Source organism: Copadichromis virginalis, linkage group LG15 (genome assembly GCF_057382275.1).
Source record: "Copadichromis virginalis isolate Kocher_CV1m ecotype Utaka linkage group LG15, C_Virginalis_male_GT1.1, whole genome shotgun sequence".
Lineage (NCBI taxonomy): Eukaryota > Metazoa > Chordata > Actinopteri > Cichliformes > Cichlidae > Copadichromis > Copadichromis virginalis.
The window spans coordinates 22,083,496-22,227,674 of record NC_140632.1 but is presented as its reverse complement, the minus strand read 5'-3'; the positions used below and the strand labels follow the sequence as shown (position 1 = coordinate 22,227,674).

The 144,179-nt window shown below is 40.3% G+C and overlaps 7 protein-coding genes, 2 long non-coding RNA genes and 1 pseudogene across 9 annotated transcripts; 6 read left to right on the top strand and 4 right to left on the bottom strand.

Annotated features, from left to right (window-relative positions):
* Positions 1–6,247: 6,247 nt before the first annotated feature.
* LOC146692402 (uncharacterized) lies at positions 6,248–6,782 on the bottom strand. Its single transcript, XR_014915180.1, has 3 exons — positions 6,741–6,782; positions 6,491–6,624; positions 6,248–6,384 (listed from the first exon to the last, which is right to left on the bottom strand). It is a non-coding gene; the product is annotated as an uncharacterized LOC146692402 (long non-coding RNA).
* Positions 6,783–14,229: 7,447 nt separating this feature from the next.
* Positions 14,230–18,514, top strand: LOC146692401 (uncharacterized). The gene is made up of 9 exons (XM_085433419.1): positions 14,230–14,327; positions 15,068–15,133; positions 15,338–15,403; positions 16,349–16,403; positions 16,969–17,016; positions 17,099–17,313; positions 17,438–17,705; positions 17,850–18,019; positions 18,511–18,514. The coding sequence occupies exons 1-9, from the start codon at positions 14,230–14,232 to the stop codon at positions 18,512–18,514; spliced, it is 990 nt and encodes a 329-aa protein (XP_085289545.1).
* Positions 18,515–67,692: 49,178 nt separating this feature from the next.
* Positions 67,693–70,700, bottom strand: LOC146692400 (uncharacterized). Its single transcript, XM_085432458.1, has 5 exons — positions 70,609–70,700; positions 70,068–70,385; positions 68,817–68,909; positions 68,701–68,729; positions 67,693–68,320 (listed from the first exon to the last, which is right to left on the bottom strand). Exons 1-5 carry the CDS (start codon positions 70,667–70,669, stop codon positions 68,237–68,239), a joined length of 585 nt encoding a protein of 194 aa, XP_085288584.1. The 5' UTR covers positions 70,670–70,700; the 3' UTR covers positions 67,693–68,236.
* A 4,203-nt stretch (positions 70,701–74,903) lies between these two features.
* LOC146692399 (proline-rich nuclear receptor coactivator 1-like) lies at positions 74,904–80,930 on the bottom strand. Its single transcript, XM_085432422.1, has 2 exons — positions 80,247–80,930; positions 74,904–77,720 (listed from the first exon to the last, which is right to left on the bottom strand). The coding sequence occupies exons 1-2, from the start codon at positions 80,580–80,582 to the stop codon at positions 77,250–77,252; spliced, it is 807 nt and encodes a 268-aa protein (XP_085288548.1). The 5' UTR covers positions 80,583–80,930; the 3' UTR covers positions 74,904–77,249.
* Positions 80,931–86,102: 5,172 nt separating this feature from the next.
* On the bottom strand, positions 86,103–98,705 carry LOC146692398 (cysteine-rich protein 2-like). Its single transcript, XM_085432421.1, has 8 exons — positions 98,517–98,705; positions 93,999–94,093; positions 92,151–92,208; positions 91,930–92,061; positions 91,090–91,158; positions 90,848–90,942; positions 89,544–89,601; positions 86,103–88,957 (listed from the first exon to the last, which is right to left on the bottom strand). The coding sequence occupies exons 1-8, from the start codon at positions 98,557–98,559 to the stop codon at positions 88,893–88,895; spliced, it is 615 nt and encodes a 204-aa protein (XP_085288547.1). The 5' UTR covers positions 98,560–98,705; the 3' UTR covers positions 86,103–88,892.
* Positions 98,706–115,260: 16,555 nt separating this feature from the next.
* LOC146692397 (uncharacterized) lies at positions 115,261–118,202 on the top strand. The gene is made up of 5 exons (XM_085433403.1): positions 115,261–115,288; positions 115,974–116,318; positions 116,453–116,731; positions 117,908–117,999; positions 118,089–118,202. Exons 1-5 carry the CDS (start codon positions 115,261–115,263, stop codon positions 118,200–118,202), a joined length of 858 nt encoding a protein of 285 aa, XP_085289529.1.
* Positions 118,203–122,340: 4,138 nt separating this feature from the next.
* On the top strand, positions 122,341–125,913 carry LOC146692396 (uncharacterized; annotated as a pseudogene).
* Positions 125,914–126,389: 476 nt separating this feature from the next.
* LOC146692395 (uncharacterized) lies at positions 126,390–127,549 on the top strand. Its single transcript, XR_014915179.1, has 3 exons — positions 126,390–126,570; positions 127,116–127,184; positions 127,299–127,549. It is a non-coding gene; the product is annotated as an uncharacterized LOC146692395 (long non-coding RNA).
* Positions 127,550–130,113: 2,564 nt separating this feature from the next.
* Positions 130,114–133,071, top strand: LOC146692394 (uncharacterized). Its single transcript, XM_085433401.1, has 7 exons — positions 130,114–130,174; positions 130,325–130,657; positions 130,764–131,030; positions 131,510–131,596; positions 131,822–131,850; positions 132,695–132,763; positions 133,057–133,071. The coding sequence occupies exons 1-7, from the start codon at positions 130,114–130,116 to the stop codon at positions 133,069–133,071; spliced, it is 861 nt and encodes a 286-aa protein (XP_085289527.1).
* A 4,220-nt stretch (positions 133,072–137,291) lies between these two features.
* On the top strand, positions 137,292–139,821 carry LOC146692393 (uncharacterized). Its single transcript, XM_085432485.1, has 7 exons — positions 137,292–137,365; positions 138,393–138,491; positions 138,578–138,694; positions 138,847–138,933; positions 139,047–139,108; positions 139,407–139,472; positions 139,574–139,821. Exons 1-7 carry the CDS (start codon positions 137,305–137,307, stop codon positions 139,709–139,711), a joined length of 630 nt encoding a protein of 209 aa, XP_085288611.1. The 5' UTR covers positions 137,292–137,304; the 3' UTR covers positions 139,712–139,821.
* The last annotated feature ends 4,358 nt before the right edge of the window (positions 139,822–144,179 follow it).

The following is a 144,179-nucleotide window of genomic DNA, read 5'->3' as shown; positions in this document are numbered from 1 at the left end:
GCTGTAACTGTGAAAACGTTTTACAAGGCAAACAACGAAAAGCTTTTTTGTACATGTGGGCTTTCCACACAGAGCTGGTGGAACCATTGCATACACCTGTCCCACTGAATCTGTCAAAAAAAAAAAATAGGGCCAGCCTTAAATTTCTAAGGATTTCTTGTAACCGCTTGACAACAAGAATTTATGATTAAGTTTCCCCAGCTGTCATCAGTGTCGCGTTCTCTCGCTGCAGTAGTGGCAGGTAAATACCCCATTGTTAAGAAACAATTCACAAAGACGCAGACTTGACACTGAACTAAACCTACACTAAACACGAGGGCACATGACACAAAACCTAAGGACAAAACCTTAAACCAGAATAAACTGAAACATAGACTCATAATAATAATCAACGAAGCATAACAAGACAATCAGGATACCACCATAATAAAGAAAAATATAGGAAACTGAAAATCCTGGGTCAAAATGACCCAGAGCCGTGACACATAACTTTTCAAAGATGACATTTTTCTTTTCAGTTGTGTAGCTAGTAACTGGGAATCAAAGTAGCTAACCTCTCCAAATTACTGTTATATCAGTTAACAACAGCTTATCAGATAACAAGCTTAAACATGAAAAAGTACATCAGTTTATTGATTTGTTTAAATAAAACAGCTCATTCATTATTTCTGTAATACATCCAACTTTCATAAATGTCTACATATTTAAAATATTACAAATATTTCAACTGATTGGAGTATAAGTTTTCATTTTGCATTAAAATAAACAAATAATAATAAAAAATAAATATTAACAATTAAATAAAAAATACTGTTAGGACTTACTAACAAACAGTGTTATTATTACACCTGAAAAGCATGAATTCCTCGATCTCCAAAAGTTGATTCTGTTCATCTGGACGTAGCGTTTTCAGTGGGAGAAATGTTTCGTCACTCATCCAAGTGACTTCTTCAGTCTGAGCAGACTGCAGGTTTCCCCAATCTTATATAAGATTTCATACACACACTCAACACACACAATGAAACTACACGAAATGAGTATACCACTAAACTTGAAGTAAAATTATGAAAATTCAAAGAAAGAAAGTATAGAAATACAAAAAGCCTAAATTTAAAACCTAAAATATCAGTAAAGCCTAAAACACAACCTTCACTGTCTTGGGTCAAAAAAGGTTCGGTAATATTAAGGGGAAACATTTGCAACCCGAAGTTCATTCCACTTTTGTGACCTGTCATTAAACAAACAGGTAAACAAATCAATAGGATTGCAATGAGGACTGAATGGATCCAAGTACAAGTGAATATGATTTATTGAGATTTATTGGAATGAAGTATAAATGTTATTGTCCTTCAAAATGCCTTATATGTGCTACTTTTCCAGATTTGTAATATGTAGATTTTGTTGTGTAGCCTCTTATTTGTGATTGTCTCTGATCACTCTGTTTTGTTTCTGACATAACAGAATAAGAGCGAAGCACTCCATTTATGAGCAAATTAACCTTATAGCAGCTTTATCCAAAAAGCAGTATGGATTTGTGTGGATTGTTATGTGTAGTCAGAAATGTTTTGCATTAATATAAGAGGAATTGAATATCTCATTAAACTCCAAACAACAGATCTGCAGGAAAAATATCAAATCATAAGTAAAGAAATATTAATACTTAAGCAAAAGACACAGCAAAAGTATGTCTCTTTCTGCAATTTCACACAAATCTGTTATTGTTTCAAGCTGTTGATGGTAGCATAGATGTTTAGAGGTTTGGGATAAGAACAGGGGGAAGCTTTCACCATACTGTAGGTAACTGCTTCATCTTCATCTCTGCCATTTTTTGCCAGAACCTAGAGGTTAATTTACATTGTGATTAGTTTTATAATGTATACAGTCACTTGCCATTTTGTTAGGCTCACCTGTTTGACTGCTCAATAATGCAAATAATCACATAATCATATGTCAGCAATTGTGCATTTGCTAAAATAATGTAGTAGTTTTTTGTCGACATGGTCAAGGTGATTTCCTGAGGTTTACACTGAGCATCAGAATGGCAAAGAAAGGTAATTTAATTGATGTAGCATGATTGTTGGTGGCGGACAGGCTGCTCTGAGCCATTCAGAAACTATTGATGCACTAGGATTTTCCTTTATAGACAAAAGTCATTAAAAAGAGAGGAACTCCACTGATCAGCAGTTCTCTGAGCAAAAGGCCTTGTTGATATGAGAGGTCAAAGGCCAGTTTGCGTCTAGCTGATGGAAAGGCATCAGTAACTCAAATAACCAATTATTAAAACCAAAGTAACCAAAACAAAAATAGAAAATTGGAAAAATGTTGCCTGTTCTAAAGAGTCTTAATTTCTGCTTTTAAATTTGAAAAGCAGGGACTTTGGTTTAAACAAAAGCATGGCACCATCCCGTTTCAGTCTGGTGGTGGGTATATTGATGTGAGGGATATTCTGATCTTGGGCCTTTTCTTTATGCCAAAGCCAAACTGTTGTTGCTGACCATGTCTTTTTTCTTTTTTTTTACCCATCTTTTGATAGTTGCTTCCATCAGGATAATGTGCCATGTTATCCAGCTCAAATCACCTCACATTTGTTTCTAGAATAAGAAATTGGGTTCAGTGTACACCTTTGGGATGTGGTGGAGTGGGAGATGTCATCAAGGCTCTGCAGCAACAGTGTGATGCTATCATTTAAATATGAATCAAAATTCATGAGGAATGTTTGCCACTAAGAATTAAGGCAAAAAGGGGGCCCAGCTATGTAAAAGCAAAGTGTACATAAATCTGCCCGGTCCATGTAATTGATAACAATAAGGTTACCAAAGTTTTAGTAGTACTCTTGGTGAAGGTGATGGAGGCATAGCGAACAGCATCTTCAGGATCAGCCGACACAGAGACAACAACATAATGACTGCTGGGTTGATTCCACACTTCAGAGAGGAAGCAGTGCATAACTCTTTACTATTACAGAGAGCTGAATAGTTGTGAAAGCAGACTGAGTCAGTATAAGGTCATTTTTCTGTTTTCTTCTTCTCTTTTTAAAAAAGAAATTGGATATCATCATAAATTAAAAGAAAAAAATTGCTGAATTTATTTTAATTTAATAAAACATTAAAAGATAAAATACAATTTTAAGTTCGCATGTGCTTAGTTTATCCCAGATTGGGATACAAAAAGTCTTTAGCAGTCATAGCCTATAACAAGCTTATAATTAAAGCAAAACTTACAGTGGTTTCCCTGGTCTGCAATCTGTTTTCGGAAAAAGAGAAACCCACTTAGAGTCTTCAGGCTGCTTAGATATTTTTATTTATAAAAGGTTCATCTTGTGGAGGCTCTTACCTTTAAATTTCTTCCACTGGATGGATGGATGGATGGATGGATATAACAACAACTACACATATTAGGAGTGCTACTACACCCACTAACGCAGCAATCACCTTCCCCCATTCTGAAGAAAAGGACAACATTTAAAAAAATTTCCAGTTTCTGTTCTGTTCATTGGCTAAAAATAAAATACTTTTTGTTTTGTTTTGTTTTTTTCCAGGCAAAGAAATGTTTAATCATCTTCTTGTGAGTAAAGAGATTCTTGTTGAGCAACAACATGATGTAAGACTTAGATGTGACTTAGAACATTAACTTTTAATAGGAAATGTGTCAAAATACAACATTTGAATTTCTTGGAAGGACAGTAGCAGAGTTTATATCGATACTGATTATTCTATATGGAAATTACTTGGATTGCAAATTGAGACGAAGAGCCCAATGACAACATTAACTTATATAGAGAGTCATCAGTACACAGGAGTACAGGAACTGCAATATTTTTAAAATTAAAAAAATAAAATAGAAACGAATCAAAACAAATACCAAATTCTCACCTCTTTCCATACCTTCATATTGTCATCATCATCATTTTTCACTTGGCACTTGAATAAATCATAATTCTTTGATGTGTAAACATTATGAGAAGTTGTAAATGTCACACTGGCTGAGCAGGCAGACTGTGACGTCTTCAAGCCTTTGTTATTATTATCAGTGGATTTATCTTCATACAGCCACTTGACTGTGTATCAGCATTGCTCATACATTGACACAGAGCAGGTCAAGGTCACCATGTTGCCTTCTTTACGTTCGCTCACTGATGAAAAAAGAAAAGAAAAAATAAGGAGAATTTTCGGCAGTCCTCAGAGTAACTATGATTTTTACAGTAATATGATGTTGAACTGAGCCGTTTTGAGCTGATAGTATTATGATGGAAATACCCACTGTTAACAGGAAAGAGTCTGTTTATAAAACCTGGACCTTCTTGTTTTCCTGATTTGTTGAACATTCTGCAGGTGTAATCACCAACATCCTCAGCTGTGACATTTATCACCAGCGAACAGTTCACAGTCACACTTAGTCTGGGTGATTTATTCTTAGCATTTGCATGCATCTTCCCATTTTCAAACAGTGTCACTGCGCTCGGCTTTCTAGATGTAGTGAAGAGCCAGGTAGTGCTGTTACATTTTTCCTGATCATCTTTCACATTTCCACAAGACAAAGTGACTTTATCTCCAACTCTGACAGGACAGAGTCCTGAACTTCTGTTGCTGGTAAAATCAGAAACAAATGCAAAAATGATTATATAATATGATTATGATTATAATAATTTTAGATACATCAGTTTTTAAATAGTATTTCTCATTTTGACAAAGAAATTATTTGAGGGGGGCCTGAATGACTAAATAGAATGATACTTATACTATATAGCATCTTTTTTAATTCAATCTTTTTCACTTAATTAAACTGAAAGTGGTTTCTCCCTGGCGACGAAGACACTCTAAACTTGGGCAAACGTTTTGTGTTTACATCTCTTTCAACCAAGTAAAAGTTTGAAATTCTACTTGTAAATGTACACGTATCCTTACCTGATAATTGAAGTATAAGTACCATTAGAGAAAGAAAACATTTGAATCCCTCTGCATTCCACCATTGTGTCTCTTGGGTTTTCTTCTTGTTTGTCACACTGTGTCTAAAAAAGTCCCTCCTATAAAGATATGTACCAGTCATTTCTGTCTACATGATTTTTACTTAAAAGGTAGAAAAGCCAAATGGCTGCTCTCTGGGACTCTAAGTGTCAATAGTCCCATGAATGACTATCCTCCACCTAAAACCGTGGTCCATAAGAAGAAAAATCTTATTTCTGTTATTGAAACAATGGAAACACACACTCTTAATTGATTTACATGGCACTATTGCATGTCAAGTTTGAATTCTTCTCTGTATTTTGCTTGCGCTGTCTGTGTTCTCTCATTTTCCCCTTTAAACATAACCAGTTGTGTTAGAGCAGCGGTCCCCAACCTTTTTTGCGCCACGGACCGGTTTATGCCCGACAATATTTTCACGGACCGGCCTTTAAGGTGTTGCGGATAAATACAACAAAATAAAACTAGTACCGGTACTGAAAAAAAGAAGATTTATTCATAACACACGTGAAAAGACCCAGGAAAACCGAGTTAACGATAAAAACGATAACAAAATAACGCTGAAAACCGATAAAAACCCTGAAAACCATACATTTCACACCTGAGCCTCAACTCTCGCGACCCGGCATCAAACGACTCACGGACTGGTACCGGTCCGAGGCCCAGGGGTTGGGGACCGCTGTGTTAGAGGACTGCCCATCCCAGGGCCTGGCTCTATTGGATGTGTCTTACTGTTCAACAATTATATTTGATGTAATGCGGAATTTCACTTTGGTCAAAATAGGTGTTCAACAAATCAGTGTGCTTGGTTACCTTATCAGCTTGTGATTTCCATCAATGTGCCACAATGAGTTTGGACCTGCAACCTGATATGTTCTTCGTTCTGGTCTCCGCAAAACTGCTCTAAGGGCAGCTGCTCCAGGATTTATTCGTAACATGCTTGCTCGAACCCTCCTTCGCTGTTCACGTAGTTCACGTACTCGCGGGGAGGCTCTGACAGCCTCAGGACCAATTTGTTCATTGCCAGCGACAATGTCCTGCACATGTTCATCCAAGGCACTGTCAGTCAGTTCCGCATACATTGATGCACGGGTGAAATGATACTGTCTGAAATAAGACAAAAAAACACGAGTATTTTATTACTACCATAACAACACACTAGTTAGTGCACATTCAAATATACAAATTTTTACAACTTCACAATACCATTTAATTTGAATAAACAGTGAGTGTGTGTCACAAAGTCACACTGGTTTCAAAAGTCACTGACCGTAGATGTCTTCGAATTGTACGAAGTGAAACATTCAAAATATCAGCCATCTGAGGTGCAGTGAATCCACATGACTTCAGGAATGAAAGCTGTTCCCGAGTGATAAGGTAAAGGGATCTACCTCTACCTCTGGTGCCTGGTATCCAAAAGAGCCTGAAAATATATAAGCGTTTGGTGTATTTGGAAAATAGGTTAAGACAGAGTCATAATTTATTTCACACTTTTGATGAGTCAAGGAATCGACACAATATGTGCTTACCTTGTTGGCCATGCTGAGTAGACAGTTCAACCTCCTGAATCAATTCAGCCAAGTCACGCAGAAGTTGATCTGCTGCAGTTACACTGATCAGTCTTCCTCTTGCCCACCGAAGGCTTCTCTGCATTGTCTCCAACCTCAAAGATATCAAAAAATTACTTCTTAATTCATGTTATATTTTCAGGCCATATTCCCCTTAAACATTTTATGCAAGTTAAAATGTTAGATGTTTTCCATCATGCTTTGATCATACCTCCTTAACGCTAACTGTAGCACATCTGGCCCAACAATGTCCATCAGCAGCCGCCGTGTGCAGTCATTAAGAATGTTCTTGCACCTTGAGATGAATATCCTCCAGGCCATACTTTGTACTGTGATCCCACAAAGACAAAAATTGAAATTATTACTTTCAACAGGTTTATATATTTAAATAAATCAAAAATTTCATGTTAGTCTTCTGAAAATTGTGACTGAGCACTTTTGGAAACACTCTGTCATCCCTGTAAGTATTGGGACTGTGAACAGTTATAGAATACATCTGAAATAAATGTCAGATTCTAACAGGTTATAGTTCTGTTAATAGAGCTTTTGAATCTACGTTTCATACATATTTCTATCTTTAATAACAGTATGTCAACGATGTCAACCAATATTTTCATATTTCAAACACACACCCAAGTTAAAAATTTGAATCTCCACATCTTCTACTCTGCATATCTGAAAAATCAGTTTTGATAATGTTACAAATCCATTGTCAAATGTTCCCATCTATGTCATTTATCTTTGTTTATTTTAAATGCTGTCATTAGTTTTTATTTTTTTTCCAACTTATTAACAAAATGAAAATGGTCTACATTGTTTTGTTCACTTAAATAAAACGACATTTTTGTATCGTACTCTGGGTTCTTGAAGACCATGCTGTCTTTTAACTTTATTCTTTATTTTCTGCATATACTGTTTATTATTCATTTCTTTACTCGTTGAGGCTGTTCTCCTGCACAGCAAATTCAAAAGTGTTAAATTTTTTGGTGTTAATAGTCTCCTTGCAAAAGTAAAGTTAATTTTACTCTAAGCAGAGTCACATTCTTTTAATGTAACTCTGAGGTGTAAAATGATAGTAGTTAAAATCGAGTGTTAAAAATGAGTGTTTCTCTGTCAACTCTGGAGGTGTTACAATGGAAACATTAACTCTTGACCTCTTAACTCTGAACTCCTAGAGGGGCTATGACACCAAGAGAGTAAATTCACAGACTCCGCCCCCAGCACGGCTCCAATCGAAGCTGAAGTGAAGCCGTTTCAGAACATTTTGCTCTACATATTTGAGTTGTTTGCCATGCTTGGTAAGTCATTTTTTCAAAGATTGTTTCAATTGTTATTAGCCTTTACTTCTGTGGCTCTTTGGAGTTGAGACAAAGCTGTGTGAAAGGCATTAGCCATGTTGCTCGCTGATAGCATAATATTCTGTTTTAGCTAGCTAAAGGTATTGTTTGCGGGCAAATACCACAGCCTTGAAAAAAAGCTTGCATGTGAATTTTCAGTCAAACTTTTGGTCAAATACACCTAAAACAATGTCTAGAATGTGAAATGTTGGTATAATGGTGCTACTTGAAGCCTGAAAACGATCGCCCATAAAAAAAAAAATAAAAAAACGAGCAAACAGCAGTAGCAGGCGTCCTGACTCGATTCTACGGTAGCATTTAGATCCCTCCAGAGTTTTGTGCACACGGTTTAGGTAAAAATGAAAAAGGTTGAGGTTTTACATTTAGTTCAGTATTACCTGTTGCCTGTGTCCTTGTCTTTTGGGAAAATACTTTACACAAGTAATGGCTCAAAGAGGATTCCTTTTTTTTTTTTTTACTGTGCTGCAATTGTTTACTGGATTATTTGTGCCATTAATTAATGTCAACTAATTTTTATTCAATCTCCACACAGGATATGCTTGTGAAGATGAAATATGGGGGAGAGCAGAAGTGCGTTGAAGTTCCACAAAGGGATGAATGAAGGACATGCATATTGTATTGAAGAAATAAGTGATGAGAATGCTGTTATTTGCATTTACCATGTCAGAACTTTTGATAAACAAAATTCTAATGAAAGTGAGAACATGTATACTGTTACATCTTTCAGAAAATGTTTTGAAATTGTGGTGCACAGTTCAGAATAAATGTTTTTCAAAAACCATTGCGTCTTTTTAGTAAATGTTTATTTCCAAAAGAAATTTCTAGAAGTTCAGAACAGTAAAATTCCCGCTTTTTAGAATGAATTAGAAGATAACTCTTACGTAGTTAAACTAAAATACTCTTTGAGAGTTAATATATAAACTCTTAACACCAAGTGTTAAATTATCAACTCCAGACAGATTTGGTGTTTAACACTAAATCAGAGTTAACGTACCAACTCTCCAAAAAGAGTTAAATTAACACTCTCTGGTGTGGACCCATATAGACACTTTAATAGTGTTGAAATCAAATCCGACAGTGTTAATTTGGACATGCTGGATTTGCTGTGTGCCATTCTGTGTTCCTAGTGCAAAGTCTGCATTACTGTGTCCTATCTTTAGTTGGTTACTACTTTATATTGTTGACGTCTAGTCTTTTGTGCACTTGCTTTTGCTTCCACTGGTCATACTTGTTTGATTCAATTCACCTGTGTCTTGTTTCTCCCAGCTGCGTCCTCTCTCCCTAATCAAGTATTTAAGCCCTCAGCTTTCCTCAGCTCTTTACTCTGTTGTTCTGTTTCAAGTTGTACACTTTGTTTGTCTACCTTGTGGCTTTCTGTGCATTAGTTTTGGATTCTAGGAACTTTTTAAAATAATCAGTATTATTATCTCTCTTCACTGTGGATTTGCCACACTCATATTTAAGGTCAGTTTTCAGTTCATGGAGTTTGTCTTTCAGTCTGCAGTAGGGCTGCCACGATTAGTCGACTAGTCACGATTACGTCGACTATCAAAATTGTCAACATCGTTTGAAGCTTTGTAAGATCACAAAAGACACAGGAATAAGTAGTAGGATTTAAGAGTGTAATAACGGACGGAAACAGAAGATGGCAGCACTGCATGTACAAGGATGCCAGCTGCCGTTAAACCCTGAAGAAGAAGCTCTGTCCCAGAATTCATAGCGCAGCCCTGCTCAGTTTCCAACAATGGCAGCAGCTAGTTAGTTTTAATGTTACTCTTATTATTCTTTCTGGGTCACAAAATAAACGTTTAACATATTTTCAGGCGAGAATGTAGCTGTGTAAACCTCAAATATCTGCTCAGTTTATCAAGACACCACATATTTTCAAAAGCACTCCGACGTTTTCGGAGACGTCTGTTACCCACTAGCTCGATAGCTCGATAGCAAGGCTCACTAGAGCCCGTGAGAACACCGGACTCCCGGCACATCGTTTTCAAACCCACCGCCATCTTTCGCTACTCAGGATAAATATATATAAGTCACTTAGATAAGTTAAAGATGATATTGTTTGGCTTTTTTTAGTATTTTATTTGTTCCTGAGTAAATCTGTTTGGCTGAGATTAAAGTTATAGTTTTTACACAGCTGAATAAACGTCAAGCAGACTGATTATCAGAAGTGTGAGATGCTGGAGAATATACTCTGGTATCCTGTTATATTTTAGATAGGAAGGAGTTTATTTACAACATTAACATTTCAACCCTGACCATAACTACGGATCAGATGAAAAAATCAACATCAATTCAATGTCGTCTTGCTATCTGGGATGGCAGTGCAGTACCGTGTAGCCTAATCCGGCTAATGTAACAAGTGTTATAAAACCGTATTTTAAATAATATAAAGTGGCTAAACTGAGTACCATATTAAAGACCTTATTAACATGCCTCATGCCTAAAATGGCATTCCTAACGGACCAAGGTTAGCATGATTTTTTTTTTTTTGCTTACTACAAAGCTAACATGTAACATGCGCTTAAAAGGACAAAGTAATGTTTCGGAATCATCGCTTAGCTTTTAGTTAGCAAAGTCGAACAGTAATTGAGATTAACTAGGGTACTTACGGTCAAATGTGTTTTTTGTTGGTGCAGAGATTTCGCATCACACAACACAAATATGAGGTTAACTGTGATTGGTTACCACAAATTCTGATCACAGGTTGTGGTAAGGGGTGGATAAAAAAAAACAAAAACCCCACAACCTTCAGTCTTGCTGATCCAATCACAAACAATGTACCTTCTCCCGCCGTACTTTGAATTTTCGGGATGCTATATATGTATCTATATATCTATATATATATCTGCCCAGCCTTTTGGCGGACTTTTTATGGACAGTCATGTCTAAACGGAGCGCTGCATTTCGACGGAGAGTGTCCTGAATTCATATTTGAGGTAAGAGACAAACGACTGGAGGTCCATTGTGCGTCAAAACAATGATTTTATTGAAACACATATATGTGGGAAGCCGAGCACGATCACTCAAACAGCATCGATCTTTCCAGAACAATAAATGAGGAGTCATATATATAACATCATGGTTTCAGGAAATATAACGCCCCTTGTGCGTCCAAGCTAGGGATGCACCGATACCACTTTTTTGGAAACGAGTACTTGCATTTCAGTACTCGCCGATACCGAGTACTTAATAAAAACATGATTTAAATTTGCAGGTAACAGCTTTAGTCTTATAATTTAACAAAAAACAAACAAACAAGGGACTAGTTTGGAATTAAGAACATTTATTTAAAATGAAAAGCATGTTGTATGCAACATATTACTGAATAAATAATTATAAAAAAACAAAATTTAATTTTAAATTTGTTCGTCTGTTTCTCTGTTTAGAAGTCTCACTAGCACAGTCACAGCTGGGATGACATCAGAGGCTAGTGCGTCGTAGCTGCTCACTGCTCAAGAGCCCATTGGTGAGCGGTGAGATAGTCAGGGAGTTCGTGCACTCGCTTTTGCTCAATGAGGGACTGGAGCATGTAATACGTGCTGTTCCAGTGCGTCTGTACGTCCTGTTGCAGTCTCTTTATTGGCTGGTTGAGCTGTCCCTGAATGTCCTCGAGGCGGGAGTAGGCTAAGGCGGAATGTTTAAAATGCCCAACTATTTTCCGTCCCACTGCTACAGCATCAGCTATGCTTCTCTGTGCTAATAAGCGTGGGTAAATAAGCGTGGGTAAACTCTTTGTACTCGTTGTTGTGTTGGGATTTTCCACTTCCCCTGCCAGTGGCGGACTCCCTCAGACATCGGTGCGTTGGTGGTTCTTTGTGTCTGGGGATGGGTGTCCAGGTACACACCGGCTCACTCCTTGGCGGCCGCTTATCGGAGCCTGGGGCTCGCTCGGGCCACTTCGGAGGTGGGGTGCCCCCGGCCTCTCGGCCTGGGTCTCGGTCACTCAGGCACAGCTGGCTGCCGGCGGAGCTCACGGGCACGTCACTGCAACTCCCCCTGGCTTCTGCTCCGCGGCTGCTGGGTGAGCCCTCATCTGGGACTCTCCTCAGCTCTTTCTGGGACAGTGGCGCGGCTGCCCCTCTGTTGGTCTTCCTTGGTCTCTTGTGTTCTGGGGGCCTCTGGATGTCTGGAGTTTTGATCTCCTCCATACCTGCTTCATGCCCTGGAGGACGGGGCTGTGGCCCCCCCACACCCTCTAGCAGATCATTACATGAAGGAACCTTTTAAAAAAACAAGCGCGTCCATGCTCACAGGTGTACACACGGGTGATCACACCCACAAACTACACCCTTTTTGGCTCCTACCTCAAAGCACACTGTGTTCTGTTGATCTTATGTGCTGCACAATAATGTTTAATATTTAGTATTTACTGTCATATTCCCATATATCATTGTGATGTTGTTTATTCTATTACTCTTGTTCTCTTCTGCTTGTTTTCTTTTTTCTTTCTCAACAGGTGATCCAGGTGATCGATATATGCTTTTTTTTCTCTGCCCGTTCTGTTGGTTTTTGTTTTTTGCCCTTCTCCCCCGTCCCTCTTCTCACCTGTTTCTCTTTCCCCTTCTTTCCCCCAGTCAAGTCTGTCCCGTATTCAACAAGTGAAAATAAAATAAACAATAAAAGGTGAATCAAATGGACCATTATGGCAAGGCTGGGATGGTCAGTTTGGTAAAGTAAATCCGTTGGGCATCTTTCTTTGCCTTTAGACAATAATTCTGATGGCAAAAGAGCCAAACGGGACAGGCAAAAAAAAAAAAGACGTTTCACCTCTCATCCGAGAAGCTTCTTCAGTTCTAAGGTCAAATGGTGGAGAGTCCCAGATATAAACCTAGTGGGAGTATCCCCCCACAGAAGGACAAAAGGACCCCCTGATGATCCTCTAATCGCCTGAGCCAAGGTGTGAAACTGGGTGTGGGTCCCAATCAGCCAGAGTTTCGGGTGTGTTCATTGTGAAACCTGGCCCCACCTTATCATGCGAATTCCTGAGATCAGATGGCCCAGGATGTGAGTGGGCGTTAAGGCGTCTGGGAAGGGAACTCAAAACTGGATTATAGATGGCAGAGAGTTGGTGTCGTAAACCCCCGCCTCTGTTCAAAGATGGTCGCTCACAGTGGACATAGATGGCTTCTTTCACTCCTCTTTCAAACCATCTGTCCTCTCTGTCCAAAATGTGAACATTGGCATCCTCGAAAGAGTGTCCTTTATCCTTAAGATGCAGATGGACTGCTGAGTCGTGTCCTGTGGAGGTGGCTCTTCTGTGTTGTGCCATGCGCTTGTGAAGTAGCTGTTTGGTCTCTCCGATGTAGAGGTCTGGGCATTCCTCGCTGCACTGTACAGCATACACCACATTGTTAAGTCTGTGTTTTGGCGTTTTGTCTTTCGGGTGAACCAGTTTTTGTCTGAGCGTGTTGCTGGGTCTGAAATACACCGGGATGTCATGCTTGGAGAAAACTCTCCTGAGTTTTTCTGATACACCGGCTACATAGGGGATGACAATGTTGTTGCGTCTGTCCTTCTTATCCTCGCTGGTGTCTGATCTTCTTTTCTGTTCCTCTTTGCTGACTTTAAGAACGCCCATTTAGGATAGCCGCACGTTTTGAGTGCTTCCTTTACATGTGTGTGTTCCTTCTTTTTTCCTTCAGGCTTAGAGGGAACATGTTCTGCCCGGTGGTGTAGGGTCCTAATTACTCCAAGTTTGTGGGAGTCAAACAGGAGGTACTGGTTCGTGTGTGTGGGCTTCCGGTAAACTTCGATGTTGAGTTTGCCGTTCTCTTCAATGTGCACGGCGCAGTCCAGGAAAGGCAAACGGTTGTCCTTTGTGTCTTCCCTAGTGAACTTGATGTTTTTATCCACAGCGTTAATGTGCGCAGTGAAGGATTCCACTTCTTGTGTCTTGATTTTGACCCAGGTGTTGTCTACATATCTGTACCAGTGGCTGGGTACTCTTCCTTTGAAGGAATGTGAAGAACTCATCAATATTTATTTTCATATTAATTATTTGGAGTGATGGGTTTGAAAAAAGAGAATTACATCATGGTGTCAGTTGTTTACAAATTGTAGAATTTGGCATTCGATTTTTAGCACTTTTGTAATCTTTATTTCCTTGCACCAATAAGTTGATGTTGAGACACTACAATGTGACAATTTACCCTTTTCCGTTTTTAGGGAAAGTTCTAAATGGCATTGCCAGCTAATTTGGTTTAAATTTGATTACAGATGCCACTCCTGCTACTCGGGTGGTCGTTCCTGTAAACCTAAATGCCACTGAATTCAGGCAGGCACTACGGGACAATATTGCATACATACCTTTGCAGTTCGATCTATGCAAAGTGAATGGACAGCGGCTCATTCTTCCTCTTGAAGAAGAGATGCCCCAAGAAATTAGAGCAAGAAACCTACTGGGTCGCTCCAATCTTTATATCCGTCCAAAGGTATTCAAATGTTCCACTGGGGTGGCTGATATGGCATAATTGTCACTATTACTGTAACTCAGTGGCGCTCCAGTCACCCTAGTATTGTATAAGACATCTTTAACATGTTACTGCTCAGAATAATAAATGCTGTGATTTTCCCCAAAGGATTTGAGACATTCATCTGCAGTGTTGCCAACTTAGCGACTTTGTGGCTATATTTAGCGAGTTTTCAGACCCCCTTAGCGACTTTTTTTCTAAAAAGCGACTTGCGACAAATCTGGCGACTTTTTCTTGTATTACTGGAGACTTATTTATGACGACTTTTTGACGTGAAAACACGTATCGCGCTTACTCTCAACAAGCAGCGGTGCTGCGGTGGGCACCTCACCCGTGCCAAAGCGCTCCCAGGCGGAGGATAGTCCTCCCCCAGCTGCTATCAGGGCATGAGACGTTCACACCTGTGCGTCCAAAAGGCAAATGAATCGTGCATGAGCGAAGCCGCTGCGCTGCTTCATTTTAAGTGTGGCTGTTTTGGTTCTTGTCTTTGACTTGTCCTCTGTTCTTGTTTGTCATTTGTTGTTCCATTTCATTTATATTTAAATACTCTGGTGTTTTAGATTACAGAAGCCAATGAGGACTCAACTGGTGGAGAAGTTGTGCAGTCTGAAATGGCAATGAAAGTGTTTGACAACTGCCTTTGGACTGTAGCACTATAAATGCATTACACCCTCTCATCATCAATATTTACCATATTACAGTGTGCTGCATGACACCGAGACACCAGACCATGGCAGGCACAATGTACAGGAGCCAGAGGTTTTCAGGTAAATGGCACTCTGTTTGTTTATGAGTTGGAATTTTAATCTTAAACTATTGCACAATTTTATTTATTTTTTTGGTAAAACAACTGTTGTACAAACTAATTCTATCATTATTATAACTTGGATCATTTTGTGTAGTCTAGATCAATAAATATCTGCATTGGGGTCTTCTTCCTGCTATGAAATATTTCTGCTATTGCTTTGCAGTGGTCTGCATGAAAACCATACAGTTCATTCTAGTAGGCATGGTCTCCAGGAACCAGAGGTTAACAGGCAAGTGGTAGTTGTTGAACAACATGCCAAAACTTAAGTGTAAACTGGAACTTATAAAGCACACACCATAGGTAAATAGACACTCAATTAGTACAATATACGGGGTGAGACCAGCGAATATTAAAATTTTAAAGGTTGCATGCATTGAACTGATAACATTTATGTGCTCTGAATATAGACCAATGGTTCAATTGCCTCATTCGGTTTCTGTTTTGCTTTTTCATGTTTTTCAGATATGTTGATGTCGTGATATTGGTATTTTTAATTGCTGAAAATGCATCGATAACACTTTAGTCAGCCTGACCATTCAGACACTTGGAACTACAAATCACCCAAACTATTCCCAGTAAATGGGCACTGTAGTGGCAGTTCCTTATGTTTCACAAAAAAAGTAAAAGAAGACACTGCTGCCCTGTGATAATCTTTTGTGCGCAGGGAAAACTGCACTGTCAAAACTTGAAAGTTGCATTGTATAGTTTATTGATCCATTTTGGCAACCAATAACAAGATCCATTTTTGTTGCTTCATGCTGCTTGTCTCTCGAATTAAAAAAAAACAAAAAAAACCCCAAAAAACAAAAGGCCCATCTCAGTGCATGCTGGTCTTATACCAGTCTCTTAAGTTATCAAAAATAGCCCTGAAATTCTTCCTGGCTGACTTGATAAGATAAACAACAAAACAATGAAGTGAGCATTAACCTACAAATAAATAATGATTAACCCAAAAATAGAAGTAAACTAACAACAAACTTTATATTTTAATATTTTGAAATTTGTTAAAATACAAATGGCTCCAACAGATGCAATCAAGGACCACATGGCCATTTTAAGTGGCTGTATCTATACAGTAAAAGAATGTGAAATCAGATTCTTTGATCAGATGAGTCATTCCATTTCAGTATATATACATGATATTAAAAAAATCAAATGCATTTGTTCTGTTTAGGGAAGAGTTTTACATCGACTCTGCAGAGTCAGAAGTATCAGACCTGGATGAGGCTGTCCTGTATGGAAGCCCATTTCCGCCACTAAAAAAAAAAAAAAAAAAGCTAGTATCCATAACTCGAAATTTCGAGTTACTTTTCTCAAAATTTCGAGTTAGCTCTGCCAATCAAAAATATACGTGAATGAGGTCGCTTTCTTGTTACCCGGAAGCATATGGCGCAGGACCGCGCACTCAAAAACGGATCCCAACAAATTAAAGTATGTTTGCTGATAGTAACACCATGTGATTCAGCTAATAACACAGGGATTTCATCATTTGTGAAGCCAGGCTGAAAACACTCAGCAATCTGTGCATTCACGACTGGATGTAATACCGGTAGCTTAGCTGTAGCATTTGTAGCTGAGGGCTTCAGCTTCCGGGTAACATGGAAATGACGTCATTTACGTAGATTACTGATTGGCAGCGCTAACTCGAAATTTCGAGTTGCTTTTCTCAAAATTTTGAGTTAATATGTCGAAATTTCGAGAAAATAACTCGAAATTTCAAGAAAATAACTCGAAATTTCGAGAAAGTAACTCGAAATTTTGAGTTATGGATCCTTTTTTTTTTTTTAGTGGCAGAAACGGGCTTCCATAGTCCTGGCTTCCCCTGAACAAAATGACTCACATGTATGTCTCATGAACAACACTGCCAGAACTGCTGTGTATGTGTTTCATGTAGTCATGACCTTTCTCCCCCCCTTTTCTTCAGGACGAGATGGACCTTGTGACTGTGTTGAAAGATTTCCAGGAAACGCATCTTGACACCAGCAATTATTGTACAATAATAGCCCGACAAAGGAAAATCCTACATAGTGCCTGCATGGCACTTTCTAAGTCATATTTTGCCTGGCATAAATTGCCAAATATTGAATTTGTTGGTGAAATGGCCGATGATTATGGAGGCCCAAGGCGGGAATTTTTTCGGTAACCCATTCCCATCTCTCTCACACAATAATAGAATGCGTGAATGTGTTTTTTGTTGTTGCAAAGATGAAATCACAATTTGACTCATTTTTTTTGTTTGTTTTTTTACTACGTTTTCCTGCAGCTTACTTATGGTCGAAACTCAGAATTCCCTAGGGATTTTTGAGGGGAAGCCTGGCAGTCTGTTGTTCAGCTATAGTCAGCAGTTGCTGTCAAGCAACAAGTTTTATACGGCTGGTAAACTGATTGCTTGGTCGATAGCACACGATGGGCCAGGGCCACGGTGTATCAACAGACACCTGTTCTGTATGATGTGTGGCCAGAAGACATCTCTTGATGACTTCGATGTAGAGGTCTTCATGGATGAAGACATCAAACAGAACATAGAAAAGGTAAAGCTGTGTGCATGCTGAGGTGTAATTAAATTCAATGAAACACAATGCATAGCTTAACTCATCAGTGGAGCGTCTCAAAATGTAAGTACACTTAGTGAATGCTTTAAACGTATGTATTTATGGAGGTGCCTGATTTTCAAGGTTTCCAACTGCAGCACCCCAGAAGACCTGGCAGACTTGAAAAGTCACCTTGGGGACTGGATTGCAGGCTGTGGTATCCCTGACATCTACACTGCCACACTACTAGATGTTAAGAGGATAAGGGGCGAGATTGTATCTCATTTTGCCAAAAGTGGCTACCTACAGATTAGGTCTGTAATTTTTATTATTTTTATGGGTTTTTTTGCCATTTTTTCTGCATAAAGTTTTAAAGTAACTTCAGTTCTTTCCATAAATATAAAATAATTATTACTTTTTAATTTTTTAACCCTTTAAACACCAGTTTGTCCACTGCACCAGCTGGACGACAAACTCAAATCTCGCAATTTTATATAATTGCATTGCTACTGAAATTTCTTGTATTATTAATAGTAGAGTCTGGGGCATATAATTGATTCACATCAACATTGATTATAATGCATTGTTATTTTAGTGCAGAGAGAGCAAAAACAAAAACTCCCTCTCAGCTTGTTCGTGGCCAAAAATGGCCACCCCTTGTTTACATTTACAAAATGCTATAAAATTCATATATATTAAGAAAAATGTCCAGCTTTTTTTACTTGATTTTTTAGATTAGCATCAGGGCTATTCATCAAAATCAAAATTTCATTCAAATTCTGAATTTTAACCCTTTAAATACCAGTTAGAGCACATAATCATAACAACTCATAAATAGAGAAAATCATAAAATCCCTTTTTTTTTTCTAAATAATATATGCCAACCATGATGAAGGTTAGATGCATAGCAATAATTAACAGCACCAATGACATTTATGCAACATTGTTTTTTTCTGCAGTGGCAGAAAAACCAAAAAAATTCCCTCTCAGCTTGTTCGTGGCCAAAAATGGCCACCCCTTGTTTACATTTACAGAATACTATAAAATTATTCTATATTAAAACATTTTTCTACTTAGACCAACTTTATTTTTTAAATGAAAACCAGTCCTAGTCATGAAAACCAAAATATAATTCAAATTCAGAAATTATACCCTTTGAATACCAGTCAAATTATATGTTACTACTATGTTTTTTGGGGGGCAATAAAGTTCACATTTTTTCAGCAGTTGAATGACGAAACCTTTTTTTTTTTTTTTTAAATCATTGCAGGTCAGTGCCAGTAACAAAAATTATTATTATTAATATTAATATTTTGTATTATTCCTGTGAGTAATGACCCCAAAAAAAGAAACTCCCACTTTGTTAGTCATGCCAAAAACGGCCTTTTATTGCTTGTTTGTACAAAATAATGCTCTTTCTGTGTGTGTGTGTGTGTGTGTGTGTGTGTGTGTGTGTGTGTATGTGTGTGTGTGTGTGCACGCGATCTTTGCAGACACTCTTTCCACAGCTGGAGCAAGTGGTTGCCGTTCTTCTTCTGTTTATACACAGTTCGCACCTTTTCCTCATTTTGTTGATGGGCTGTGGGTCATACTCTGATTCTGACTGCTGTATCTCAGCAACAATAGCAGCGGCTGCTTTTGAGCGTGGGGCACAAGGCCATCTTGCAATTTCTGGAGTCACCAGCATATGGCCCAGCTCCTCCAGGAACACCCTTCGTTGGTAGGTTTTGGTGGACTCCCACTCAGGATGCACTGCTTTCCACAGGACAAAGGCATTGTATGCTGAGACGTCCAGAAGATTGTAGAACAGAGCCAGTGGCCAGCGACTGGTTTTCCTCCGACAACTGTAGGTGCCAACAACCTTGTCTAGGTTATCCACTCCACCTTTACACCTATTGTAGTCAAGGATTGCTGCTGGCTTCTTCTTTTCCCCATCACTGACTGCTGGTTCCCTATGCTTTGTGCTCAAAAGAAGCACATTCTTCCCTCGCTTGGGCATGTAGGAGACTGCCATGGTTTGGTGAAGGCAAAGAGAGATGAAAGAATCTTCCTCTGTCGCAGCTGAACAAGCTGGGGAGGGAGCTCTGGTTTGTTTCTCCGGATTGTGCCAAGCAGAGCTAGTTTTCTTCTGAGCAGCTCCTCTGCCAAGCTGAATGAAGTAAAGAAGTTGTCACAAGTGACAGTGTGTCCTTGGAAGCCCCTCTGTCAGTTGTAGCACAACTCTCATTCCCTGATTAACTTCCCGGGAACTTCCAGGTGATTTTCGTGTGTAAATTTCCATCTTCCAGGCATAGGAGGTTGCCACATCACAGGTCACCCAGATTTTAATGCCATATTTTGTAGGCTTGCTGGGCATATACTGTCGAAATCCACATCGACCTTTGAATGCAACCAGCTGCTCATCGACACACACATCAACTCCTGGATTGAACAGCAGGGGGAGACGAGCAACCCACTTTTCCCACAGGACCCGAAATGCAGCAAGCTTATCGCTCCTGAAACGTCCCGGGCGGATGAGCTTGTCATCAAAGCGGACGTTAGCACTGATCTGGGAGTAGCGGTAGAGGGGCATTGTAGCACGAAATATTGCCCGTCCGGTCTTGTCAGCCCACAAACCACGCGTTGTTTCATCTCTTGGGCGGTAGACACCAGCTAGAATCAAAATTCCGATGTAGGCTCTCATCTCCACATCATCCACATCCCTCCAATCCTCACACTTTCGCCTCCCATACAGGTTTGTGTGGGTGCACAGCAGCTGAATGATCTCTTCTGTCACAAACAGGTCAAATGCAGATCTCAGGGTGCTAATGCGGGCAACTGCGTACAGGGTGGGCCCTGGAGTGATACTAGTGGGTACTGGATTGTAGCGCATGGTCTCCTCAGCAGTGGGAAACCACTCAATATTCCCAGAACGAGACATCCACTCAGCCACCGGCGCCCCGGTCTCTGCCGCTTCTCCTACCTTCTCTGCCATTAGCCGCTCTGCCTCGACTGCTGTCTCTGTATCATTCTCACTTGCTGAAGAAGAGGAATCGGGCACTGGATGGTAATCCTCATCACTGGTAGTGATGCTGTCATTCTCTGAGGAGACTGAAGAAGATGCCTCTTCTTCAGATGCAGAGGATTCCTCGTCATCTTCGCTTTCTGAGCGCATCACATAGTCAAGTGCTTGAAGCAGTGAATATGACCGTCTTGCCATCTTGCCAGAGCAAAAATGATCTTGAAGCTGCTGGGTTTATTTATAGCTTTACAAATGACTGCACCTGTATAAACCCCAGGACAGAATTAGAAATGGTCCCAGTTTGTTGTTGTTTATGCTACAGCTACAGCTTTGAACTTTGCAGAGTGTCCTGTGAGTTCTTTCTGGGTTTTTTTTGCAGGCAAAAAACGGTGTTTCCGTCTGTCTTTGAATGCCGCTTTTTACGTCACTCGGATGGTGCGTTCAGGGCGCCATCCGAGTGACGTAAAAAGCTGCGTTTGTCGGAACAGAACGCCTTTTTTTCGGCGTTTAGAATAATTAAAAGGCGTTTTTTACGCCATTTCTTAACCAAACGGGTTAGAAAAGTGGCAATTTTTGGCACTAATGGCTTGCCAAAACAGGGACTAGCAGTAACGTGGATCTGTCGGGCGTGACACCAGGAAAAGAGATCGCCACTTTCAAAATAAAAGCTCATCTAAAAAATACATGCAGGGCTTTAGGACTCGAACTTAAAAAAAATAACTACATAAAAAATAAAAAACACCAGTAATTTTATACGTTTTAAATTGTAAGTTTGAGACTTATAAAATTGTACTGATAATTTCATAATTCAAATTAGACAAGAATCGGGTCTGATCACCAACAAAAACCGCCCTAAAGTAAAGAGACAAAATCAACACAAGGCAGTACAATTGGGAAACACAACAATCATAGTTAGCCAATCAGGCGGGTGGCAACAGATTACATCACAATTTGTAACATAAAAGACCAGCGGTCCCTTTCCTGGTCTTTCTGAAGAAACTTCCAGTCACAGTCATTCAGTCATCTCTTCTACTTTACTCTTAGTGGTATTAAGAACATAAAACGTAAGTATTGATATTGGAGCGGTTTTTTTTAGTGCCTTTGTACTATGTACAACAAATAATGTAGTGAAAGATAAAAGATCTAGCCATTTAAGTTCCTGTGAATATAAAGACCCCTAAAATTTGGCCTGACTTTTCTTTCGGCCTATGAATGTTTTATATATGTGTATCTTCATTTTTCTCTCGAAGAAAAAAAATCACTTTTGATAAATTCACATTTAGTATTGATAGCAATGTATTTGTAGGTGTCATAGTTTGATGAACTTATTGTTTCAGGGATATTTAATTGAAAAAAACCACCTGAATGTATTCATGAAACTGGCATCTGTTTTTTTTATGAAATATTAAGATCTTACAGAATCAGACAAATCTTCCAGATCTATAACAGTTTTATAAACTTTAAGACGTTAAGTTTGGGCTGTTAGTATGAAAAAATTGCTTAAGGCTGGCACTCTGCCCTGGCAACCGCCTCCCAGCTTTGCAAGCCAATTACTTTCCCAGTTACTCTATACAGCAGCTGAGTAACCAATAGGAGTATAGCTAAGTATTTATCGTATTCATAGCCCTGTATTGTCATGAAATTGTACTGTGCCGGAAGACAATTTACATAGCAGACAGGAGGAATAGTTGACAGGAACATATATAAAACAGAAATCTATTCAGCCCCAATGTTTTCACTGCCTGGTGCAAAGGGTAGTGGTCATCTCCCACAGAGCTGTTTCTGGTCAAAATATTGCCATTTTCTGCCCAGTTAAGGAGGGCGGGATTGACCTAAAAGCAGGGACAGTAATTCTATAATTCTATTGGCTCAAATGATTAAAAAGGGGAGCCAATATGAACTAAAGCCACAGAGACCAAGCAGGTGCACTATGTTTGTGTGTGTGCGCGCGTCCGTGCCGTGTGTGGGATGGGCAGGCAGGCAGGCAATCTTTGACTAGGTCTTCAGTAAGATATCTGTAATGTTGCTGTTTTTCCACTTCCTTTTTCAGATAATCTTCCTATGATGATTCCTTGTTTTCTATTGTCCACTGTAACCTATTTTCAAGTATTATTTTAATTAATAATTATTTTATTTATTATCTGAAAAACTTAAGTGGGGAAAAGAAAATTGTGATTTTTTTTTTCTGCGTTCCATCCAAAGTGAATTGGATAGACTTACATGTGCTGTAATATTTGTATGTATTTTATTAAGGCTCATACGCGTTAAATTAATTGTCAGACCAACATTTTGTAAAGATAATTTGTGTTTTCACAGAAATATTGAAATGTTTTCGCGTATGTAAATATCAAGCAGGAACCTCAGAAACACACTTGGGGTTGAGGAAGTTAATGTGTTTGTTTCATATCAAAATGTGAAGAGACAACATAAAAGCAACAGGTGTTACTCTATTCTATCAGAACTGGATCCAGCAGAAATGTATGAACCTGTTAATGTGTTTCTTTTGCTTTTTTTCCCCAGAATGGCCTTAATGAAATTGACCAATAACCGGCCTGAGACGCCGTACTTCAGGCCCCCACCCATTCACATCCGGGTGTTAAAATCTTGTGACCAGCTAAAGGTGATTCAATTCAATTTTATTTGTATAGCATCAAATCACAGACACACAGGAGTAAGATCATAGAAATACATTTCTTTATTTATGTATTTATCAGGTGATCAGCTGGGATATCCAAGATGGAGGGGTCAAACCACTGTTAACCAAAAAAAAAAATACGGTGGCAACAATCACTGACGGAGAGACAGTGGCAAAAATTACTTTGTTTGAAGAATTCTCATCCAAAGTCAAAGAGGGCATGTCTTCCATGATGAGGGGACATGAGCTGAGGGGCCAAGCTCCCCCTTATCTAATCAACATTACGGCGAGGACACAGTTCTTTAAAGCTCCTGCCCTTGCAGTCACAGAGGCCCTCATCACAAAGGCAGAGGAGCTTCTTGATTCACCTTCCCCAGCCAACACCACTGAAGATGAGCCCAACGTTTGGAGGGCTTATTATAGTGGAAGGGGAGGTTCTGCAGGTAAATATTTGTGGTTCCATCAGAATTGATACTGCTTTAGGTTTTCAAAGAAACCATTACTTTTTTGTCTTTAAAAGTAAAAATAATAATTTTTGTTGTTGTTGTCAAACAAACACAAAATTGTGAGAACAAGATCAACCGCTATTATTTTGTAAATGGTTGTAGATTTATCATTAACAACAATAATAAAATAATAGATGTAGTAAGTCAAGAAAGAAGCACCTAGATGTACACACACAGATTTATGCAATCACTATAACTGACATTATATTTTAATTGAATTTTCAGTGTTCTGCAGTGAGGAAGGTTTTCGCAGGCAAACAACAGGTGCCTATACGAACGCTCCAGCTAAAGCAGGTAATGGTGCAACTAAAGTGTAGTATTGAAAATGGTGAAAATAGGCATATTTGAGATTTGTATTAGTTAATGAATAAATCTTTCATTCTGTCATGTTTGTGATTTCAGGATGGGCATACCATGACTGTCTCCTTGTGGAGGGAGGCATCAATTGACAATGTTCATGTGGGAGATCAGATAAAGGTCTCCCATGTCAAAGTAAACCACTCTGCCTATGGTGTACAGCTCCAGACGACCTCCTATACTAAGATTGAGGTATGGAGAATCCATATGTTTGTACCAACATGTAATAGCAATGTCATTTAACAAAATGTTTAGAATTATAGGTGGTCCAAAAGATTGACTCTGTTCATCTGGATGTAGCATTTTCAGGTGGGAGAAACGTTTCGTCACTCATCCACGTGACTTCTTCAGTCTCAGACTGCAGGTTTCTGAGGTCTTTGATCAGGGCCCATGACAATTTGTATATTATTGATCAATGAACTGACCTTCCAGCCTATTGTTCCTTCAGTGGCAAGACAAGGCAAGTTTATTTATATAGCACAATTCAACAACAAGGTGATTCAAAGTGCTTTACAGAGACATTAAAAAACAAAAACAATAAAAGGAGCATGATTTAAAATCGATTAAAAAAAAAAACAAAAAAAAACCAGTAGATAAAATCAGTAGTTAAAATGTACGTTTTGAAATTTAAGCTTAAAGGTGTGGATTTGGTGCTCTGATCTGAGGCTTTCTGGGAGTGTGGAGCATAAAAGCTGAATGCAGCTTCTCCGTGTCTGGTTCTGACTCTGGGAACTGATAAAAAACCGGATCCAGATAACCTGAGGGATCTGGAAGGTCCATACTGGGTCAGGAGGTTACTGATGTATTTTGGTCCTAAACCATTCAGAGCTTTATAGACCAGCATCAGAACTTTAAAATGAAGACATGCACAACCACAAGAGATTTGTTAGGCATTACTTTATTTGCAAATTAGATTTTTTTCAAACATAATAAATGTCTGCTAAGACATTGAGCAGCATCAGTAAAGCACATATTAAATTTTCCAAACACATGACTTACAACAAACCTAACTTCAACTCATTTTAAAAGAGTTTTTTCTTAAATAGAACAAGTTCAAGCTTTTGCAGCTGAAAAAAAAAGGTTTATATGTGTGAAGGAACTAACTTACAGAAGTGTTTCAGGATAAAAGGTGAATCAAATGGACCATTACGGAAACGTAACGCTGTTACAGTCCTGCAGCCTAACTGAAGAATTCAAACTGAGTGGCATGGTTCAGGGTTTTGTTTCTTTCTTTCTTTGGGATAATGACACTAATGATTGTGGGCACAAAAAGCTGAAATGGTTTGAAATCTCATTGTGTACTTTCAGTTCTCTGTTCCCAATCCCCCAGAAGACCTTCGACTCTAAGGTCTTCTGGGGGATTGGGAACTGAAATGATACAAAACAAATGCTCTAAGGCTTAGAGCATTTGTTTTGTATCATTTAAGTTCTAAATTATCAGACATGGTGCCAACTCACAAAGTGCAACAGGAGAATTGTATTATAATTTTTCATGTATCTGCTCAGTGATGCAAAAGAGAGAATGCCTTTCAAGTGGTTGAGCATTATCACAATAAAATGATTCATGGCAGAGTCTGTAACTGCTCAGTTATAGAAATAGACACCTGGTTTTACTGACTTCTCTACCTTAGTACCACAAAGTGCAGTTGCATGAAACAAGTGACTCTGATGCTTTTTTCCCCAGCCACCTGACTGTTATTGTTTTGTGTAATATTTAACTGTCATATAGTAAATCTAATCAGGGACTTTTCTTTTTATGATTGTAAATATTTATTTTATTACAGTTACTATTTTGCATCATTTTGTTGTTTTTTTGTTTTTAATTAGCAGTCGGACGTACCGCCCACGGTACATTGGATGGTTTAGGGGACTAATTGGTTACGTACAAAAACTTATCAAAAAAGAAGCTAAACATGTTATATATATTTGGAAAGCTGAGATTCTCGTGATTCGAACGATGTAAAGCATTTCAAGATAGAATCAACATAGCAGGTACAATTAGTGTTTATGTCAGGCTGCCAACATCGAAAAAAAACAATAACAATAAGGTCTGTACTCACATATAAAGCACCTGTTAGTCCACTGGTTCATAATATTCCAACAAAAACGGTGTAGTTAGACTGCCAAGAGTCCAGGCAATCCAAATCAGTCCAATATTTAGTCTCTGAGACATTTATATGTTGATAAACATCCACTGAATGTAATAGTATTGTTTCAAAGTAGCCGGCGAATAATCCTATTTTCGGTGCTTCCTGAAGCATTAGCAGCTCTTGACATGTAAATATTCCGGGTATTTTGATCTCAAAATGGCCGCTGACCTCTGCACTTTCGATTGACACCTCATTTGAACCAATGGGTGCTTCACACAGGTGTGAACAAGCAGCGATAGCCAAACACAGCTGGTGGTCAGCGGTCTGGCCAGCCCCCCTTTGATGGGCAGTAACTTCTTCCAATTGTGGCAGAGTGTCAAAATGATTGGCGTATCAGATAGCCAATGATCTTTAAAGAAGATTGATATGCAGCTTAAGGGGGAGGACACTTGTTTTTCCCCTTTTATTTGCATGCGCAAAAGGTTTTTGTCACTCGTGCGCTTTTGCGTAAACTTTCATAGCGACGACAGCGTCTGTGTTCATACAGCATTTTGAGAGAACTTGCGACCAAAGGAGCTTTGTAAGTACAAAATGGCAAAGAGGAAAACTTACTTCTCACTGGAAGAAGTCCTCGAACAATGCACTCGGCGTGACAGTGATCAGTCGGAGGAAGATATTTCCGAAGAAGACAGTGATGTTTCCTTTGTTGACTCGGTAGCAGAGGATATTTTTTTGGATGGAGGAGACGCTACTCTCGACATGTAAGTGTTTATTATATCATACAATGATATTACTGTTTGTATGTGTGCCTTTGTGTGTGTGTGCGCCTTTGTGTGTGTGCGCGCCTGCTCCTCTGTGTGTTTGATGCGTTTTTACTAACTCCTGCTGTGTTTATATTGTTTGTTTGTGTGTGTGCATCTTTGTGTTTTGATTGTGTTCTTACTAACTCACGTCGTGTCTTTATATAATGTGTGTATATATATATATATATATATATATATATATATATTGTGTGTGTTTTGAGGTGTTCCTGCTAACTTATATCGTTGTTGTTTTTTTGTATATCACAGACAATCATCAGAATCAGATGAACTATGGGAGCCAGCCAGTAAAAAGACAAGTACAGAGGAACACGATGACAGCATTTCGTCAGAAGAGGAGCCACATCCTTCCACTTTCCAAAGAGTTTCTGGAAGCAGAAGGCCAAGAGGGAGGGGGAGAGGAAGAGGAAGAGGGAGAACTGGCAGCAGTCAAGCTGAGATGCCAGCCAGTACATCTGAAGAGGGATGGAATGATACAGATGCTCCAGACATCACAAAGGGTAAAGGAGAGGTACCCATGCACCAAAAGGCTTTTCGGGAGACACTTATTGAGGAGCTGGCAGCGGCAGCTGGCAGCCTTGCTCCATCGCCCGCACCATCACCCTCTCCAAACAGAGCACATCACAAGCCTGTGCATATCAGTGGACACAGCACCACAGGTCGTCTGAGGTGCAGACACTGCCAGGCAAAGACACCAGTAAAGTGCTCCTCCTGTGATGTGCCTTTGTGCTTTTTGCCAAGTCGAGATTGTTATAAAGACTGGCATGATGCCAATGATCTCTAAAAAATATAATTGTAAAAATACATTTGTGTGAAAAACTATATATATATTTATACACCCACAGATGCATATACATAATGTGTATATATAGTGAGTTTTAATGCCATAATACTTTTTTTTCCCTTTACATTTGTTTCGAAATTGAAAAAAAAACACTGTATAATGTTTATGCTCCTGTAATTTTGTAAAGTATTGACAATAAATCTGGATGTAAGAATAGCTCTGAGTGTAACCTTTAATTAGAGACCAAAATTAGGACTGTACATAAAAGCATTCAAGAATTACAGCCTTTTATGTGTTGATTGTTACAAAGGGCCATTTGGAGTCTCCAAGTGGCCTTTTTTGGGTAGCGCCTATACATAGACCTAAATAAACTTGCATAGAACACTCATTTTCTAAGATATTGTTATCAAATTTGAATTGTGGCTTGGTAAGGCTTCATGCTTTGATCCTGTTGTGTTTTCCAGCTAATACCTCACAAGGTAGGCATCTGCATGCATTCCTTACAAAAAAAAACTTGGGCGGATTTTTTTTTCTCTCTTTTTTAGTGTGTTCAAAGTTCTATTACTCAATAGCAGTATGACATAAAGTGATTCTGACACCTCAGGAACAAACTACAGATTGTCTCCTTTCAAAAGAGACCAAAACCATGCATATACTCCAAATGGTTCAAGAGCAGCATGCAATTTATTTTGGATATGCCTTTTTCACAAATTTTAGGCAAAATTTGTAGGACTGCTAAGGGGTTAAAGCTTTTACAAAGCTTCATCTTTCATGAGGTGACGTATCTGATGATGAGTTTTTTGGTGTTCTGATAATCTTAGTTTCTAAACGTGCCAAATGTAGTGTTTGTAATTCAATAAACTTTCATGGGAGAAAAAAAAAAAAGAAGTGTTTCAGGAAACCATAATAAAAAGTATAAAATACTGAAATGCCTATTATGGATATATTTGATATCAAGAAGAAGAAAGATGTGTCGGTCGCGAACGAAATGGCTCTTAGAGGCGGATCTTTGACGTGAACGACGCGAGCCGGCTTCTTATCGCGAGCTGTGTTTTTTTTTTTTTCTTCCTTCTCTCACCCTGCTCTCTCGCACTTTTTTTCCGCTTCACTCCGCACGCGAGCCTTGTGCTTTGTGCTGGGCAGAGGGGGAAGGGGCGGTAGTTACTAGTGATGTGCGATACCACTGATTTCCTTTCCGATCCGATACCAAGTAATATTCAGGGTGGTATCGACGATACTGATCCGATACCGATACTTTGTACAAAACGGATTTTATTTATTGTATCTCAAATTATAGCGTCATAATGATTACAGGACATCAGAATACCTTCTTCTTATCACTTAATAATGCAGAGTTCATCATATAGAAATAAAAAAACTAAAGTTGTGTGCTATTTGAACCCCTTGCCTGCCTGGAGGACTAAAGGACTCCGTGAGAGACTCTCACCCTAGCAGCACCTGTCCCTCTCCTCCTCTTCAGTTCGCCTCAACATACGCTCGTCATATTTTGTGATATGATTTACTCTGAGGTGTTTGACAAGGTTAGTGATGTTGCCACAACCATACATGCCAACCCTCCCGATTTTTCCGGGAGAATCCCACCTTTCTCCAGATTTTCCACCCGGACAACAAAGTTGAAAAACCATATCGCAGAATTCATAGCGCGGCCCAGCCAATTCCAGTTTCCAACAATGACGGCAGCGACTTAGTTTTAATATTACTCTTATTTCTCTTTCTGGGTCGCAAAAAAACTTTTAACATATTTTCAGGTGAGAATGTAGCTGTGTAAACTTCAAATATCTGAGCCGACCGACACATCGTCTTCAAACCCCCGCGGTCTTTCACCACTCGGGTTAAACATGATGTACAAGTCACTTTGATAACTTAAAAATGTTCTTGTTTGGCTTTTTCAGTGTTTTATTTGTTCGTGAGTAAATCGGTTTGGCTGAGATTAAAGTTATTAGATTAGATTAAATTAAATTAAACTTTATTATTCCCTCGGGAGGGTTCCTCCGGGGTTTTCACACAGCTGAATAAACGTCAAACAGAAAATGATTAAACAGAAGAGTTTACGTCAGTGTCCGGTTATATTTTAGACAGCAAGGAGCAGACGGCAGAGTTTCACTCCACCGAGGGAGCTCGTGACGTACTACCCGGCTTTCTTTAGACCGCGAAGGCCGGTCCTCAGGTGGAAGCAGCCTCTGAATTTGGACACCCCCGCTGTTTCCGGGCCGGCCAATAATAACGGTGACATTTAACGTATTTTATCCGATAAATAAACCCTGTAAAATATTTTTATCCGCCCAAACAGCCCTTTTGAATGTCTCCCTAATTCTGAGGTCTCAAGGTTGGCAAGTATGGCCACAACACCTCACTTTTTTTGCCACATTTATTGCAAACCACGGCTCAGCTGTTTGTGGAGGTAAAATACATCCGCACAAATACGCTCAGCCATTGTTGTGAGTGCGCACGCCAAGGGGCTGCGAGACATTTATACAGCCGTATTTCGCACATGACTATGAAAGGCGGAAGAGGAAGTAGTTCCTTTGAATGTAGGCAATCCGAATGTTATAGTTTCTTTCCACTGTGTTCCTGTTAATGATAAACTACAAATTTACTCTAAATTACTAAAATATCGATATTTTAATGTGAGAATCGATTCTAGAACATAAATGATTGGTATCGGAGGAATCGATATTTCAGGATCGATCCGCACATCACTAGTAGTTACACTCGCAGTAGCACAGGAACAGAGCGGGAGGGAAAGAGGAAGAGAGCCAGGGACAACAACGTCACATTAGGGCTACGTCCACACGTACCCGGGTATTTTTGAAAACGCAGATTTTTCTATGCGTTTGCACCTATCGTCCACACGTAAACGCCGGTTTTGGTGACTGAAAACGGATATTTTTAAAAACTCCGGCCAGAGTGGATATTTTCTAAAACTCAGTTTTTGCATTTACGTGTGGACGAGAAAAACGGAGAAAATGCAGCGTCAAAGATGTGCGCCTTTTTTGACGTCACACTGTGCTCCACGTTATTGTTTTGGTGAAATGAATTTCTACAATACTGTTACTGTTAATTGTAATCTCTGCAGTGTATATAAATGCTTACATATACACACATAGTTACTGTCCCTCCACACATACGACTCTGCTTCTATGCCCCAGCTTTGTTTACTTTTTCCCACCGAGGCTTCTAGACTTCTGATTGGCCAACATTTCTACACGGTTAGGAATATATCGCCACCTGCTGCTTTGGCATGTTCCTAACAGCGTTTTCCTTCATTTCTGCGTTTACGTGTGGACGGGACTATTTTTTAAAACGAAAACGGAAAATCTTTGTTTTCAAAAATACCCCGTGTACGTGTGGACGTAGCCTACAAAGGTATAGAAATCACCCACAACTATTTTCAGTTAAGGATGATAAAGGATTCAGAAAGTTTATTTATGCCTATATGACAGAGAATATGCATCTTCTTTTTGTTTTCATATTTTAATTTATATTTAATTGTGTTGTGGTTTGCAGCGTTTTGTGTTGTTTCATTTAAATTTGTTTAAAAGGAAAAAGCTGAAAATTTAAGTAGTTAAAAGTTGAACTTTGAATAGTTGGTTTTTCTATTATATGATTTATTTATTACATTTTATGTGGAGTGAATAACTAAAAGCATATTTACGGTGGCCCCTAGAGACAAAGCACGTACATACTTCAAAACACGTACAAACTCCAAAACACGTACAAACTCCAAACACGTAAAACTGAGAAGCACGTAAAAACTCCAAAACATGTACAAACTCAGAAGCACATACAAAATACAACAGAAGTGCTCCAGAATGTTAGGCCCAGTGTTGAGCTTTTGTTACCTAGAGGCTACACAAGCCAGCAAGTACCAACGACCAAGCCGGGTAGTATGTCACAAGCTCCCTTGGTGGAGTGAAACTCTGCCGTCTGCTCCTTGCTATGTAAAATATAACCGGGCGCTGGCGTAAACTCTCGACCGTCTCACACTTTGTTTAATTAGTTTTCTGTTTGATGTTTATTCAGCTGTGTGAAAACCCCGGAGGAACCTTCCTGAGGGATTAATAAAGTTAAATTTAATTTAATTTAATCAAGTGACTTATATATCATGTTTAACCCGAGTAGCGAAAGACCGCGGGGGTTTGAAGACGTGTGTCGGTCGGCTCAGATATTTGAAGTTTACACAGCTACATTCTCACCTGAAAATATGTTAAAAGTTTTTTTGCGACCCAGAAAGAGAAATAAGATTAATATTAAAACTAAGTAGCTGCCGCCATTGTTGGAAACTGGAATTGGCTGGGCCGTGCTATGAATTCTGCGATATGCTTTTTCAATTTTGTTGGTCCAGGTGGAAAATCGGGAGAAATTCGGGAGAATGGTGGCTCCATGAGATTTTCAGGAGGGGCACTGAAATTAGGGATTCTCCCGGAAAAATCGGGAGGGTTGGCATGTATGGTTGTGGCAACACCACTAACCTTGTCAAACACCTCAGAGTAAATCATATCACAGAATATGAGGAGTGTATGTTGAGGCAAACTGAAGAGGAGCAGGGCTCTAGAGTGCGACCAATTTGGTCGCAAATGCGACCAAATTTTTCAGTGGTGCGACTAAAAATAAATATTTGGTCGCACAGGTGCGACCAACTGTTCCGGTAACAAAAAAAAAATCTCTGTAACTCTCCGTGTGGTCAACAACAGACACACATTATGCCCCTATCGTGGACTAAACCAATCAGAGATAGTCAGGGGCGGGACCTCTCTGATTGGCCGTGGTCCAGTTGAAAGTGCAGGTGGAAGAGAGAGGTGAGTAGCTTGAATAAAGCGATATCAATTCATTAACGGATTCCACACAAAGACCTAAACACGGAGCGGACCCAACACATCAGAATCAGCTTCGTCTTTCTCGGCTTTCTCACCCGACGGCCTGAACACGGACACGCTGTCGGAGCTTAGCGATTCTTCGGGTCCGCGCTGTGTTTACGTCTTTTTGCGCTGATTCTGAGCTGCAGGTTTTGCCTCTCTCCAACCAAAATTCACCGAGCCTGCAGCAAAAGAAGCAGCAAACTGCGCTTCACATTTGATCAATGTCGTCATGAATTCCCTCTGACTTTTGCTGTTTTGCTTCCACCACGATAAAAAAATCACACTTCCTGCACAGCTCTCTCTCTCTCTCTCTGTACTTCAGGAACAGTTTCCCGTCTCAAATCTGTTTTCTGCATTATTCATTCGCTTATTACCCACCAGTCTAGCGTTGTTTACAGCGCTTTTTCTTTTTTCACTTAAATGACCTCGGACAAGAAAGCCTAATTTCTGCTGTTCAATACTGAAGAAATTTAAATTTCTTAAAATTATGCAAAATTGCAGAATATTTTTAAGGTTATCTGCTATAAAAAGCCAGACCAGGAAAATCTCCTTCATGTTTTCCTGTGTTTTATTCTCAGTTACTTTCACACAAAGGCATCTGCTGTGATTTTCACAATTCTGATGAAGTCTCATGTGTATCAGTACTGATAAATGATCAGAATTATAATATTTCTGACTGTCTGAGGCTAAATTGAATCAAATCAGGACTTTGAGAACCGGAATTGAATGGATTATAGAAATCAGTGATGATACTCAGCCCTAGTGAGCAGCCTAGGCCTGAGAGAAGTGGATGTACTGTAGCTGTGGGTAATAAGAAAAGATGAAAAGAACTATTGATAACTTTTTTGTTAAGTTAAGGCCTGATCTGTCTGAAATTCATAGCCAGTGCTCTGACACGGTGCCATCAATATTTGAATGCTGAAAAAGCACAGTGTATCCAGAAAACACATTATATGCTGCAGTAAATGCACTGCCCAAGTGTCCCCTCTCCCCACGGCCTTTCAGCAGCAGACAGCAGCAAACAGGTCGTCAGAGGAGGCCAAGATGATGATTAAGTTTTTAACATTTTCTACAATATTGACAAAGCACTTTAAGCACAAGTTTGTTAGTTAATAATTTAGAAATTAATATTGTCTGTATGGACTTCCCCCCCCAAAGAAAGTGCACATGTAAAACTGCGGTGTTAAGCGATGCGGTTGAAAAATTTGAGTGCGCCTAACTTTTGTGCCGGTACGCCTAAATTTTTAAAGTTAGGCGTACCGGTGCGCCCATGTCAAAAAGTTAGTCTAGAGCCCTGAGGAGGACAAGGACAGGTGCTGCTAGGGCGAGACAGACGTTTCTCACGGAGTCCTTTAGTGCTGCAGGCAGGCAAGGTGTTCAAATAGTGCACAACTTCAGTTTTTTTTATTTCTATATGATGAACTCTGCATTATTAAGTGATAAGAACAAGTAATCTGATGTCCTGTAATCATTATGACGCTATAATTTGAGATACAATAAATAAAATAAGTTTTTGTACAAAGTATGGTATTGGATCAGTATCGTCGATACCACCCTGAATATTACTTGGTATCAGATTGGAAAGGAAATCAGTGGTTGTCAGGGCTCTGTGTGCGGGCAGGCGGAGAGGAGGATCTAAGCGCAGGACTCGAACACAGAATTGTAAATCAAAACCTCAGCTTTATTGCTGACATGAGAACCAAACATGAAGTGAATACAGAATACAGAAACCAAAAACACAAACAAACACACACACACACACACACACACACACACACACACACACACACACACACACACACACACACACACACACACACACACACACACAGAGGCATAATCTGAAGATACGACACGTGTGGACGCGGGAAAACACAGGGCTTAAATACACAGGGTAGTAATGAGGGAATGGGCAACAGAAGGGGGACACAGCTGGGAGAGATCAGGGCTAACGAGACGTGGGGGAACCAAGCTGCACACACTAACATAAGACAAAGACTTTCACAATAAAACAGGAAACATGAATTACTAAACAAGAACGCAGACTCGACACTGAGAGACAAAATAACATGGAATACATACATGGAACTCAAACAATACATGAAACCACAAATCCTTAAGCACGGATAAACAGAAAAAAGAAACTAATAATAAGCATCATTATCACTACAAGAGAATAAGAAAACAATCCATGAAGCAGAATTAAACCAAAATATAATAAACTCAAAATACTGGGTCCAACGGACCCAGAACCGTGACAATGGTATCGCACATCACTACCGAAAACGTTTGTCTAGGCTTGTATCTCACTTTTTTCATTTCAAACAATCAGCATAAAATTTCACAGACATATTTTTATACGGTTTTTAAGGCTGTGGTGTTAATTTTTAAGCCCAGCGGCAGCTGCAACACTGTGCTGACACTAATTAGCTAGCAAGATTATAAACCTGGTGCTAAACTAAGAGAAGCCACAAAATCAGTTTGAATAAGAGTAAAAGTGTACTCACCAAGTCAGTGTATCAGGTAAAGATCCACAGCAATTATAACAATAATCTCTTGAGCTGAAGCTTCTCCAGGTTTGCTCAACATATTCCAGAAAAAATGCTGGCCCCATGAACATGTGGACTGATCCGTGCTAGGGAGGAGGACAGTAGTGATGTGGCATTTTCAAACCACATCGTTTCATCCTTCCGCACTGAGAAGCAACATTTCCAGCTTACCTAGCTTTTCTAAGTAAAGAAAACTCAAATAAATTGAGTTGATCACCATTTTTGCATGAAGAGTACTGGTAAGTTACTTAAATTGAGTTCTAATAACAAATTGATAAAAATTGAGTTCTGCCTACGTAATATTTTTATTAGTATGTCTTTTTTTAATTCTATACTTCTGTTTAGAATATACTTCTGTTTCTATATGTAATGTAGTATCATGTTCTCATTGTGTTTTTTTTCTCCTTTAATGCAGCACAAACAGGTAAGAAAGGCAGTATTGTGTCCCCATTATTGCTTTCTTGTCATCTTTTTGAGTGTGTGGTGCGAGTTGGATATGAATTTCAGTTGACTGCCATTGCCATTCCAGAATGCAGATTCTGCTCTGTAGTCTCTTGCATGAGACTGGTTCAGACCATTTTGCTTCCTGGCTTGATCCTGATTGGAAAAAAGACCAGTTAACTAAGTGGCATGGATGTGTGGACTGATTTCAAATGTGCAGTAGTGATGTGCGGATCGATCCTGAAATATCGATTCCTCCGATACCAGTCATTTATGTTCTAGAATCGATTCTCACATTAAAATATCGATATTTTAGTAATTTAGGGTAAATTTGTAGTTCATCATTAACAGGAGCACAGTGGAAAGAAACTATAACATTCGGATTGTCTACATTCAAAGGAACTACTTCCTCTTCCGCCTTTCATAGTCATGTGCGAAATATGGCTGTATAAATGTCTCGCAGCCGCTAGTGCGCACTCACAACAATGGCTGAGCGTAATTGTGCGGACGTATTTTACCTCCACAAACAGCTGAGACGTGGTTTGCGATACATGTGGCAAAAAAGTGAGGTGTTGTGGCCATACTTGCCAACCTTGAGACCTCAGAATTATGGAGACATTCAAAAGGGCTGTGGTGGGGGGGGGGGCTGGGTTAAATACATTTTACAGGGTTTATTTATCGGATAAAATACGTTAAATGTCACCGTTATTATTAGAGATGGCACGATACCACTTTTTTTATATCCGATACCGATACCAATATCATAAATTTGGATATCTGCCGATACCGATATGAATCAGATATAGTGTTTTTTAATCAACAAAATTGTTTTTTTTTAGATATCTTGCTGCATTTTGTATAAGTTCATACTCAAGTTTAAAACAACAACTACACTAAAGCTATTCTGTTATACCTGTATGCAAAAAAAAGTTTCATAGTTCAGCAATACTGATCAATCTAATAAACTTAAACCTACACCATCCTCCCTATTCTGGTATTTTAAAGAGTACTTAGCGTAAATATTAAGCAACCTAACTAATAGGGTTACAACTCCCAGCAACAACAAAAATAAATAAATAAAAATAGGGAACCACCCCTCACGCTCCACCTCATGATGCTTAATCGACGTAATCAACCTTAATTTGATGCAGTGTGAAACAAAATGCACAGAAATCAATTATTTTTCAAGAAATATTAAATAGATTCAACATCTTTCTTCAACAAAATTGCAAACTGCACAGATGGTACCTTCCCAAAGGAAAAAGTACTATAGCTTACTAGGGTATATATATTAGACTTAATAGTCACTATATACATTAATTGACTTCTATTCATTTTACATCAAATTAAAACTTTGGGTGTCAGATAATTATTTATTAAAAGCTAGACATTTTAAATGAGAATAAGAAAGAAAAGTATGTCTTTGTGCCCCCTTTCCCCTGTTCATGCCCTATCGGCCCCCCTGGCTAAACTTTGCTAGATCCGCCCCTGCACAGTTACCAGCCGTCAGCTACGTAGAAAAAGATCCTGGTGTAGAAAGTAATATTAAATAAATTCTAACAACAGCTGATCAAGCTTAAACGTGCTGCTGTTGTTCAGCCGTTGGTTTCCTCTTTCTGGTGCAAAGTGGGCCAAAAACAAACAAGACAGACGGACTCGCGACAGAAAAGCCGATCAGCTGATCATTAAGCAGTTTCATGATTGAAGTAGCAGCAGGAGAGGGAGGAAGAGAGAAGAGGCAGTCGCTCCATAAATCGGTTGTTAAGCTTAACGCAGGAATGCTTTACATTCAGAGATGGACTTACACACTTGCTTTACTTCTCTCGGGGATAACTTTGTCGGAGATGAAATGCCGGGTTGCTAGCGAAGCTCCACATGCTATCCAGACCACCGACAGGTCCCGCATGCCACAGCCGCTCTATCACGTGACCACACTGCTCCGACGTGCTAACGTTCTGAGGCGAGTTACGGCGTGTTGCAAGTTTTGTGAGGTGCTTTCGTGATATTTAATGGATCGGATTACATTTTTTATTTTTCTCCGATATGACGAGCGTATGTCGAGACGAACTGAAGAGGAGGACAGGGATGTGAGTGAAGTTGGCCCCCCCCACCTTCTTCAAATCCAACAAAAGTGGTATCAAACGTTTGTGCTACGTCTGTGCTGGTTTGTGCTGCTAAATTTTTCATTTGTGCTGCTATCATTTTAAAGATATTAATTGAAATTTCTATAGGTCATCAGAGGTCAACCAGCCCCCCCACATTAATTAAATTTAAAAAAATGGGTGTCAATCAACTGTGCTACGTTTGTGCTGGTTTGTGCTGCAAAAATTGTCGTTTTTGCCGCTTTCATTTTAAAGATATTAATGAAAATGTAAAGGTCAACCAGCCCCCCCACATTATCCAAATCAAACAAAATTGATGTCAAACGTTTGTGCTACGTTTGTGCTGCAAAAATTGTCATTTGTGCCGCTTTCATTTTAAAGATATTAATGAAAATGTAAAGGTCAAAAGGTCAACCAGCTCCCCCACATTAATGGAATTGAACAAAATTGATGTCAAATGTTTGTGCTACGTTTGTGCTGGTTTGTGCTGATAAAATTGTCGTTTGTGCTGCTATCATTTTAAAGATATTCAAGAAAATTTCTAGAGGTCATCAGAGGTCAACCAGCCCCCCCACATTAATGGAATCAAAAAAAACTGGTGTCAATCAACTGTGCTACGTTTGTGCTGGTTTGTGCTGCTAAAATTGTCGTTTGTGCCGCTTTCATTTTAAAGATATTGATAAAAATTTCTAGAGGTCATCAGAGGTCAACCAGCCCCCCCACAGTAATGGAATCGAACAAAACTGGTGTCAAACGTTTGTGCTACGTTTGTGCTGCAAAAATTGTCATTTGTGCTGCCTCTGTTTTAAAGATATTTATGAAAATGCAAACGTCAAAAGGTAGTGCTGTTTGTAGTGCTATTATTTTAAATATATTAATAAAATTCCATCCATTTGCGTATCCTTTTAAGGGTCGCAGGGGGTGCTGGAATATATCCCAGCTGTCATAGGGCAAGAGGCAGGGTACATCCTGGACAGGTTGCCAGTCTGTCACAGGGCCAACACACAGGGACAGAAAGCCATTCACACTCACATTCACACCTATGGGCAATTCGGATTAACCAATTAACCTATCACCACAAGCTGCATGCCTTTGGAGAGAGCCCGGAGAGAACCTGCAAACTCCACACAGAAAGACCCTGACGTGATGGTGGAATTGAACTCAGGACCTTCTTGCTGTGCGGCAACAGTGCTAACTACTGTGCTGCCGTAATAATAACATTAAACAACATTTATGAAGAAATTTAAAGGGGCATGCCAGTAGGTGCGTTTATAATTAGATAAGGTGTTTTGAGCCAATAAGCTGGTTGTGGATCACTGACTACCATGTTTCTTAACATTACCTTACTCCATCTAGTGTGCTACCAGCAGGGTATATGCTAAAATGCTAATGGTTGTTAAAACATTAACCTAATAATTAGGGGTGCAACGATACACAAAATTCACGGTTCGGTTCGGTTCGATACTTTGGTGTCACGGTTCGATATTTTTTTCGATACAAAAAAATGTTCACGCCTTTTTAATTTGTCATTTATTAAAATTATAAATATATATTTTAACTCAAAAGTACAGTTTTTAAATTTAACCCTAACCCTTGTGCGTGTTTTTTATTTTGACAGCGAATGCGCACCTGCGGACCACTTATGTGCAGCCCTGGTTATATAGCTCATCATATCACAGCCACAGAAATTCTTTTGTCCATGAAACCATAAAGCTGCACTTTCTTTTTGCCTTATAGTCTCATTTGTCATAACTTTTCCGTTTTGTGGTAAGCTTTTCTTTGGCTGTCACTTCTTCACCCTGACCTGTCTTATTTGGCTCAGCAGAACTGAAATATATATCCTGCTGCTTTTACACACGCACTCACATAACGCTCAGCGATTCTCTGCGCGATCAACCTCTCACATGTTTAAGCTGCGGGAGATTTCACTTGTCATGTTTGCATAGTAAGCTAACGATTGATAAGACGATGTCAGAGGAATTGGTGCGCAAATTATCATCACTCACCAATCAGTGCTGTCCGAGCGATTGCAAAGTGAAAGCAAAAAAACAAGCACAAATTCAAACGCGATTTCAATATGTCACATATTGACAGTGGCTCACCGATGCCAATGACATAATTACCCAGCTACATTTCCGAAAAAATGTAAAAGCATTGACATATATTTTTCCTTCCTACAATAACCCGACGGGCAGGACAGAGATAGATTTTGGTGGCTCGACTGGAAAAATCGCTAGCCCCGGGACGTCAGGCTAGCGATATTGCGAGCCCTGTATCTGATTGAAGAATCATGCATCTTTGGAAAAGAGAGTTTATTACAGAGAAATGGCTCTTTCCAAAATAAAAGCTATACTATACGCTTCTTCTGGGCTATATTCTCAGCAGCATATTAAACATATCAGGTCCCCATAAGGAGACTCATGTGCTAACGGCTGTCTAAATGACTCGGCTAAAGTTTGTAGCATGTGTAGCCAGATGGGCTACTCGCCTTCCGTTGTTTTTCTTCTCTCATTCTCTCTCTCTCTCGCTCGCTCTACCACCCTCGCTCTCTTTCCACTGCACTCGCTCCTTGTATCAGGTGATCGGGTTAATTGGGAACCCACCTGCACATTGATTGCAGGGTGGCGCTAGCCTGTATAAAGCTAAGCCGATGTCTTGTTGGATTAATTCCTCCCGAGCTTCTGGTACGATACAGCAGTAAATGCTGGCGTACTGCGACGGACTGATCAGCAAGAGCCGATTATACGACAGCTACAGGTATGCTCTCGCTTAACCTTGGATTCCCTCCGAATACTGGAATTGGTGTTAATATCCTTTTCCGGCCTGTTGTAGCGCAGCAGTCTGTTTAATTCTGCCATTGCGGAGAGAGGTGTTCGTGGTATCTCCACCAATGAGAGTATAGTGCCTCCGGTCCTGGGGTAAGCTGTTAGAACTACTTTTATTAGCATTCATAGCTATAAGAGTTTAAGGTTACACTTATCTGTTTCAGGGTTCACTGCTGTACTCACCTCTCCATGGTAAATTGTCCAACCTAAATTGGAAGAGTGGACTGCCTTCTCAGTTGCTGTTGTGAACTCCTCCTTGGTGGAGTCTGCTGTCTTGTCTTGTTTTGTCTTATCTTGTTTTTATTAAGTAGGCTTACCTTTTTTTGGGTTCGCCTGGTGTTCTATTTTACCCTGGACTGTTGCTCGTACCCACACTCCTGTGATCGGGCTGAAGTGATTCTCTGCCCGAGTGTCGTGCTGGGACTCTAAATCGCCTGGGTGGCCGGTCTCAGCCGGTGGGGAGCCAGACCGGCCTACGCCTGAGAATAATTATTACCAGCACGAGTGGTAGTTTGACCCGTGGGGAATAAGCCTTTCCCGTGTGTGTGTGTGTGTGTGTGTGTGTGTGATTTCTTTTATTAAAGTGTGTTTTAGTCTTTTTATGATTTGTAGCGAGCCTGACGCTCAGTGTCCTTTTATTCTTTTAACATACTTTTCTGTGTTTTATTTCAGTGAAGGAGGACGAGCCAGTGGCCCTGGGACCTCAGGTGGTGGGTCGTTTTCACACTTTCTTTTGTACAGCACTGGGTGGTCTGCAGTGATTCTTTTGGTGTGATTTTCTTTTGGTTCCACGGCTGCTGGTAAGTCCAAGTTCCACGATTGTTTATTTTTACTGTAGGACACTGTCAATAATGACGCTACATCTTGACTTTTAATATTTTATTTATAAAATATTATTTATAATATTTTATTTATTTCTATAAATAAAACTGTTTTAATATTGGAAGCCAACCTGCCTCAGTGTGCATCCTTGAATCTGTGCGGTCTTTTATTCCTTTTATTTATTTTTCTTAAATATATTTCCTGGGGGTGTAATTCCCCTAGGTGGCGTTGTCAAGTTTATTTATTTTGTGCATAACCCCGCCGACCACTTGGTCACATACTTGGCGTTGTCGACAGGATGCACGTTTGAGGTAGATGTTTGGTTTTGTAAATTGTTTTATTTTTTTGCAACGAGTCTAGTTCACCTGTTTGAAGGCTCTATTTGTTTTAGAGTGTGATTATAGACAAGACAGCAGTATCCAGGTAGAAGGAAGAGTAATAGGATTTTAGCACCTTGCTGATTTAATTTTCTCTTTTTTTTTGGGTCAAAATTTATTATGGAGGAAGAATTGCAGCAACTTAGAGACTTGGTAGCGCAGTTAAGGGCAGATAATGAGCAATTGCGCCGGGATGGGGGCGCTGTGCTCGAGTCTGGTGGCGGGGCCGCGTCGTCCTCTTTCGTACCAGCTGGTTGCATACCAAATGTTGGTAGCCAGGCCGCCGTTACAGAGCGTCTGGTGGTGGTGCCTAGGGACCGTAAATGTCCCATGTTCAATGGTAGAACAGGCATCAATATAGCTGAATGGGTCGAAGAGGTTCAAGCATGCATGCGTGCCCGGCACCTGTCTGTTGCTGATCAAGCTTTCTTTATTTTTGACCATTTAGAGGGAGAAGCAAGGGAGGAGATCAAATTTCGCCCTAATTTAGAGCGAGGGGATCCTGCTCGGGTGTTGACCATTTTAAAGGAACTGTATGGCAATGCGCAGTCCTATGTCACTCTGCAGCAGGCTTTCTTTTCGAGGAGACAACGGGAGGAAGAGACTTTGCAGGAGTTTTCCTTAGCGCTAATGGCTCTGATGGAGCAAGTAAAACAAAGTGCACCTGATGGTATGCGTAACGCAGAGGTGCTGCTCCGAGACCAATTTGTAGAACATGTTGTTGATAGTGGTCTCCGCAGAGAGCTTAAACAATACGTTCGCCGTGTGCCCACTGCCACCTTGTTAGAGGTGCGCGGGGAAGCAATTAGATGGGAAAGAGAAGGGTTTTCAGGCGGTGTTCGCGACCGTGGCTATTCTCAACCATCGGCATATGGTTTTCAGTGTGGAGTGCACACTAGCCCTAGGTTCGCTCCTGTTGGTACACCCGAGTCCGAGTGGCGTGAGCTAAAGGAACTCCTAAAGCGCCAACAAGAGCAGTTAAATCGGCTCACTGAGACAGTGGCTTCTTTACAGAACCCCCGAAGAAGTGTTCGGCCTTCACGGGCTGGCTCGGTGATTTGTCGCCGGTGTCAGCAGCCAGGACACTTTGCTAGGGAGTGCACTGGGGAGCGGGCTTCACGCCGCCCTAGAGCAGGTTCTGATTCAGGCCCTCCTTACGCCGCAGTTGGCAATCATCTTCCCGCTACCCAGTCGGAAAACTAACGCCATCTGTGCTGCAGAGTCACAGTTCAGGTGGGGAGTTCACTGGCTCACAGAAAGATAGGATTGGCAGGCTAATTTCATCGTGTCCAAAGATGGATGTGCTTATTAGTGGGGTAACTGTCCCTTGTTTGGTGGATACTGGGTCCATGGTTTCCACCATCACAGAAAGTTTCTTTTTGGCACATTTTGCCCCTTGGGGACAAGAACGCCTTCAGTCATGTCATTGGCTACAGCTTCGGGCTGCCAATGGGCTTGCCATCCCTTACATTGGCTATTTGGAGCTCAGTGTACTCCTGTGTGGCAAGGAAATGCCCTCTTGTGGAATCCTTATAGTGAAGGACCCTCCTGGGGCTACGCCCTCTGTCCCTGGCATCTTAGGAATGAACGTAATCCGCCGCTGTTATCAAGAACTGTTTGGGGCTTTCGGTGGCTCCTTGTTTAATTCTCCTTCTGTGTCACAGGCACCGAGACCAGTTTTGGAGGCCTTACATCAGTGTCACCAGTCTGCAGCCCAAGCCCCAGAGGACCCTGTCGGTACCGTTAAGGTACAGGGCCCGCGGGCCGTGCGGATACCTGGTGGTGTTATGCAGCTGGTGGCCACTACTTGTTCTCAGCAGTTGTCAGGTCAGGCTGTGCTTTTTGAACCTTCTGAGTCCGGGTTGCCAGTTGGGTTGCTGGCCTCTCCATGTTTGGTTCAGGTGGATAAGGGCGTTGCCTACATCCCAGTCACCAATGTAGGGACAGCGGAAGCTGTTCTCCACCCGCGGACCCGTTTGGGAGTGATAAGCAAAGCTACTGTTGTTAGCCTCCCTGCCGGTGTTAGCGAGGAACACTCTTTTCCCGTTACCGTTTCCTCCCATACAACCAGCAGCCCTGCTCAAGAGATGGTGGATACGATTGACCTGTCTGCTCTCGCTGAGTCAGAGCAACACGAGGTACGGTTACTTTTGCGGAAGTACCGCTCTGTTTTCTCCACTTATGAGGGAGACTTGGGCTGCACAAACCTCATTTCGCACGACATACCGCTACTCGATGACGCACCTGTCCGGCAGAGGTACAGGCGAATTCCTCCTTCTGATTATGAGGCTGTCAGGGCTCATATCAACCAGCTACTGGAGGCCCAGGTAATTAGTGAAAGTAGCAGCCCTTATGCCTCTCCCATCGTGTTGGTCCGCAAGAAGGATGGAAGCCTCCGGCTGTGCGTTGACTATCGTTTGCTGAATAGCAAAACAAGGAAGGACGCCTTCCCCTTACCTCGCATCGAGGAAAGTCTGGATGCCCTAGCTGGCGCACGCTGGTTTTCTACCATCGACCTGGCCAGCGGGTACAACCAGGTGCCAGTTTCTGAGCAGGATAAGCCCAAGACCGCTTTTTGCACGCCGTTTGGCCTGTTCGAGTGGAATCGTATGCCATTCGGGCTGTGCAATGCTCCTGGTACCTTTCAGCGCCTAATGCAGAGGATGTTCGGGGATCAGCAGTGCCAGTCATTACTGCTGTACCTAGACGACATCATTGTGTTCTCCTCGTCTGTCTCTCAGCACCTGCAACGGCTAGAGATGGTGATGGCAAGGCTGCAGCAACAGGGGCTCAAGGCTAAGTTAGAAAAGTGTGCCTTTTTCCAGCAGAAGGTTAACTACTTGGGCCATGTAATCTCCTGTGAGGGTGTCTCGACCGATCCAGCCAAGGTTGACGCAGTAGCCAAATGGCAGTGTCCTCGTTCCGTGTCAGAGTTGCGATCCTTTTTGGGTTTCGCCAGCTATTACCGGCGCTTTGTGGAGGGGTTTGCCGCATTGGCGGCTCCCCTGCATCAAGTGGTGGCTAAATCGGCTGGCACAAAGACAAAGAAGGGCTCGGGACAGAGTTTGAGTGCTATTTGGACCCCTCAGTGTGAGGAGAGCTTTGAGGCCCTGAAAGCAAAGCTTGTGTCTGCACCTGTGCTAGCATATGCTGACTTTACGCGCCCATTTATCTTGGAGATTGACGCCAGCCACAGTGGTTTAGGTGCAGTTCTCTCCCAAGATGTAGAAGGTGTCGTTAGGCCAGTGGCTTATGCTAGTCGAGGTCTTCGGCCACATGAGCGCAATATGGACAATTACAGCTCCATGAAGCTGGAGTTTCTTGCACTCAAGTGGGCCATGGCCGAGAAGTTCCGGGAGTACCTGCTGGGGCAGAAGTGTGTGGTTTACACCGATAACAATCCACTCAGTTACCTCTCTTCAGCTAAGCTGGGTGCCACCGAGCAGAGGTGGGCCTCCCAGCTGGCGGCATTCGATTTTGAGATCAAGTATCGCTCAGGCCGCAGTAATAGGAATGCTGATGCTCTCTCTCGACAGTATGAGACGAGCTCCAGCTTGGCCGAGGGTGTGTTGCCTGGGACTTGTGTCCCGACTTCACTTCGGCAGGCTCAGTGTCCAGCCGTTTTGCCCTCCGTTACTCAGTTGGAGATTGGGGCCTTTCCATCTCACTCCCTGGAGGATATTCGTGCTTTGCAGGAGGCTGACCCCCTCCTCAAGGATTTCTTGGTACACTGGAGGAGGCACACCCTGCCCTCTTCGGAGGAAAGGAATCAGCTCCCCAAACCAGTCATGGTTCTGCTGCGTCAGTGGGATCGTCTGGTGGAGAAGGATGGCATCCTTTATCGCCGTATTTTGCGTCCAGGTGGAGGTGAGGAAGCCCTCCAACTTGTTCTCCCAGAGGCTCTGAAGCCTGAGACCTTGAGGCAGCTGCACCAGGACCATGGGCACCAAGGTATTGAGCGCACCACTGAACTGGTCAGGCAGCGTTGCTATTGGCCCGGGATGTCCTCTGACATCAAGCAATGGGTTCAGCGTTGTGAACGCTGTCAGGTCGCAAAGGACTCAGGGTTGGGGCCTCATAGTTATATGGGTCACCTGTTGGCGTCTAGGCCAAATGAAATCCTGGCCATAGACTTCACGGTGTTGGAACCTTCCCGTAGTGGAGTTGAAAACGTTTTGGTTATGACTGACGTTTTTAGCAAATACACTGTTGCAGTCCCTACCCGGGACCAGCGGGCCTCTACTGTGGCCCAGGCCCTGTTAACAGAGTGGTTTTTTAAGTTTGGCGTTCCAAGCCGCCTCCACTCTGACCAGGGTAGAAATTTTGAGAGTTTGGTGATGCAACAGTTATGCGAATTGTATCGGGTAGCCAAGTCCCGTACAACCCCTTACCACCCAGCGGGTAATGGGCAGTGCGAACGGTTTAACCGAACCCTCCATAACCTCCTCCGGACTCTGCCATCATCTCAGAAACGCGACTGGGCTGCATGCTTACCGCATGTGCTCTTTTGCTATAATAGCACGCCACATCAGGGCACCGGAGAGTCACCGTTTCTCTTGATGTTTGGCAGGGATCCTAGGCTGCCTATTGATTTCCTTCTAGGCCGCGTTCAGGACCCAGTGCCTGGAGAGGTACAGGACTGGGTGGCCGAGCACCAAGCCAGGTTAATGGTGGCTTTTGAGGGAGCTCGGGCACGGTTGTCGCTGGCCGCTGACCGCCGTAAGGAACGGCATGACCAGAGAGTCCACCCTGTTCCTTTAAAGGTCGGTCAGCTGGTGTATCTTCGAGATCATAGCACCCGGGGCCGGCACAAGATCCAGGACCTTTGGAGCTCTGTGGTCTATCAGGTGTTGAGGGCACCCCAAGAGAACGGGGCTGTTTATACCATTGCCCCCGTGGGAGACTTGGAGAAGGTTCGACATGTCCATCGTGACATGTTAAAGGCACAGGTCAGCCTAGGGCCACCTACACCTGGTCCACCGGTTCCACCCCCACCTGTACCCGCTGACTCAGAGCAGACCTCTCTGAGTGACGACGAGTTGTGGCTCCTTGTCCCTGAGGTACCCTCACACCCTGTCGCACCTGTGGTGTCACTTCCCGATGCCTCTAGAGTTCCATCGGTGGAGCTCAGGTCTACTCCCAGTGTGATTGTAGCACCCTCGACCTCTGCTCCCCCAGGTTCTTCCTCAGGCTCTGTTGAACAGTCTGAGGTGAGTGGGCCACATTTGCGGAGAACAGCACGTTCAACAGCTGGTCATCACTCAAATGTTTATCACTTGCCACGTCCTGTTGAATCTGCGTCAGTTGCTAATGCTCAGCTTGCCATATTCAGGCCATGGTGTTAGGTTCCTTGAGTTATTGTCGGGGCGCCAATACAAAAAAAGGGGGGTAGATGTAGCCAGATGGGCTACTCGCCTTCCGTTGTTTTTCTTCTCTCATTCTCTCTCTCTCTCTCGCTCGCTCTACCACCCTCGCTCTCTTTCCACTGCACTCGCTCCTTGTATCAGGTGATCGGGTTAATTGGGAACCCACCTGCACATTGATTGCAGGGTGGCGCTAGCCTGTATAAAGCTAAGCCGATGTCTTGTTGGATTAATTCCTCCCGAGCTTCTGGTACGATACAGCAGTAAATGCTGGCGTACTGCGACGGACTGATCAGCAAGAGCCGATTATACGACAGCTACAGGTATGCTCTCGCTTAACCTTGGATTCCCTCCGAATACTGGAATTGGTGTTAATATCCTTTTCCGGCCTGTTGTAGCGCAGCAGTCTGTTTAATTCTGCCATTGCGGAGAGAGGTGTTCGTGGTATCTCCACCAATGAGAGTATAGTGCCTCCGGTCCTGGGGTAAGCTGTTAGAACTACTTTTATTAGCATTCATAGCTATAAGAGTTTAAGGTTACACTTATCTGTTTCAGGGTTCACTGCTGTACTCACCTCTCCATGGTAAATTGTCCAACCTAAATTGGAAGAGTGGACTGCCTTCTCAGTTGCTGTTGTGAACTCCTCCTTGGTGGAGTCTGCTGTCTTGTCTTGTTTTGTCTTATCTTGTTTTTATTAAGTAGGCTTACCTTTTTTTGGGTTCGCCTGGTGTTCTATTTTACCCTGGACTGTTGCTCGTACCCACACTCCTGTGATCGGGCTGAAGTGATTCTCTGCCCGAGTGTCGTGCTGGGACTCTAAATCGCCTGGGTGGCCGGTCTCAGCCGGTGGGGAGCCAGACCGGCCTACGCCTGAGAATAATTATTACCAGCACGAGTGGTAGTTTGACCCGTGGGGAATAAGCCTTTCCCGTGTGTGTGTGTGTGTGTGTGTGTGTGTGTGTGTGTGTGTGTGTGATTTCTTTTATTAAAGTTATTAAAGTGTGTTTTAGTCTTTTTATGATTTGTAGCGAGCCTGACGCTCAGTGTCCTTTTATTCTTTTAACATACTTTTCTGTGTTTTATTTCAGTGAAGGAGGACGAGCCAGTGGCCCTGGGACCTCAGGTGGTGGGTCGTTTTCACACTTTCTTTTGTACAGCACTGGGTGGTCTGCAGTGATTCTTTTGGTGTGATTTTCTTTTGGTTCCACGGCTGCTGGTAAGTCCAAGTTCCACGATTGTTTATTTTTACTGTAGGACACTGTCAATAATGATGCTACATCTTGACTTTTAATATTTTATTTATAAAATATTATTTATAATATTTTATTTATTTCTATAAATAAAACTGTTTTAATATTGGAAGCCAACCTGCCTCAGTGTGCATCCTTGAATCTGTGCGGTCTTCTTTTATTCCTTTTATTTATTTTTCTTAAATATATTTCCTGGGGGTGTAATTCCCCTAGGTGGCGTTGTCAAGTTTATTTATTTTGTGCATAACCCCGCCGACCACTTGGTCACACATGCATGCTTGTTGTTTTTGCACTAGGATGATGTAAATGTGCAGTCATATTCGTTGTGTTCCCACTAGTGCTTTCAGGTTAATCTCATTGAAATGACGTTAACGCCACAACACGGCAAATCTCCGTTAACGAGCTACCCCTGATAGCCCCGTGCATGGGGCTAGACAGCCAACACATTAACGAGCTAACTGCGCTAACACACTAGTTCCCACACATGTAATTGAGCATTGCGTGGCACATCCAACATACTGTTTTACTTTAGTCCATGACGCGCTTACCTTCAGGGTCATACATCACATGAAAACCAAAATAATTCCAAACGCCAGATCTGAATGAGGGTGGGGGAGGTTCAATTTGCCATGTTGCAAGGAGAGCTTAACTTCTGTCTCGCTAGCTTTCCCTGCGCTCTTCCTTCTGACGATGCTGTCTGTGTCGTTACACTGTCGAGCGCTCAGTGGATCTGCGCTCGACAGTGTAGCCTAGGCGGAGTAGTCGAACGCAGATTCACTGAGCGCTCAACACAGACAGCATCGTCAGAAGGAAAGTTGATAAAATAAATTACAAATTTTGTATTGTTCGATACATATGCGTACCGAACCGAAAGCACTGTATCGAACGGTTCAATATCGATACGAATATCGTTGCACCCCTACTAATAATATGTGAACTGTAGCTTTTAAGTCAAATGCTAATATTAACAAAAGTGCTGTCATTTGTATGTGGGCTGTCATGAGCAAGTTGTATAAAATTAACATACACAGGAGTGCACTTCAGTGATTGAGCAAATCTGAACTCAAAGGCTCCAAACAGCCTGCAGAACTGTGAATCTTAGGTAACTGTCAATGTTACCTGAAAGGGCCGACCTATATTTTTTGCAAGAGTAAAACTTCTGTAGCCATGGTCACAAAGGGCTATTAAATGAGTGGGCTATTAAACACGTGTGGGATTGACACAGACACAGATTTATCTCAACAGAGTCTGGATTTATCTAGAAGTATTTTAATGATGAGCTTTGAACATTGACTAAATTCATTTTTATACCGATCAAATGAATTTTGAACTAGATCGTGTTAAGGATAAACTGATAAACTCTGCCAAAAAAACCCAAACATAGCGACCTGTGTTTGGTTTGTGATCACCAGGGGGTGCTATCATACACATTCTTCTTCTGAGAGAAAAAAACAACAGTTGAAGAAAACATGTGCTAGCTGTCTTATTTGCATTTTTAAGCTAGATCCCATGAGCAACAGCAATCATCAACACTTCAATTTACTACGTCAAAACAGTGTATCAAAGTAAGTAATTTTATGTCCACTTAAAGATGTAGAATTAAAGTTATAACCAAATTTGAGCAGTAATATATCACATTTTTAATTTTTGCTTGACAGATGCCAAAGAAATCAGTGGTGGACAAAATTGCAGTATTGGCAAGGCCATGATGATTCACTTGGTAAAATAAATCCGCTTGGCATCTTTCTTGGCCTTAAGACAACAATTCTGATGGCTAAAGATCCAAACGGGACACAAAAAAAAAAAAAAAAGAACAAAGCAGCTCTCCTTTTCAAAACAAAGACTGCAAGACTTTCAATGTGGAACTCCCATTTGAACAGTGGATACATATGATTCCACATAAAGTCACATACAAAAAGAATACTTTCAAGAAAAGGGAATACACAATTTTGAAGCCAGGTACATGGACTCATGTTGTAAACCAGGGAATCTGGAAAGAGGTTAAAAGTACATGCACCATTACTTTTAAACGAGACAAGGTGTACCCCAGAACTGTATCTTGTTTTATTAAAATCAGAGACTTTTGCAAAGAGTGTAGTGGCCAGCTGTACATTACATGTGATAAGGAACCTGAAAATCACTGCTCAATGGTGCTGAAGTGTGTAATGGCAAACACGGATGAATGCATGCACACTGGCTTTTCTAAGAGAGCCATGTCCGGAAGTCTGAGGGCACAAGTAACAAAAGAACTTTGTGAAGGCAGACTGCAGCCCCATGTGTGGAGAGCATCAGAGGCAGCAAAGCTGATGGACTTTGGTGATCCAGAGCCAAGCCATCTACCAAATTTGACAAGTCTGTGCAAAGCCAAACACAAACAAAATCAACTAGAAGTTGCTCATAAAAACCCAATACTGTCTCTCCACTCATTAAAATACAGTTCCCCTCACAGTGTAAGCATTTGGGACATTGGATTAGACAAGTTCTTCTGTCACTACTGGAGTCACACTCAAATGCTGATGTACAAGACTGAAAAGCACCCCATAGTCGCCTTTGATGCGACTGGCTCAGTTGTAAAAAAGCTTCTCAGGCCTAATGGTTTGTCTGGAAATATCTTCCCGTATCAAGGTGTGCTAACAGGAAGGGACAACTCTCACGTTCCAGTGGTGCAAATGTTGTCAGAGAGACATGATGTCCAGGCAATCACAAGATGGTTATCGGAATGGATTCATGCTGGAGCACCAATCCCAAAGGAGGCCATCTGTGATTTCTCCTTAGCTTTACTTGGTGCTTTAGTTAAGGCTTTAACACATCATTCAGATTTGAAGAGCTACATTAATGAATGCTTTGGTGTCTTGCTTCGGAAAAAATCCTACAAACTACCACCATGTTTCATCAGAGTGGATGTGGCACACTTAATCAAAATGATTTGCCAGTGGGACTGTTTGAGAAAAAAGCCTCATCGGGTGAGGGATTTCTACATGCGATCAATGGCACAACTTGTCAAGTCCCAATCCTTGGAAGAAGCAAAGGTCCTAATACGCAGCATTGCTATTGTGGCATTAAGTGAGACAGAAGGCTGTGACAGTTTTGGAAACCCCATTATGTCATAAGTGTCCAAATCAAATCTGAAAAGAAAAATTGCAGATGAGACTATGGCTGTTTCTGATGACAAGGAAGAAGAAGACATTAGATTGGATCCATGCACAGAAATAAACACTGACTTAAGGCAGTGGGTGGCAGATATTTGTGAGGGGAGCAGGTGCCATGCTGAAGAGCATGGTGATCGAGACTATGCACTATCTACCTGAGCTCGTCCCACACCTAATTAGATTGGGAGGATACCTACCACTCTGGACTGGAGTAATGGTTCCCCTATTTCAGAGCGAAAAACTCACTGCAACTTCAGCTAATGTTGAAGCAGAGTTCAAGAACATTAAACATGGTCTGTTCAAGCATGAAAATCTCCCTATGAGGATAGATAAATTCATTGCACGTCATCTTGGTTTTATTGAAGGGAACATGCGGATCTGTTCTGCAAAACAAATACGAAAAGAAGCAGAGGTTGCCAGACAGGATGGTACAATGAAGCGTCAGTATCCACCCAAAGCCTTTGTGGAGCAGGAAGTGGATGATAACCCCTCTCAGGAGCCCAAAATTGACACAGACATGGACATTGAAGAAACAGCAGCTTTGGAAAACTGGAGATGCCTTGCAGTTCCACCAAAGAAGAGGAAATTGACCTCATACCTCTCCCCTTGAACACCTGTGCCTTTGATGCCTTCTGTCAAAGTCTGTGCTGTGCTTACTGTGACAGTCGTACTGCTCAAAACATGTTGAATAGTTCAGAGGAGAACAAAGTATTCCAGCTTGTGAAATCCCTTGCTTCAAAGGGTGTCACTCAACATGCCTATTCATTGAGGGCAGAGGTGCTGAGCTCAATATTCTGCCCTGTTCAGTTGAAGACTGGTGTTCATCGTGTTGATGCACAATGCCATGTGTCCACAGTAATTCAAAAAACAATGACGGAAAATCCAAGTGTTCACTTCACAAGACAGTGTTCCTCCCAGTACTGCAAACTTTACACACCAAACACAAGGCAAATACCTTTTGTTTCCATTGATCTGTCAGTCCTCTCAGCTTCTGGCATAGCTCACCTTCAGTCTGCTGTTGAACAAGGGCTCAACCTTCCAGCATCGCCATGCCTAAGACCAATCGAAAGTCCTGATGCATCTCCAACAGCATTTAAAACAGATTCATCAGGAAAGCAACTTTGCACAGGGACTGTTTGTCACAGTTTCACCCTGAGAGACCTTGTATGGATTGACACAGACCTTGGAAAATGCTCTACAGAAACTCTGGAGCACAGTTTTCACAGTCCAAAAAGGTTTTTGCTTACTGAATTCCCATCCACTCTGCTACTTCAAGGAGAGAAATTCACACTGAAAGCAGTCATTACATTTCAGGAGGGCCCAACACCAGAAACACTCGGGCATTATATGACATTCTGTAACAGGACCCCGTACATTTGGGAGATGTATGATGACCTAAGAAAGGATGTAACCATAGCATCTGAAAACACCAGCGTATGTCCGCACGCTGTGCTCTACACAAAGGAATGATGGCAAGATCTCATGAAAGAAAGTCCTTTTCTAGTTTGTGAGTTAGATGATGGAAATAGCTGTTATTTTTCAGTTATTGTATTAGACTTGTGAGGCTCAGACAGTTCCATGTATTTACCTTTTCTAACAGGACATATATATACTACATTGTTCTCGTAGTTTTGTATTTTGTTACCAGCAAATAAAGTTTTTTCTCCAACCGAATGCATTAATTATTTTAAATGCTATATTTAACCTAGTTTTTAAATAAGTTATAGCAGTTTGATTACTAGGTTTAAGAGTGTGATCATAAGAAAAAAATATCCAATGCTGGTTAATATCTCTCAATTTCTTTACAGTAAAGAAAGTGGCTGGTTGAGCTTTAGAAACTTTTGGTAATATCTTTAAAATGAAAGCGGCACAAACGACAATTTTAGCAGCACAAGCCAGCACAAACGTAGCACAGTTGATTGACACCAGTTTTGTTTGATTCCATTAATGTGTGTGTGTGTGTGTGTGTGTGTGTGTGTGGGGGGGGGGGGGGGGGGCTGGTTGACCTCTGATGACCTCTAGAAATTTTCTTGAATATCTTTAAAATGATAGCAGCACAAACGACAATTTTAGCAGCACAAACCAGCACAAACGTAGCACAAACGTTTGACATCAATTTTGTTTGATTTGGGTAATGTGGGGGGGCTGGTTGACCTATTGACCTTTACATTTTCATTAATATCTTTAAAACAGAGGCAGCGCAAACGACAATTTTCGCAGCACAAACCAGCACAAACGTAGCACAGTTGATTGACACCCATTTTGTTTGATTTAATTAATGTGGGGGGGGGGGGGCTGGTTGACCTCTGATGACCTATAGAAATTTTTATTAATATCTTTAAAATGATGGTAGCACAAACGAAAATTTTTGCAGCACAAACCAGCACAAACGTTTGATACCACTTTTGTTGGATTTGAAGAAGGTGGAGGGCCACATGTTCAAATAGCACAACTCTGCATTATTAAGTGATAAGAACAAGTAATCTGATGTCCTGTAATCATTATGACGCTATAATTTGAGATACAATAAATAAAATAAGTTTTTGTACAAAGTATCGGTATCGGATCAGTATCGTCGATACCACCCTGAATATTACTTGGTATCGGATCGGAAAGGAAATCAGTGGTATCGCACATCACTAATGTGCAGTCTACACCTGTTCCTTTCAGTACACAGTCCACAAAAATAAAAATCTTTAAATTCAACCAACTTTGATTTAGATGTTTGTACTACCACTTTGAAGTTATGAAACCGATACACTTCACTCCTGAAACAATTACAGGAAATATATCTCAAAATCCACTGAAGACTTGCACACTGCTCAATGAGGCCTATTAATCAACCCAAAATCCTGGCAAAACATTTTACTCTTTAATCCATCGTGTTTGTAGATAAGTCTGTGAGCTTACTCTTTATTCTGCCTGTAAGCTAGATTTACCTTTCTTATTCGCACACATTATTCACACACACTGTGTGTACATTGTTGTACAGACATTAGTTAGCTCAGCGGTTCCCAAACTATTTTGCTAGGCCCCCCTTTTTTCTTCAAGAAAAATGTACGCGCGTGCACGCACAAGCACATCCTCCAACTACACACAACCATATTTTGCTCCATTGCTGTTTATTTCACACCTCAAACATTTAGTAAACAATTAACAAATACAAGTAAACTGCAATAAATTACAGGTAGTAATAAAATACACTACTAACTGTTTTACGCTACGTCCACACCTACACGGGAATTTTTTTGAAAACGCAGCTGTTTCGTCCACTGAGATTTTTTTAAAACTCCTTTTTTACTTTTCCGTGTGGACGAGGAATACAGAGTTCGTCACGCGACGTCAAAGGTATGTGACTTTTTTCACATCACACTGTGCGCCACGTTATTGTTTACATGAGATGAATTACAGAATGGCAGATAGAGACAAAATACTGTTAATCTGACTATTTGCAGGTTTACACGCTTACATATACACATGCAGTTACTGTCCCTCCATTTACAAAGGCAGAGGCGTCACGGTGTAATTATTTTACGTGTAGTTGTTTTTTTCCTGTGTAATAATATTCAACATTGCTATCAATACATTTTTCAAAAAATGCCTCTCTGTGCAAAATGGGTTTAAAAACATAAACAACTGTAGGATACTGTTAGTCCGTGATTTGAACCGAGGGAACAAATCGTGGCAGGATCAGCCTGATATTATTTGTATCCCACTGTAACTTTACTGTATATAAAGAGCTAACATCTCCAAAATGTCATGAGTAGTTAGTCATTACAAGAAGTGTTTGTGAACTAAAAGAATGTGGGATACTGTTTGTCCGTGATTTGGAGAGCCCAGCCCGTGCTCCCCATGAAGGGAAAAGCAATTCTGCAGGGGAGACCTACCTCGGCACTTGTGCAGGTGAAACCAAAAGGAAGATATGCTTCACCATATTTTCTAGTCTTTGGCTTAGAATGGAGTTGGTTTGGAAACATATTCAGCTATGCTTTATCTCTTGCTTTGAGTTTGTGTGGGCGCCCCATGCTAGCAGTGTCCAAGCGTTTTGTTTTTTTTTCCTTTTCATACCGCATTTACTTTATTAATGAAAATATTTTCATCCAATCGAATTCAACTATCATGTTTCTATACGCATCTTCTTCATGTCAACAGTTACAGAGTAAAATAGAACTGATTTCTTGCAGTCTTCATATCTTTAAAAAAAAAAATTAATATATCCTCATACAGCCACTTAACTTTGTATTTGCATTTCAGAATAGAGCGGGTTAACATGACTGCAATGGTTTTTTTTAATATATTCAGTGCCTGGTGGAAGGAAAAAAAAAGGATAAAACATTTCAGAAAACCTCAATGTAGAGATTATTATTATGATATTGTATTATGACCCAAGAAAATAATAAGAATAATCAGAAGAGAACTGCTGGATGATGGATATTTTAAGATAAGATAAGATAAGATAAGATAACCTTTATTAGTCCCACACGTGGGAAATTTGTTTTGTCACAGCAGGAAGTGGACAGTGCAAAAGTTATGACGCATTTATTATGACATGATGAGATATTTTGAGCAATTAACATTTTGACTCTTAATCACACAGATAACAGCAGAAATCTCTTGATCTTCTTTTTGTCCCTGAACTTTCTACTGGTTTAAAGACCAGCATCCTCAGCTGTGACCTTCTCTGTCTAAGACACGCTGTCTGATTTTTTTTTTTTTTATGTTAGTGAATCTTCCCAAATCAAGCAATGTTACTATTGCTGCGTTAGAACTACTGAAGGGAGTGTTAGTTTAGGTAAATTTTTCCTAATAATCTTTCACATTTTTGCAAAACAAAGTGACTGCTGCTGTAAAAGTGATAGATGGCAATATGTTAACAGTGCTGAAAGTTTGAAGGTACATTGTTTCAGCCAGCAGGGGGCAGTTGTTATGATGAGAACAGGACAGGAAGCTAATATGATGACAACAGGAACTTCCTGGGTTGACAGTTCCCCCACAAAGTCAATTAATCAAAAATGTTGATCTACCCCCTTCTAATCAAGTATTGCAGTAATCGTGTTAATAGCATCAAATATTTGGATATCAGAAACATTAAATATGCAACATGAAAGGCACTATGAAAGCTGCTGTTTTATACCAGGAGTTTCAGGTAAGTCTGGATGAACTCTCTCATCTTTGTTTCTGGGTCTTCTCCTGCTTTCTCCAGGATGCCTTAAAACAAGTAGTCCATCATCCCTCAATCACAGTTTCTTCCAAGAGTCTCGGTGAGGGAATTTACCAACTCTGAGGTCTGCATTTTCTGCAAAAAGTGATTCCACCTGCTGCTGGCTGAACTCCACTGAGTTTTCCACTGTAGAGAATTTCCAGTAAGGACAGGCATGTGTCAGAACTGGACAATTCCTTATCTATAGATTCCGAGTCTACCTTATCACTGGTGTATGTAGAGCAGGGGTGTCCAACTTAAGGCCTCAAGGGCCGGTGTCCTGCAGGTTTTACATATCACCCTGGGTCAACACACCTGAATCGAATGATTAGTTCATTACCAGGCCTCTGGAGAACTTCAAGACATGTTGAGGAGGTAATTTAGCCATTTAAATCAGCTTTATTGGATCAAGGACACATCTAAAACCTGCAGGACACTGGCCCTTGAGGCCTGGAGTTGGACACCCCTGATGTAGAGGCTGCTCTTGGGAATTCGTCAAGGCAGTTTTTTTTTGGTGGGTGTAGCTCCTTTGCTGCTGAAGGGAATCCATGTCTTTATACGAAATACTTCTCAGATCTTCATTATTGTACTCCAGAGTGCTGAAGTTTATGAAATTATAGCTAGATTTTTGTTTTATTACCTTAAAGGCTGGCAGAGAAAACTAATGACTGAAAAATGTTTGTAATCATTAACGTGCCGCCATGTTCAATACTGTTGAGAATCCCACATCACTACAGTACGGTGCTACAGTTTGAGTAACATTTAATTCAAACTTACAGATTTTCCCTTTCCATATCTGAAAGCATTGTCTACCTACAAAACAAAGATCCAAACAAGGAACTTTGCTTTGGGACTGCAGTACATTTTCAAAAGTGGAATCATTTATCAAACTGTAAAAAGCTCTAAAATGGCTTTAAAAAGTAAGAGGTGAAAAGGCAAGTGGCTGTATTCAAATGACACACAAGTTTAAGAATGGAAATAGGAGGCCTGACTGGAAGAACATAAGATACAAAACAACAACAGAGTTCTTAAGCATTTCTTTATTTGCAAATTGCGTTATGCTAAAATATTATAACTATAAGACTCAAAGCTCATTAGAGCACATCTTTAAAAACATGACTTACAAAAACTTCCCCTAATTCATTTCCAACTACTTCTTACTGACAGTCATAAAAATAAGTTTAAGTTTTTACAGTTGAAAAATTCCTCAACTCAGGTCTAAATTATATTAACCTTTACATGTCGAAGTGCTTGCACGAATGGATATAAAGCACAAAATATAAAATATAAAAATATAACAAATATTTATTATTGATATATTTGATGTCAAGGTTAAGACAGGTGAGCACATATGATCAGTGTTGGTCAAGTTACTTGAAAAAAGTAATCAGTAACTGATTACTTCCCTAAAAAGTAATCCCATTACTTTACTGATTACTTATTTTCAAAAGTAATTAATTACTTAGTTACTTTTTAAAAACACGATTTACAACCTGAATAGATGATAAAGCAATAGCTCTTTCAGCCCAATTCTACTTTTTTGCATAATCCATCATACAGAATGTAATCAAATGGAAAAGTCTCTTTTTAAAACTTGTTTTATTAGTTTTAACCTTTTAACTTTATGCATCAAGCAAAAATTTAATTATATGCAACATTCACTGACTGGAAGAAATTTGTTTAATATTTAAACCTATTTTCTACACATTCCAGCACATAAAATAAAATATTTTTTTGTGTTTACACTCTCCCTTTCAAATAGATGCAAGTAAAACACAGCAGAAAATAAATAAAGTCAAAGACTAGCGGTCCTGTTGCTCTATTTTGACCTGTAAAGCAGGAGTGGGGTGGGCGGATGTTTGCCCTGGTGCAGGTGTGCCGCAGCGGTCAGTTGAAGAATCCGCGAGTTTCTCTGTGAATTTCCCATTACGTCGTAGCGCACGCGGTGCTTGCTTGGAAGTTTAGGGGTTACAAGTAACACGTTACTGCCCATCTCTGCATATGATACTGTTAGGTTTTGTATTGTTGATTGTCATTTATGCTTAGAAATATTTAACCATGTATGCTTAGAGGTGTATAATTAATTGTGTAGTGATAGGTTGTGTGATCTTTAGCAGGCTGCAAAGGCTTGGTGTGTATTCCACACTAGAATGCACACCCACATCCTGGGAGCACGAGAGAGGTCGTACCTTCCCTTATTGTTTTATGGTAGGATTAATGTAGCTACGTCTGTTCTAGTCTAAGTGCTTTTTGTTTAGATGAACTGTTGGATTTTCCAGACCAGCAGGTTAAGGAAGTCGTTTATGGGGTCACACTCTGACCCCCCCCACACACACACACACACACACACACACACACACACAGTATTCTTTGTTTACATGTATACCTATGTAAGATGCTATATGTTAATGACCCTATGCATATTCATGTAACCACAATAAAAGGAGTGCTATGGGGAGCCTGGCTGAGAGTCTGACGGAGGTCAAGTGGTGGAACGACACTTGGCTCCAGGCAGGACTCCCTCATGCATGAGTAACATGAAGAACTTTGCCTACTTGTGTCTTGCTTTGCAGTGTAATTATATTGTCTTCAACGTTCCAGCGGATGGGTTCAAGCTACAAACCTATCAGATACATTCTGCAGACCATCTCCATTCTGACATTTGTACATGGAGAGATATTTTTTGATACAGCTGCTTTGGTGAATATCAGTAGATATTCTGTACAACTGCTTTTTAAAGAACTAGGCTGTGCCTTGGAGTGCCACAGAGGCAAAAAGATCCATTGGGTTCCTTAAAATATGTTAATAGGCTTTAAGACAGTTTACCCATTCAGGGTATGAAGATCTATTAATGCCCATTGCCTACTTAAATAGGAGCATTTTATTCCTTTTCCAAATCAAGGAATAAAAGTGCCTCAGCCTGAATTGTTTTGTCATGTATTGGTCGTAATATTTTGATTATGTACCATTATTCTCTACACCTACAGATTGAGGGACACCAGTAGTTTTTGCTTTGCTTTTTTCTTCTTGTTCTTTTCTGGTCCAAAAATAGAAATGTTTTAATAACTAATAACAGAAAATATATTTAGTGAAATACGATTACTGCATTGCATTAGGACTTAAATGCTGCCCAAATTTATACTGAGTTAAAATGAGTTTGTTTTAAAGGTTCTTGTGCAAATATATAGCACACTGATGTTGTTCAGACCTCATCAGAAGGCTGGGCATTTTCCTGCTTCACTGTTTCATCATCTTCCTCATTATACCCCTGTGAAATAAAGCAGAATTACATTCATGAGTTGTCTGACATAGTCACATTTTCCAGTAACAATATAATGACTCTAATCTTTAGGCATTTTTAGGCACGCCTGTCTGCATGTTATGAAGTAACATTTGAAGGTAGAACTTTCTGTATATTTCTGTTATGTCTTTTAAATGGATCCTTACCTGTAAACCAAAGTGCTGGTATCCAAAACACAAAGACTGTAATCATTGTTCCTCACTGTCTCTTTCTTTTATTTCTTCTATTACACAAGCTTTAAAAATACATTCACACCAGTGTCCTAGTATATGCAATAAGCGATTTAAGCCACAAGTCACATTTGCACACAACTTTTTCCTGTGATACCACGCCCACACTGATAACACTTCGAAAGACATGATAGAAAGGCCGTATCGCTTCTCATCTGCGTGTCTGTGTTGCGATTAGAAAACATGACAAGTAAGAGTATATTTTTAAGTTGATCTTTTTCAGAGTATCTTTTAGTATCTTAAAGTACTTTGAGCAGTCATAAGACTTCAAAAATGGGCTGTTTTAAAGTAATTTTTTCCTGTGCTTGCTGATTACAACAACTTAAAAAAATATAGATTACTATTCTGCTAGTTTTACCAGGTTCATGTCATTAAGTATACTTTGCTTTAATTGCTTTTTGGCATGAGGGACTGACAGGTCAGCCTTACAGATACATTGGCTATGAAGCATGCACGAAATATACTGTGAAGTCAACGTGTGCTATAAACAGGGCTGGACTGGGACAAAACAAAATCAGCCCGGACATTTTGACTAGAGACCGGCCCACCAGGTGTTATAGGAAAAACCATAAAGCCTTTGAATGAAAACAGTTGGAAGAGTCAGATAATTATTTGTTAAAATCTAGAAATTTTAAATGAGAATAAGAAAGAAAAGTATTTCTTTGTGCCCCCCTTTCCCTGTTAATGCTCTACCTGGCCCCCTGGCAAAACTTTGCTAGACCCGCCCCTGCACAGTTCCCAGCTGTCAGCTACACAGAAAAGGATCCTGGTGTAAGTTGTCTCTCAGAAACAGTTCATAGCTTTCCTTCAACCCATTTGTCATGGTTGGCTGTGTGGCAGGCAACCATACCCAAAACACTGGAGCATGGGAAGCAGATCAAACAGTTCGAGAGGCCGACCCGGAGGTTGCCGGCACAAAAGTTCATAAGTCAAACAGTCGGGGGGCCGACCAGGTTGGTGACCCAGTTGACATAGCTGGTGGTGTGGAAGTTGCAGGTGGTGGAGATGGTGGTGGCTGAACGGTCTCGACAGAACCGTCAGCAGACAAGGCAGGAGGCTGGACGGGCTCCTCGGGCCCTGAGCTACTTGATGCTGTCCTGAAATATGAGCTGCTGGCCGGAGCAGCCAAGCGAGCTGCTGGCCGGAGCAGCCAAGCGAGCTGCTGGCCGGAGCAGCCAAGCGAGCTGCTGGCCGGAGCAGCCAAGCGAGCTGCCTCAGTGGAGCAGCCAAGCGAGCTGCCTCAGTGGAGCAGCCAAGCGAGCTGCCTCAGTGGAGCTTTTAAATGATTCGGGAAATGCTGGCTCTTTAGCCTCTAGCGGTCCGGGGTCTGCTGAGGGAGGGCACTCAGACTCTGGGGAGGCCCTGAAGAATGTTTCAATATCTGCAACATTACCACTTGAGGTCTTTAAATGAGTGTCTGCAGTCCAAGAAAAAAAACATTTGGGCGCACACTGAACAGTCTCTTGAGGTGGCAGTTCAGAGAATAAAACAGTCTTAATGTTCTCAGAGCTTAGGTTAATTGTCTCTGGGGTGGAAGCCGCAGCTTTAGCTGATTCAGGGATAGCTGATACGGGGTTAACAGGCTCAGGTGGAGCAGAAGAAACAGTCAGTTTTATTGTTATGCCCAGAAAGAGTGCGGGAAGAACTGTCGTGGTTACTCACAGCTGCTGATTGGAGGGGCTAGAGTGCGGCTGTAGCGAGGAATGGTGATGGCTCCGGTGCTTCCTCCTGGAAGTGGGAGTACAGACTGCAGAGGAGAACGGCAATGGCGGAGAGGCAGACTCTTCATCCTGCAACCATATGGCCGCAAGGAAAGAGGCTGGCGAGCGATAGTTGGAGCAGACCAGAGTCAGTAGTTCACTCTGTGGCCACGGCAAGGGGTTGATATCCTGCCGCGGCGATCGCTGTGGTGTCGCAGAAAGCTCTATGTTCGGCTGCTGCTGTGTTGCAGGGAGCTCACACTGCTTCGTGGCGAGCTCCGTCTGCTGCTGTGGTTGCTGCGGAGGCCTCGGAGTGGAGTACTGCAAACGAGCAAAGACTGCTAGCTCCCGAGCCTGAAGAACCTCCTGGGCTTCGTGCAGCTCGTCCATTAAGCTCATAAATCCCTTAAGTTGGCGGAGATGTGGATTTCCCTCGAGGATTGTTCCGATAGCATTTAATCCAATCGCCATTGCCTTAGTATCCTTCGTGTGGGAAATTCGCTTTATGAGGCCCATGACGCGGGTGAGATCGCTCTCCCGAGATGAGCCTGCTGGGTCCAGGTTATGGTCACGTCGTTCTGTCATGGTTGGCTGTATGGCAGGCAGGCAGGAGCGGTGGACCCAAAATGCAGGACTCTTAGGAAACGAGGTTTCAACTGAAAATGCAGCTTTATTGCTGGAACAAAACTTCAACATAAAGTAAAACTCACAAAAGCAAACAAAACTCTAAACTGAGGTGCAGGAGGACTGGAACTCATGAACACACAGCAAGTTGCAGGTACAACACAACAGGGAGCACAGGAAAACACAGGGCTTAAATACACAGGGGAGTAATTAGGAAATGGGCAACAGGAGGGAGACACAGCTGGGAGAAATTAGGCTAACGAGACAAGAGAAAGGTAAAACTGAACACATTGACATGAGACATGAACTCTCAGAATAAAACAGGAAACTAACAGACACAGAGAACCAGAACGGACACTGAACTTGGCAGGCAGACTCACGAGCAGACACAGTGACACCATGGACAAACAGAGGGAACACAGGCAGGCATGAAACAACACACTAACACATAGCAAACCTAAACAAAAGACATGGCAGAATAAACAAGAATATAGAAGAATATAAAGAAACACAAAACACAGAGTCCTCAGACTCAGGACCATGACACCATTCATGTCACCTAAAAGGTAAACCTGTTTCTCTATCACCTGTTCAGCTCTGATGATTCAGTAAGGACATCTCCTGGTTTCATCTTCATGTTTCCCTCTCACCAGATAACCAAAGCAATATCATGACCAGCAGCTTTTACAGCCGTGGCTCCAACAAACATCAGCTGATACTAGAAAATAATATTAAATAAATTCTAACAACAGCTTATCAAGTTTAAAGGCGCTTCTGCTGTTTAACGCGACCTCTGCTAGTTTCCTCTTTCTGGCGCAAAGCGGGAGATAAACAAGCAAGAGAGATGGGACTTGCAGCAGAAATGCCGATCAGCTGATCATTGATCAGTTTCATGATTGAAGTAGCAGCAGGAGAGGGAGGGGGGAGAATGAGAGAAGAAGAGGCAGCTGACAGCGTAAAGACCAGGGGCGATTCTAGGATCAGAGCCCAGCCAGGCAAGATAAATCTGTTTGTCAGTCCCTGCATCCTTAAATTTTGTCCCGAGTTCTCTCTGACTGTCACTTTGGTGCATTTAAACCCCTGTTCCTCCCTGTCCTCATCGTCTGTTGTCTTCATCTCTGTTATCAGTCATCATAATTTTACCATCTCTGTGCAAGTCTGCAAATTTCTTTATTAAATCATAAGATTCTTAAATTCAACAAGTCTCTCTGTGCCTGGGTCCTCGTCACAAAACATGACATCACTGTTTTGTACATTTTAACACAATTTAATCCCACATTTGTGAAAGAAAAGCAAAACACTTTTGAAAAGTCTGTAACAAAACCATCAAATCTGATCAAGGTTATTTAAATGCTGCCAAAGAAGAATGAATTGGAATTTTAAAAAAATACATATCCTGCCCTTAATTACTGGGGGAGAATAATGAATGATACTCATAGTGAGTAAAAAGTAAACTGAGTGCACTTTTTGGACAGAGATTCACTTTTAATGTGTATGTATAATATAATACATAAAAATACACTCCCAAAGCAGAATAGGTTATTACAAATAAATTATTACAAAATATTAATAAAAACTATAAAAATGGAGGCAACTTTGCCTGTGGTAGAATGTATACAATGTATGAAAAAATCTTTATTGCGGATACTAATTTTACTAATTTAATAATACTTATTTTGTGTTGTAAGATTTATGAGTTTCATGCTTTCATAGTGGTACTTGCACATTCATTTGCACATTGATGGACTACAATCCTCTACTGTACAAGTAGTGCGGTAGGACAGACAATCACACACACACTCCTCATCGGACGGACTCTATTGCAATACAGCCGTTTTACCTTTTACCCTCTCTCAGATGTAATGAGAGGTAAGTTGGGAGTACTACAATCTCTTTCCATCCCACCTGTTTCAACATGTGTCTCTTTCTCTGTTATATCTTATCTTCAATTTCAAACTGCCCGCTGGATTCGAAGCGCCGGGACGAGGTGCGACCTCTCACAACGAACGTAATATGGTCAACACCTTGGAGACGCTTACAGCTGCTGTGAAGGCTCAAAACAACACCATTGAGCGTATGAGGGGAAACATCAGAGAGAGGCCTGCTCAAAATGAGACCCTTGAGCGACAGTTGGAAAACATCGCGGAACGGATCACTGCAGTTGTGAGGTCTCAGAATCAAAAGACTGACAACACCTTGGAACAGAAGTTTGATACCATCATGGGGAGGCTCGCAGCTCTTCAACGGGAGGTTGAGGGACCAGTCTCAGAGTGCTAAAATTCGAGCTGCTCACAAAGGAGAAATCAACAATATTCAACATTCGAACACCACGGCGCCAGCTGCAGGCCCAAGGCTGGAGCCCACCAAAACAACTCCCTGATAACGACTGTGTGATGACTATTCTTCCCGTCCCATGAAGGCCACCTGGGTTGGCTGGCAGACTGTTTACTTAGCCTGATAAAGCGAAGGACACTGTCTCCGCTGTACTCTGGACACGCACACACATACACTTACACTGATAAGCACGCACTCATCCCCCTCCCTTCCAAACACCTTCGATGCTTGTTTCCTGAAGGGGGAACACGGCGGGTCTGTGTGCCGCGCTGGAATGGTAGCGCTGTGCAGGGTGGCTGCTGTGTTCGCTTCGGATTACTCCTCAACCCCCCACCCACCCCTGTGGCTTGTCATGTCTTCACAATGTTGTGCTGTGGACATTTATGTGCTTCTTGTGCAGAGGAGTTTTTTTTGTTTCCTGTTCTCATGCTGTCCTACCATGGAAGCATAGCATGAGTAGGGGTCTCTTTTTTTCCTCTTGTACTTTCCCCAGTGTAGTGTACATTTCAATGTTTTTCTCTGATTCTACCAATCTCCGACCTGTATCCCCATGTAATGTTTGTGCTATATGTGTAAGGTCGGGGGGGGGTCCTATTTCACTGCAGGGCAACCTGCATGTGACGAATAAAGCTTTGATTGATTGATTGATTGATTGAAACAGTATCAGAACTGCTCTGTCTTTAAGACTGTCTGCACAATTCACTGAATAGTTCCTCAGATGTTGACTATTTATGTTTGTATTTGATGAGTGATGTTACTTCTTCATTTTCTCTTCTTCATTTTAATGTCACTTACTTTGTTTTGTTGACTTTTTAGCTGCTGCAGACAAATCAGTGGTGTCTATAATGGAAGAAACACAATACAGCAGTGAAGAAAGGCTATACAAATGTGCTTGCACTTTAAACACTATGACATTTAAGACACTATAAACATGCAAATCTTAACCCCTTTTTTTATCTACTGCGTTATGCACATTGAGTTTAAGTATAATGATATGTGCTATATAAATAAAATTTCTATGGTCAGTACGTCTGGAAAAGTTACTATATTAATAATGTTTTCCTTACTTGAGGCTAGAAGAAAAGGTTAGCTGAGTAGCTCAGCTTTTCGGCTTCACAGTATGACAGCTGTATCATTTTACTATGTTCTAACAAATAATGTTTAAGTGTACAAGTGTTTAACAATCTCACAACAACAATGCAGCTCGTGGCCTTGTCTATATGGAAATTTGATATAAGGTCAACAAATACAAATATAGATCTTGTTCTTTATTTACATTCCAGAGAATAGTTTAGTCAGTAAACAGTATTTAAGTGTTGATTGCAAATAAGAGCAGGTTAGGCTGAGACAGTCATGGCCCGCTTCATCCAACCGGTCTAAAAGGAAACGTGGTCCTTAGCAACACCGCTCATCAATCTCATCACAGCAGCAGCAGTTCCACACTAAAGGCTTATCACAGCAGCAGCTCAGCAACCAATTCAGCGTTAGCCTTCCCACCCGACATCAGGACCGCTCCTATGCTAGGGCACGGCATGTCCCAACATCTGTCTTTAAGTCTAGGGTGAGGGAAGTTGAGTGCCCTGCCCCCACCTGAGCCATGGCAAATAGGTGAACATCGTGCACAGCCCTGGCCTCAGCCAGATGTTTACAGATGTGTTAGAACAGCTGCATGGAGGACACATATGAACACAAACAGGTGCCATGTGGTTTCATGTGGTTAAATGCAAGGAAACATGCAAGAAATGAATTACAGCAAAAGCATAAAACAGCTAGATAAATGAGGCAAACAATATAGGAAAGTGGAACTGGCTGCAGGTGTATGTGCAGGAGAGCAAATTGTAAAACTGGGGTCAGGGATCTGTAGTACAACATGTGATTAGAGAACTTCAAGTTTAACCAGTCTTAATATATTGATATGTTTCTAAAGCACTGTACATAGGACTTATTATTCTTTACTTGCTTTCAGAGCATCTAATATTATAATGGATGCAGCTGAAAGAATAAGAGGAAAACCATCCTACGAACATCTAAACATATTATTTTGGTGAAATTTGCAATTGTGCTTAAACCATATCCATACAGTGCTTTTTTTAATACTGAAGTAATTTTTCTATTACTTACACTCATCTACTGCTTTGGCTGCAGCTGTGATTTTTTCAGCCTCTATCATGTGTTTAACATCTGATTTTTTTTCTAACGTTGTATTTTAATACTACTTACAAATTCATCTTCATTAAAAATGCAGCATCACTCCCTGTGCAGTTTGCAACTGGTTACGTGCTGCCAGTACTGCCTATTTCATGTCAGCAGTTGGAGAATCTTGGTTCATTCATTGAGTCGATACCCACCTTGATATGACCAGTTAAACCAGTTACTGACTTTGGGATGTTGAAACCATAAACCGAACTATAAATTTATAAAGACAAAAACAAAACAAAACAAAAAAATGTCTTACTTTCTTCTGTACATGGCCCATGTTATGCTTTTGTGGTAAACAAGGGACTGGGTATATCCTTACACACTGAGGTCCCCTAGTGGCTGAAAGGAGCTACACAAGAAATAAATGTAAAAAAATAAAAAATATATTTGTTCTTCATCTTTACCTTTAAAAGAAAGGGAAGAAAAGTATTCAAAATGAATATTTGTACATTTTATTTACAACTTACATAATAGCATTATTCACAGCTCATTAAGAATCTCATTAAACCCAAAGTGAACTTCTTAGTGCGAGATGTGACTGTCATTAAATTCAAAAAGAAAAAGAAAAGAAATATTTAATTAGACTAAAGGGAGAACACTTTCGAGAATGAAGTTGAAATAACATTTTGAAAAAAAGTCTAAATACAACATTGAGATTAAAGCTGTTGTTTGAAGACAAATAACTGCCACAAATACTATACCCTCTACAAAATGCATTGTGTGGATGAGTTGGTGAAATCATACTTCAGAAGGAAATTATTTCTCTAACTCTAAGCACGTAAAAGCAGCATGGTGATAGCATAAGGACGTTGAAGAGAAAGCTGCATCTGGCCCGAAGGTCAAATGTGCAGTAAAGAGGCTGTATTGTGTATCACAAGACACAATAAGATAGCTGATCAGGTTGTTTCACTAATTCATAACAAGACATTTTGTAGAGGGTATAGTGGTTGTGGATGGTGTAGTGGTGTGATGATAATTTCCATGGCGATGCTCAGTGAAGTCTGACAGAAACAGCAGAGTCTCCAGTGGTTTCATAGTGTATTGCAACTTCATCTTTATCCTTATTATAGGACACCTATGAAAAATAAATAGGTCAATAAGTCAGTAAATCAGACTGATCTTTCTAATTGTCTATGATTTCTATTATAACCCTTTAATTTTGATTTAATTAAAGTTTAACTTATAATGTTAGCTTATCATGTGTGTGTGTGTGTGCGCGTGTGTGTGCATCCACTTGTGCTCTTTAGATTTTTTTTCTGTGTTGTTTTCCTGTCAGTCTGTAGTGTAGTGTAGCCTGTTACAGCAGCTATTGGTTCTACCTTAACAACTGCACCCATCCACTTTACAAGACCAAACTTTCAAGTGTGTGTTTTTAAGGTGGTCTAATCTCCAGTCATGACCTTTTCTATCTGAAGAGATATATGTGAATATTAAATTACTGAGTTTTCCACGTACTGTTGCTTGAACCATCTGTGTTTTGTTCCCTAAAAAACAGAAATAAAAGAATTAAATTCTATTTTGATTATTATTAAGAATTGAGATCTTTTAAAACGTCTCATAATTAAACATACCTTTAGTTCTGGCCCATGTGTTGACCATTACCACAGCTGTTATAAGTGCTGCTAAACCTACAAGGATGATAATGGACCTTGAAGAGGATGAAGCTGCAAAGAGAATAAAACCATGATATTGTTTACTTCCAGCTAACAATTTTGCTGGACTTCATTTTAATAAAAACTAACATCCTATTTACCTTGTGAGAATGTTTTTCAACACTCTGAAAATCGTTGCCTTTGTTGACTATATCTTACTTATATCTTACGTTTTAGACAATTTGGTTTGAATTTGACTATCTCAAATCTGGGAATAGATAATGTGTAATATATCCATAAACTGGTTTTATTATTTTGTGCTTCTCATCAAACTGTTCAGGTTTTATTTATGTTCTTCCTTTATATTTTTTTCAAGGTCAGAATTGTTCGTTATTATACTAAATTTAGGAACTCCAATAATGAAAAGTTGGAATTGTTAGTCTGCTTGCCTATCGATCTTGCTTATAGATATTTTGTACTGACAGAAGATGGCACTAAACATGTTTTTAAAATCTTAACTTTAAGCTCTTATTTCATAAAACCAGCTACACAGACAGTGTCCATGGTCTAAATTAGTCTTTATACCTGAAGTGTTCCATGTCCACTTTAAAGCTGAGTGTCTGGCAGACCCTGAACTTCAACAGGTAACAACAGCAGTGAATAGGAGTCAGGCTCCAGTCTCCGTTTCTACCTGTTCATGTTTCTACAGTCGAATCACAGTGACAATCGCTTGGTTCTGGTTTTCATCTTTGCTTTGTGCTTTCGGTTCTTTGTTCATACCTAAATGCTAAAAGAAAGATCATAAATAAATGTCCTGTATTTGTATAGCACTTTACTAATCCCCAGGGACCCCAAAGCGCTTTACACAACCAGTCATCCACCCATTCACACACTGGTGATGGCAAGCTAGGTTGTAGCCACAGCCACCCTGGGGCGCAATGACAGAGGCGAGGCTGCCGGACACTGGCGTCACCGGGCCCTGTGACCACCACCAGTATGCAACGGGTGAAGTGTCTTGCTCAAGGACACAACGACCGAGACTGTTCAAGCCGGGGCTCGAACCGGCAACCTTCCAACTACAAGGTGAACTTCCAACTCTTGAGCCACGAAGAAAGAAAGAGAATCCACTCAACAGATAATCTTAATGTAACCACGATAACTGTTATGTTTCAATTTCTGTTCTAATGAAAAAGGAATCTGAGTAGAGAATAGTTTGAAGTAAATACTCACTGGAGAGAACTGAAAGATCAAAATCTTGAGTTGGTTTTACTGCTGATGTGCAATGTTTGTAGCGGTAACGACCAACATCCTCAACTGTGAGCTTCTTTATAAGCAGAGAACAGTTTGTTGTAACACTCAGTCTGTCTGATTTAGTTTTGGCCTCTTCACCAATCTGCCCAAGTGTGATCAGCTCTACTGCTGGTTGATCTCTTGAGAAAAAGGTCCATGTAGTCTTGTCACATTTATTCTGGTCATCGATCACATTCAGACAAGGCAGAATGACATCATCCCCAACTCTCTTTAAAATGGATATTACATTTCCAGATACTATTGAGAAAATTGAAGAGAAATTTAAAACACACTTATTACAAATCAGATCTTTTTTTAAACCATCAGATTAAATATGATTTTATATCCAACAGAAGTTTATCAATGTATCTCATACTCAATTAAAACAACAGAGCCCATTTAGTTGCCACAATACATAAATGAACATATTATTGCTAAAGATATATTTTATTGCCATTAAAAATGAGTTCTGTATCCTTACCTACAACCTGAAATATCAGGATCAGCCATGACGATATTTTATTCCATCTAAGTTTAACCATTGTTCCACCACTCGCCACTCTCAGCTTCTCTGAACTGGTTCCTCTTAAAGACTTTTTGTAGTTTTTGTAATTTGTAATTAGTGAGTCACTTCCTCATTGTTACCTCAGAGATTTTAGTTTAGTTTAGTTTTTCTCACGTTTTTGCTGATTTAAATGCTTACATTTAATTTTATATTCCCTCACCAAGGACTCACCAGATAAACGTGACTGGGAAGTTGAATGTGTGACTATTGGAAAATTGATTTTTTTCTTTAATGTACAGTATATTTATAAATAAATTAGCAAAAAGGAAGCACATAAGAGCAGACAGTTAGTTATTCACTGCTATGAGAAAGAAGGTATATCATACCATTTCTTGTTCCTCATTACAGCTCTTTGGCAACCTTTCTAAGAATTAAAGGGGAAGTGTTTTTGGTGAGAATGTGGTGAGAAAGGTCTAATAATCATCACACAAACACGGAACATAAAATGGTTAAGACACTGATGAACTGGCTGACGATTAGGCAAGTAAGGCAAGTATCCTCAGTATTACTACAGTATATAAATTAAATGTCTTTTTCCCCCCCATAAAATATACATTTGTACAAAAACAACTTATATTCCCACATCAGGTGATTGTTTAATGCTGTCTGAGATGGATTTAAATTTATACTATATTAAATTAACTGTATTATATTATAGAGTATTAAAATAGATGGTTTATGGTCATTTTATTAATATTTGAGATTTCTTTGTCCAGTATGACATGTTGCTCCCACCTGATAAAATAGGAATTTAATAATAAACAGAAGACAGTAATTTGATTTAATTTACCTAAATGTATCAGAAACTCTAATAGACAACCTAGGCAATCCCCTTACCCCTTTGTGATGCTGTAATGTAATTATTAATCTAGTTAGCACCAGTAAACGTCACCATTCAGGTGGATCCACGGTTGGTGTGGCTCATCTTGTTCACAGGACTTGTTCACCAGATACAGTGCCTCAAACCCAAAATAATGCAGATACTGTAATTTAAAAACGATGAAACTAGTTTATGGCTTTAGGAATAAGACTTTAGCGATAAAATAATGATATAGGGTAGATATATTCAGATATCGATCTGTGCTTAATGGGCTTTTCTCTGCTTATAAAGTTGCACCTGTCTTACACTTTAGAAAGGCGGAATTTGATTTGGGTTTGTGGTAGCCTAGTTGAATATGATGTTAGTTTGTATCATAAGCTGAGATAAAGGTCACTCTGAAGACTGATGAGCATTGTCAACAGGTTTACTGACATTCAAAAGGGTAAAACTAAAAACAAGACAAAAAATACAGTCATGATATATATATATGTACAGCATAATATGCATTCATATATCACCCTGCTACTACATAGCATATGTCATATGTATAATTATGTAAACCTTTCAAACTACTACTGATGCTATCCCAGACGACCTCCAAAATCGCAGGTAACTAGCTTAACAAAAGGACTAGCTTTACAGCCAAATACTGCATTAGCGGACAACATATTGTACAAAAACAAAGTTGTAACTTATACTGTAAGTACATACCAGCGATACAACCATAAACAGAAGATGTGGACAGTGTTTTCTCCAACAGGACACCATAAACTGTGTGCCGATTAGTGATGTGCGGATCGATCCTGAAATATCGATTCCTCCTATACCAATCATTTATGAATCAATTCTCACATTAAAATAAAGATATTTTAGTAATTTAGAGTAAATTTGTAGTTCATCATTAACAGGAACACAGTGGAAAGAAACTATAACATTCGGATTGTCTACATTCAAAGGAACTACTTCCTCTTCCACCTTTCATAGTCATGTGCGAAATATGGCTGTATAAATGTCTCGCAGCCCCTTGACGTGCGCACTCACAACAATGGCTGAGCGTAATTGGAGTCATGTGCGGACTTATTTTACCTCCACAAACAGCTGAGCCGTGGTTTGCGATACATGTGGCAAAAAAGTGCTCCAAGAGTGAGGTGTTGTGGCCATACTAGGGAGACATTCAAAAGGGCTGTTGGGGGGGGGATAAATACATTTTACAGGGTTTATTTATCGGATAAAATATGTTAAATGTCACCGTTATTATTGGCCGGCCCGGAAACAGCGATGGTGTCCAAATTCAGAGGCTGCTTCCACCTGAGGACCCGGCCTTTGCGGTCTAAAGAAAGCCGGGTAGTACGTCACAGGCTCCCTCGGTGGAGTGAAACTCTGCCGTCTGCTCCTTGCTATCTAAAATATAACCGGGCGCTGTTTAACCCAAGTAGCGAAAGACCGCGGGGGTTTAAAGACGATGTGTCGGTTTACACTTGAAAATATGTTAATAGTTTTTTTGCGACCCAGAAAGAGAAATAAGAGTAATATTAAAACTAAGTAGCTGCCGTCATTGTTGGAAACTGGAATTGGCTGGGCCACACAATGAATTCTGCGATATGCTTTTTCAATTTTGTTGTCCAGGTGAAAAATCGGGAGAAATTCGGGAGAATGGTGGCTCCGGGAGATTTTCGGGAGAGGCACTGAAATTCCGTATTCTCACGGAAAAATTAGGAGGGTTGGCATGTATGGTTGTGGCAACACCACTAACCTTGTCAAACACCTCAGAGTAAATCATATCACAGAATATGAGGCGCGTATGTTGAGGTGAACTGAAGAGGAGGACAGGGACAGGTGCTGCTAGGGCGAGACAGACGTCTCTCACAGAGTCCTTTAGTGCTGCAGGCAGGCAAGGTGTTCAAGTAGCGCACAACTTCAGTTTTTTTATTTCTATATGATGAACTCTGCATTATTAAGTGATAAGAACAAGTAATCTGATGTCCTGTAATCATTATGATGCTATAATTTCATACAATAAATAAAATAAGTTTTTGTACAAAGTATCGGTATCGGATCAGTATCGTCGATACCACCCTGAATATTACTTGGTATCAGATCGGAAAGGAAATCAGTCGTATCGCACATCACCAGTGCCGAAATGTTTCCCTTCTTTTTGCTTACTCGCTTTTCTTGACTGAGCCGACTTCCTGTTCAATAAAGTTTTTCAAAATAAAGCCGTTTCTAAAGTGCATTACTTGGAGCAACCACAGAGGGTGCTGCAAACACATAATGAATAATAAACTGACTCAGAATGATATTTTAGTGATACAACATTTCACAACTTTTAGTGATAACAGAACAGTATCACTTTTGGTCCCAATGAACAGTAATACTGCTCACTGGCGTTTTTCTTTCTTTCTTTTTGCTAAACTCTTTAGACAGATAAATAAATATACATATAAAACATTGCATTTATTAATTATTTGAGTTAATAAAACATTAAAACTTATATGAATTCAGTTTTCATATTTCGAAAGTATTTGCAAATGTCTAGGCCAAGTAAAATCACAATGCCATGCAATGATAACACAAGCTCTGCTTACTTATTTTAGGAGGATTTTTTTTTCTTTCACAAGAATAGACATTTGTTCAAAATAACTAGTAAGGTTCAGCTGTCTGATCAAGTTTGAATCACATCAGCAGGATGAATGCATTTAAATCCCTGTGAGATGCATCAGATTTAATATTACTATTGATATTAATATTAGTCACCTGCAGTTAGTCACGGGACTGAGGATTTATAAAGAGTTTACTAGGGGTAGGATGTGGCCTACTTTAAAAATTGTTAACTTCTTAAATGAGTCTGGATGCAGGGATATTTGGAAGGATTTGTTACATTGGTAAAATGGGCAAAATTTGAGATTTTGTATCTTCACCAGCGCACATCCCGGTATCCTTCTGAATTCATAAAAGGAATGAAGTAAAGTATGGTCTGCAGATTCTGACTGCCCTTGGTCATATGTATGGACTTTTTAATTTTCAGGTCATACTGTAATGTGTTATGTTAACACCATCAGTCAGTGTCTTTTATTCTATTGCTGGACTAATATTCATTGAAATAGGAACTAAAGGGCAGAAGTGTGCTTCTTTGCAGCCTTGGCTGGTAAGTTCACACTTCAACCTCGTCTCAAAATATGGTTGTTTATTACTCCAAAAACCACACACAGTGACTAAAACTAATGTGTGTGTGTGAATATGATAAAATATTTATAGTTAAATGAGTAATGATGCCATGATGATGTGATAGTTCCTTATTCTGGTAAAAGTTGCCACAATAGTCTTGCAATTTCCCTTATGTCCCATTTTCACAAAAATAACTCCACCTGTAATGAATACTCAAACAATATAGTAGGGGTTACCAATTTTTTAATTGCATTTTAAATTTTTGATATGAAAGACTTTATAAAATAAACACCTTTTATTCTCAAATTGTGGCATGGACAAATTTTTATGCTTATTCTTATAAATGGAATGAAATGATTTTAAAACACTGCAATGAAATGGGCAGTTTTTCTTGCTACATTAATACAATTTTCCATTCAAGCGACGTCACAGAGGTCAAAGAAAAAGATCCAGCAACTGCCTGCATCCATGAAAATTAATTAAGTTAAAAAAGTGAGAGAAAAAAAAAAACTTATGGTACATAATCATAAGATGACCTGTATTAACTTTAACACATACTTCACTCCTGGTAAACAATCATGTGTGTAAGAAACACAAATACAGGTAAGAGGTACATGGCATGAGCATGTGAGTGAAAATCAAGTCCCCTTTAGGAAAAAAAGAAGTCATACAAAAAGAAAGAAAAAAAACTTGACTTTGTCCAAGTGAGCCTTAAACATCTGTAAAAAGTTAAAGTGTGCAAACATTGTGATGTGTGTGTACAACAGCGATTTCTCCTTTATGTCCTTGCTTTCACTGAAAAAGCTAAACTTTAAAAATTAATCTCTTTTCAACATACTTTGTTCTTTTTTTTCTATTCAGCAAATAACACATAGCACACAAACATTGCTGTGACTCCGTTCTCTCCTCATTTAGACATCCTCACTTACTGCATGTTTACCTGCCTCTATTACCACATAATAGCACAAATCAATCATTCCCAGTGTCTGAGGCAGCAGGAATGACCAATTCATCCATGGATAAAATGTCTGATAGTAGCTCAACATCCAATTTACAATTTTCCAAATTCAAAAGCGAAACAATAAAATGTCTTTAGAAGATTTCAGGAGGTAGAAACAACAAATGCTTGGGGATTTTTTTTTCCTTCAATATAGTGACTTCAAAACAAATTATTTAATCAACTCACTCTAATCCTGGCATTTCATATAAAAATGAGGACAGCTGAGTTACTGATTCATTATAACAAAATTTTACATCACTGATTGTCAAAAAAACAAAACAACAAAACTGAAAATTGTTATTTTAATTTTACTGCCATGAAGTCCCTGAAACATTAATGTGTAGATGTACTTCAGATACTGTTTTGTAAACAGTTTTCTGGTGTGGGGACAAAAAAAAAAAATTAAGAAGAACAAAAAAGAAAAAAGGCTAAGTGCTCGGTGGACACAAAGAAAAAGCAAACTTAAAGTGTACACACTTTTTATATCAGTGCAATAAATTTAAAAAAAGAAAAGAAAAAGCACTTGGTGTGGATGCAGGATACTGACTTTCTGCAGCAGCTGGTTTGTGCGACTTTTCACATCGTCGTCATTATCTTGCTTTCACTGAGGCTTCAACAGCCCCGTCAGCATCACAGTCCCTGATTTGACTCTCGACTCTCCACCAGCTGGACCCGTGTTGAGGGAAGGGAAAGAACTTCAGCTAGCAGCTGTAACTTAAGGTCATGCCTTTTCTTTTTTCCCCCCCCCATTTTTGATTAGTCCACTTTCCAAGCCTTTTGAAAGGTACACTGCCAGAACGTGGAAGTCCTCTCCTGTGCTCTAAGCTGGCTGGTGAATTCATCAAAGTGGCTGGTCAAGCTTTGGAACATCAAAACAAGGTGTCCTGCCCTTCCTGATTGCTCTAACTGATTTACACTGAAAACAGTCTCTTACATCCACTGTGCCTCATGCTGATGAAGCTGTAACAAAGTGCCTCAGTTCGCAGGGGGACTATTTTTTTTCTCTTTTCTGGAAAAACCTCAGTAACAAAACTAGAATCTCAGTTAAAATAACAAGAAAATATACACAAATGTGTGTTTACAATAGATTATGTACATTTACACAAGTGCTTTAAAAAGTCAAACACATGGCTGCCATTTCCAAAGTGTTCACAAAGAAAGTGCCGTCATCACTTTGCATGACGTAAACATCAGACACTGATTGTTTTGCTGCTGGAGGCGACTTCAGATCACTTTTGCACAATCTCACTAACTGAGTGACAAAAAACCTTTCAGTCATTTATCAGCTTACCAGAAGTCAGGAAGTATCTGATAAACATCTGACATACACAGCATGTCAGTCAGATTTCCAGCAACAACACAACGTGCACAAAATGTTCACAAATGCAGGCAGCATGTTGGCTAATGGGAAATTGTACTACAGTGAATAAAACTCCCTACATTGTATTGCAGTGTGTTAAAAGGGCCAAACTACATTTAACTTTCCATTTTAATTTTCCAATTGTGGGTATTAAAGGTTAATCGCAGAGCAGACACTATAGGTCAGCTCTGATTTGAAACTCCAAATTGTGGTCATGATGCATCCTGAACCTTCAGCAGTGACTTCAAATGAACAGTCATTTGCTCCCGGCTTTGGTTGCTCTTAATAGGCTCATCTTCTTCGACCCAGTGGCTGGGCGGTTTCGGTAAGACACTGGGTGAGGGTGGCTCACTGAACTTAGCTCCAGCATAGACCTTCTCACCATCTTTGAGGTATTCAGGTGCAGCTTCAGCAGGCAGTGCATTCACAATCTTTACGTTGTTGGAGGGGTGGAGGGGCTTTTTCTGCTCTTGAGCCTGATGGACGGAGGTGGGTTTATTAGGTGTGCTGTTATCTTTCTTCTTTGTGGGGTGAGCCACACCAGGTGTTTGGCTCTGCTTGGGCTTGTGGCTCCTGGTGTTCACATTATGGTTGGTCTGATCATGCTTAGGCAGGCTGCGGTTAGCTTGACCCCCTGGTTGTGCAGCCCCTCGCTCCAATCTGCCACCTTTAAATTTCAGCAGCTGCAAAACACAAAGTTTGAAATAAAACTGGATTAATATTCATTGAAATTTAAACTAAATGGCAGACGTCTGCTTCTTTGCAGACTTGGCTAGTAACTGACACTTCACCCTCTTGTCTAGATATGGTCATTTATTACTCCAAAACACACACGCACATCTCAGTGACCAAAATGTTAACACTGTGGTTAACTGATGTCATCGTGATGTCACAGTGGCTGTCTTATTAATCATAGTGTAGGGACCACAGTAGGGGATGTTTTTGACCTTACAAAAACATTTCCAGAGTGAGGTTGCTTGTAAAATGTGGGTTAAATGCATAGTTGGAAGCTCAAAATATCAGCATAGTTGCGTTTAGATAAAATCTTGGGTTTTAAAGGTTCTTTCGGCATCTTGGCTCAAGCTAAACAAAAACAAGAATTTGGAGACGTGATGAATAGGAAATAAGTGCAACATGGCTAACCATTTAATCACTTTTGTCCCCGCCCCCCCCTCCAATCAGCCTTAGGAGCCAAAATTATCACTTAATTTAAATAGCATTTAATCAATTACTGAATGCTACAATCATAAAATCTGGAAACATTTGGCTTTGAAAACAAAATACAGTGGAACCCCGACTTATGAAATTAATTCGTTCCAGAGGGTCTTTCGTAAGTCAAAATTTTCCTAAGTCAAAGCACCTTTTTCCATCGCCTTTTGAGTGAGGCGATGCTGGCTGAAGACGAAGTTCTTGGTGGAGGAGGAGGTGGCGGAGGTTGAAGAAAGCATACGTATGCATGCATACACACGTGTACATGTACATAACATTATGGAATTTAATTTAATTTTTTAAAATTTTCTATTTTATCTATTTCGTTACGCGGGCATTTTGCTGTACCACGGGCAGAAATATTGTTGTTAAGTGCCTTCGTAACTTGAATTTTTTGTTAAATGGGGTCTTCCTAAGCCGGGGTTCCACTGTTATGTATATAAAAAAGTCGCACATTATCATCTTTTAGGTTTATGTGGTAAAGCTGATGTCAAAAAGTTGCTTATTTCTACCACCGGTATTTACACATCAACATTATGAGTCATTTGGACTCATCTGTGTGTACAATTATAACTTTTCTGCTTGAACAGTTTTTCTCTCACAGCTGCTGAGACAAACACACAGCCTGTAGTTTAGGTTTCACTTTTGGAGAAACTGACTTACTCGTCGACGCTTCAAACCTTCCTCATTTGTTATTATCTTCTGTGCTTGCATATCCAAATTCCCATCTGTTTATGTAGGCATGGTAATGTCTAAAGGAACGAATTTATTGACACCAATGTTTTGCATAAAAATCCAGTTGTTGACTGTTACAGACTCCTGATTTATTTATTTTTTTATTTTTTTTTGGGGGGGGGGGGGGGGGGGGGGTGTTTACATTTCACTATCAGAGTATAACCACAGTGTAGAAACAGAGTTTATACCCAAAGAGAAAAAGGAAAAGAAATACAAAAGACTCGGGTGTGTTGAAGACCCACTGCCAGTTAGATGATGTCATTATTTTGTAATAACCTGATAAGCTTGGGGGGCGTAGTATTGCGATAGACTGAACAGTTTCATACTTGTTTTCACCCACCCCGTCAAATTGCTACACACAGCAACACCCTGTTTTCTGATATTCTTAAACATGCAGGTTTTCTCCTGACTCAAAACAAGCCATTTAACCACAACTGATCCGCTTTGATAGTTTGTGTTACTATAAGTAACAGAAACAATTTAGCTTGAGTAAAACGAAAGTTTGAAGTTTGAAGGAAAATATGATTAAAACTGTTGCTAATACAGTCCAGGTGATTTTCCTTTGGTGGAGGCCCAAACAAAGCTTAGGCAGGAACCAAACATTTTTAATAAGCAGGAACAACATTGCACATTTATATTAACGCCAAAAAGTCCGTCTGTTAAAGCAATACACTTCCTATACCAAAAACATGTTTTCATTGTCTTTTTTGTGGACTCTCCCATCTGCATTTATCTGACAGACAAGCCTGCCATCCATGCGTAATTGGGAACATTTTTTCCTCGCTAATCAGCGGGTGAAAGAGGAACAAAGACTCGACTCACGTCACCTTCAGGAGAAAGAGTGGTAACTGCGTCAGTTAAAAACGCCTCAGGCACAACAACTGGGTTTCAGCCCAATTAGTTTTGTATGGGTATCTTTACGTGTACTTTTACATGAGTCTGCATGTACTTCTACACAAATACTTTAATATACACATGGCTGTAGACACTGAATTTTCATTAAATGTTTGGATTATAAAATATAATGAACAACCAATTTTACCAAATTTAACAGTATGCCAGAGAAACAAACCTTAAAATAAAATATATTAAAGCTTATTAGACGTTTTGTACTTTCTGAAGGCAACCGATATGATCATACACTTTGTGGATCATAGTTTATTTTCCCATTATGGTTTTAATAGCCTTTGTTCAACTTGCTACAGGTTTACTTGTCAGTTCAGCACCAAGCCCGTGCAGAGCTGCAGTGCAGCTGTAATCTGTACCTCTTTCCTGGCTCCATGTTTGAGGGGATGGAGGGTGAGCACGGTCTCACCGGGCTCGGTTCCGACCTGAGATGCGGGTCTGTGACCAGTCGAGGCAGTCAGGGTGTTGTTGTTGCTGTGGTGGTGGTGGTCCGACAGGCGGCTGTTGGGGCAGTTTCTCGGGGGTTTGTGGTGGTGCAGCGGCGCTGCGTTCCGCAGCTTCCTTCCGCCTTTCTTCAGCAGAACCTGCTTCGTTTTGTTCGTCACATCGCTGCTGGAAATCAGCGATATCGGGTTGTTATTTTCGACGTTGCCGATGTTGGCTTCATCGCCATAAGCGGTAGATCCGTCCAACATGTCTCTGAAGTGGCGAAAACATAAACAGGCTGTCTAATTCCTCCGCGGCTGTTGTTTTAGCTAACAACGTCACAGGCTAACAGTTAGCTACCAATTAGCTAAGTGGATAATTCGCTTTCCTCTTTTCGAGCTGCCCTCACACAGAAAACAAATACTTAACGAATTTAACGTTAAAGTATATCAACGGAAGCTCCAGTGTGGAAACTTAAAAGGTTTTTTTCAGTTATTGCTGCCGCTAAACAATGGATGACACGTCGTGCAAAATGAGCCTGTCAAAGCAGAAGTGGCAGAGAGCTTAAGTTACCCATAATAAAATACGTCACTTCCGGTAGAACCTTTCAAAGCAAAACGACTAACTGTGCATCCGTCAAAGTACAAAAGGGCATTCAGACTCAAACGAGAATTTCTGCGAGAAAGGTTTGATTTTTGACCCTTAACGTATACACCCCACCCTAATTTATTAATAATGAAATGATGAAATTAATATTTTAACCAAAAAATATAATAACATTGGTAACCCATATAAAATACAATATTAATGTAATAATTAAGTATCAGCATTTAATAACACTTGGAGGAAAAGTCAGAACGGTAGAAATCATAACATAAGGTGACATGGAGTGCAGATATTGGTATATTTTGCAGAAAATATCCTTAACTTCCGGTATTTGTCTGTTGAACTGGCTGTTTTGCTACTTCCTGGGTCCGTGTTTCCAGTAAGGGGCGTGTCAGACCGCATCCTGCCAGTGACGTTTTATTCTGAGTTCCTCTGTTTTTTTATTTGGTTATGTCTTTCAAAGGCGGAGCATTAATGTAATATAAGAAAAGCAAAATAAATAATTTCAGCTGCAGTGGGCAGGGCTTATGTTGCCAGTGCAGTTAGTAGGCTGTTTGTTGTTGTCATGTGACAGACTACAAACGGACCTGTAGAAACCTGCACCCTGCTCTGATGTTCTTGGGGGATGTCTGACTTGAAGTTTCCTTCTTCCTGAAATTTAGACATCAAACATTAATTTCTCTGATTAATAAGAGGTCTCCGATCTCATTAAAGTCTTCTCTGTATCACTGTGTTTGAAATACTATGGATGAAGACACATATTAATTTATTAATTTATATAACCCCTGTCAATAATAGATAAGCTTTTAAATATTTCACAATGAAAAAAAAAACAAACCGAATGAATTAAAGGTATACCTTTAACGGTCCGTCAGTGACGCCTTGTGGTAAAGAAATGAACTGCACTGCATGAGCGCCCACTTTCCTTAGCCGGAGCAGCTTTCAAGAGTGAGCAAAACAACCCCTGTGAGATTTCGTGAGGAATTTTGAGTGCTCTATTTTTATGTCCTGTTAGACTACCCTTGTTATATTTGATTGTATATTTTTAAAGTTACTTCTTTTACTTGTAAGATTATATTTAGACAGATGTACATATGTACGGTTTATGGGGATTCCTGGTGCAGCTAATAACACCTAAAAACAAATGTTTGACATCCTTGTGGAACGCCATGTAGCGTGCATCTAGGATTATCTAAATGGACACAGTTTAACATTATTGACTTAAGTCTGCTTATGTATTAAATAAACAACAAAATAAATAATTTAAGTACATCTCCTCCTATATACTCAATATACCCACGACCTCAACAAGAAGTCTAACGCAAGAGAGAAAAATGACTACACAATAACCACAGAATACATGCATTTCAATTCATGGTACTGCTAATATTTTTCCAGCATTTTTCCAGCGCCATCAACGGCGCTGCTGTGGAGAGAGTGAGCAGCTTCCGGTTCCTTGGAGTACATCTGGCTGAGGATCTTACGTGGTCAGTACACACAAACAAAACAGTGAAGAAGGCGCAGCAGCGCCTCTTCTTTCTCAGGAGACTGAAAAGATTCGGCATGAGCCCCCGCATCCTCAGGACCTTCTATCACTGTGCCATTGAGAGCATCCTCACTGGATGCATCACCACCTGGTATGGCAACAGCACCGCCTACAACTGCAAAGCTCTCCAGAGAGTAGTGCGGTGCTCTGAACGGATAATTGGAGGTGAGCTTCCCTCCCTCCAAGACATCTACAGGAAGCGCTGCCTGAGGAAAGCGGGGAGGATCATCAAGGACTCCAGTCACCCCAGCCATAAACTGTTCAGACTACTTCCATCAGGAAGGAGGTTCTGCAGCATCCGGTCCCGTACCAGCAGACTGAGAGACAGCTTCTTCCACCAGGCCATCAGACTGCTGAACACGTCATAGACACCTCAGCTTCACTACTGGAACTTTAACATTATGCACTCCATACTGTATATAAATGCCACTTGTTTTGCACATATTCAACTCTGTATATTTTATATATTTTATTATTATTATTATTATTTTATTTTTATTTTTTTTACTATTTAATTTGTAAAAATGTGTATACACACACACACACACACACACACACACACACACACACACACACACGTAGGAAAATATTCAGTATACACATCCAGAAATGCATACACTATTATATATTGTACATATATTTATTAGTTTCAGGTTGGCCATTCTTGTATTTTGCTCGTTTGTGTTGTTGTGTTTGCACATCTCTGTTGCTTGTGGGGCTCGCACACAAGAATTTCACTCGCATGTGCTGTGCCAGTGTGCCTGCACATGTGATGTGACAATAAAAGTGATTTGATTTGATTTGATTTGAATGTGTTCTTTGCTTGTAAGCAGGTTATGATTGGTCTTTTTAATTTTAAAAGCTAACATTTTAGTTCTCAAATAATCAGCTAAGACAAAAAAAATGTCAGTTACAGTAATTGCACTGCAAGGATTTGACACTTGTGTGATAGCAAACCTGAGTTCATTGTCACTATGCAAGAACAGACAAAGCCCAGCAGAAACCTTGACGAGGATCTTCATCTGCCCCCACCCGGGAAGAGCTTCAGAAAGGAGAGACATCAGAGGCAAGAAGAGGGGTCCCTATTTGCTTCCAACTCTCAACAACACCAACGACCAGGACCAGGGACCACGACCTTCCCCCAAACCCCTGACAGGCCATCACCCTCCTCCCCCTCCTTGTCTCCCTCCTCCCCACACCTGAAATTCACTGAAGAGATGATGGAGCGGGTCAATGCTGGGCTTAGATCTACCCCCCGGCCCAATCCCTTTTTGTCCCCCATAAACCCCCCACCAGAGCGGCCAAAGGTTTGTCACCAAGCCCCGCCCTCAACAGTGCAATCAAAGTTACATTGCCCAGCCCCGCCCCCTTAGTTCCTCCTTACCACCTTCATGCTCTGTCTCCACAGTCTGATGTGTGATGTGTGGAGGGTCTGGGCTGCGAGGATTATGGCAGTGGTGACTTTTCCCAGGAGAAGCTGGGACCCTGTTTACTAGAAGGTTTTAAAAGTTCTGTACTTTTAGGTGACAGAAGGAGACATGTGGCCTGGTCAAAACACAGAGATCTGCACTCTAAAAGATCTTTAAATATAGTAAACATACCTTGTGTGCCACAGACTGCTCCCAAACACGAGGGGACAAGTAATACCTCTAAAACACTTAAGTTGGCTTTATTAAACGTTAGATCTCTAGCTGGGAAAACATTTTTAATTAATGATTTAATCACTGAGCACAGCCTTGATTTTATGTTTTTAACTGAAACTTGGTTGGACCAAAATAACAGTGGAGCTGTTCTCATCGAGATGACCCCTCCTAACTACAGTTTTATCAGTGAGGCCAGGGTGAGCAGGAGAGGAGGAGGGGTTGCTGTCTTATTTAATGAATCATTTCAATGTAAGCAGCTATCTCCTGGAAGTTTTCAGTCTTTTGAATATGTGGCTTCACAGCTGAAGGCCCCATCCAAAGCTGTGTTTCTTAATGTTTACAGGCCTCCCAAATACTGCACAGACTTTTTTAATGATCTCAGTGAACTGCTGTCTGTGATCTGTGTTGATTTCGACTGTGTAATTATTGTCGGGGATTTTAACATCCATGTGGACAACCCTCAGGACAAAGGGACTAAAGACCAGAGTAACACTTTTGGCTGACTCAGCATGTAACACAGGCCACACATAATAGAGGACACACTCTTGAACTACTGATCTCCAAAGGCCTGAGCATTTCAAAGGTTACTGTGTCTGATGTGGGCCTGTCTGATCATTATTGTGTTTTCTTTGAAAGTAAAATCTCAGCCCACACAAATATACAGCAGTGATCACAAAACGGTGTATAACTGAAGACAGTAGTGAGATCTTTAACCAGGTCTTCCCATTAACACCTGACCTGTCCAGGGGTTCAGTCAATGAGCTCGTCAATAGCTTCAATGCTAAAATGTTAAATGTTATGGACACTATTGCTCCCATTGAGGTGAAGGTTTTCTCTGGAAGGAAGAAGTCTCCATGGAGAAACTCCACACTGGTGAAAAAAGAAAAAAGAGAGTGTAGGAAAGCTGAGCGCAGATGGAGAAAAACAAACCTCCAGGTTCACTATGACATCATAAAGAGATACTTCGCAATTATAATTTACAACTGAGGAGTGCAAGGAGGTCCTACTTCGCTGACATCATCACCAAAAACAGTCATAATGCTCGGGTCCTATTTGCTACAGTTGACAGGCTAACAAACCCTCCTGTGTCAGTGGCAGCTGAACTTCATTCCACCATGGCCTGCAATGACTTTGCCAAATCTTCACAGACAAAATCCAAAAGATTAGACAAGCAATTGGTACATCAACAGCAGATTCAGGATATGTACTGTGTCCACCGAAAAACTGTTTAAACACCATGAAACAGTTTCACCCTATTAACAGTAAAGATCTGGAGGACATCTTAGGTTAACTGAACTCCTCCTCCTGCTGTTTAGATGTCCTGCCAACAAGTTTTTTCAAAAAGGCCTCAAAGACTTTGGAGTCAGACCTGTTACAGATCGTCGACTTTTCTTTAATGTCAGGTGTGTTTCCAGAATCACTAAAAACTGCTGTAATCAAACCTATACTGAAAAAGGACAATTTTGACAAGACACAAATGAACAACTACAGGCCGATCTCAAATCTCCCGTTTTTAAGTAAGATCATTGAAAAAGCAGTTTCTCAACAGCTTAATTACTTCTTAACACAGAATAACTGCTATGATGCCTTCCAGTCAGGTTTTAGACAGAACCACAGCACTGAAACCGCTCTGACCAAAGTGTTTAATGACATATGGCTGAACACAGACAGTGGAAAAATGTCAGTCTTAGTTTTACTGGATCTCAGTGCAGCATTTGATACAGTTGACCACAACATATTACTCAAACGACTGGAGAACTGGGCAGGTCTTTCAGGAACTGTACTAAACTGGTTCAAAACATACGTAGAAAACAGGAAATACTTTGTATCAATAGGTAACTTCACATCTGAGCAGACAAGTATCACATGTGGAGTTCCCCAAGGTTCCATCTTGGGACCCCTTCTGTTTAACATTTACGTGCTCCCACTGGCACAGATTATAAAGAACAACAAAATAAACTATCACAGCTATGCAGATGACACACAAATATATATCACAATCAAATCAGTTTATTTATATAGCACTTTTCACAGGATAAAAACCACAACGTGCTTCACAGTAATATAAAACAGAAATACATACAATACATTAATAATAAAACACACAGCACAAATCTAATTAAAAGCCAATCTAAATAAATGAGTCTTAAGCTGCTTTTTAAAAGAATAAATACAATCAAGGCAATGTAATGATGGAGGGAGAGCATTCCACAACCTGGGGGCCACCGCTCTAAAAGATCTATCACCTCTGGTTTTAAAATATGTTCGAGGGACTACCAACAGCCTTTGATTAGAAGATCTCAGGCTGTGAGAGGGAGCATGGGGTTCTAAAAGATCATAAATGTAAGCAGGGGCATCACAATCCAAAGCTTTAAAAGACAATGTCACCAGGAGACCGAGGCCCTGTACAGGCTCTTGGTAAATGCATTGAGGAAATTAATGACTGGTTGTGCCACAATTTTCTCCAGCTAAACAAAAACAAAACTGAGGTAATAGTCTTTGGCGCCAAAGAAAAACGATTACAGGTCACCAGAGAACTTCAATCTATACATCTAAAAACCACAAACCAGGCGAGAAATTTGGGTGTAGTGATGGAAGCAGTTTGACTGTTTTTTTAAACTTAAAACAACACAGTCATCTTACTATCACCTCAAGAATATTTCAAGGATAAAAGATCTGATGTCTCAACAGGACCTGGAAAAACTAGTCCATGCATTCATCTTTAGTAGGCTTGATTACTGTAACAGCACCTTTACAGGTCTACCTAAAAAATCAGTCAGACAACTACAGCTCATTCAGAACTCTGCTGCTCGAGTCCTCACTAAGACCAAAAAAGTGGACCACATCAGTCCAGCTCTGAGGTCTTTACACTGGCTGCCTGTCCGTCAGAGGATAGACTTTAAAGTTCTGATGCTGGTCTATAAAGCTTTGAATGGTTTAGGACCAAAATACTTCAGCGACCTCCTGACCCAGATCCTCCTGGATCCGTTTTTTTTTATCAGTTCCCAGAGTCAGAACCAGACACGGAGAAGCTGCATTCAGCTTTCATGCTCCTTATATCTGGAACAAACTCCCAGAAAGCCTCAGATCAGCTGAAACAGTCAGTTTATTTAAAACCAGGTTGAAGACTCACCTGTTCTCAGCTGCTTTTGAATAAAACACCAAATCCATACTTTTAAGCTTAAATTTCAAAACTTACATTTTAACTACTGATTTTATCTACTGTTCCTTCTTTTTTTCTTTTTTCAATTTTAAATCATGCTTTTTATTTGTTTTTGTTTTTTAATGTCTCTGTAAAGCACCTTGAATCACCTTGTTGTTGAATTGTGCTACATAAATACACTTGCCTTGCCTTTCTAATGGCATTTCTGGCTGTTGGTCACACATAACAAGCAACATGAAGACACAATTCAAATTTTGGTTGAAATTCTTTTTAACACTTTATAGAATAAAAGGCTAACCAACTAAATCATGTTTCCCCTTTGACTTGACTGTTTCGTAATAGACTGTGTGTGTATCCAGCAAACAGTTCACCCACACCTGCCCAGTGTGGCGCTGTGCAGACATGTTTGCTAGGACATTAATAATAATTAAAGAAACGCCATACAGGGAGATGTGACTAGTGTGGAGGAGATGGAACCAAATGTTATATTACACTGTCAGAAAAATGAAGCTGAAAGAAGGCGACTGATTCAAAGCCTCCATGGTGTTGTAGTTCAAACATTGACCTGACAAACCAAATGTCCATTTGAGACTGGAAAAATATATAATTGCTTGGGGTTTGTGACAAGAAGGACATCCATGTAAAAATGAAATATGTGGTGCAACAAGAGAGCAGCAGAAAGTAGTGGGTTTTTTTTTCAGACTTCATACCATTTGCTGGTTGTAATGTACCAGGGAGCACAGGTGGGCCTTACACTGTGAGGCCAAGGATGGTCCCCAGTATGGCAGCCCAGACCTAGAGCGTGGGCATACTGTGAGTACACTGCATAGCGGTACTGTGGACTCCTTTCTGCTTAGTGTGGGCAGCCCGCACTATGTGTTGCCCCTCTGGTGCCCATCTGTCCTGCCTCTCATGCCAGTACAGGGGTCTGCAGTTGGCTTCCCACTGTGAGCTGTGTGGGTTTCCATAAAATCTGAAACTCACACAGGCCCCAACCACCATATTTGCTGGGAACAGAAACACAGTAACAATGAACTCAGGTTTGCTATCACACACTTTTACTGTATAAAATGTGAAGAACAGCAGATCATTTCTTGTTTGCAGCAACCCTCAAAATCACCTTAATGGCATTCGTTAAAATGCACTCCTTTGTAAAATGTATATCTTCACTACGCTATCATTCGTATTTATAGAACCAAGACAAACTTGTTCAAAAAACACTGACTATAAACTGGAGGGCTGGTACTTTTTTTTGTTTGTTTGTTTGTTTTCATACAGTACATGTTTTAAGTGCACAAAAGTCAAAAATCTACTAATCCAGAGTGAAAAGAATACAGGAGCCTTCATTCACTATAGTAACAGGCTAATAATTATTTGGCAAAGAGAACCAAGAAACTCAAAGGCAAATCTGAAAGTCACATGGGAGGACATATTAAAGGCCTGTTTCGGTACAAAAAATAGATATATAAACAATATACAAATACAACATAAACATCTAAGTTTCCATCCCTGTGAGTGTAGTACATATCATTTGTCACAATGACCACTGAAGGCAAATCATAGAGACACAGAGGGTCCTGGTGGCGTTTCTCTGTCTGCGTGCTGGAAGCAGCTTCAGAGCTCAAGACTGCGCTTCAGCTTCAGGATCGTCGTAGATGTAGCTGCCGACACCTCCGGTGTTTACGCCTGAGAAGGGTAGACCAGACGTTTAAATTTAAAGGGTCTGTTCACTCAAAAAACATACATTAACACGAAATAACCATTTGGCTGGTTATGGTTCACTTTGCAAAGGTTTTGGGATTGGTTCCTGAAAAATACAAACATCGACTCCATATAATTGTATCCTTCTTTGCTATAATAACATGGAGCTGGAGTATGATAACACAGACACAGCTTAAGATTTTCCAAAGTTTTCCAGCCTTGTAGACTAAATAATAAAGACTAACTAGCTGTCCATGTCAATTATAGTATTTACTAGACTTTTTAAATCCTCACACAGTTTTTTTTCTCTTCATATACATTTCACATCGACATAGATATTGGTATTATAGGTCACATTGAATCTGATCCTTCAAGGTCATAAAACAGTGAGTATTTATTTCTACCCTGAAAGCTGACTAATACGACTGCCTCAGATGTATTTATGTCACTAAATTAACATATTTTACAGATTTTTGTGGGACACAGTGGTTTGAGCCATTGTTTTAAAAAACAGTCCAGCACCAGCCTTCCCCGCAGCCCAGTCCCCCCCTCCCATACTCAGATTACATACCTTTTGGTCCAAACAGTACAGCATAGCATGGTTTGTGGCAGTAAGGCTGCCCATCATGCTGAAACACAGAGAAAACCATTCCTCTCAATTCTTCCATATTTGAAAATGTTTTCACTTAGTGTTTCATTCTACCTTAACTCTCAGCAACATTCAGTGTACATGAGATAGAAACAACTACAACATTTATCTGCTTTCTCTTTTTTCTACCAGCTGAAAACCCCAGAACACAATATGCTAAATATAAACAGCTTCTATTAACTGACATCAATCAAATTCAGCAACAAACACATTTTACACCTCAGCAACATCTCATCATGTGATGGCTGGATTGAATTTTAACACTAGACAGGCTCAGCTTATTTTTAACTCGTGTCTGGGGCACAATAACTGGATGGGGATGTGGCCACAGAGATGTTACACCTCACCTTTACTTTAGCCTGACAGACTAAATCCTTTGAATTACAGCTATACAAATTAAAGATGATTACATGAAGATGAATGTCAGTGATGTAGTGGCTCATCCGGTTCATGAGCCATCACGGCTCACGTTTACTGATTATAAAATGACAAATGGGATCTTAACCCTCAGAATGCTTTGGGTGTAAAGCCATTAGGGGATCATTTTGTGACTCTTGTGAACTGTCGGTGAACAGACAGACACTGATGTCTCACCATGTTAGAAGTTTATTGATTCTTTGGCTGAATTAACTAAAACATTTTCTTATGTGACTCAAATACTATATGTGTATTTTTGACAATCTACCTGTAGAACATCTAGGAACTGACTCTGTCTTTCACCCATGATGACGCCTTGACTAGACCCACAGTTACACACATATAATTACAGTCTCATTGTGTGCATTTTAAAACAGCAAAATGCCATCACTAGCACTGATGTTAAGTTAGTACAATTAAAATAATCTGGAGCCATAAAAACAACCTGAAAAAAAAGAGAAACTCACTAAACATTTTTGGCATAATAATAAATTGAAAAATGGAGATCAGAGATTTATCATAATGTGTAGCTGGAGCTTGTGATAATGTGTCCTTTTCTATCTTGTGACATAATCTAAGTCAGTAAAGAAAACACAATACATGACTGTATGACAGAGAAAAGACGAAGATGTTGTGTATCTCTGTGAAAATTAAAATTGTGTTCAACGATTTCACACTCTGAGATCTTTCTTGATTAAACGAATACATTTTGAATATGACTAGAGTAACTGTCTGTGTATCTAATCAAAAACACTAACATTTTTACTAATACTCTGATTTCCAGCTTTGCAAACTGACTCATCTCTCACCTCTGCATGGCTGCCCGGTGCCAGAGTCTTATTGCATCTCTCACAGCGCAGACAAGGCCGGTGCCAGTTCTTCCCGAGAGATGACACCTTCTCAGCTGCACAGACAGAAACACGGACCATGGTAGAGACAGTCATTACACCGAGCAGAGGACTAAAACAGACAGTTTCCAATGCTTATGTAGAAATGTAGGACAAATACATGCTTGTCGCAGAATTTAAATATGAAACAGCATTCTGCTCACCAAAATACACTGTCTTGTTGCATCTGGGGCAGATGTTGGGGCCTCCAGAGAAAGATGAGAAGCTTGCAGCTGCAAAAGTTACAATGAATTAAACAAAAAAACTTAATAGTAACTACATCAGATATTTAGTGATTTAAATAAACGCCATTAGATAGAATTTGTGGTTTACATCATTTTAGTTGTACCATAAAGCCAGAAGCCTAGAAACTAACTGAAAACAATATTGTTTTAAATAATTATTGGTATGAAGTAAGGTAATTTAATCCTGCCAGTTTTTGCAGCATTAGAGATTGCCTCAGTTCTCTAGTTTGAGATGTAATGATCAATCTGCTGTAGTGAGATCAGCACCTTTGCACCAACAGGAACATGGACTGCACCACTTTCTGAACAAACCATCAAAAAGATAATTAAAGACACATGCGTGTAGACCATCAAAATAAAAATAATAATAATGGCTACAGAAATAAATATGTCTGGGAAAATACACAGGAAAACATAAAATGTTTAAAAATGTCACAATAATAATAATAAAAACATGTAAAATTAAATAAATGAAAACGAAAATGAATTCATGTCAGTGCCCGTAAATGCATTACTTTGCTGTAGGATTACGGCACTAATTGATATTTTTACTTTAGCTTTGATTCTTCATATTTCTGTCCTTAGTTTTCTCCATTAATTCTCACTTTCCCTAAAACATATCTGGGGCTCATTTATTCCTTTTGTGTTCTTTAGTTTGCTGTTCCAAACCTGAATTAAACTGTATCCTGCCACAGAGGCACTGAGTTTCTCCTCCTTCCATATGACAGTTTTTCTATTTCTGCTCCACATATTTCTCACCCTTCACTGGTCCCCGTGCGGGGGCTTTTTTCTCCTCCTCTGGTTTGGCGTTTGTTTCCAAGGAAACGGCTGCAGGGGCTTCGTTGACAGGATTGTCGTACACGTAGGATCCAGCTCCACCGATGTTTACACCTAAAAACATCAAATGGTAGAATTCATAAATCTAAGTTTTATGAATCTGTGTTCATCGTCTGTATTTGCACATCAGGGAGAAACCCCACCTTTTGGTCCAAAGAGGGTGGCGTAGCATGGCTTGTGGCAATAAGGCTTTCCATCATGCTGCACAGTGTAAAGGGGACAGACAGAGGAAACATCCATTTCTTAACACATAGAATAGAATAGAACTTTATTAACCCCTGGGGAGGTTCCCTCGGGGAAATTGTGATTCCAGTTGACCTTAAATACAAATAAAAAAAAAAAAATCAAGCAGATACAAATGGACTGAAGCTATACCTGTAACTGTTAATATTATGAACCAGACGGAAAAAAGAAAAAAAAAACGGCAGTTATATAAACTGTTGTTTTCAGTCTGTGTGGATTCACATAATCCTCCAAACTTGGACTGCATTTGAAGGCATTTGACTTTGTCTAACCATTTATTTTTATGGTAATAAAAGCCCTTATCTCACTTTTGTTTTTAGACATAAAATAAGCCTCACTGATTCAGTAAAAGTAATGCTCCTGGTCATCTAGACACTGTCATCGTTTATATAAATACTCTGTGGAGTTTTTTCAGTCATCCCAGGAATGTACATTCACACAGGATGTGTTTTTCAGCTAAACTCAATTGAACCTTTCAAGCAAATATGCATGTCAAAGTGGTTCACATGACAAGACCAAAAAAACTGAAGACTAACAATAAAACCATTCTGAAAGCAGACAAATGTGCACAACTACTACTACTACTACTGCACATTCACCCAGTGTACATACTACATGTATATATATATATAATGTTCTTCCTCTACACTCCTCCCCCCCCCATTTTTGCACATGTCGAGGAGCGTGTCAGGCTACATTTCACTGTGTGTTATACTTGTATAACTATGCATGTGACAAATAAAGAACCTTGAACTTGAACTTGAACAATAAAGGCCAAAATGAAGCACTGTGAAGAAAATACGGAGATAATGGACAATAAAGTTGCTCTCACTGACTAAATCAATGCATTTTAGCAGCGTACAATGAATACCATTGTCAGCTCATCTGTGATTTTCAGTACATCCCTTCCTTCTTAAAATCTAATTAAAACACAGCAAGAGCCACAAACAGTTTAATCTGATAAGTCTGATGAGTGTTAAATAACAGGCTGCTGAGCTGTTAATTTTATGTACAGCTAATTTTGTACCGAGTTTGTTCTGAACAGACTGAAGAACATCATGCATTGTGAATGATGATGAGCTGTCATATGTGAATATAAATGCATTATAACAATGATTAAAGGGGGACACAGAGTACAAATCTTCGAGCTTATTTAAACATGATTAGGCTAAGCATACTCATTTTCATATAACTTGCACTACATGCACATAACCACGATTCAAGTCTATTTTCTTTAATCAACAGTTGAAACTGCCATCTCATCAAAGCACTAAGATGTGTGAAACCCTGTTGTCTCTGAGATTTACGCCTTCTGGTTTATGGTTCTCTACAACAATGTCAGACAATGTTAAACTCCTTAGTAAAGTACAGGCGCTTCCAGGTTTCTCGGAGGAGTGACGCACTGAAGATACACAGGTACTGACTTTCCTGCACAGTACATACGTGTTTTCAAAGACAGCACAGTAACTGTCCAAAAAATCCAGCTACTTTCTGCTGATGTTAAATGATCAGGTTTTTTGGTTGATTTCAAAAAGTCTGTATTTTACCATCAAACCAGGCTCATCTCAAACAGCTTACAGCCTCAGAGTGCATGGGACATTATTGTTCGCAGTCACGGTTTATTATGTTGATGCAATGTAGCCTACCAACATAACCTTTGAACATGAAATATTTGCACTTCATAAAACAAAAACAAATCATAACTGCTTAAGGAAAATGAAGCATATACACTCTTCACATCCTGTTACCTCAGCATGGCCTCCCGGATTCAGAGTTTTGTTGCAGCGCTCACATTTTAGACAGAACTTGTGCCAGTCTTTCCCTAAAGATGACACTTTCTCCGCTGTGGGACAGGAAGAGACAAAGATCGTTTGATGTTATATCGTGCTTTTGGTTTATGAAACATAAAATAAATGGACTTAGTCCTGGAATTTCTTATAATATAATGAAGTTAATGAAGTCACAAGTTCGTCACAGCATGCATATATAAGTCTTTGGATCCAAAACGATATCTGGACTAGTTTGCAATAATTCATTGGTAGTGTGTGTGTGTGTGTGTGAGTGGGCGGGGACGCTATAAACAATTTAGATTATTTGAATTTTGGGAAGAACCCACTGCAACCAGAAGACCCACAAAGGAAAAGAAATATGCAATCTCTACTCAGAAGGCTGGATTCAAACCCAGGACCTTCTTGGTGTGAAGCTCTGACCGCGGCACTACAGTTCTGCCCCCACTAACACACTAACAAATATTACTTACTTTTACGTTGGATCAGTTTATAACTCTGGTAAAGTTTGAATTCAAATCTGTGTATAACCTTTTGAGTAATCCTGAAAACTAATAAACAAACTAACAAATCATACAGTACCAATCACATGGCATTCTTGACAGAGGGAATATGTTAATAAAATCTGATTATAAGTGCACTCAATGAAGTCTGAGTCATACTTTTACAAAATAAATGCAGTGACTGTTGAGAAAGAGCCATCCTCTATGGGTCAGTGCTTTAGTGCTTAGAAAAGAGCGCTGCCACTGAATGCAGAGAAAGGGGAAAATATTTTTTTTCTCTTTCTTTTTGTGCTTTATTTGTGCACCAGTGCAAACACTCCTCCACAGGCAGGATCCTTTTGCTGCTGCTTTGAACAGAACCCATCTTTTCTATGAGAAAAAGAAACATTTTGTCCTAAAAAAAAAGGTTATTTTGATACAAAAAGTAGCTATTTTTGCCATGAAATCAACCTTCACATATGGGTCCAGCAACCTTTGGAAGAAATGATATGCACTGTTATTAAGGTTTTTGTGGGGGTGTGTGTCAGCATGTGAAGTACAGTAGCAATTATATTTTCTGACACAACCTGAATACACAACATAAGCACTAATGTATTCTGAATTATAACAGCCAAGTGACGGTCGAAGTGACAGACGACATTTAATGGGCACTTATGAGTTCATATCAGCCTGAAGCACATTCTTTCCACTGCTTTCTAAAGGGCAGTGTGGTGACTCAGACATTTCCATTTTTCTTATTTATTCCTTTTTTTTAATAGAGCTACTGTCTGTTCTTCCATCCCTTCACATACTAAAGTTACCTTAATCTGAAGGTAAATCTAAATGTGAAGTCTTAAAAAATACCTTTTTTAAAATTTGGCGAGGTCGATCAAACAACTGATATCTTTCCTGTCTGGATAATGGATGATCTTTGGATAATGTTAGCACAGCAGGGACTTTTGGAGGTTTTCCTCTGTTTCCAGTCTTAATGCTTAAAACCACAGAGTAGTGAATATATACCATATCAAAAACCCACAAAACTGACAACCAACTAGTCCTTTAACATTAAAACTGTGTTTAACGAAGGTGGAACTCATACACACAAAGCAAAAACTGCAGTAACTTTCACACATATATGTGTGACATGTCTAACACCACTCAGAAAAAGTTGGCATAAAGAGAGAAGAACTAAAACAACTTGTTTCACATGGAGGATGGAGTGAAGGACTTCACCGAGGCCAAGAATAAGATAGTTAACAATCATTTTCAACTTTGAATCCAGCACAGCCACTTTGATTGAGCCCTTTAATGAAAATACTGAATTGGAAATGAATGCAATCCCTTTTAGCATAATGGACACAAATACAAGTTGGAAATCACAGAAACTAGAGTGCAAGTTAATGACACCTGCTGCAAACATAACACATAGTACAGTGTGTTCAAATTACTCTGTTGTCCAAGTCACTTTGCAACCCACTTCCACCCATGCTCTTCCCGTTCATGCTGCTCCTTATTAAGGTATTATCCATGGTCATGTGATACCTGCTCTGCTCTGTACAGGGGGTCTTGCTGTTGCTCTTTCCACCACCAACTTTTAATTTCTGCACATTATGGTAGGACAGAGCTGTACCACACTGTACCACCAAATTATCATAGATGGAAAGAGCTGTCTTCTGTGGACTACAGCGGTCATGACTGAACTGTTTTTTTTTTCTACCCAGTTATTTATGTGACTGCAAGGGAAAAATACATACAGTGTGAGTCAAGAGGGAAAACAAATATTACTCTGTTCAGTCAAAAGAAAAACATCATAACCCCCTTTTTAAGACCCGCAGTTTCAGTCACAGAGACTTTTTTGTCTAAAAGACAGGAGGATGGACAGAGGGAGCGAGAAATTCACTGACAGTTGCTTATCTGTTTGTCCTCCTCCCAAAATATCTCAGCTGATACCCTGAGACTGATACAACATGACACTTCCTGTTTAGACTCAATGCCTGGCCTCCCTGTCAGTGTGATATCTGACAGTAAGTCCCACCGACACACAGAAATATGCCTGGATGGTGAAGGGCTCCAGTCTGCACAGCATAACATTGGTTTTCTTCTGGGTTCTTACTCAAGGAACTGAATTTACTGAAGAAATCACATTAGCTCAGTTTATTATTTAAAAATCACATTATAGACTCCGTGTCTCGAGCATCATCTTCTTTATGGCTATCGAGAACTTTGCATCCAGAAATCCTAAAGGCTAAACTATCTCTACTGTAATAAAATCCCCTGCAAAACAACAGTATCCACTTCTAGGAGGAATACATTTTTGCCAGAACCTCGTTTTTTTTTAAAGCTTCTAATTTCCTGCAGAGTTTCAAAAGAGAGAGAGAGAGAGCAGCAGTTTGACTGAGCCTGCAGGGTGTGGTTTTGCTGTTGTTTTCCAGAGAAATGGGGAAGGGGAAAGAACAAAAAGAATATTGATCCATAAAACGAATTGGCAAATCAATCAATTATTTACCATGCCATATGGCATTGCACCAAAATGGAAAAAAGAAGAAGCTAAAAATAGATGTTAAATTAACTCCTTAGTATCATAGTACCTCACCCTATTTGACAGTATTGTCTACTATCAAGTGAATATAGTATCCAGTAACCAGGGATTAACACGCTTAAACTCATCCTACCTGCTTCTAAAAGCCAACATAAAAAGGATTTTTCACAAGCTGTCAGAAAACACAGCTGAGGCTATGACTACAGGTCTGTTAATGGCTCCCTGTAATCTTATCCAAAGATAGTGAACCCATCACTGCCTGATATGGGTTGTGTCGATATGCACCAGTTGTCTGTTGGACTCTGAGATTCACCATCTGGGGAATTTTTGGATCAGTTTTAGAGAAAAACTGTCACTTTGATTTCACATCCAATCTGGCAACGTGTCCGTGGTACTCAGCTGTGAATTTCTCTGACATTCTGTTGGACTGCTTTTAGGACCCAGAGTTTTGTATTGTAATGTAGTTACATGCTTATTTTGATATATTCTGTAAAAGACTTTCAAGCTTTAAATCAAATTTGACAGGTTAAAATAGATAAATAAATAAATTTACATGCCTTTACGTGGGTGAAATTATGCCCCATACAGTGACAGAGGATGCCACTGTATAAGGCATCCTCTGTCACTTTGTCTTTATATGCCACTGTATAAAGACAAATAATATTCATACTGTATATTTTAAAGTACTTTGACTCAGTGACACGACAGTAACATTTTCACACTGTAAATATAAATATCACTGATGTGGAGATTATGTTGTGACACTTGTATATAATTAGTTTGACTAATACTGGCTTGACTGATCAGCTGTTATTACCCCAACAAAGATAGACAACACGGTAAATGTGTGGTCCAATAAAAAGGATGCAAGAATGTGATCGATGAATATAAAGACAGACTCTATTAGTTAGTTTGCCCACAAGATAACATCACACAAAACCTCAAAGGATTCCAGTTAAAAATCTCTTTGTTCTGTGCAAATGGTAAAGGAAATAATGAGTGATTTAGTGTGAATGCATTTTTAATGTACTACCAATAAATAATTCATATGTGTAAATGAATTATTTATTGTGTAAAATTCACGATTCTAATCATTGTTTCCACCTAACACATAATAAAAATCATCCAACAGGATGAATGAGTGTCTTAAATAGTTATGTCTCTCTGTGTGTGGGAGACTCGATAAGCCTATTTATAACAAAACAATGCCCATTTTGATCAATGGGTGGAAATCTTCTGTAGAGCTCTAAAATCAGTGATGTATCCGCAAATTCTCATTATGTTGTATCCGAGAAAACACGTTATCGATTATAAGTAAAAGTCGATTTAAAGAATACTGCACTGTCAGTCTTTCATATTATAACCACCCCCCGGTTGACTATAACACTCCCACCCAGCGGTCATCGCATCTGTTAGAATCATGATGCTGGGCGGCCTCTGCAGCGGCTGCTCACTCACCGAAATACACCGTTTTCTCGCATTTTGGACATTTTGACGCCATGGTCGGTGTAAAGAGAGGAACAGGATCTTTTTCTGTTGGTCCTTTCTGTCTGTCTGCAGCTCCGGCGGCGCAGACACACCTCAGATGATGCTGACGGCGGCGGTGACTGTGATGAGACTGCGCCTCACATCCACCCTCTGCTTCTTCTCTTTCAATTGTATAACTCCGCCCTCGGGGTGACATCATGCAGCTCGCAACCCACCAGACAAAAATGTACATTTATGCCTCTGCATATCCTGTAAAAGCTTTTTCAAAAAAAAGAAAAAAAAAAAGCCTCGGCCAAATTATCACATTGCTTTTTACATTATCATCATTTCCAGAGAACATCTGCTGAATGCACTGCTGCCACTCAAATTTCTCAATATAGTACCAGCATCAGCCCAAGGCTCTAGTTACACTTTTAAAAACCAAGAGAGCATTAAAGAAAGTTTTTATTGCACACGTTCTACTCCATTAATTATTGTAAACCCATATGCACATATATACATTGCTGTGCCAGCCTCTGGTTTGGAAATCTGGTTAATCTGATATCCTAGCAAAGTTAGCTCTTCTGCATTAATCAGTGTCGCCTTTTAGTTCTGTTTGTTTCCCCTGTGTGGTTGTTAGGTTACACAGCATAGCTCTGCACAGGGAATGTTAAGTGATGCTCCGCAGCTCCCAAGTATATTACTCCGCATTCTTGGCCCAGAGATACCAGGGAGCTGACAGACAAACGACTTTTACGTGGGGTTAAGAATAAAATGTCAACACTAAATTATTTGACTATTTTAGACAGAAAAGGGCAAAAAATTCAGAGAAATCACCAGGATATGAAAATTGTCCTCACAAAGTGGCAAATTTAGAATATTAAATGTCTCAAAATGACACAACATATTATTGTGAAGATATGGAACACTATGCAACATAACCAAAAATAAAACAGAAACAGTAATAAAAACACAGTGTATACAGAAAAAATGTAATAGGATGATATTTCTTTAAATGCTTGGTAAGTCATTGACAGTGTAGTTGTATCTTTCTCTTAGTTCTACTAAACAAACCAGCTGCTGACAGGCGTTTGATATTTTCCATCTGCACTAGAGTGCCATCAATAGTCTCAATATTTAAGTTATCTCAAGATCAACTAACCCAGGTGTTGCACATTGATGTTACATCTTTGAGTTCAAACGTAACTAATAATAATTTGCAGTTAGAGGGAAAAGTGAAATAGCTATCCTTCAATGCTGTTTAAAATAAATGCAGCATAAAAGATCACTTTAATTTACGTAGTGCCATTCACAACAGTCGTCACATAACACCCCTCTATGAGCAAGAACTTGGGAAAGAAAAACTATCTTTTAACAGGAAGAAAGCTCCAGCTGAATATATATATATAAAATTCTGAAGTGTAGTCGGATGTTAACAAAGAGAGGGAAGGTAGCCAGAAAAGAGGGGATAAAACTACCAGAAGGCAACATTGCAGACATAGAGGACAGTTACAAGTACCTGGGGATCCCGCAGGCAAATGGGAACCATGAAGAGGCCGCTAGGAAAGCTGCAACCACCAAGTACCTGCAGAGGGTCAGGCAAGTCCTGAGGAGTCAGCTGAACGGTAAGAACAAGATCCGGGCTATCAACACCTATGCCCTGCCCGTGATCAGGTGCCCTGCTGGGGTAATAGGCTGGCCAAAGGAGGAGATAGAAGCCACTGACATCAAGACAAGAAAGCTCCTTACCATGCATGGAGGGTTTCACCCCAAGTCCAGCACCCTGAGGCTGTACGCTAAGCGGAAGGAAGGGGGCCGGGGACTGGTGAGTGTCAGCACCACAGTCCAGGATGAGACAAGGAACATCCAAGAATACATTGGGAAGATGGCCCCAACTGACCGAGTGCTCAGTGAATACCTCAGGCAGCAGAAACCCAAGAAAGAGGAGGGAGACGAGGAACCATCATGGAAGGACAGGCCCCTGCACGGTATGTACCACCGACAGATAGAGGAGGTGGCTGATATCCAGAAATCCTACCAGTGGCTGGACAAAGCTGGACTGAAAGACAGCACAGAGGCACTAATCATGGCAGCACAGGAACAAGCTCTGAGCACAAGATCCATAGAGGCTGGGGTCTATCACACCAGGCAAGACCCCAGGTGCAGGCTGTGTAAAGATGCTCCAGAGACAATCCAGCACATAACAGCAGGGTGCAAGATGCTAGCAGGCAAGGCATACATGGAACGCCATAATCAAGTGGCCGGCATAGTGTACAGGAACATCTGTGCCGAGTATAACCGGGAAGTCCCGAGGTCAAAATGGGAGATGCCCCGAAGGGTGATGGAGAATGACCGAGCTAAGATCCTGTGGGACTTCCAGATACAGACGGACAAAATGGTGGTGGCTAACCAGTCCCAGCCATTCACCACCTGAACCCACCCATCCAAGTTTTTTAATTCAGTTTACTGAAACCCACATAAAATGAATAAAGCATTAGGAGACAGTGAGCAGAGAATATTCAACCAGAAAACTGCATCAGTAAAACTTTTTTTATTAAGTCTCCTTGGCAGACACGTAGTGTAAACACACATAAACTTTAGCAAAGATGGAAACAGTAGCAGGTTTTTTTTGTCTGTGGTTAGTACATTTGGTCTTGAGCCAAATGGGGCCTGGGAATGCACTAATCTTAAAATAAACACCTACGGATGGCGTCTGTCTGAAACCTTTGGCACAGATATCCACATTAACTATATGTCATTGGTGAAGCAGAGGCTCAGCTCTGAAGCGGCTTCTGTCTCTGATCAACCTAAAAGGCTCTCATATTGCATTTCATGTGTATGAAAGCTACACAAGGACAACCTGATTGTTTTTAGGAGATATAATTTATTTTAAAAGTGTGGGACTCCTGACTCTGTTTGGACCCTTGCTCAAGTTGTTCAGCTTGCCAAGTGCAATATGGGCAAGGAATAAACACATTAATAAGTACAACAGTATTTTATTAATATAACTACACTAATAGTCTGCAACTACTTGCCAACAAAAAAATAGGCAGCTGTGCATCACTGTTAGCCCTCGTGGCTTCATTTGGCTTTTAAAGGATGATGATTTTGCTTAATGTTTAAATATTAAAAGCAAGGTCCAGTTCAGGTAATTTAATTGAGCAAAAATAACACCAAGAAGAGAATAATACAGCACAATACAGAAAGAAAAGAAAAACAAGAAAGAATTAGCTTGTAGCTAATTGCTGTTACGTTGTTAAAAATAAAAGGACTACAATTTGTTTAACTAAGTGATAGAAGATGGGGAAACAGAGATTTTTAGAATGTGTTACTCTACAATTGTGTTATATAAGGGGGTCCAGAAAAAGAAACTAAAAGTTATGATACAGGAATACTGGGTTAAATCACCAGTCAGTGACACTTTGTTACTTTTATGGAGGAAAGTAAATTTAAGATGAGCATTTGTGTTATTTCTCACGGGACACTATTTGAATTTACTTTTGCAGCTCTCTGTTAACATAAACACAAAACACAGTAACCACTGGTGCAAGTGTTGCTATGAAACAATGAAAAACACATTCTGCAATAGCAACATGACTTTAAAGATAGATCATCCAAATACTCTGGATAATATTCTGGAGGAAACAGATATAGTTCACATTGGATCTGCTTCTTTGACGAGATCTGTAAAACAAACAAACAAAAAAAAAGGATGATGGAGCTGTTAAATCAAAATCTCGAGTTTCCTATTAATTTCCTCCTTCATCTACAGGTGCATCCAGTGAAAACCTGTGACACCTTTTTATCAGTGATCAAAATGTGAAACACGACTTCATCCACAGCTTTTGACACAGTATGCACACTGTGATTTGAAGAGAGTAGGGCCAAATTGCAGTTACAGTAGAGCTTTTTGACATGCAAGTCGAATCAGCTTGACACAGAAAGTTGTTATTTGCTCGCGCCACAACTTTGAGATCAGTGGTGAAACTGCCTTAAAATCTTGTATTTCCCATCATTCCAAGGATTCAGGTAGACATTATTTGTCAAAAAAAAAAATTAGATGTGATTTTCTTGGGTTTTTTGTAGTGTATGTATATTGTCCGTTCTATAAACATAAATTGAGACACACAAGTATTTTTAATTTCAAGTGCTGAATGTTGCATTTGTAAGCATATACAGAACAATTCTCTCAAGAAGTGGATGCTTTACTAGTGTGACATACCCCAGAATACCATAAATTATACTAGAAAACAAACAAACAAAAAAATCCCAAACACTAACAGGACAGGAAATGGATAGAAAACTGTGATCAGATTCTTTCTTAATTTTGAGAATATCTCAATAATTTAATTATATTTGACTTCCTTGCTTTAACAGATGTAACTGCATTGGTCTAACAGTGAGAAAAGTAGATTTTAATTTAAGTGAGACATTTGGACATTTAGGTAAATGATGCTTTACCCTGCTGAAATAACTCTCACCCCTGCTCCCTTGAGCGAGACACTGAAGTCCATCTGTTCCTCTAGAGCTGCCCTGAGGTTGAACTCTGAGTTGTTCTGCTCTTATTTAGATGTTTTGATTATAAAGATGACAGTTTGAATGCTTGAAATGTCTGTGACTGTGGAGTGTTGTAAAACTGAAGGATTGAATCAAGTCTCATTGACTGTAATTGTGTTTTAATATTTACCAGACAAGGTTCTGAAGCAGGCATTGACTCTCTCATTTCATTTTCTGAAGTATTTTTAGCAGTTTCACAGGGGTGAGGACCCAGACGCAGGGCACAGAAAACTGGGAACAAGTCCAAAATAGATATTTTTATTCAAGAACATTCAGTGTTCTTGTACAAAAAGACAGGCAGCATTGGAAAAGAAAACACAAACAGAGCAAGTAATTAATATATCATTCTAAAACAATACACCCATTTGTACTTACCTTTCATCAAATTTTCATAAAGTCTACATTTGAATTGTATTTTTTTTTTAAATATTCTTTACTCTCACACTCTTAAACACTACCACAGCTGTCATATGCACATCTAAAAATTAAGTTTATGCAATAACAATTGTAATTCCTCAGATCCCCCCTTGTCTTAATGATAGAGCTGTAATACCAAGAATTCTGTTGACTTAAAATCTCTGCATTTTTCATGGATTTCCTTCCTGGCTTCACATAAGCTACACTTGCCACAGGTATTTTCTAGTTTTAGCCATACAGTGTTTTTAGGAGTAAACTACTGTACAGTACTTTTCTTCTTATGCACAGTGACACTGCTGATTTTTCTGCAGCAGCTGTATTGTTATCAGATTGTATTGTATATTTAAGCTCTTAATTTTTATTTTATTTATTCTTTTTCAAATTTTAAAGTTTATTAGCTGCACATTTAAAGTAGACTTTTCATGTTTGATTTTGAGGTGACAACATTAAGATGTAAACAATAGAAAGATGTACATGGGAGTCTGTTTCTTGTTGTCTTCCTGACATGAACTGTCTGTAGTTGTCCTGACAAACATCTTGATGTGTAACCTTCTTTGTAACCAGACCACAGTTTGCTTTAACACACTGTCTGTCTGATTTAGTTTCAGCTCCTTTGTCAGTCTGCCCATGTCCAAAGAGTGGTACTATTTCTAAACTCAGTGAAGAGCCATATAATACTGTTGCAGTTATGCTGAGCAATCATCACGCTGCAAAGAGTCTTCATCACCATCTCTAAACAGTGAAAAAAGACTGTTTCCCAGATGCTGCTGTTGTCAAAAATGAAAGAGATATTTTACCAGCAAATTAATTACGTTTTTACCAGTTTGTGTCTCATATTTGGTTGAAATTTTAAAATAATGTGTGCTGTATCTCTCATTACGGGCGATCGTGGCTCAAGAGTTGGGAGTTTGCCTTGTAATCGGAAGGTTGCCGGTTCGAGCCCCGGCTTGGACAGTCTCGGTTGTTGTGTCCTTGGGCAAGACACTTCACCCGTTGCCTACTGGTGGTGGTCAGAGGGCCCGGTGGCGCCAGTGTCCGGCAGCCTCGCCTCTGTCAGTGCGCCCCAGGGCGGCTGCGGCTACAATGTAGCTTGCCATCACCAGTGTGTGAATGGGTGAATGACTGGATATGTAGAGCGCTTTGGGGTCCTTAGGGACTAGTAAAGCGCTATATAAATACAGGCCATTTACCATTACGTGTAATTTTCAAAATCATTAAATGGAAAAATATATAAAGAAATAAATACACTGGATTCACCGGAATGTGATGATAGTGCATTCTCTCTTTCCCACATAGCAGACAGGTCTGGCCCATATCTGGTGTCAAGCCGGCACTGCTGGCTGACTTCTGGCATGGTAAGCGGTACGTCATCCAGATATAGGCCAGGCCTGGCGTAGATGGCACTGTTTATGTGATGGCATGCAATATCTGGCCCGATTATGGTTTGGTTTATGTGGCCCAGGCTCATAGAAAACAGGTCTTCCCTGGATCCGGCATCAATCAGAATCAGAATCAGAAAGGGGTTTATTGCCAAATGTTGAGCAGGTTTACAACATTAGGAAATTGCTGCGGTGCTTCAGTGCAAACATAGTGTCATAAATAGCACTTAAATAGTGTCATAAATAGCACTTAAATAGACATGAAAAAATAAAAGTAGGGATAAGAATTAAAAGTGCTAATAAAGCTGGCACTTCTGGCTGACTGGTGTGATGGTAGGGTGTATGTTAACCAGATATGGGCCAGGTCTGGCAATGATGGCACTATTTATGTTCCTATGTTCCTATTTTAGGAACATAGGAACATGGGAACATATAGTATTGCAACAAATATTGCAGCCAGCGTTTCAAACGCAGGTTTGACAGGTTTGTGAGTGTACACTTTATCCAAAACCTAGTGAGGGTTTACTTACAGTTAAGGCTGGGTGGTTGTAGCTCAGGAAGTAGAGCAGGTCCCCTACTGATTGGAAGGTAAGTGATTCGATCCCTGGCTCCTCCAGTCTGCATGTGAAGAGTGTGAATGTGTATGAATGTAGTTAGGAAGCACTCGGTTTGTAGAAAGTGTGTAATTGGGTGAGTGTGGCATATGGTACTTTGAGTAATCCGGGAGAGTAGAAAAGTCCTATATAAGAATCAGTCCATTCAGTGTCTGAACAGAGTTTTGTCATGGTGCTTTTGCACAGTTATGTTCCGGCACATGTTGTTATTTCATGGCTTGAGTAAGGTACACATTAGGCTGACATCTGGGGCCAGAGCCCACACATGGACCAGCACAAGACCACCAGTGTGTCTGCAACTGGCCTTGTGCTGGCCCATGTGTGGGCCACATCTGGCAAACCAGGTCTGGGCCACCAAAGGGTCATCAATGGGCCATACCAATTTTGCTATGTGGGTTCAGTCTCTACTCTAATGACGCATGTCTGAAATTTCATCTAAAGATATATCTGTGTTGCATGAGTAAGGAGGTGTCACTTTGCTTCTGTTTCCAACATTTGTTGAATTAGTTGAAATAATCCATTTAATGTATCACAATTTAGGGTTAAACACAAACATTTGCAGTGGTCTGGTAAATGACGTAAGACAAAGTTGGAGATGTTAAGTTACTAGTGAAGATATAAGATGGCCCTAATGTGGCTGTCAATTTCTAGAGTGCATTTCTTGTCAGAAATTGCCAAGAAATTGAGTGTTAACACTCTGATGAAAGCTGCTCTAGCACTAGGTCCCCCTTTTTGAACATATAAACATGTTTCTGTTGTTATGAAATGGTTGATAACAGGTCTTGATGCATTCTCAATCATGCAGGAAAGTAAATCTCCAAAACTTGATTCTGCTCATCTGGACGTAGCGTTTTGTGGGAGAAACGTTTCGTCACTCATCCAAGTGACTTCTTCAGTCTCAGCTGACTGCAGGTTTCCCCAAATCTTATAAACAGTAAATTTGCATAGTGACTGAAACCAGCCCACTGAAGGAACAATTGTCACGAAGTGGGATGGACTCAAGTGCAGACAAGGCAGCTAGAATACAGTTCCGTTTATTACTATACAACACCAGGTGCAAATATATACAAGTGAGAGGGCGGGGGAAATCCAGGGCACAGGGAAATCCGGGAAAGGAGCTCTTCACACACGAGGGACTTCACAAAAAACACAGCACACCAGCAGCCCGCACACCAAGGGTTCCAGGGAAACGGAATTCCTGTTTACAGACAACAAGTGATTAATCCAAAGGGTCAGCGATACAAAAAGGCAACAAGAGACTAGTACTCCGGAGCTTACTACCGAGGTTACTCAATAGTCCAGCGACGAGATGTTTCCAGCCACTGCCTTAAGTAGTGGATGAGTTTAGGTGATGAGCCACAGGTGTGTGATTAACTTCAGGTGCGAGGGCCAGGGGCAGGAGCCCGCAATGAGCTTTGCCCTAGCAAGACACGGCAAGCGTGAGAGAGGTACATGTAAACAAGAAACATATGTAGCCAACCTGAGTCAGCCGGGCAGACACGGGGACCATGACAACAATGGGCTGGGAGGTCAGTTCCTTAATCTTAATTATGCAAATTCTCATGACCATTGATCAACAACCACTGACCAAAACCCACTGATCAATAGCCATGAGTACCATTCACAGAGAGTTGAAGAGAATCCCAACATGAACCTCAAAAATAAAATTTTAAGTAAAGAAAAACAAACATCAATTGTCTCAAGTGCCTCATTATGAATAGTTTAATATCGACAGAAACAAACTTGTTTCCATATTCTGTTTCCATAAATGCGGCAGCTCTGGTGCAGGTGAGTATTTATTGAACAGGAGTAGATACAATAGTGATGTGACGTTCTGTATCGAGGCTTCGAAGCTTGTGTCGAGTAATGGAGGGGGCGTTTCCGCGATGCGTGTATCGAGGCTTGCTTCATTTATGGGAGGAGCTGAAAATGATGACGTCTGAAGCCTCGCTGCCCGGCTGTACCATGTGACTGGTTCATGAAGTGGTTCGAACTTTGCCGCGAGCTATGACAGCGATACAAACCCCTCAGACTTCATTCAAAATGTGGGTGTTTGATGGAGAGTTGCGGTTAGTGAGAGTTTGGAGACAGTTTGGAGGTTTATGAGAGTGAGGAGAGAAAGTCAGGAGAGAATGGAGCCAGCTAAGAAGAGGAGGATGTCCTCCCCTTGTAACAGTTGCTATCGTAATGCAGTGTATCACCACATGGCGGCGCCTCCTGTCTCACGACTGGTGTCACCCCCTTTTTGTTCTTCTTCGCACTCCTCCTGTAATGGATGCTCCCGTGTGTACGCGGACTAGTGTGCTCTTCAGTAATGTGTGGTAGAGGTAGCACTTATTTTTGATATTGTAAATAAATGAGTACTTTTTGGAAAGTCAGAAGCTGTTGCTCATTCGCTATCCACCTGCACACCTCCGCGGCTGGCTTCATCTCCACCGCACGTTACAACTGGCGCCCGAACTTTTTCCCCTTGGACTTCAGACGATTTTTGCATCCCGCCGAGGATTCTTCTCTTCTAGCACGTGAACTGTCTCGGAAATCCCCCAAGTTTTGCGGACGCTCGGACGTTTTCTCCAGCCATGGCCGCAGCCTCAGCTCAGGTGGGACCCGACTAATTTCTGGATACCGCGGTGTGCCGCTGCTCTGCTTGGGAGAAAGAAAAAGAGAGAAGCTGACTCCGCGACGCGAATGGACTCCGTGGATTTGTTATTTGGACGTGCTGTTGGTTTCGTCTTCTAAGGATTAATTCTTCTGTGGAGAGCCTGGACATGAACATTTCTGCTGGCTTTCCATTCCTCTTTCCCTCTGCTGAGACTGACTGTAGCACATGTAAGTGAGAACTTGGCCGACTACAACCGTTGGTGCTGGTCTTCGGCTCAGTATAACGAAACGATTTAAAATTAATCTTTGCATTTTTGTCTTTCTAGTCTGATCTGACTCTTTTACTACTATATCAATAACTACACTGTGCCCTGGAGCGGCTTAATTTTTTTGAAATCACAATGGCACACTGCCCAGACGACTCTGACTCAGACATGGAACTTACCTCGTTACCTATGTGCCAGATAGTTGAAAATGTGACTCCTAGCCTTAGCCAACAAGTGGTGGAGTTAAGAACTGAGGTGAATAAGCTTAGTGATTGTTTACGTGACTCACTGAACATACAGCAGAGTTTACTAAGGCAGTGGGACCAACTCACAATGGGGAGCTCTCCCCCTCCTGCAGTCCCACAGTCTCCTGTTTTCCCAATGGCCACATCGACACCTCATGTTCCTGCGAGAGACAAAACTGAACCCACCAACAGTACCAATCCGTTCCTGCCCAGCAACCCATTTCAACCTACAAATCCTTTTCTCCCATCTCACTCACTTGAGCTCAGCAGCACTTCCAGAGTGATTGCGGCAGCTTTACATCACGCAAAACTGGAGCCTCCTGTGTATGCTGGGGACGGCAAACTGCAACCTGAGGACTGGTTAAATACAGTTGGCACATACAAAGCCTCATTGAACCTAACCGATGGGCAATTGCTAAACGAACTGCCACACTTTCTTGCAAAAGAGCCCGGGAAATGGTTCAAGGCATTGAGCTCCCACATCACATCATGGGCTCAATTCTGTCAACTGTTTAAGACAGTTTTTCTGCCCTCCGACAACCAAGAACGCATCCTGAGAGGAATTTTAGATCGTGTTCAGGCTCAGGACGAACCACTCCCAACCTTTGTTGCCCACATGTTGAGTGAGTTTGACAAACTGAAGAGTCCTCCACCTGAAAAAGACAGAATCGACCTAATTAGTAAACATGCTCTTGAAAAATACAGAGTTGCCCTGTATGGCGCTAATGTCACTTCTGTAATGGACCTGCTGCTACGTGCTCATGAGCTTCACTCAGTGCTTGGACCACAAAGACCACAGCCTGCTTTATGTAGCAAAGACAACTATAAGCCTGCACCTTACTGCTTCAAATGCTCTCAGCCAGGGTTCACCACACGCACCTGCCCAAACTGTAACACCCAACCTCATTTGCCACAACGAGCCTCGAACACCGCTAGGCATGGCCCAGTCCAGCCATTGCCGGCATCTGGCCCCTCTGACCCTGGCCATGAAAAGGTGGAATTAAGCAGCACCACATCCCAGCCACAATACAGGCAGTCGGGAAACTACAGGGGGGGGAGGACATTTCACAGAGGCCAACCTTCCCCCAGTTACTAACGGAGCCTCACACGCCCGATTCACTACAGGGTGGACACAGTCTTGGACACTTGGAAGACAATTTTTCACAAGTCCACTGGAATACCCCACTAAGAACGAAAGTGAACTTCAATGCTTCATCTGTGGATGCTACCCTCGACACGGGTGCTTCCCTCTCGGCTGTACGAACAGATCTCATTCAAGTAAATGACTCTCACCCTAGAAACACAAGTGAGTGGAATGGTCCTGCAGTTAACCTTGCCAATAATGCTCCCTGTATCCCTGACGGTGTTATTTGGCTCAATATTGGATTCATGAACAAGAACTTTTACCAGCGTTTTGCAATAATACCAGATTTGTCCTCTCCTTTCATTCTGGGAATGGATTTTATGGCAAGAGCTTCTGTTTCTATTCACATTCCCACTAGAACCGTCTACATTGAGGACATCCCCTGCCCACTCGCAGACGATGAAGAGGACCTTCAAAATGATTACTCACATTCACCTGGAACACTGATGTCTTTGGACTTGGTTCGCTCAGACTTAACAGCCAAACTGTCTGAAGCAAGTCTCTCAGAGAACAACAAGGATGCTTTACTCAATCTGCTCAGCAAGTTTAGCTCCTTGTTTGATGGTCAACTTGGTCGAACGGCTCTCACTGAGCACGCCATAGAGACTGGCAATGCAACACCTGTCAATCTCCCACCCTATCGCACGTCACCTGCTAAGAAACGTGTGATTGAAGAACAAGTACAACAAATGTTGAAGGACAACATCATTGAACCTTCCACAAGCCCTTGGGCAGCTCCTGTAGTCATTGTAAATAGAGCGGCCACGGAACCAAGGTTTTGTGTGGACTTTCGAGGGCTCAACCAAGTTACCCGAAAAGACTCTTATCCCCTGCCTCGTGTAGATGAGTCTTTGGACTTTCTGGCAAGAGGAAAGTTTGTCTCGACATTGGACTTAGCGCGAGGCTATTGGCAGGTTGCTGTAGCAGAGGACTCGAAGCCTAAAACTGCCTTCATCTCTCACTGCGGTCTCTTCCAGTTTCGGGTGCTGCCCTTTGGGCTCTGCAACGCACCTGCAACTTTTCAGAGACTCATGAACTCTGTGCTTGCTGGCCTCATTTACAAAACGTGCGCAGTCTACCTGGATGACATTGTTATCGCCTCACCTACCTTTGAACAGCACTTAGTGGATCTTGAGGAGGTGCTGGGCAGACTCCAGGCTGCTGGCTTGTCATTGAAGCTCAAAAAGTGCCAATTCTGCCTCGATGAATTCACCTTTCTCGGGTACCGCATCACATCATCAGGTGTTAAGCCCGATCCAGACAAAGTAAAGGCGGTTAAGGAGTTTGATACCCCAACCTCAGTGAAACACGTCCGTCAGTTCCTTGGCTTGACTGGCTATTATCGACGCTTCATTCAGAATTATGCCCGCCATGCCGAACCTCTTCACGCCATCACCAGAAAGGACAATGCTTTCCACTGGGACGACAGCTGTCGAAGGGCCATGGACACTTTGAAGGATCATGTCACATCAGCCCCGATCCTGTCATTTCCAGACTTCAACCGTCCCTTTTCCATTCACGCCGATGCATGTGACATTGGTCTTGGGGCAGTGTTGATGCAAAAGGATGACAAGGGTCGTGAGTACGTTGTGGCTTTTGCTAGTCGCTCCCTTCACAAAGCTGAACTCCCCTACTGCACTTCAGAGAAGGAGTGCCTCGCTGTGATATGGGCTCTGGAACACTTCCGCCCGTATGTTGAAGGTGTTCATGTTACTATCTTCACTGACCACAACAGTCTCAGGTGGCTCATGTCTCGTCAAAACCCAACGGGCCGACTCGCCCGCTGGTCACTTCGTTTGCAGGACTTTGATTTCACAATAGTGCACAAACCTGGTGCACAAAACAAAGTTCCCGACGCACTGTCACGCAACCCTTTGCCTCTGACCTGTGACAGGCCGACTGATCTTTTACCAGATCATGCTGTTATGGGCAGCCTGGACATTCGTACTCTGCCCCCCGTCATTCTGGCTGACCGTTCACAATTGAGACAGCTGCAGTTAGACGATCACGTCACAGGTCCACTCCTCAGAGACATTGAAGCAGACTCTCTGAACAGCTCGGACAATGCCACCTTGTTACAGTATGTTGTGTATGACTCTCTTTTGTATCACAGGGAACCCAAGTCCACATGTGCTTTGCACCCTTTGAAAGAGCTGAAACTGTTTGCCCCTACTTCCATGAGAGGCACCTTGCTGGACTATTACCATGACCACCCCACAGCAGGTCACTTGGGTGTTTCTAAGACATTGGCTAGACTGCGTTTTAGGTTTTTCTGGCCCAAAATGGCAGCTGATGTGAAACGCTATGTGATTTCATGCTCAGTGTGCCAAATCACCAAGCCAAGTCAGAAAAAAGCAGCCGGTCTTATGGTTCCCATTGTCCCCCAGAAACCCTGGGAGTATGTGGGTGTGGATTTTGTTGGGCCACTTCCCTGCACCCCCACTGGTAATGCTTATTTGATCGTGTTTGTTGACTATTTGACTAAATGGGTTGAAGCCAGTGCTGTCAAAGAAGCTACATCTCAGGTAGCAGCTGGTAAATTCGTCACTGACATTTTTGCTAGACATGGTACACCCACTTACCTGATTTCTGACAGAGGGTCTCCTTTTGTGAGTGAGCTTTTTGAACATGTTGTTTCTGCATTAGGCTCGGTGCACAGACTCACTACGGCATATCACCCTCAGACAAATGCTACTGAACGCGTCAACCGGACTCTGAAAACTGCAATCCGCGCTTATGTAGGTGATAAGCACACATCATGGGACAAGTTTCTCCCTCAGATTTGCTTTGCTCTGCGCACCGCCCCTCATGACAGTACAGGTTTGACTCCTGCCATGATGCTTTATGGTCGTGAGTTAGACACCCCGCTTGACCTTATCACTCAGCCTTCTACAGCAGGTGTTGATGAACCGGGTGTGCCTTACCCTGAGACTCTGAGAGCCTCCCTGCAGGAAGCTCACGACCACGTCAAAGCAGCTTTGGACTATAGCCATGACAGACAAAAACATTACTATGACTTGAGACATCGACATGCCACGTTTTGTGTTGGTGACCTTGTGAGAGTTAAGACACACCCCAGGTCAGATGCTCAGTCTAACTTTACTGCTAAACTTGCACCACTGTTTCAGGGACCATTGTGTGTATCTCAGAGACTCAGTGATGTTAATTACAGGCTCACTTGGGTGGACTCCGGTGTGGATGCAGGTGTTTATCATGTTGTGAACATGCAACCGTTCCATACCTGGGACTCTCTCACTTCCAAAGAACATTCTGTTTCATCGCCTGCTGAGAGAGAGACCGCAGAGGGTCTGAACTCTGACTCTCAGGCCCACCCTGGCCCCCCTGCAGACACTGACATTGGCTCTGAGCCATTCCCCTTTGATTTACCGGACATTGACTCTTCTTCTGGTGTGGGCGCTGTTCCAGAGAGTGTTTCACCCAGATCTGTCCAGCACCCAGCTGCTGGTGGACATTACAATCTCAGGCCCAGACGTTGCCCCAGAGTTACGTCTGGCTGGAGCAACAAAAGATGGACTAATGATTTTCGCACAACCAGGCTTGATCTGAAGTGAAATGTTCTGGTTAAACCTGTTTGATGCTGTCTTGTTGCATTGCTACTTTGAGTCATGATATGTAGATGTTTCTGTTTGCTCTACTTAATCCAGTTTTATGGCTCTTTAGTGCGTTAAGGTTCATTCTTGGCATTTACTTTAAAAACAAAAAAAAGGAAAAAGTGAAAAAACTAAGAAGACTGATTTTCCACTGTACATATTCGTCTTATTTTCACCAATTTCATTTTTAAATGGTCTTTTGCCCTGTGTGTGTGCACCAATCTTAGCTGTAACCTCTATGTATAGGGTACTGTTAGGTGTGGTGTGTGTTTTTTCAGCTGTGTACGGCTGAGGACAGCCTTTTTCTCACCAGGGGGGACTATGTAACAGTTGCTATCGTAATGCAGTGTATCACCACATGGCGGCGCCTCCTGTCTCACGACTGGTGTCACCCCCTTTTTGTTCTTCTTCGCACTCCTCCTGTAATGGATGCTCCCGTGTGTACGCGGACTAGTGTGCTCTTCAGTAATGTGTGGTAGAGGTAGCACTTATTTTTGATATTGTAAATAAATGAGTACTTTTTGGAAAGTCAGAAGCTGTTGCTCATTCGCTATCCACCTGCACACCTCCGCGGCTGGCTTCATCTCCACCGCACGTTACACCCTGTGTGGGAACATTTTGATCTTATTCCTCCCAACAAGGTATGTAAATTTCTACAGAAGATGTATTTTCATAATACTGATGGTGCAGTACAATTAATGTTAAGCTGTCTTTACTTTTGTACAAGGTGAAGTGTTTGCTATGTGCCAGGGAGCTGGGATATAACAACAACACCTCATCCATGCTTAGGCACTACAGAGCTTTGCATGAGAATAAGGGGAACACCGAATGTGGAGCAAGACCAGGTGAGCCATCAAATGCCATGATAATATAGCATGCAGTAATGTTACTAAATGATATAACAATATTATACAGCTGTAATAAGTTACGTGTGTGATATTTATATTTGTGCTTTGTCTTTATTGTCTTTCCTCAGGAGAACAATCTCAAATAGATGAAGACCTGGTTAGCATGGTGATTGAGGACTCCCAGCCATTTAGCATTGTGGAGGACAAAGGATTCAAAAGATTTGTTAAATCATTAAATCCTAACTATGTTCTCCCCACTAAAGGTTATAAAAGCAGTGAAAATTTAGTTTTTACTGAATAAAATATGGGCAGGACTGACGCCTCAGTGTGTAGCTGTCCATACCTCAACGTTACAAAAGCACAACCACTGTCCACACCCCAACCACACCTCACCTCACAGTAAATGATCATTTCCATTTTAAGCATTTCCAAATGATCATTTTCCATACTGCCAGTATAAATATACAAAGTATACTGCCATCACTACAATATACATGTTTTACACACTCCTTTTGTTGTTGACATTTACAGGCTGTGTGCAAAAGGCCACACTCTTCAAATTCATGCCAACTAATATTTTTGCATTTTCCAGTAGATGTCCTACTAGAGCAAATGAAGCTTCAAGAAGCTTTGCGCTGGGGTGAACCAATTGGATGAAAAGCTTCAATGCTTCATTTGCCCATCACTAAGATACAAACAGAAGCGGTGGGTGAACATGAAACTGGTAAACCTAAACTGGGCAAAACTAATAAAACAAACCAGAATGAAGATGCAGGGCAGTACGGCGAGACGCAGGGAGACCAAGGGGAACAACACAGACAAACCAGCAACTAACAAAGGCAGACATGAGGTTTAAATACACAGAAGGATAACGAGGGAATGAGACACAAAAGGAGGGCACAGCTGGGAGTAATCCGACCTGACGAGACAGGGGAAAAGTAAATTGACACACTGAGATCAGACACGGACCTTCAAAGTAAAACAGGAAACACATACACGTAATGACATAACACACCAACCTAACACAGACTGGGGGACACAGAACATAGGAACATGAAGCAGAAGAGTACAAACACCCAAGGTAACCAAAACCACAGAATAAAAATAAACTAAAACATAAACACGCAGTCACAGACTCCAGACCATGACACACAGTGCCACAACATCACGATGTTAATGTTTTTTTTCTAAAAATACTACGCTGTTCAAGCCTCCAACTCCCTCTTTTATTAATAACCCCACAACTGCCATTTCTAACCCCATAATAACACAATTCTCAATTACACAGGATTAGAGTAAACAAATGTATCCAATAATAATAACGTGTTAATGTTTAACTTTAAACTGTGATAGATTAAACAGATGATCGCAACTAATTTAGCAAATGCTGTTGACTGGAAGAAATGATTGAAGTCACTAAAAGGAAGTGACACGTCATTACTCACAGGAAACAGATTTATTTTTAGATATCTTTGAGGAGAATCTTCAGAGATGTGTCATTAGATCAAGAGAATAAGAAGAAGCACAATGTTTACAGTCAGATGGATTCAGATGGATAATCTGCTTTTACTGATTTGTTTGGTTGCAGGTAAGGATACAAATGACATAGATTTTAAACCAAAGATGAGACAAAAGCTGGTGTTTATTTAAAATGGTCCTCAGCAGTGTTGGTCAAGTTACTTGAAAAAAGTAATCAGTAACTAATTACTGTAACTAAATACTGATTATATTTAGACAAAGTATGAACAACACAGCCGTACTCTGAGTTTGCTGGTCACATTTCTCTTTCTTTCTCTCAACAGCAGCAAGTGGGCAACATTCATCTTTGATTGTCAGAATTGATGATGAGGCTACTTTACCCTGTGAAAATGTGAAACATGGTCAGGATAACTGTGACAACATTGAGTGGCTCTTCAATGACTTCATTGAAAGAAACACTGTAACACTTTTTGAACATGGACAGAAAGAAGCAGACAGACTGAATGTTACAGCAGGCTGTGCTCTGGTTATAAAGAAGGTCACAGATCAGGATGTTGGTTGTTACACCTGCAGGCAGTTCATATCAGGAAGCCAACACTCAGACTCTTTGGTTTTTTTATTTTTTCTTCACAGTAAGTATTTACATCTTAATGTTTTTAACTTAAAGTGTCTTTAAAAAAATTGCTGAAGCATTACATTAATTATAATTAGTAATGTTCATTTTTTTTCTCTTGGTGTCTTTCTCTCTCATCTTCATTATCACCAGTGACTGAACAGAAGGACAATGATAAACTCATCTTGTCCTGCAATGTGTTCCCACATCAAAACTGTAGTTACACAGTGGAGTGGCTGTATCAGGGTAAAGAGGAAATATCTAACTCAGATATGGAGATATCACCAGGTGAATGCAGTTCTACTGTCACATTTAGATCATCTACCTTTAAGCAGACGATTTATGAGTCATTGAAGTGTAATGTGACAAATAAAGACACTAAATCAGCACAGCTGTTTCCCTTTACCTTGAAGTCCTCGGGTGACAAAACAGGTGAGAACGGTGCTGAACTAAAATTGAAATTCATAATTACAACAAATATATGTTCATCTTATGTAACTGACTTTAAATATAACAGCAGTGTTAAAAAGAATACTACTTAAGCAACATGGTGTATATTCTCATTGTACAGGTGGAGATGAAAGAACAGCAACAACAAAATCAACAACTACAGTTATGCCAACGTCAGCTATAAGAAGTGGAGAGACTACTTTAGAGGACAGAACCACATCAAATGGAAGTTACATAACATTTCCAAACAAAAGAAAAGAAAAACGAGGTAGTGACTAAAACCACAAATACGAATGTCAGAGCTGAAATAGAATTCATTTGATTCAGTGTGTCTCACAAGGCTTACAACATCCAGCTCATTTCACAGTGGCAGCGACTGCGCTGATTTTTATTCTGTTTCCAGGTTGGTCATGGTGGTTCATTGTTGTTCTTGTGGGTTTGGCAACACTCACAGGGATTGCTGTAATCATAATCAGACAGAAGACAATGAAAGGTGAGACCAATCACAGATTGAAAGGTAAATTAAAAACGTTAATTGTGTATTTTCAATGTGTGTAGAAATATGTTTCATTTTGAGAGTTTCATGTATAAGGCAGTTTCCAGACAGCTGTTTACAGGTGTTGCACATCTGCAAACGTTTCACTGATCATTGAGATTTCTATTTGAAGATGTGCGGAAACAAAATCATGATGATAAATGTAACATATGTAATTGTCTCCTTTTGACTGTTGTGGTTTTGCCATGTGTTAGATGTTTGTTTTTGTTTGTTTGCTTTAGAAATGAGACAAAACTGAAACTGTGGATTTTCAGTACGAAAGCTAAACATGATTGTCTTGTCTTTTCAGGAAATAAAAGGCAAAGGGAAGAAAACACAGTGAGTTTAACACTAATAATAAAATACTTTATGTAAATGTGAGTATAACATGTAGTGTAGAAATAAGTAGTTGCAGCAACAAAGGATTCATGGGGGATAATATAAAATAGCCGATGCCCAAAAATAAATAAGAAAACTGTGAGATTCTTACTCCGCTGTCCTGTATTTGTGCAGAGCAGAACTTCAACCCTGCAAAGGTCACATACTACGCCCAGTACTCACTGCTGTATGTGCTGTGTGAAATGTGTCTGTGTGAATGAAGACAAATACTTGAAAGCTGACAGTTGATGAGCTGATTGTCATAATATTGCAGACTGAACCTGGTGTTTCCTATGCTTCCATCAACTTCACCAGGAAGAGTAAGACGAAAGCCCAGGTAAAGTATATTTCTATCCAAATCATGACCAGTATGTGTTGTTTTAAATTATAAGGTATGTGGAATTTAGCTTTCATGTTTTCTTTTAGGTTCTAGGTGACGGTGACACTGTGACCTATAGCACTGTGAAAGCTTTCTCCACTTCTGGAGTTTTCTGTGATCCCAGCAGCCTTTACTCCACTGTAAACAAACCAAAGAAATAAGATATTACTTACTGCATGTATGATGTTGTTTAAAATGTTGCATATTTTGACTGACTGATCATCAACTAAGATGCAGGTTAGAGTAAACAGGGCTATAAGCATGCTCTAAAATAGGAAATCTAACTTTGTAACTGCTTGAAACTTGTTGTCTGTGGTCATGGGCACAAGGTATGATGCAGCTCATCTTATCTCATTGCTAGCTTATGCAGTCTTTATTTGATATAATTTCTGAAGAATTGTTTTGTAGTTCATATACAAAAATAATGGATTGGATTTATATAGCGCTTTTCAAGGCACCCAAAGCGCTTTACAATGCCACTATTCATTCACTCACTCGCTGGTGGAGGCAAGCGGTGTAGCCACAGCGGCCCGGGGGCAGACTGACAGAAGCGAGGCTGCCATATCGCGCCATCGGCCCCTCTGGCCAACACCAGTAGGCGGTAGGGTAAAGTGTCTTGCCCAAGGACACAACGATCAGGACAGAGAGCCCAGGGATCGAACCGGCGACCTTCCGGTTACAGATGCGCTTCCCAAACCTTGTAGAATTGTAGGTCTTGTAGAATTAGCTGCTTTTTTTTTTTTTTTTTTTTTTTTTTTTTTTGGCCTGTCCCGTTTGGCTCTTTTGCCATCAGAATTGTTGTCTAAAGACAAAGAAAGATGCCCAACGGATTTACTTTACCAAACTGACCATCCCAGCCTTGCCGTAATGGTCCATTTGATTCACCTTTTATTGTTTATTTTATTTTCACTTACTGAATACGGGACAGACTTGACTGGGGGAAAGAAGGGGAGAAAGAAAGAGGGAAAGAGAAACAGCTGAGAAGAGGGACGGGGGAGAAGGGCAAAAGACAAAAACCAACAGAACGGGCAGAGAAAAAAAAAATGCATATATCAATCACCTGGATCACCTGCTGAGAAAGAAAAAAGAAAGCAAGCAGAAGAGAACAAGAGCTGCTTTGTTATTTTAGTTTTTCTGTTAAAAATAATTTGATAATTTTCACATCTGCTACTTAAATGAGTTTTTGTCATTTTTGTCTTTATTGTTTATTATTATTAGTACCACAACAATGCAAGTTTATATCAGTGTAAAGCTTAACACAATTAAAGTGAAATCAGTCTCTCTTATTATTCTGCTTGTTTAATTATTTGGCTTTGTTAATTATCTTTCATGTTTTGGGGTCAATAAAAGCCTATTTTTGAATTAAACATCTGTGTCCTCTATGCCTTATTGCTTGGTCCCTGACAATTCACTAAGAATCTTCACACCTCCAACTTCCTGTTCTGTCACTAACCACACAGGAGTACATGTAATAGCACAATAACACAATACTAAAGTACACAAGCTTAGAATAGGCAAACTATAAAAAATAAATTTTTACTTTTAACTCTAAATTGTAACAAACAGGTGATCTCAACTAATTCAACAAATATTGGTGATTGGAAGAGAAAGACTGAAGTCAATGTGAGGAAGTGACACCTCATTACTCAGAGGAAACAGATGTATTTTTATGTCTTTACAAAAAAGGTTTAGAGATGTGTCATTAGAGAGGCGACCTGGAGAGCGTAAGAAGTACGTTTACATTCAAATGGATTTGTGTTATTTCCTTATACTGATTTGTCTGCAGATTTTGCTGTATATACAGCAGAAATAATTTTACATTTTAAACCAAAGCTGAGACACAAAATTGTATTTAAAATGGTCCTTATATTAAGTATCCATGAAGCAGTCATATTATTATTGGTAACAGTTCTCTTCCTTGTTCTCAACAGCGTCAACAGGACAACTTTTATCTTTGACTGTCAAGTGTTGGTGATGAAGCCACGTTGCCCTGTTAAAGTGTAAAGGATGTTCAGCATAATTCTGATGGTGTTGTCTGGATCTTGAATTCTTTAAGGGGATAAACAGCAGTAGCACTCTTTGAATATGGGCTAAATCATTCATTCTGAGTCTTACTGAGTCTTATAAACAAGGTCATAGATCAGGATGTTGGTCATTACAACAGCAGGCAGTTCATATCAGGAAGACAGGAAGTATCAGACTCTCATGTTCATCTATCAGTGAATATTTAGATCTTAATGTGTCTTAAAGTGTCTTAAAGTTTTTAGAACAACAGACTGAGATTTTATATTGATATTGATTACAGTGTTGAGACTAATTTTCCTTTTAATGTCTTTCTCTTTCAAAATATCCGTCACCATCATTGACCAAACAAAAGGACAATGGTAAAGTCACCACTCTGTGAGGACACATTAGCCTTGTAGACACACTGTGGAGTGGGTGTATGAGGGTAAAGAAAAAATACCCTGACAAATGGAGATAGCACCTACTTCCTGTGCTTCTGCTGTGGCATTAACATTTTTCTTTGGTCAAAAGTCAAAGTTTGGTGTGTAGTTTGTTGGTAATTTTATTTTTTTTGGTCAACATAGGTCAGTGACTAGTGCCGGGTTTGTCACTCATGTATTACACAGTACTGTTGTCTAAAAATTAATGTAATGTAATTAAACACCAGAGAAAGTAATTTGTTACAGTTCTCATCACATTACTTTTACATAACCCGTAACATAATCTAAGCTACCAATTATTAAGGCTACAGTCCCACAAACTCACACAGATCCCGATCCTAATACAGCTACGCAGAGTAATTCTACTGTAGAAACATGTACAGATAGAGCTGGATGTTGCACTGTTATACGAGTGATTGATTTGTTACCTGTGGACGATCGGGATTTGGTTGCTGGGCTGGGGTTGGCATACACTCAGTTTTATCATTATATTATCATTATGTTAGATTAAAAAGGTTATTCAACAAATGTTAGAGTTCAGAAGAAAAAGACTGAAGTCACCGTGAGGAAGTGACACCTCATTACTCACAGGAAATAGATATATTTTTCTTGCCATCTTTATTCTTTTTTCCTGTCTCTTGCATCTTACTGTTGTTTTTCTCTGATGTTGTGGGCTAGATATTTTTGTTGGGCCCAATCGCTGCCAGAGCGCCTTACTTCAGCCTTCACAGCTTTTTTTAAAATGTCTAATCACCATTACTTGGGTCCTTACTCAAGAAAAGTCATGTATTGCACATTTTGCTTGTTCCTTTAAAGAAAAAAGTATTGCAGTGCATTACTTTTGAAATTTGTTACACCACTTGTTTTGCATTGTAACATTAACACAATTTAACAGCATGAACTTATAGGTTACACACACCAACACAAATACCCATCCAAATGGGGGCACAGATACACTCTTTGTTTTAGATTTTAGGAATAAAACAAAGGCAACAATGCAAAGAAAAGATAAAAACATTTCAGTGATTTTAGTTTAGAAACATGAAGAGGTAAACAAGGCTGCAAGCCTGACTCCTCATCACTGCTTTGGTTGAAGTCCAGGGTCTGGCTGCTGGGACTGGGTATAAAATCAGCTTTATCATCACTCTGCTTTCCTGGTTAGCTTTGCATTTGGATGTTGTCAGTGCAGAAGCTTGCAAAGAGCCAAAGTTGTGTTGGCAGCATAATGCTGTTGCTTCTGTTCTGGATGAAGTTTCTACTTTACTATAATTCTCTTCTGCTTTTGTGCATTAAAAAAATTAATAAAAGTAATGTTCATATTTTCACTCCCCAAGGCTAAGGTAGGGTTTCCAATTCCAGAAAGACCAGCAGCGGCTGGCTAATTTCATCATTTGTGTGTTGGTTACGTAGGGGAGAAAGTAATTGTCAGAGACAGACAAGACGCGTCACAGCACTGACGCATCTTGTCTGTCTTTGTTCCAAGTTACTGTGATGTCACCATGTTGGACTGGGGGGGTTTACGCTCCATGTTAAACATCTCAAAGACTCTTCTTTTTTCTAATAATAACACAGTCTAACAGAAAAGGATTTGCATTTCTGTGAACAACTTATCTCAGCTGATCGTCTCTGCATTAATATTAAATGACTTCCTGTAATCTCATGTTGGCTAAGTGAATGACGTGAGAAGACGCAGACGTTAAGTCATTATGAGGATGTGACACCTCACAGACCACAAGAAGCACATGTTGCATTTGTGTTTCAGAAGAACTCTCAGAGACTGCATAGTGAGCGTTACAAGGAGACACCAAAAGGCACGATGTTTCCAAGCAGATGGTTTAAGATTTCTTTTTTCATGATGATGATGCTTCAGTTTGCAGGTAAGGACACACATTAAATTGCAAACATTCTAGTGTTACATCATTAAATACTATATGCTTAAATGCCATGCTGTTATTGTTTACTTGAATCTTGAAATCTAAAGGTGAGACATCAGTTTGTTTTTCATTTCTTTTGACTTTCAGACTATTTCTCAACAGCAGCAACTAAGCAAAAACTGTCTGGTCATGTTTACATGTAATCATATTACTAAAACCCATCTTTGTATAAAGGACCTGGATCCCATTTTAGAGACTTTTTTTTTTTGCTCTGAGTGTAGAAAAGACAACCAGACATGTTTTCATTGTGTCCTGATCTCTGTAGAAATGTTCAAATCCATCAGCTCACAGAGACGAGACACTGATATCTATTGGAAACCTACTCTCTTTTACTTCAGTGGGGCATGTTTGTTCAGTTCAGTTCAAAAACAAGTAGGACCGTAAATAAGTGTAGGGCTCAGTCCCAAACATGTATGGTGAGCATTAAATGAAAGAATCGCAGGTTTTGAAACAGGTTGATGGCTCTGATCCTAATGGCAACTATTACAAATACATTTCAATACATCAAGAGCATATTTAATACATTGAATGTGCTTTTTTTTGCTTTCAAAGATATGCATGACATAAATAATTTTAAACTGTAAACCAAATCTGAGACAGAAATGTGTAAAATGCAGTGGATTTAAAATTATCCTCACACTAAGTACTGTATTTAAAAAAAAAACTGTCAATTTATCACACACTGAGGTTAATTATGGAGTTCCACAGGGTTCAGTGCTAGGACCAATTCTGTTTACATTATACATGCTTCCCTTAGGCAGCATCATTAGAAGACATAGCATACATTTTCACTGCTATGCTGATGACACCCAGCTCTATCTGTCCATGAAGCCAGACACACCAATTAGTTAAACTGCAGGAATGTCTTAAAGACATAAAGACCTGGATGGCCGCTAACTTTCTGCTTCTTAATTCAGATAAAACTGAGGTTATTGTACTCGGCCCTGAAAAGCCTAGAAATATGGTATCTAACCAGATTCTTACTCTGGATGGCATTACCTTGGCCTCCAGTAACACTGTGAGGACCCTTGGAGTCATTTTTGACCAGGACATGTCCTTCAACGCACATATTAAACAAATATGTAAGACTGCTTTCTTCCATTTGCGCAACATCTCTAAAATTAGAAATATCCTGTCTCAGAGTGACGCTGAAAAACTAGTTCATGCATTTATTACTTCCAGGCTGGACTACTGTAATTCATTATTATCAGGATGTCCAAAAAACTCGCTGAAAAGCCTTCAGCTAATCCAAAATGCTGCAGCAAGAGTCCTGACAGGGACTAGAAAGAGAGAGCATATTTCTCCTGTTTTGGCTTCCCTTCATTGGCTTCCTGTTAAATCCAGAATTGAATTCAAAATCCTGCTCCTCACATACAAGGTCTTAAATAATCAGGCCCCATCTTATCTTAATGACCTTGTAGTACCATATCACCCTATTAGAGCACTTCGCTCTCGCTCTGCAGGCCTACTTGTTGTTCCTAGAGTATTTAAAAGTAGAATGGGAGGCAGAGCCTTCAGTTTTCAGGCCCCTCTTCTGTGGAACCAGCTTCCAGTTTGGATTCGGGAGACAGACACTATCTCTACTTTTAAGATTAGGCTTAAAACTTTCCTTTTTGCTAAAGCATATAGTTAGGGCTGGACCAGGTGACCCTGAATCCTCCCTTAGTTATGCTGCAATAGACGTAGGCTGCCGGGGGATTCCCATGATGCATTGAGTTTTTCCTTTCCAGTCACCTTTCTCACTCACTATGTATTAAGAGACCTCTCTGCATTGAATCATATCTGTTATTAACCTCTGTCTCTCTTCCACAGCATGTCTTTTATCCTGTCTTCCTTCTCTCACCCCAACCGGTCGCAGCAGATGGCCGCCCCTCCCTGAGCCTGGTTCTGCTGGAGGTTTCTTCCTGTTAAAAGGGAGTTTTTCCTTCCCACTGTCGCCAAAGTGCTTGCTCATAGGGGGTCATATGATTGTTGGGTTTTTCTCTGTATCTATGAAGCGCCTTGAGGTGACTTTTGTTGTGATTTGGCGCTATATAAATAAAATTGAATTGAATTGAATCAGTTTGTTGATCAAATTTGTCTCTGTCTCTCTTATTTCAGCAACAGCAACCTGGCAACATTTAGCGTTTATTGTAAGAGATGGTGATGAAGTCGCGTTGCCGTGTAAAAATCCAGTAGATGGTCAGCGTAACTGTGACAGTACAACCTGGATGTTCATGAATTTAAGAAGTGCAAAAACAGTAACACTCTTTGAACATGATCAGTTTCACAAAGAAGCTGGAGCTAAGTTAGGTAGACTGAGCGTTACAGCAAACTGTTCTCTAGTTATTCAGAAGGTCACAGATCAGGATGTTGGTCTGTACAAATGCAAACGGTTCATATCAGGAAACCAACAAGACTCACCTGTTCATCTTTCTGTTATTCACAGTGAGTATTTGTATATCAGTGTTGTCAAGTTAATGTGTTTTGTTTTGAGCAACATACTGAAATATTACAAAAATATTCATTAAAATGATGAGGCTAATGTTTCTGTTGTTGTCTTTATCTCTCGATATCTCCATCATCACCAGTGACTGAACAAAAAAGCAACGATAAAGTCATCTTTTACTGCTACGTGTTCTCATATGAAGGCTGTAGGCATTCAGTGGAGTGGGTCTACGAGGGTAAAGAGAATATATCCTCAGTCATGGAGATTTCATCACGTTCCTGTAATTCCAATGTGGCATTTGAGACATCTCACTTTAATCAGAAGTCAATTTTGTCTGAATTACTGTTTGTAAGGTGTAAAGTGACAGATGAAGACAAAAGAGTGCAGCTGTTTCCCTTCAGCCCTCCGTCCTCGGGTGAGAAAACGTAAAAACTATAATTGACCTCAAACTGTTGCTTATAATTAAACCAAATATGCGTCCATGTGTTCCAGGTTGGTCATGGTGGTATGTTTATGTGACTGTGGGTTTATCAGCACTCTTAATTATCATAGTGATCATCTCATGGAAGAAAATGAAAGGTAGGACCATTCACAAATTAAACATTAAAATTAAAAAGTTAAATGTTTCATCTTTTGTCTGTATCATTGTGTAGATCTTTGTATAAAAATATTGGATGTTTCAGCGTTCATGTTTGATATGTTTTGCTGACTTTGCATTGAGGAAAACAGTTTATGGCTTGATGATAAATACAACTGAGAAAGCTTAGCAACTGACCATAGTTTGAATTTCAGCAGGCAAAGACGTGAGATCAGCAGATCACCTGATCAGTCATTTGTGCAAGTGTCTGAAACCCACTTCTGTGTCTGACTTATGTCATATCTGTTGTTTTTTCCAGGAAATAAAGAACAAAAGGAAGGAAATAAGGTGAGTTTAAACACTACAATGTTTATTAGTACTAAATATTTGTACTGTCGCAAAAACCGATTTATAGGGACTGCATATACAGCAGAAAAAGCATAATTTGAGTCACCTATGTTTCTGTGCCTGTGCAGGAACCAAGCTTAAGCCCCAAAGAGGCTCAGTCTGGTTCAGAAGCCAGTCACAACACTGTGAGATCACACACACTACACCCAGTTCAAAGTTACACTTACTGCTGTATAGGGATGGGTACCGGTATCTGGCACCGGTTCTGACATAAACGGTACCCAGACCGAAAAGCAGGGCACATTTCGGTGCTTCATTTCGGTGCTTCATTTCGGTGCTTTTTTTCCCTGAGATGTCACACACTTTGGATTCTAGCCAATCATTTTACCTTTGCAAGTGTAGTAGGCGGGCCCAGGTACGTACGTTCTTTTAGAGCAGAGCTACAGATTAGCTGCCCAAGGTGAAGCGGTCAAAGTCTGGCTGTACTTCACAGCAAAAGATGCAAACTCAGCAGCCTGCAACAAGTGCTTTAAGGTGACACTGTGCAAAGGAGGTAACTCCTCGAATCTGATGAAACACCTGGTGACGCATAGCGTTTTTTTAAAGGCTGAGAAATGCACCGTATTTGATAGCTTGCTGCGAGACCTCACACCGTGCACATCTACTGCGGGTGTGGTGCCTGTTATCGACCCGGAGTTAGCAACATGCACCCGAAGAGGAGAGTCCTGGCCCCTAGCCCTGCCAGTGTAGCAGAAATGATGACGGATGATGATGGCAGCAGCAGCCGTTCTTCTCTGTGTGAGTAGCTTACTGTTGTTCGTGTGTAAGCTAACCACGTTATTAAATGAATGCATGTAAGGTGAACTAGCAAACACTGTCATAGTTACATGTGGCTGTCTTCTTGTTTGATGGCAGATGCTCCCTTCACCCTGGCCAAAAAGGCTAAAATGACCAAAGAAAAAGTGGGAAACAGCTAAACATGAGAGGTTTTTGGACAAAGTTGGTGTTTTTTTTCCCCATTGTTTAAGCACTGCTTCCAACCAAGAGTGATACCATATATACCCTATAGCTGCAGAAAAGGCTAACATTGTTATCTTTTTACAAAAAACAGCTAAACATGAAAGGTTCTTGATTCTTTAAGCACCGGTTCGAGCACCGTTTAAGCACCGGCACTGCTTCAAAAGTACCGGTTTGGTACTGGTATCGGATAAAACCTAAACGATACCCATCCCTACTGCTGTATTTGTTCATTCTAACATGTCTGTTTAAAAAAACCCCAGTGCTTGACAAAGGTTTTGAATTCAAAATAATTTTGTATCCATTATAATGTCTTCAATTTATAGGCTGAACCTGACGACGGTGTTTCTTATGCCACCATCAGCTTTGCCAAGAAGACCCAGAATAAAGCCAGGGTAAGATCTGCAATCGGTTACAATGAAGATGTTGGCATCCAAATCATAACTATCAAAACTTCTGACATGTATGATTAATTAAGGTAGGAATTTCTTATTCATGTTTTCTTTAAGGTACCCTGTAATGGTGCAGATGATACTGTGACATACAGCACTGTAAACGCTTCCTCATCTTCTGCTGGATATTCTTCTTCCAGTGATCTCTATTCCATCATCAACAAACCAAAGAAATATATGACTGGATTATGATTTCTTTTCTTGTGCACTATCGTACATGAAGCCACCGAGATAACACAGACTCCCTCTAGAGGTGGAGAGGGTGAAAATATTCCCAGATTGAAAATGCAATAAAATGAGATACTTATGTGAAATGGATATTTGTGTATGAGTGTTTGTCAGTCACTAACAGACAACCAAAGAAACATAGTTCTGTTAGCAGTATAATGTGGCTGTTTCTGTCCTGGATGCTGTTTCCACTTTACCATCGCACTCATATCCTTTTGTGCAATAAAACCAAAAATGTTGTCCATTACTCTACTACTCAAAAGCTGTATTGCTGTACAGCTTCTCCTCTCCACAACTTTCTTCGTTCTATAAATGAACTGTAATCATCTAATTACATTGCAAGTGCTGGAGTGAACTTTTTTCACTGCTTTGCGAATGGGTCATTCATTCTGCCAGTCACATGACAAAAAGTAAGATTGATGGTCAGGATAACTATCATAATAATATCATGGACTTCAGTCAAGGAAACACAGCAGCGGAATTGACTGGCTGACTGGAAGTGGGTGTCTGATTCAAGGTTCAAGATTTATGATGGCGATCACTGAACCTACAGAAAGGTCATATCAGAGGGCATTGAGGATTAGATTTTATTGTTCTTCTGTCTGTTTCTGAGAGTATTAACATCATCATTGCTTCTCATTGTGTCCTATTAGAACATAAAATGGATATTTTAAAAATAATTACACTGATGAAACTCATTTCTGTCTTGTTATTTCTTAACAAGAGGAAAAAATGGTTGAGTACACAAACATTTATTCTTACACTTTGTTACATGTCATACTGACAGTATGAAACATCCAAATCTGGGCTTGTACTGGTTTGGTGAGCTGATGTTGAAGTTTTCAGTCATTCTGTGAAGTCTGACAGAGGGAGAAGCCTTCAGCATTTTCAGACACCATCACGACATCTTCATGATCACAGATGTAGGAAAATAAAAAAGCTGGGACATGGCTTTTTGCACCATTGCCACCACCTTCTGCCAGTCATGGGGCACCACATCCTACCAGTCACAAATAAGAAGGCAGCAACTATACTCTGTATTTTCAAATAAAGATAATACTGTATTTGATTTTTTTAATACTTTAATGACTATTTGAAAATTCAAAAATGTATTGTACCAGAACCAGAGGACAGTCCACTGAAGCACTCAGTCGGTCATGTTCTTGTCTTGAGCCACTAATCAGTGAGTTAGTACTGCCACATTTTTTAGTGTATGTGTGGCATTGCCACAAACAAAATATTACGTCCAGCTCTTACTTTAAATACAATGACATTATGACAACATTTTTTTAAATTACTAAATTAAATACAGTGACATGTAAATAATAAATATGAAAGTCAGCACATCAGTGAGAGGATCATTTCATACATGTAAGTTTGTGTCATATATTTGAATGTGGGTGCAATATGTCTTCCGTCTTGCAGTGTATTATGCACAAAAACCATCTCACAGTAAAGTTGTCAAACATATCATTTTCAGTCATGGGAGAGTATTTACACTAAAACATTAAAAAGAACAGATGTGGGTAACCTAATTTGTTAAACACAAGGTAATATTTAGTTATATCCATCCATCCATCCATCCATTCGCTTCCGCTTATCCTTTTCAGGGTCGCGGGGGGCGCTGGAGCCTATCCCAGCTGTCATAGGGCGAAAGGCGGGGTACACCCTGGACAGGTCGCCAGTCTGTCGCAGGGCTTATTTAGTTATATGATACAAGGTAACACATTATGTTTAACATTTAAAAAGTTTTAAAAATAAACAAGGAGATATGATACAATTTCCATTTACTCATGTTAACACAGAGCATAAAAGCAATAAATAGTATGTATAACGTATCTTTTTGTACTCTGTGTTGGTGGAAACTTTATGAATGAGGAAATGACATAAAGCATCACTCAGCTTTTTTCAAATGCAGAAGGAGGGGAGAGCTCAGAGGTTGTTGAAGAAAAATTGCCAACGAGGGACTAAGTTGTTCAAAGTTTAAGTAAACTCTCTCTCTGGAACTTGGAGTTTACCTCATCCAAGGGTTGACAAACCCACAGTAGTATCTTCCTACCCAGACACATAAAAGCCCTTAAACAGGGCCCAGAGCTCTGGTGCTATTGTATCCCTGTTTTTACTAAAACACTTTCCCATTCACGTCAAAGAATTCTTCATGCAATGAGGAACCAGCAGGTCGCAGACCACAAAAGCATCTTATCTGTGTTTCACCACTGTGGCATGGTAGCTGCTACAGGATGCCTACTTTTCATTGCAAACATTTCAGTTTTTAATGCTGATGAATTATATGAAAATAATACTACATTGTCATATTCATATTCCCCTGTATACTCTATCTTAATGCCATTTATGATTCTAATTTTAGATTCTCCGTTGAGGTAAAAACGCACCACTGTCTACTGTGAAAATGCATTAAAAATATGAGAAAAACAACATTAAATGAAAAACTGTCTCTCTACTCATACGTACACTAAATTTGGTTAAAAATTTATATTTTTTAACAATTGATAGGTGTGCAAGAGGCAGACTAAAGTCACTATGACAGAGCAACACCTCAAAAACCACATAAAGAAGAAGCTGTGTGTAACTTTAAGAAAATACAAGAGACTGTGTCATTAGTGAGCACGAGAACGAGAAAGAGATGGCTGAATTCGGGAGCGTTAAAATGACTGTATTTCTGCTTCTGATGCTTCAGTTTACAAGTAAGGACAAGTTTTGCTGGCAACTTTGTTTGACTCAATGAGACTACATTTGAGACCAACTTGTTTCGTATCAAAAATAATCCTCAAACTAAATTTGCGCCAAGTCACATTTGTGATCTTTATCTGTCATATTTCTCTTTTTTTTCTCAGCACCAACAATTCATCTACTTCAATCTGTCTCTATTGTCATAGTTGGTGATGACCTCACTTTCCCTTGTGAAAATGTGACACATGGTCAGGATGACTGTAACAGTACTACCTGGGCCTTCAGTGGTTCAACAGACACGGCAGTAGTGGAGTTGGCCACTCATGGGCAGATTCACAAAGATGTTAGAGCTAAGTCAGCCAGGCTGAGTGTTAGTGAAGACTGTTCTCTGGTTGTAAACAAGGTCACAGTTGAGGATGCTGGCCGTTACACGTGCAGACAAATCAAATCAGGAAATGAAGTTTCAGAGTTTGATGTCTATCTTTCCGTTATTAACAGTGAGTATTTCATTCATAATTTTTTCAGCTCAAACTGTGCGTGAAACATTAAAATATTCAATACTGTGATTAAACTATTTTTTCTCTCATCTTTTGTCTTCACCAGCGACTCAACATGACAACGGTAACAAAGCCATCTTGAGCTGCTCCTTGTTGGCATATAAACCCTGTACATACACAGTAGAGTGGCTCTACGAGGGTGAAGAGAACATCTATACAGACATGACGATATTACCAGGTTCCTGCTCTTCAGCAGTGACATTTAAATCTCAACTTAATCAGAAGTCAAAGATTTATGAGTCTCTGAAGTGCAATGTGACAGATGAGTCCAGTAACAAAGTGAAGCTGTTTCCCTTCAGCTCTCAGTCGTCAGGTGAGAAAACAAGCTGCTATTACCTCAAAGTAAAGAGTATCATTAAAAAAAGCTTCATCTGTAAATCTTTTTAAGTTTAAACAGCCATTTCAGCCATAATATTCTGCATGTGTTTTCCATTGATTGGGGAAAAGGAACATAAGACACATTTTCATTGTACAGATTTGATTTGGCTGCTGTTTTGTGTTTTCAGGTGAGAATGCAATGACAACAAAAAAATCCACAACAGCAAAAAAGTTAATAGTGACACCAAATCCAGCACCGGAGGCAGAATAATTAAAAAACAGTAATGAAAACAGGATCACTCATGATAATTAGATTTTGCAATAGGCTACATCAGAAGGGAAATACAAAAAAAGTGCTAAAATTGTACTCATCACCACTATGATTTAAAAAAAATAACTATGTGTCAGTAAAAATAAATATTAATCCTTAGATTTTTTAAAAGTAAGTTCAACATGGATTAATTTTCTTTCCAGGTTGGTCATGGGAGCATATTATATTTCCTGCTTTAGTAGCAGTCTTAGTTGCTGCTGTGGTGATGATCACAAGGAAGAAAACTAGAGGTGAGAACAGGACAAATGTAAATCAGCATTTTAACTGTTAAATTTAATGTGTTTTGCTGACTCATGACATGATGAAGTTCAAGTTATGTGGACAAGTCTTAGATTATTAAATTAGACGACCAGTCTTTACCAGTTTAATCAGTTGAGACAACACCGTTTTCTATAATAACTATAAGAACACAGACTCAGAACTAGAAGCGCAACTCAATTTTTTCCTCTTTGCAGGGAACATGGAAATGGATGGACAGAACAATGTGAGTTTCATCCATTGATCATTCTGATTCTTCAATAAAAAACTGAGTTTTGGTGATTGTCTGTTAAGTTCTCTACACCTGTATGACCCTAGGAAAATAAAAAATTTTAATATAGTGAAAGTAAAACTTTACAGAAAAAGTTGATTTAATGTGGAGAATCTAAAAATGAACAAACCGGGCCTGTAGTTGTCTGTGTCACTTTGTGACTGGTTGAAAAGGAGTGTGTTAATTTCAGTCATATTTCACATGGAAGATGTTGACTTGTCTACAAGCAGTCACCATTTACTCTCTGACATGTAGTGAAACTTTAAAAGTGCGATGGAAACTGCCATCAGAGAGTGTCCACCTTCAAATGAAAAGTTGTGCCTTATAACTATAAAGTACACATTTCAAAAGGTGCAGCTTTTACTTCGACAGAGAACATTCTCTGCTCCCGGTTTGTGTGCTCTTTTCATATTTTTACCACCACTTGCAAGTGTAGTTTGCAAGTGCTAGCTAATTGTTGTCTTCTATCCAAATTGCTCATGGGAGCAGGAACCTACTAGTGACCAAAGCAATTGTAAGAAGGTTTTTGGTGCAGTACTATATACCACTTTATGAAAAACGTCATATTATCCGATGCCAGCAACTCCTAACAACCACTCTCCAACCATTCACGAAATGCATATATTCAAGTTTCAGCAGAATACCTACACTTAATTTTATAAGCTGTGTGCAGGGACCGAGTTTAAACACGGCAGAGACTCACATTCTCTGAACTGTGTCTATGTGCAAAATACTTTAATACTTAAATCAAGGTTTGGATTAATGTGTTAGCAATCATTATGTGATCGTCCTTATGTAGACTGAACCTGAAGATGACATTTCCTTGGCTTCCATCAGCTACACCAAGAACACCAGAGAAGAAGGCACAGTAAGCTTTGTGATGGGTTACAGTGAGGATGTTAATATCAGTTCTGTTATTATTGTTGTTGTTATTATTATTATTGTTTAAGTATTATTAAGTATAGAATTATTTCTTCTTCTAAGCTCTAGGTGGTGATGATAAAGGTGACAGTGTGACCTACAGCTGTGAAAGCCTTCTCGTCTTCTTCTGGAGTTTAATCCTAGCAACGTCTCCTCCACAGTCAACAAATCAAAGAAATAAATCCAGTCATGTTCACTCAACATATTTAAAAATGCTTTGAATGTTGCCTGATTGTTCAGTTACCGATGATCTAGATCTAAATTAAAGGGGCTAGTGCTATTATTAAGTAGTAAAACAATGATTTTTAACAACCTGACAATTGTCTTTACTTATCTCAGTGTTATATTATGTAATCTTTCTTTAATGCAACTTTTAAAGGATAATTCTGTTTTTTTTCTACACTGAATAATGAAAACACATCCTGCTTTAGTGTTGATAGAGCAAAGCAGTTGCAAATCACCTCCATCATCCATAAAGCCACAGAGCAGAGACTCCCTCTAGAGGTAGAGAATGTGAATAAGATAAGATAAGATAACCTTTATTAGTCCCACACGTGGGAAATTTGTTTGAATTTGAATATATTGGGTCCTCAGCATTAGGAAATAAAATTATGGCTTTCAATATATTTTTGTGTTATTTACATCTACAACAATAAAAACTAAATAGGTCTCAGAAAAGAAAAAAACATCTTGTTTCATGTTTCTTGTTTGGCATGCTTTGAACATAACCACTATTAAACAATCAAAAAGTAACTGTTTATTTCACTGCTTTGTTGGGTCTCTATCTCCATCTTAGCCATCTCTTCCTTGTTGAGGCGAGGGATTCTGGTTTTGTGGCACAAATATAATGGTGTACAGTAAGAGTTGAGCGAGCACGGGCAGAAATGTTGAGAGCGCGAGCAACACATTGCGAGCGAACGCAAGTGCAAAAACTGAGCGAGAGGGGCTGCTATTGTGTGTGTGTGTGGATAATAGCAAACACTGAAATACATTTTTTGCACGCAGCAATGAATTTTGTTCACTCAAATTTAGCTTTTCTTCGCTCAAAATAAATTTCTCCTGAAAATGCAACACTTGCACCTGCAATTTTTTTTTACGTGCGCTCAATTTTTTTTTTACGTGCGCTCAGAATAGTGACACAAAAACAACGCCATAACAGCCCTGTAACTAGTGGGAAACAGACAAATTCTGCCCCCTGGTGGGAAAAGGTAAAATCTGCATTCCACAATAAAAAGCAAGTGTATAATCACTGGATATTGTACTCTTAGAAGCTTCAATGTCAAAGCATCCTACACTTACAAACCGGGCTAAGATGCAAAACAAAAAAACAAGCAAAAGGAACAAAGTTAAGTTATATGTAAAATAAGGCTGGCAATCAGATTGGCAATCTGTCCAGTTTGGATCTCACCTCTTGCCCTCTGGTAGCTGAGATAGCCTCCAGCAGCACTGTGACCCTGAGAAGGAAGATAATGGATGGCTATAAGTTAGATTTCTACATAATGTTTATTTTAACAAACCATCTGACAGCAACATAAACAGACAAACAGGTCTGTCTCAGTTTAGTGATCATAAGTTTCTAGTGTTTCTCGGGGCCCCTCTCACAGGGGGGGGGCTATACCTTCTCCCTCACAGAGAGAATTATGACCTTGTTTTCTGCTTGGCTGTCACCTAAGGATTTACATCCCTGATAAACAGAAGGAGTCCCACTATCTGTTTAACGTCTCCCATTACAATGGCCTCACTGTGTTAACATTCCCCATGCATGCAAACTAGTGACAGGAGTGCTCTTACTATAGTAAAGAGAGAAAGTGATATTACTATAACTAATGTGATTTGATTAAATATGTGATTAATAAATGAGAAAAGAAATCTGCCACCACAACATTCTCTAGTCAAGAAGGTGAAGGTGGAGGGAGAGCTCCAAAAGAAGAGACTAAAGTCACTATCAGGAAGTGACACCTCATAGTGACTAATTTATGTCAGAGGTAAACACCCCTTAAAGCTCCCAGGCCTCTGGTGTGTAGAGAACCTTTTTATTATATTAAACCCTCTTTATTGTAAAGACATTTTTCCTGCTCCAGCTTTGATCCTCGGAACAAAATTCCTAACTTTCCCCGCATTCAAGTTGGCCCCCTGAAGTGTTCTTCTGCTCTGCCTGCCCCCCTCCAGGTCAATTCAGTGCAGTTGAGTTGTATTTATATGGCACCAAATCACAACAACAGTTGCCTCAAAGTGCTTTATATTGCAACGTAAAACCCTTCAAATGCCCTGAACTTCCTAACCCCCAGATCTGTCACCTGCTCCGTCTCCTGGTATTTGACTTGCATTTTTTTTTCTTTTTTTTTTTTTTTTTGCCTGTCCCATTTGGTTCTTTAGCCATCAGAATTGTTGTCTGAAGACCAACAAGGATACCCAATGGATTTACTTTGCCAAATGGATTATCGTGGCATTGCCGTATTGGTCCATTTGGTCGATCTTTGTTTTTATTATTTATTATATTTTATTTTCAGATGTTACAGACGGGACAGACATGAGTGAGGGATAGGAAAGGGAGAGAGAAAGAGGAAGGAAAAGAAAAACAGAAGGGGAGAGGGACAGTGAGAAAGGGGGGGAGAAAAAATAAAAACTCCTGGATCACCTGTTGAGAGAAGAAGAATAGAAAACAAGCAAAAAAAAAACCCAAAGCAACATACTAAACACAACACCATCGCATTAATCTAGCTAAGTGTAAACAGCAGTAAATACTAAATATTCAATGTTGTTGTGCAGCACGCAGGACAGACAGCGCACAATGTGCTTTGAAGTAGCAGCCAAGAAAGGTGTAATTTAAGTCTACGAGCAGTGAACACCCGTGTGCATACCTGTGTGGATCAGCGCGCTTGTATTCCAATGGTTTCCACATGTAATGGTCTGCAAGAGGATGTAGCAAGCCATAGCCCCGTCCCCCAGGGCGTGAAGCAGGCATGGAGGAGATCCAGGCCCCAGACATCCAGAGGCCCCAGAGTGCGAGAGCCCAAGGAGGACCACCGGAGGGGCATCCGTGCCACCCTCATGGGAAGGTCTGAGGATCCCCAGACGAGGCGTCACCCAGTAGCCACCGAGCAGAAGCTAGAGGGGGCTGCACCAGCATGCCCGCCCAGCTGTGCCAGAGTGAACCGAGCCGCAGGCCCAGAGGCCGGAGGCCCGAGGGCCCCCCGCACCCCGGAAGAGGCCTGACCGAGCAACAGGCGCCAGGCCCCGCCAGGTAGCCACCGGGAGTGAGCCGGTACATACCTGAGTGCCCAGCCCCGGACACCAAGAACCACCAATGCACCGACCCCTGAGGGCATCAGTCACCGGCAGGGAGTGTGGTGAGGGGAGATAGGCCTTGGAGGGCCTGGGAGTTCCCAGAGAGGTGGAGTCTAAGACCCGACCTGACATATAGACACAGACAAACAGGCACACACAGACACAAACATGCATTCCCACCCTCATGCACACATATACAAACACTCAGCACTCACCCAACGTAAGGATTGACATAAATGGACATGTACACACAATCACACTCCCCAAACATACTCTATACCCCGGGTCCAGGTACCCTCGCCCCCAGAGGGGGAAACAGAACCCAGACCCAAGAGATGTTACCCTTCCCCCCGGGGTGGAGGCAAGCAGACCGTCCCAGGCTCCGCAGCAGCAGGGAGGCCAATCGGACAGCCAACATCTCCTCCCAGCCCCCCCGCCCCGATGGCTAGCAGAGAACGGGGGTGTGTGAAGACCCCATACCTCCCTCCTCCCGCTCATGTGTAGTGTTGCTGCGTGTTGTTCTAAAGTGCATTTAAAACAAGGGAGAGCATGGTGCTGCTGCCAGAGAGCAGCAGGTGTTAGCATTTGTCTTGCATTTGACCTTATTTGCTTATTGATTTTTATTTTGTCTTGAAGAAATAATTTTTGCAAAAGTTTACTTTCACAACAAAATAAACGGACATAGTATGATGGGAAAATTGTAATTTTATCATGATGTTTATCTCAATAAATGCTCTTGTAGCCACATTCTCAACAAAACACCTATTTTGGTACGCAGAGAAAATGACATCAGACTTCTAAAGAGGTTTCAGACTACTGACACTTGTTCTGATGGCATCATTGTTTTGCATCAATGATATTAGGAGTTAAATTTAGGTGGCAGAATAAATGAACTCTTTATGTCAGTTAAAATGCATTCTCAAACATCACACTGAAACCTGGTTGTGTTTTTTTTTCTAATAATCACAAAATAAAGAGAAATAAAAGAGAGCTGCATTTCTCATTACACTTATCTCAACTGACAATCTTCACACATTTGACTTCCTATAATCTATTGTTGGCCAAGATGTGACAGAGGAGAATGAAGTCACTAGCAGGAAGTGACACCTCGCAAACCCCACACAGCACAAGTATTTATCTTTAACAAGTCAAATCTTTAGATGCAGTGTCATTAGTGTGTATGAGTACAGAAGAAGCACCATGGTCCTATTCAGATGGATTGAAGTGTTTTTATTCTCTCTACTAATACTTCAGTGTAAAGGTAAGGACACATATTAAAATACAAATATTGCATCAACATGTAATATGACTTTACCTATGAAGGAGTATTATGGCCACATTAAGGAAAAAATATTGATGATTTTGATAAAAAGGAATTTCAAGATTCAAGTCGATAATCGATTTTGGATTTTTTTGAAAAAAAAAAAGTCAAAAAGTGGAGATTACGGTTGTTGTTTGAAGACAAACTGCCACGGATGCTATACTCTCTGCAAAAAGCCTTGTTTAGATGAGTTAGTGAAACAAACTGATCAGCTGTCTTGTGATGCAACATAAATACTCTTTATTGAACGAGTCTGTAACCACTGATAACCTTGCATCTATCCACTCCCATCTGTTTCATTTTGTACAAATCCACTCTTCCACATTTGTGTGGTTTTTCCATCTTACAGATTGCAGGTTTCTGCACCATTTTTTCAACGTCCTTATACTTATCGCCACGCAGTGTTTACGTGTTAGAGCTGAGATAACAGAGAAATTATGATGAACTACCTCAACTTGATGTATATAATTGCTCGACGTATTTGATTTACAATATGATTTTTTGGTTATTGAAAATGTTTTTTCCCCATCTTAAAAATATAAAGTAATAATTTGCCAGTTAAATAATGCACCACCTTTTGGCTACTGTAGCTGTAACATTAATATGTAATTGTAATCATAGATCTGACACACTGGTATGTTTGTATACTTGGGGAGTGTTTATCAAGGCACTACACACATATGGCTAGATGTTTCTGTAAACAGTTCAATAACTTCCCAGTCAGTTATCAGTGCGCACTCCTCTCTCAGGTCTCTGGCTTCACTATATATAAAGAGAGAAACCTCATCAGTTAAATTAGCTCTCCAGTCTGTCCCTCCAGCCTCTTGGCATTGCTCCCTTGACCTCACTGCCTCACTCCTTCTCTGCAGCTGAGCCAGGGACCAAACCTCTGCCACGGTAATATTTAATGTCAGACAGTTTGTTGCATGTATTTATTTAATTGTCTGCATTTTTTTTATTGTTTCAGGCAACAATGTAACAACAACACAGACAGTAACACACACATCAAAAAATACAAGTATTATTGAACCTACATCAGTAAATGGAACAGTAAGGACTTCATCAGGTAGTGCCTGTCTGTTGTTACAGTCAACATTTGGGCAATAAAAGCCGAACTAAAGTTTTTTTTTTAATACATTTATTTTATTTAAGGTGACCACACAACAACACCAATCCCCACAACATCAAAATCAACAAATGCAACTACTGTATCACCATCAAGCCAACCTACATCAACAACTGGAACAACTGAAAGAAATACTTTATCAGGTACTGACTGCATCGCTCGCACCTTTATTAAGCCTAAGGTCTGAACTGTAGACTGTAGACTCGAGCTGTGGCTCCATCATAAAGCTTTTTATTGCTCACAGCATCCAAAGCTCAACATTACCAGTGATTGTGGTTTTAATTTTTCTTTCCAGAAATTTGGAAACGGGTTATCATTGTTCTTGTGGGAATTCTGGTACTAATACTTGCTATAGTCATCAACACATGGAATAAACCTAACGGTGAGTTAGAAAAAAAATGACAGCTATAGTTGAAAGTATAATTGAGAACCTTGGATTTGAAATTCTAAACTCAAGTTTGTTTACTTTTATCTTGTATTTTCATCTTTTTTTAGGAAGCAAAACACAGGTGGAAGAAGCGACTAAGGTGGCGAGTGAACGCAGCTGCCAAAAAAATGTATGTAGCTACTTTTAGAAGACTCCCTTATTTAAAGTCCCAAAATGAGAACAGCTTGCACATATTTAAGAGACTGAGTGTAAACCCTGATATGACCCAGTCCAGCAGCCAGTCAGAACAAAGTGAACAGACATTATTCTCACAGCTACTGCATTTATTCTTTGAAATGTATTTTTATCCTTTATAAGAATGGATGAAAGACAAATAGGACAAGAAAAACCCCAAAAGGACTGATACCTGTCAAACTGACTCCGCATATGCATTAGTGAGCAGTCTATATGTTGTCTTCACTGTTCAGGCTGATGCTGAAGATGTCTCCTATGTCTCTGTCAGTTTTATCAGGAGGTCCAAGTGTAAAGCCAAGGTAAGGTTCTCAAAAGAATATATTAACATTAAGATCGTGAATTTTAAATTTCTGTCACAGGTCAGAAAAAAATAATTGTGCTCCATCATATTTCATTCCAGGTCTGTAATGATAATGATGAAGATGACACTGTGACTTACAGCACTGTGAAATTTCCTTCCTCTTCTGCTGGCATTTCCACTGATCCCAGCAACCTCTATTCCACCATCAACAAACAAAAGAAACACGTTCCAGCCTGAAGGTTACATTTTTTTTATGATTGATTGTTTGCATTATATGATAAATATGTGAAAAACATTTTTACATTTTCCTTTAACTAAAAAAAAAAAGAAGAAAAAAATGACCTGCATTTGATCAGATGACACACGTGATTGACACACTGGCTAAAGTTTCCCACCTTTTATTTAAGTTGAGTTGTACAAGAGGGGATTTGGGGCATTGGAAAAAGTGGGGATGTCATTTTTTTTTTCAAATTTCTGAGAAAAAAAGTAAGACTTCTGACGTTAATCACAGAATTCTGAGAAAAAAATGTCCCCACTTTTTTTTCCCCCAGGGGGTCCTCTTCCATAGAGTTAAGCTATAACAGGAAAGGTAAATGTTTAAAATTCAAATGCTTTATATTCAGCTGTTAATGTCTATCATATGTCAATTATAGTGATCTCTTTGGTATACAATTGTGAAAAAATGTCCTCTTAATGTACAATCATGAATACAAACAGCACCAGCTTTCGAGGTAGTGAAACAAAGAAACCACTGACACTCCCTCTAGAGGTTGAGGTTAACGTTTTATACTGTGTGCTCATGTACTGTAGGCAAAGTCAATATTTTATATCTCTTTGCCTTTTTAATATTGTTACTTTGTTTTGGAAATGTAACAAAAACTTACTTGTTTAAGTCCAATTGAATTACCTGATCTAATTGTGTCTATGATAAAATATCAATTATTACTCCAACTGTAAGTTTTGTAAGTTTTGCATCTACTAATTAAGATGTTTTTTGTGGAAAAAATAAAATATAATGTAAAAAAATCCCCCCAAAAACATTCCTGCTTTTCCACATTCCATTAAGCTGCTATACCACAAATGAACACCTAACTATCTGCATATAAAACCAGAAAGTATAACATCTATGACTTAGTTTAATTTATACTGATGTTTTACCTTACAAATAAATAAACACATGATTCACATTGTAACGAAACCTGAGCTGAGGAGAGTAAAATAACTATTTAGTGAAACTGTTGAAGCAGAGTGCTTCTAGGAAGCCAACAGAAGAGGCGAAACCCTTCAGAGCAATGGTACTGAAGAAGAGCATGGGCAGGCAGTCACAGGTTGGGAATCAGATGGCTGAGGCCTCATCCATCTTAGGAGTAAAAGAATGAGAAGCACTAGCTCTGGTTCAGATGCTGTCACTGGAAAGGTTGTGTCCAGTCACGACTCTGGATCAGAAGCTTGGGAGGTTGATCCAAGCAGGAACTTAAAAGCTAAACATGCAAAGGTTAGCTGTGACTTTGATACTGGAGCAGGCTGATGTAGGAGGCAGGCTGTAACACTGAAACTATGCAAACACCAGCTGACTCTGGAGCATGGGTGGCACGTTTGAGAGCAGTCAGTGGCGATGTTGGGAACAAGGCAACTGGTATGACACTAGCTTTTGGCTAGAAAACCTCTGTACAAAACAACAGTTGCATTGCTTTATCGTGTATCATTGTCTCATGTGCTGTCCTTGATTTAATAAACTCAAATAACTTACCAGCTGGGCGGAAAAAGACTTGTGAAAGAGAAGAGTGGTTTCTGAAGTGAAGACTGGACTCTATTGAGCAGAGCAGTGATAAATCAGCAGCAGTAAAAGCTGCGTGTATTATTGCCACTTCCCCTTCCTGTTATCTCATCACTATTATTAAACCTCTCTTGTTTGTACTAAGCTCTGACATTTCACTGCATACCTGTATATCATTTTACTTTAGATATATTATGATTCTAATTTTTAATTTTAGAATTTTACAAGACACACAGCAACTTTTCTGGTTGTAAGAGAACAATAAAGACTCAGAAACCTAATCTGTGACAATATATGTTAGAAAATGCTTATTGTTTGGGACAGATCTCATAAATAATCATGTAATTTATGTCACGTTAAAGTCATGCATATCTGGTTATTTTCAGAGGGCCTACTTTGGTCATGTACTGCTTAACTGTCCTTCAGACTCATCTGTTCCATACCCAGTGTGGTAAAGTACCATTATGTCACATATACCAAGAGCCTGTTTGCACATGGTCTATAAAAGAAAAGAGTTCATAGATATGTTTGACTTCCTCTGTGCTATTTCAGATCAAGAAATTACTTTACTAAACAGCAAATGACAATTATTAAGTCTGAATTAATGAAGACCAGTGCAGTTTTGAAATTGATTAATCAAATAAACAAAAGCAGGCGCAGATGACCTGTCACATTTTCACCTGTGTCATTGTCCTGTCATGGTGACCCAGTGGTTATGTTTTGATTATTAATATTCTAAAATTTAGTGGATTTTCATGCTTTCGTCTTTTGTATTCTTGGCTCCCTTAGTTATTCTTTAGTATTTTGTGATTTCTAGTCTCTTGGTTTCTGTCTCTGTGCCTCCCGTCTGTTCCATGTGTCGCGTCTAGCCAAGCCCCAGATCCAGCGTCAAGTCTGCCTCTCAGTCTGTGTCTCATGTTTCCTGTTTTATTTTGATAGTTCCTCGTCATGTGTTTAGTGTGTTTGGTTTTGCTTCCTCGCAGTGTTGTGTGTGCATGTGTGTGTGTGTGCGCGCGCGCACGTGCATTTGAAGGCATTTTTGAGGCTCAAAATGTGGTTTTAGTGTCAGGGTTACAATTAGGTTGCGGTTAGGTTTAGGCTGAGGGTTAGAATTAGGCATTCAGTTTTGATGGTACTAAGATATGAAAATGAGTATGTGTGTGATTAGTCCCAGCTGTTTTTCTTTCCTGGTTCTCATTTCTTTGTTACCCTTTTGTGTATTTGTCCTCTGTCTTGATCTGTCTGTTGTCGGTTCATACAGTAAATGTACCATTTATTGTATATGTTTTTTTACTGTCATGGTCCTGGGTCGGTGACCCAGCGCTTTTAGTTTGTTATCATTTTCTAGATGATGATTGTTTAAGTTCTGTGTTATATTCGGTCTGCGTCTGTATCTGTCTGTCTATGGTGTCACCCCATCTGTTTGTGAATCTGTCTGTTTAGTTCAATGTCTTGTCTGGTTCCATGTGTCTGAGTTTCCTGTTTTATTGTGAAGGTCCGTGTCGTATGTGAGTGTGATCAGTTTACGTTTCCCCTGTCCCGTCAGCCCAGATTCCTCCCAGCTGTGTTGCCCTCCTGTCTCTCATCCCCTGATTACTGGTGTGTGTATTTAAGCCCTGTGTGTTCTCCTGCCTGTTGCCGGTTTGTCTGTATTACTCAGTGTCAGTCTGTGTTTCCACCGTGTCTTCTCCCTGCTGTTCATCGTCATCCTCCTCTGCTCGTTTTCATTCAGGTTTGTGCTCTGTAGTTTAGTTGTTTCCCAGTTTAGTTTAGTTCGAGCCCCGTTTGCTGTTTGTCCACATTCTTTTTGTGTTCAATAAATCACCTTCACTTCTCCACGACTGCCTGCGATTGGATCCTCATTTATTCCACACGGCTCGCCTCGGCAGCCGTGACAGTTACCTCCATTTTAGTCATTCTTTGCTTTTGTTTGTTTTCTTGTTCAGCCAAAATAACTGCTCAGTTTTTGTTAATGTCCACCTCCACCCCCCTTTGTCTGCATTTGGATCCGCTCTTGTGGTGGATCATAAATTTGATTAGTTTTGAAGTTGTACATCTCTGTTCCTTACATTTCATGTCATGCCCTTATTAATGTTTTATTTGTTGCTTTGAATGTTTTCGAATAGAATATGCAGTGGGAATATAGAGGGAGATAAGCAGCGAAAGTTTTGCCTGGGTTGATTGTGCGTTGATCCATTGTTAATGCCTCAGGGCTCCAGTAGGTGGGTTCGCGCGCTTCCTCCTTCACTCAATACAGACGAGTGAGAGTGAGAGCTGCGTGTCTGTGCCGTTCTTTCACCTCTCCTCACTATTTCCCCTGTTTAAGGGCACAACACTCTCTCATCTCCACGCTGTCTGCCTTAACAGACATGATATTATGAGACATGAAGCTACTGAGAAAGCTGAGACTCCCTCTACAGGTGGAGATGGTGAAAAAGGAAGGACGCTGACATAATGCGAGCATTGCACCATGCCTCTGATACTTAAATAAATATTGCTTTCTCTGTGCAAAGTTTGATCGCTCTAGACATTTTTATGCATTCTCATATACAGTCCCACTAGACTTTAAGTTCACTTTATGCTTAAACACCTTTTAACCAAGGTAGACAGTTATTAATGCACAAATAAATGCATATGATCATCTGACCACAGACAAAAACTGGTGAAGGTAAACAAACCTTCCTGAAGGCCTGCCCATTTTTTAGCAAGATCAACTAAACATTCAGTCCAAACTCTGCTGGAAGTTTTCTTCCTCATAATCAAACAAGTGACCTCAAAAACACTTCAGATTCAACTATTTTCTGTCAGAGTTGGGGTGGCTGAAGTCTTAGTGGTGACAATGAAGAAGAGATCAGAGCTCTGCTGCTCTGAGCGGGCTGGTCAGTGATGCTTCTTTGCCACATTAAAATGGTATGAGTAAAAGATAAA

Excerpts from the sequence above, each read along its gene's own strand:
- LOC146692397 (XM_085433403.1), top strand. The coding sequence starts at position 115,261 with ATGAAGCAGAAGAGTACAAACACCCAAG. Across the intron at positions 115,289-115,973 it reads GAAGAGTACAAACACCCAAG|TTTGCTGGTCACATTTCTCT; the intron begins GTAACCAAAACC and ends CCGTACTCTGAG. Across the intron at positions 116,732-117,907 it reads GTCCTCGGGTGACAAAACAG|TTGATGAGCTGATTGTCATA; the intron begins GTGAGAACGGTG and ends GAAAGCTGACAG.
- LOC146692398 (XM_085432421.1), bottom strand. The coding sequence starts at position 98,559 with ATGGCGTCAAAATGTCCAAAATGCGAGAAAACGGTGTATTTCG. Across the intron at positions 90,943-91,089 it reads CAACAAGACAGTGTATTTTG|CTGAGAAGGTGTCATCTCTC; the intron begins GTGAGCAGAATG and ends CTGTCTGTGCAG. Across the intron at positions 89,602-90,847 it reads CACCGGGCAGCCATGCAGAG|CATGATGGGCAGCCTTACTG; the intron begins GTGAGAGATGAG and ends TCTGTGTTTCAG.
- LOC146692394 (XM_085433401.1), top strand. The coding sequence starts at position 130,114 with ATGGCTGAATTCGGGAGCGTTAAAATGACTGTATTTCTGCTTCTGATG. Across the intron at positions 130,175-130,324 it reads TCTGATGCTTCAGTTTACAA|CACCAACAATTCATCTACTT; the intron begins GTAAGGACAAGT and ends TTTTTTTCTCAG. Across the intron at positions 131,597-131,821 it reads CACAAGGAAGAAAACTAGAG|GGAACATGGAAATGGATGGA; the intron begins GTGAGAACAGGA and ends TCCTCTTTGCAG.
- LOC146692400 (XM_085432458.1), bottom strand. The coding sequence starts at position 70,669 with ATGGTTAAACTTAGATGGAATAAAATATCGTCATGGCTGATCCTGATA. Across the intron at positions 68,910-70,067 it reads TGATCTTTCAGTTCTCTCCA|CTTCATCCTCTTCAAGGTCC; the intron begins GTGAGTATTTAC and ends TTCTCTTTGCAG. Across the intron at positions 68,321-68,700 it reads CACAGATGGTTCAAGCAACA|GTGTCCTATAATAAGGATAA; the intron begins GTACGTGGAAAA and ends TATTTTTCATAG.
- LOC146692399 (XM_085432422.1), bottom strand. The coding sequence starts at position 80,582 with ATGTTGGACGGATCTACCGCTTATGGCGATGAAGCCAACATCGGCAAC. Across the intron at positions 77,721-80,246 it reads AACATGGAGCCAGGAAAGAG|CTGCTGAAATTTAAAGGTGG; the intron begins GTACAGATTACA and ends TGTGTTTTGCAG.
- LOC146692401 (XM_085433419.1), top strand. The coding sequence starts at position 14,230 with ATGGACAGCGGCTCATTCTTCCTCTTGAAGAAGAGATGCCCCAAGAAA. Across the intron at positions 17,017-17,098 it reads CTGAACAAAATGACTCACAT|GACGAGATGGACCTTGTGAC; the intron begins GTATGTCTCATG and ends CCTTTTCTTCAG. Across the intron at positions 17,706-17,849 it reads TCAAACAGAACATAGAAAAG|GTTTCCAACTGCAGCACCCC; the intron begins GTAAAGCTGTGT and ends CTGATTTTCAAG.
- LOC146692393 (XM_085432485.1), top strand. The coding sequence starts at position 137,305 with ATGGTCCTATTCAGATGGATTGAAGTGTTTTTATTCTCTCTACTAATA. Across the intron at positions 138,492-138,577 it reads AACAGTAAGGACTTCATCAG|GTGACCACACAACAACACCA; the intron begins GTAGTGCCTGTC and ends ATTTTATTTAAG. Across the intron at positions 138,934-139,046 it reads CACATGGAATAAACCTAACG|GAAGCAAAACACAGGTGGAA; the intron begins GTGAGTTAGAAA and ends ATCTTTTTTTAG.